The sequence below is a fragment of the Equus przewalskii genome, chromosome 17 (assembly GCF_037783145.1).
Source record: "Equus przewalskii isolate Varuska chromosome 17, EquPr2, whole genome shotgun sequence".
NCBI lineage: Eukaryota > Metazoa > Chordata > Mammalia > Perissodactyla > Equidae > Equus > Equus przewalskii.
The window spans coordinates 18,986,528-19,105,872 of record NC_091847.1 but is presented as its reverse complement, the minus strand read 5'-3'; the positions used below and the strand labels follow the sequence as shown (position 1 = coordinate 19,105,872).

The window sequence follows — 119,345 nt, the reverse complement described above, 5'->3', positions numbered from 1 at the left end:
GTGTATGGCTCCTTAATCTGACATGGTTCAAAGGCAGCCTCACCTTCTGCTCCCAGGAGTACAATATCCATCACTGGGATGCATGAGCTTCTGGGGAGGCCTGGGATTCCCTGGGACCAAGTGGCACTTCACAAATGCTCTTGAGCGTGTGAACATCTGCACCACAGTCTGATAACACCTGTTGCTCCTGAGTTGCAAAGTAACCCCCTAGTCTGGGATGGAAGCAAACGAGGCTCCAGGCAAGGTGCAGCTGGCAGACCCCCCACCCTTTGGGTTTCGCAGCAGTTTTGACTTTGCTTGGTTAACAAATGAGGAAAGCTTTCTATCAAGCATTTGAGCTAAACTGGACAAGTGGATGCTCAATACGTCAGCTAAAAACATAAATTCTTTATCAAACCAAACATAACGTTCTATTTTTAAGTTGGCTGACTGTAAGTATGTTCAGACTCAAAATTTTCTACAACTGATTGGTATGAACTTCATGAGAGAACAAAGTGACATGGGTCATACCCACGGGAACCACCCCTGCAGACAGTGACGCTCCACAGGACATTTGGAAAACGAGGGGGTTCACCGTCTTTCATCTTCTGTGAGCCTGAAACCGAAATCTTCAACATAGGGTAAGTCTTCAACACTGACACTCATTTAAAAAGGTGATTTTAACTTACAAAAGACAAAGTGGGTCTATATTTGTAAACATTTATTCTTTTGAACTGAAAAAGGCTTGCATCAGCACACATTGTACAGCCTTGCAAATTACACAGAAATTGAAAAAAAAGGTTCCTTGTTCATAAGTGCAATGAATCTTCGATGTCCAGTGATCCGCTGCAAACAATGAAAACAGACTTTAAAACACTTAAGAAGTTTCCAGCACTCATCAAATGCACTTCCCTAGGTGACAAAAATTCCACAAGGAGGGGAAGGCAAATAAGTGGCATTTAGTTATTGGAGGGACACTTAAAAAAAAAATGTGGAAGTATTTTCCTGCTTAGAATGATTCCTATTCCCCTTTGAATCTAAGTGGTTCGATTAAGAGGTGTTAAGAACATAATTTACTTTACATGTAATGTTCATACTATCTAAATGAATAAGGAAAGGACCCTATGAGGGAGTTCTGCATTTTCTGGAAATTGTTTCTGTGTTTGGAGATAATGGGGAAGAGTAATCTTCTATTTGTGGGTTCTCCTTAGTCAGCCCCCCCAAAAGACAGCACATGGTTTCGATGATTATTCCACTCCTGCATTCCTTTTCCCCCAAATTCTATGTTGGGTCACATTGTGCTGGCTGCAAAAAAAGAAATACAGGTTGCAACTGGTTGTAATCATCTTGAAGAACGATCTGCTGTACAATAGAGGTTTGGATCTGATACAAGAATTCAGAAATATAAAACAAAATAACTAGAAAAGTTAGGAGGCATTTGAACAGCATTTCCTCAGAAAAAGCTGCTAACTCTGTATCATTCCGATGTGGGTTCCTACAGTCATCTAGGGTGAAATGTGTATTTTTCTCCCCTTTGCTGGATCACTGGCCTGTCTTCCAAAGCTGTAACGCCATGACCACATGTCCTAGGAGTCTCTATCATGTTAACAGAAGCTCCAAATACCAAGCCAATTAAAGATGGGAGAGGACAGGGGAATCATAAAGGCCAATGGTCCAAGGTGGCTCTGTTACTGAGAACTTGCCCTTTCCAAAATGTGGAAGTCATAGTGCTTCTTGCTTGTTCTCAGCTTAAACTTGTTAACCGAGTTAATTTGTTTCTTCAGTGCGTTCTGCGCAGCTGAAATGGAGGGGAATGTGGCTAAGACGGTGTACGTGGAGGCCAAGTCACTGGGTTTAGAGCGTTCAGGGTTGACAGCGTTGTCCCCGCTGCCACAGCAGAGGGGGTGACGGCGCAGTGGGGGCTGGGACTGGGGGTCCCGGAGCCACCGAATCTTGGCGCCAATTTTAAAGAGTTCCCCAAAAAGCTTCTCGGCTTCCATGCGAGTTATTCCATCTGGTAGTTCAGTAATTTCCAAGACCTTCCCAACAACTAGAATGGAAAAAATATAGTTAATCATCTCTCTTACCAAAAAGGTGGGCAAAAAGTACGGCAGACCCAAATATGACAGAGGAAGTGAACAGAATTTTCTGAAACCATTCAAACCCGTAGAATTTTAATTGTTATGGCCATCTTTAAATCATTCCTACTTACTCCCCTTAGGCAAGGGGTGTAGAGCTAATGGAGCTAAACAACCCTTTCACAACCTTCACTGATGGCTGCACATCTACACCCAGACTGTGCGGTAGGTCTCTAAATTAGTGTGTGATCTTGGGCAATTTCCTGAACTTCACGTTCTCATTGTAAAATAAGATAACAGCACTTGCCCTAACCACCCTAAGGCTGTTGAGTAGAAAGTTAAAGGACAGACTTGGAAGCACTTTGCCATAGGAAGGCGATATATCGGTTCATTCTATCTCGCTGTGGGTGTAGGACTCCTGCCTTCCTCAAAGAACAGAGGGAAGAGCTTCATTCTACCTGTTCCTCTCACACTCATCTTTTCCCTTTGCTCCCCTCACCCCTCTAAACCCACCTGTACCGTACTACACTCCCAAATCTGAAATGAGACAGGATTAAAAGAACATGTTTAACAACGCTACGTTACAGATGGCATAACTTTTTATGACTTTTTCCAGGACTCTGGGAAGATGAAAACCCATTTCTGTGGCGTGGACTAGTTTTTTTTTTTTTTATTAAAAATTTTTTTTTTTTTTAAAGATTTTATTTTTTCCTTTTTCTCCCCAAAGCCCCCCCAGTACATAGTTGTATATTTCTCATTGTGGGTTCTTCTAGTTGTGGTATGTGGGACGCTGCCTCAGCGTGGTCTGATGAGCAGTGCCATGTCCGCGCCCAGGATCCGAACCAACGAAACACTGGGCCGCCTGCAGCGGAGCGCGTGAACTTAACCACTCGGCCACGGGGCCAGCCCCTGGTGTGGACTAGTTTTAAAGACTGTCGAACTGGTCAACAGTGTGCGGAACCACATCCAGTTGCGTCTCAGGGACTCACCTGCTTCTCCTGCACCAAGATCAGTGGATGCGGCTTTTTTAGCTTGTTTCCTTCCTCGGTTTCCATGCCTGCTGCCAGACTGACCCTGAAAGCCCACAAACAGATGAGAAATAAGGTAAATAATACTGAAAAATGTGTCTATAATGTTTAAACTCTGAACACCCAACCACAGTCAGCCCAGGTTTTGTCCTTCAGTAGAATAAATTCAATCCCAGGCCTTCTGAATTCCGCCTCTGTGGCAACGGCGCTTCTGTCCCTCACTCTGACAGTCGCTGGCTGACTGCCTGTCCTGAGCAAGGGTGCCCTCACGCCCCAGCCACCACCCATCTTTGGACAGTGCCAGTGAGCCACTGCTCAGCCAAACAGCGCTCCACCATGTCTCTTGCTCTGCTCTCGATGAGGCCAGTGACAACACTGATACATGAGCTGGCAGTGGCACGGAGCTCTCCCTTCCGCAGCACCAACAGGAGGGCCCAGGGCGCCCCACACTCTCAGCAACAGAAGGATGACGTTCTGCCAATAAAGCCTGGGTGGTCAGACAGCGGCCGTCGCACCTGTTGGGTTGGAATGTGTCCGTGCAGAACAGCAGGAGGGTTGTACTGCAGTGGCTGGCCAAGCAATGGATATCTGGCATCTCCTGAAAGTCAATGAAAAAACATTTCTACATTTTTCTCTACTCAGATAGTACTTCACAGAGTTTTCTAAATTGCCTCAGTTAAGTAGGGGCAACACGTTTGATAGAATAAAACAGTGTAGGTATTGATGTATTTTTTAAAAGAATTAAAAGTTTCCATATATCCTTTAGAGAGCTGGGGTAAACTTCTGAAAGGACTAAGAACTAACAGCAGTGGCTATGAAGGAGGGTAAGTGGTGGCAACTGGGTAGACGGAGGACAGGATGGAGGGAAACTTCTCCATATACCTTAACGTTCCATAGGAAATCCACCAAAATAAATATAATACCCATTCCACCCACCTGAAATACGAAAATCCACATTTTCTCTGATGATTAAAAATTAATAAAACTTACATTTTTGAGGAAGGAAAAAACCCTGGAAAAACATTAAGCTATCTCCCCGAATTCACTAACAATTACGACATGTATGTATACATTTACATATAGTCAGAGAAACATTTTTACAGTCTTAATCAATGGGTATATTTACACTCCATGTCTTGGGTCTGATCTTAAGCTCTCTTTAAATGAAAGTTTGTACTTATAACTTCAATTTGCTTAGAAAGACTGGCACAGTTCACAAGTGCCATTCATAAGCCAGCATCTCCTTCCTCAATCAGCAAGTGCGGGGCACTCAGGATGGAGAGGCTCCAATTATTCTCCTTCACTCGGGAGCGCCTGAAGTCATCACATGGAAAGGGCATAGTACACGCTGACTGCAAAAACCTTGTCCTGAGGAACGATGTTTTCATGTGTTATATTCTCATTTTATTTTAACCATAACTTCCCAGATTCAGCACATTCTGTGTCTGGAGGAGGGCTATGGGTAGAGCTAGGAAAGCATCCTCAGAAACCACATATCCCTTCTCCCAAGAGTTTCACAACAGAGAGGAACAAGGCGTGAACTTCTCACTGCTTTTTTGGGTCTCCAAACCCATGGATGGGGCTCTTTTCTGACGAATACTGTGAAGGTGCTCGGGCAGCTCCCTGGCAGAACACACCCAAGACATACTCGCTCCTTCCCAAGCACTAGTTGAAGGGCAGACACGACATGGAGGCTTAGCACTGAGATCAGAGATGCAATGTGAAGCATGAAGAGGCATTAAAAACAGCTGCAAAGAAGTCAGAGTTAGGTTTGGGCCTACGGAACAGTATTCTTTTCAAATTCCTTTCAAACGTGGAGACGAGATTGTAGTCAGCAGTAACCAAAGGCCCCTCTTTATAGGCCATCCTACGTGCTCTTCTTGGGGCATTCCTACTAGATCGTGTAGCTCGATATTACTATATTGCTGTACACTATTCCAATCCACACACTGTTTCAGTTTATTTTTTACAACATGGTTCATTTTTCTAGATTATTAAAGTAATTTGCTTTGTAGAAAATTTGGAAATAGAGAATTACAAAGGAGAAAATAAAAACCACCCTGATAATTTCATCACTTCTAACATTCTGGTGTGTATCTTTTCAATCTTTCTTCTACATATGTGAGCTCACGTGTGTCGGTGTATTTTGCAGCTCTTTTAAAAAGTGAGGTACAATTAACATAAAACAAAATGCACAGCTTTAGTGTTGGGTTTAATAAACTCTAATAATTGTAAAAGTCCATATAACCAAGACCCAAAAAAGATAATGAACATTCCCAACTCCTGAAAAGTTGTCTCAAGCTCCTTTCCGATAAATTCCATATCCCATCCACACCACTATCTGATTTCTAACATCATAGCTTAGTTTGCCCACAGTTGGATTTCACATAATTAGAATCATATAGCATGTTTTCCTTTTGTGTCTGATTTGTTTTTGCTTAACATAGTGACTCTGAGTTTCATCTGTGTTGTTACATGCCAGTAGTGTGTTTTGTTCATTTTCATTGTTGAGTAGGATACCACTGTAAGGATATATTAGAATTTGTCTATCCATTCTCCTGTTGGTGGACATCCTGGTCATGCCCAGTTGGGCTATTATAATAAAATAAGGTTGTTATAAATCTTCTTGTACAAGTCTGCATAGACATGTTTTTATTTCTCCTGGGTAAATACGTAGGAATGGAATTGGTACCTTGTAAGGTAAGTCATTAACTTTGTAAGAAATAGACAATTGTTTTTTACAAAGTGGTGTTATCCTTTTATACTCCCATACCAGTGTGCAAGGATTTTAGTTGCTCTTTATCTTCACCAACATTCAGTGCTGTTGTCTTTTTGATTATAGCCATTCTAATGGGGACAGAGTGATATTCCATTCAGATTTGAATATTCCTTTCCCCTAATGAATAATGATGCCGAGCACCTTTTCAAGGGCTTACTGGACATCTCTCTGTCTTGTTTTTTGAAATGTTCATGTAACTGGTTTTCTAAAACCACTCACTGTACTGTGAATATCTCTTTTTTTAAAATTTTAAAAATTATTTTATTATTTTTTGAGGAAGATTAGCCCTGAGCTAACTACTGCCAGTCCTCCTCCCCTTGGTGAGGACGCCTGGCCCCAAGCCAACATCCATGCCCATCTTCCTCTATTCTACATGTGGGACGCCCACCACAGCATGGCGTGCCAAGTGGTGCCACGTCCGCACCTGGGATCCGAACCGGTGAACCCCGGGCCGCCAAGAAGCGCAACATGCGCACCCAACCACTGTGCCACCGGGCCGGCCTGAATATTTCCTGTTTTAATGATTCTTTAAAACATGATTTTTAGATAGCTGCATTGTATACCTTATATGGATATACCATAATCTAACTAATCCTTAGCGATGGACATTTAGGTTATTTTGAAATTTCTTTGCCATGAACTCTCCTGTGCATAAATCATTGTGTGCATTATCCTTTGGATAAATTCCATGAAATAAAATTAATGGTTTACATATTATTTTATAATCATCCGCTTGCATGTCTGTTCCTCCAACTAGACTGAAGGTCGGTGAGGATGAGGACTTCACCTTATTCATCTTTGTGCACCAGGCGCACAGTAAGTCCTCAATGAATATTTGTTGAATAAATTTTCGAATCAACTCTCTTTATATATTACTCTCAGATAGAAGAGAAATACAGAACATTGTGTGTTACCACTATGGAGGAATGGAGTCTAAGGATAGTAAGTTAAAGCCATTTTAATTCTATTATGTAAGTAATTATTGAATGTAAGTAATTACTAATGATGTAATGAAACATTAATGTTAGGATAGTTTATGGTAATAAATAAATAGGCCTGGGTGGAGGTGGAAATGCAGTCCTGTGGGAAACCGAAAGGCAGCAGTACCAAGGTGAAGCACAAAGTGACTGGGAACGGGTGTCTCGGGATTCTCCGGGGCTGTGAGTAGTTTCAGGGATACTTACCTTGCCCAGGGACAAAAGGTCTAGAAAACTGAGGTATGATGGACAGTGGCGGTCCAGAGGGACGGACCGTTTTCAGGGTGGACAGCTGAGCTGGTGCTGGTGACTGAGCTGGTGAAACAATGGGACTACTGAGTTGAGGGCTGTGCTGCAAGTACATCAAGAAAACGGGTCAGCATTTTAGTCAGGTTTTTTCGCAAATTTCCTTTTAAACAAAGATTTTTATTCCTAATGGTCACAAATAGGTACTCATTACCAAAAAAATTAAAACATTATAGAAATTTATAATTTCCAACTCCCAAAGATAAACACTGGTAGCAGATTATTTTTACGCATATATATCCATACATCGATGTTTTACAAAAATGGCAATAGAGCACACACCTTATTTTTGAATCTTGCTTTTGTACCTTGACAATACTGTAGATGCTTTTTAATGAGAGAATACATACATCTATCTCATTCTTTTTTTATGTTAACTATTTTAACATTTCATTTTGAAACAATTCATCCCTAAAGAATAGTTGCAAAAACAGTACAAAGAACTCTCAGATTTCTCAACTAATATTTTACTATATTTGTTTTATCTCTCTCTGTATATGTTATTTTTTTTCTGAACTATTTGAGAATGAGTTGCTCATGATACCGCTCTATCCAGAAATAGTGTCCATTTTCTAAAAACAAGGACATTTTCTTATATAACCACAGTAGCATTAACAAAATCAGGCAATTAACAATACAGTAATATTATGTAGTCTATAGAGTTTATTCAGATTTGCCAATTGTCCTATTAGTGTACTTCACAGCGAAAAAAAGAAAAAAAAAGAGAAAGAAAAATGTTCCCTTCTAGTCCAGAATTCAGTCTAGAATCAAATATTGCATTTAGTAGTCATGTCTCTTTAATCTTCTTCAATTTGGAACAGAGCCTCAGTCTTTCATCTCTTTCATGACTTCAACATTTTTGGAGATTGAGACTTAACATGTGCTAACATATGGTCTACGCAAGAAAATGTCCCATGTGCACCTGAGAAGAATGCGTATGCTGTTGTCGTCAGGTAGAGTGTTCTGTATAAATTTTTAGATCTAGTTGTTTATTGTGTTTAAGTTCTTTATTTCCTTACTTATCTTCCGTCTGGTTGTTCTATCCATTACTGTGAGTGAGGTATCGAAGTCTCCAACTATTACTGTAGAATTATCTATTCTCCCTTCAATTGTTTCAGTTTTGCTTCATTTGTTTTGATAGGGTGTGTTTATAATTGTTATACTTCTTGCTGTATTGAACCTCTTATTAATATATATGTCCTTTGTATCTTGTAAATTTTTTTGATCTCAAGTCCATTTTGTTTGATATTAGCATAACCACCACTTCTCTCTTTTGATTGCGATTTGCATGAAAGATCTTTTTCCATCCTTTCACTTTCAACCTATCTGTCTTTGCATCCTAAGTGAGTCTCCTGTAGACACCGTAGTTAGATCATGTGTTTTTATCCTTTCTGTCAAAGTGTCTTTGACTGGAGAGTTTAATTTCTCTACCTTTAAAATAATTACTGATAAAGAGGGACTTACTTTCGTCATTTTGCTATTTGTTTTCTATATGCCTTACAGCTTTTTTTGTCCCTTATTTCCTACATTACTGTCTTTTTTCTGTTTATTTTTTTTGTAGTAGAATGTTTAAATTCCTTTCTCCTTTTGTATATATTCCATAGCTTTTTTCTTTGTGGTTACCTTGGGGATTACACTTAACATCCTAAAGTTATAACATTCTAATTTGAATTCATAGCAGCTTAACTTAAATAACATACAAAAACTCTGCTCCTTTACAGCTCTGTCCCTAACCCTTTACAGGTTACACATGTCATAAAATTACTTCTTTGTACACTGTATGCCTCAAAACATAAACTAATAATTCTTTTAAGTGCCTTAGTCTCTTAAATTACATAGAAAACAAAACGTAGAGTTACAAACCAAAGTTACAATAATACTACCTTTTAGATAATTGTTTTTTTTTTTAAAAAATACTAGTCTATTACAACACGTAGAAAGCAAAAAGTAGAGTTACAATTCACTGGTACAATACTAGCTTTTATAACTTCCCGAGTATTTAACTTAACTGAGAGTTTTATCTCTTCGTTTGACTTTGTTTTACTGTCTGGTGTCCTTTCATTTCACTCTGCAGAACTCTTCTGAGAATTTCTTGTGGGGCAGATCTCGGTTTTTGTTTATCCAGGAACTCAATCTCTCCCTCACTTTTGAAGGACAGTTTGGCCAAATATAGGATTCTTGGTTAACAGTTGTCCTTCGAAAGATTGATTATAATGTGTCTCAGTGTGTCTCTCTCTGAGTTCCTTCTCCTGGGAGTTCACCCAGCTGCTTGATGTTTATGTTCTTGTCTTTCATCAAATTTGGGAAGTTTTCAGCCATTACTTCTTCAAAATACTCTCTCTGCTCCATTTTCTCTCTCTTTTTCTGGGACACCCACAATGCGTATGTCGGTCCACTGGATAGTGTCCCACAGGTCCCTTATGCTGTTTACTTTTCCTCATTCTTTTTTCCTGTCTGTCGTTCCTCAGACTTGATAATTTCCATTGTTCTATCTTCAAGCTCCATGATACTTTCTTCTGCCTGCTCAAATCTGCCACTGAATTCCTCTGGTGAATATCTTCATTTCAGTTATTGTATTTTCAGCTCCCAAATTTCTTTTGGGTTTCTTTTTAGGTTTTCTTTCTCTTTATTGCTATTTCCATTTTGTTCATATATTGTTTTCTTGATTTTCTCCACATCTTCCTTTTGTCCTTTGGGCATCTTTAAGACAGTCGTTCTAAAGTCTTTGTCTAGGAAATCTGCCATCAGGTCTTCTTCAGGGACAGTTTCTGTTAATTTATTTTTTCCTTTCAATGGGCCATATTTTCCCACTTCTTTGTATACCTTGTGATTTTTCTGTTGAAAATTGGACATTTGAATCTAATAATATGGTAATTGTGGAAATCAGATTCTCCTCTTTTCCCAGGGTTTGCTGTTTTTGCTTTTAGTTATTATTTTTGTTTATCGATCTTTGCAGGCTGTCTCTGTGCCAAGGATCAGCCTGAGGTGTAACCTCAGGTCTTAACCTGAGTGTAACCTCAGGTGTAACCTTAAGGTCTTCTCAGGGCTTTACTGAGCTTGTGCCTTTCCTTGGGTATGTGCAGTCTCTTTTTAATTTTTCTCATACATTTACTTCTTTTGAATGTTCTAATCTTTAATTTCTGGCTCCCAAAAGGGGTTAAAAAAGAAAAACAAAGGGAAGAAAAACAGAGCAGCAGCCCTTTAAATCCCCTGAAAGCTGGAGGGGGAGAGGTTTGCAACAATGTGGGGAGGTGCAACAACAAGCTACTGCCTCTGTCTATACTTCTGTGATCAGAAGCAGAAATCCACGACCAGAACATAAACTCTTTGTATTTGGAAGACAAGGTCATTTTAGCCCATCTTGGCTCCCAGAAGCTGCTCCAGGAAGATGTGCATAGTTGCTGGTCATGGGGCTGGGGGTAGAGGATGGGTAGCCGCAACTGTGCTAAGAGCTGAGATTGAAATTAATTGCAATTTATTGTCCAAGTTTTTTCCCCGACAGTTGCAAGCCTTCAATATACTCTAGAATTCTAAAATAGTTACGTCAGACATATTCTCCCAGTGCAATTATTTCTAGGTGGGGAGACAGATTCCTGGTGCTTCCTACTCTACCATCTCCCCAGAATCCTCTTTCCTCTAGTGATGATTCTTGCTTGTGGTTTCCAGGTGATTTCTAATTCCATCATTCCTTCTTATTTATTAGTTTACAATCTACTGTACAGAAGAGCTTCACTTTCTCCCACATTTATTCATTTATATCACTATGGACTCACAGACTCTTATTTTATTCTATGTGTGATCATTCATTTCCTAGTTATTTTATGCCCAAAGCCTTCAAGCCTGATTCTGTATCCTTTGACATCTCCATCATCCTTGGAGTACTTCATTACTGTCTGGCCCAGCAACGTGTTCCAGGATCATCTACCACCTTCCCTGAATGAACCCTAGCAACAGTGATTTTACTAAGGAGCCCTGGTTGCTTTAAGTGGAGAATGGTATCTCGAAACTACCATCTGGATAGTAGGTGTATCCTACTCTTTTTAGTACATACACTTAAGAATATTTTCCTAAATGGTACAGTAATTTATTTAATCAGTTACCCACTGTTGAATATCAAAACTATTTCCAGTTTTTCAATATTACAACAGAAAAGAAACAAGTATCATTGTACACATATTTTTCTATGCTTCTTTCACAATTTTTACTGGACAAAGTTCTAGAACTGAATTTGTGGATCAAAGGTTCTGCATTTTCTACATTTTGAAAAATGTCACTAAACTGTGCTCCAAAAAGAGCTGTATCAATTTATGGTACCACCAAGAGTGTACAATGGAGTCTGTAACTGAATATTTCTGCCAACACTACAAATTATTAGTCTTCCTAAATTTCCCCAACATTAATGTAGATAAAAAATATTTTTAACTTTTCAGCTGTTTAATGGCCATTGGCCATTTATAGTTTGTGTGAGCTAGTTTATAAATGACCTTTGCCCTATTTATTCTGCTATGATATTGTCATGTCCATTGAAAACATGTTTTTCTTTAGTTTATCTTAAAAAAAATGTAAAAACCCTATTTTAATGCTGTAAACTTTCAAGTATATAAAAGTGTAGATAAACGAGTCTAACAAACTTCCATGTACTCATCATCCAGCTTTGATTGTGGTCTCCCTTGCTTTTTTCCCCCTTAAAGTGTTTAAAGCAAATCTCAGATATCAGAGCATTTCACTTACAGACTCAGCCTTCATTTCAAACGCCATTTGTTAGAGAAATGGGGTCAATTTGTCCAGTAAAATATCCTACAGTATCATATAGGTTGTTTTTTTCTTCCTGTGTTTTCTGTACAGTAACAGCTCTACTTCAAGGCTTGCTAAGATTTGGGTTCACCTTTTTTGACAACAGCACATCATAGGTGATCCCGTGTCCTTCCTTCTACACCACATTAGGAGACAAACAATGTTTGGTTGACCCATTTTTAGTGATGCTACAATTGATTAATTGCTTCAAGTGTTGTCTGCCTAATCTATCCATTTTAAAGATAAACCTTTCCTGATCTTTTTGGCAACTGCTGGTGATTTTTACTTTGATCTATTAAGTGAATAGGATTCCAAAACAGTGATTTTTAAATTCTGCCATTGCTTTTACATTTATTAATTGTATTTTTCATGATGAAGAACATTCCCTCATAAACTTTCTGTTTACACTTAAAATATAGTTCAAACGGGAAAGGTAGAATAACTCCTTAATTCTTTTTCTTTATTTTAGAAGTAGTTTATCTTCTGACTTTTTAAAGTTTTTGAATGTGCAAAACTTGGGAAATAGTATTCAAATATTGAAAGAAATTGTCTGGATATAGGGAATGTTCAAACTCCTTTACTGATCTGTTTGAGAAGATTTCAAATTTAGTGTCAAGCTTTATAGGTCTTAAGTGACTAAAACGCTGAAAGCTTTAAAATTATAATAAACAACAGATGCATCTTACCTGAATAATATTGTCTACGTTGCTAAACTCCACACACTTTTGTCCTCTCTGGTGATCGCAGTAATATTTGTTTTGTTTCCACTGCGGGGGTGAGTGGGCTCGGGACTGTGGATTGTTCGGCACACTGAGCTGCATCATCACCATTCCTCCACCAGGCGGCAGAGGTGGCACAGCTGATAATGACAATTGGGACACTGCAATCAGTACACTTTAGGAACTAGCTGGTATCTTTAAACACCAAGATAATGCCAATAATTTTACATTTCTAAACAAAATTTTACTACTAGATATGCAAGCCAGATTTAAGCCCCAGTGCTTCATGCTACAAGTGCTGTGTGTTTAAAAAGGCATTAAAATTGACTGTAGACCTAAACATCTCACTTATCCTGAAAATAATAGGTCTACAGTTACTCAGTAAAGTCCAACTACCTACTACAGGACCTAGTAGAGAGAAGCACAATTGACATATGATCTATAAAAGCAGTTAATTTTTAAAATGAATTAATTTTAAAACAGGCATTGTTTTTTAAATACACAAAGATCTCTGGGAAAAATGAATCCTACAGATATTTAGACATACAGTAAAAAGTCATTTTTTTAATGAATTAATTTCATGCAGTGGAAAAAGTCTGAGACATGGGAATCAGAAAGCTTGATTTTAGGATGCTGAAATGTCCTATGACGCTGGGAAAACTAACCTCTTTTAACTGTGTTTTCTAATCTGAAAAAGGAGGCTAGGAAGATCTCCTTGGCTGACTTTAAAGAGCTATGATGACCACACGTATGTAGAAATAACTGGCTAACTGTACAGCAGAGATAAATGGACCATGAGATCTATCCCCTTATGTGACTCATTGCTCTTGTGTACCAGCGCTGCAGCCCTCCCAGTATCAGGCACCCACTTTGCCTGCCACTGGTTGCTTCAGTCTAAGTAAGGTGGGACCCTGTACCCACCTCCAAGGCCACAGTTTGCACCCTAGTAACCACAAGGGTAGTTTCCAGTTCTCTAGAAATAGAACCAACCTGACCTGGCAGACCAGAGAAGGGCTGACCGCTTAGGGACATCTCAAAGTTCTCCTCAGCCACAGCAGCCCATGCTGAATGCAGCCACTATTAGTCATTTACTTGATAATAATTTATTGTTTCTCTATTTCTCAGAGATTACACATGTCAACAAATCATTACATTAAAATATGGTGTTATGATTAAGGATTGTTTAAGACATTACGGAAGCAGAGAAAAAGAAGCAAGAAACACTGTTTTAAGGACTGAGGAAACCTTTGTAGAAGAAGTGATTTTTGAGTCAAACTTTAAGGATGAGCAGGATTTTGGCAAACAGAAAATGGTGGATGGGTATTCCAGGCAGTGGAGAGAACAGGTACAAAAGCATGTTGGCCTGAAAAAGCATAGGATATTGTACAATGACTTGAGCATAAAATTATAAATAGGAAGCCTACTTGCTAGGGAATTTAGATGGAGAATCCATGCCATTTTCTTACTCAGAGGAATGACAGGAAGAGACTTCTGTTTCAGGACAATAATTCTTGAACTGTGTTTGTGTGTTGGGGAGGAATAAGGTTGAACATGGTTTCGGGAAACAATGAAATAAGCAGAAACACAAGAGATTACTGCAAACAGGAAATGAAAAGAATTGACCCACAGTAGCAGCAGTGGGGAAGGAAATAAGGTATGGGATTTGAGGAAGTGGTGATGGCATGAAAGTGAAAGGGGAGAATAGAAGAGAGTTAATTATGACTTAGAAATTGTTTTGGTCCCTAGAAAGAAAGTGAGGTACAGACTGCAGGAAGAGGGAGAAATATTAAATCTAAAGTGCCTTCGACACATCTGGGTAGGGATGTAACACAGGCAGTTGGCCATATGGTCTTGTCTCAGCAAAAATAAGACCTGGGAGGTGTCAGCAATAAGCTGTAGTTGAAGCCTAGGAGGTGGCTGGATTACCGAGGACGAGCTTGAAGAGCAACGAGAGTGCCTAGGAAAGGCTCCCAGGGAACATCACCATCTACGAGGCAGGGGAGGAAGGAGAGTCTGAGGAGGAGAAACGGGTAGCAGTGTGGTAGTGGGAGCAGCAGAATACGAAGTGGACTGACCCTTTAACTCTGATTTTGCATGGGCACCCTAAATATCCTGGGTCTACCTCAGCACATAACAAGTTGAAAACCTTTTTCTAGAAATGCCTAAGGAACTTATTTTAATTATTTCTCAAATGGACAAACCATTTTTTTTTAAATTATCTATTCATACCTGCACACTGGTGGCTTTGAAGCTGCTGGGAATTGCACGGTGAAGTAGTTCGAGGAAACTGTACTTGGTCTGATCCTGGATGTTGCAAGTAACCTACTGATGAGCTATGAAAAAAAAAATCAAACAAACACAAAAACACAGCACAATGAGATGGAGATGGCCATAAAGATTCTTGAATGAACAGTCCTACCACTTATTTAAATGAAATTATTTTTCAAATTGGCTAGCAGTAAAAGTTAAATCTAACTCTCTTCTGTGTCATAAATAATTACCTTTTGCATAAAAATCACTTTATGTTTATGGCAATAACACTAATTTTTTAAAACTAGGAAAAAAAACCTCCTGATTTCATTGTTCTTACCGTTTTATAACTTATTCTAAATTATGATTTTTATATTGTTCAAATAATTATTTAAAAAAGAAGGGAAATAACTAATTTTATAAAATAAAAAGGTAATTTATTTGGATTTTACCAAATTATATATTACAAAAGAAAACATGCAGTTTGACAATGACGAGACTCAGAAAAAATATTTTATTGCTTAAAAAGATATGCTATCTAAGAATAAAGGAAACTATAACATGATTCTGATATATTCTAACATAAATACAACAATAAAAGGCTGTTAGCGTAACACCGTTAAGTTATTGTTGTATTTTCAAGTTAGTCTTTCAGGGTCAAACTAATACCGGATTTGTCAATACGTCTTGAAAATTTTCTGTTTAGCAATTTCTTTCAGGAAAATAGTTTCAAATCACAGAGTAATACTATTAATTCTTTCTGAGAATTCTCAAGAAATCAGATATCTTAATTTATATATAAAACCCTATTAGTTACCAGTCTTTTCCCATCATTTAGATAAACTTCCTTTACGTAGTATCATTTCTTAATCTGGCTTTAACAACCTTTTGCACTCGCATCTCACCTGACTGCATTAACAATACTACATTAGATCCAACTACTGAAGAAGAGAGAATATAGGGAAACACGTTAAACACCACCATGATGACACAATCGTTAACATCCAGACTATGGGACACTCTACAAGACAAATGTGTGAAAACATAAGCAATATTTGTGGGGTAATACCAATTGGATATTTGATATTGTTATGAAATTAACTTGTTAAATTTTTTTTTTTGAGGAAGATTAGCCCTGCGCTAACTACTGCCAACCCTCCTCTTTTTGCTGAGGAAGACTGGCCCTGAGCTAACATCCATGCCCATCTTCCTCCACTTTATATGTGGGACGCCTACCACAGAATGGCTTGCCAAGTGGTGCCATGTCCGCACCTGGGATCCGAACCGGCAAACCCCGGGCCACCGAGAAGCGGAACGTGTGAACTTAACCACTGCACCTCTGGGCCAGCCCCTAACTTGTTAAATTTTTTAAGATGTGAAATAGTTTTGTAGTTAGGTAGGTTTTTAGAAAACTTTCTAGGGATACTTATACTGAAATGCTCATGAATGAAATTATATGATATCTGGATTTATTTTAAAATAATATGGGAGGAGGATAAAGTAGAAGTTTAGATGAAAACAGATTAGTTAATAACTATAGAAACTAAGTGGTGGGTACATGGCGGTTCAGTACAGTTTTGTTTACGTTGATGTATATTTAAAAATGTCCATAATAAAAAGTTAAAAAACAGTTCTCTAATTCAGGCTGACAATTCTCCAATGAATAAGAATTAGGAAATTGTTACTTTTTAATTTTTAAAATTTTTCCTTTTTCTCCCAAAGCCCCCAGTACATAGTTGTGTATTTTTAGTTGTGGGTCCCTCTAGTTGTGGCATGTGGGAGGCCGCCTCAGCATGGCTTGATGAGCGGTGCCATGTCCGCGCCCAGGATTCGAGACGGTGAAACCCTGGGCCGCCGAAGCAGAGCACGTGAACTTAACCACTCGGCCATGGGGCCAGCCCCATTATTGTTTTTTAGTGGCAGTAACTCAGTGTGGTTCAATAAAAGGGAATAAGAAAAGGATGTAAAGTGAGGATTTCATAAAAAGTGATTTTTGACCATGTGACAAAATGTAAATACAGTACTTTCTTAAATTCATGTTAATTACGATTGGAATGTATTATGTGAGTATTAGCTACCTGTGGAAATAATAGACCTTAAGACGTGATTTGTAAAAGTCCTGCTACTAAGGAGAATCGGAAGTTTCACTATAGGGTGGAAGAGTTTTTAGGTTCTGTTCTAACTGGGATAAACGCTCCCTTGGATCATGCAGTGTCCCCCACCTTGATCTTGTTCACTAAGCACATTCTTATGGCTTACTCAAGTTCTGAGGCACAGGGATGACAGGAAGCCACCCTGAATAGGGACGAGAATATTCAGGTCACTGAGATGAGCAATATATCCCACACTACGAAAATGCAAATTACTATTCCAGTTACCATGCTAGTGGTTTTTAGTTTTACAGTTAGTATATTGGTTTTCTAGCACTAGATTATCCCTTAGGTAAATGAATTATAAAACTGAGTTCCAAGACTCTACTTGTCTCTCCCAAAAGACATAAAGACACCTCAAGGGACACAGACTGGGCAATGAGCAGTCCTCTTAAATCCTTTAAATGCTCTATTTCAATTGTTATCTAACTTGCTTTCTACAAAGGCAGAACTAGAACACATCAGAAAAAAGAAAAGCAAAAGAGTTAGCTTTTAAATATCACTCTCATTTAAAAAAAACAAATGCTTATGTAATACACCAAAAAGGAAAAACTGTTTCGTAGTAACTTAGCAAAAATTTCTCCTTTGGAAGATAGGATAGAAACAGAAAGAAGGGGACTTTTTAAAGTAAAACATCAGGCCTAATCCTTGAAGAAATTCATATTCTACTCTTGAACAGGAAAATAAAACATCAATCTCATGAACCCATTTGGTTCCAAACATCCTGAAAAGTCCTGACTTAAAACTATGAATGTGTAAATTAAAACTAATTAATAATATCACTTTCAAATGTATTAAAGGTCATTGCAACAAAAATTAGTCTTGCCACTTAGACCAACTGCTGTGCCATACTTTTTAGGAGCTGCCTCTTCTCAGTGTGTGGGACAGACAGTCAAACTGCTGCAAAATGCCTCTATGGGATCAACGGAGATTGATAACTGACATGATAAAATATCCAACAACTTCCTTCCTCTGGGTTTCCTATAGCATTCATCTTACTCCTATAATGTTCTATGATAATTCATAGGTAGAGATTCCCCTTTCCTCCAGTCATTTATTTCCTCACTCTTACTGTATTTTGGAATCAAAGCCACGATTGAAAAAATGATACACACATTACATATATATTTAAAATGAGAGACTTCCTGTGGTCTACCAAAGGGTGAAGAATTTTTTCCTATGTCATATAACCCTTTATGAATGCTTAAAATTGGCCTTTTAAGGGGTGGTATTGATGTTATTTTGGTTAGACAATGGTACTCTATTTAATAACCCCACAGTGTGAGTGGAAATTAATGCTTGATAGTAAGATGTACTCATTAGAAGTGATATTACATTGCTCTCTATTTCAGTGGCTTTTGACAGGGATTTGGGTGTCAGAAGGCAGCATGGGTTTGAAGTTCAAACTCTACTTATTTGTTGTATGACTTTGAACATATTATTTGAGCTTCAGCTCTCTGATCAATAAACATTTGATTAACACCTGCCTTACCAAATTACGATAGAAGACTTGGCCAAATAATTCAAACTACAAATAGGCAAATGCAAAAATGTACAGCTTCACTAATAATCAGAGCCAAATTAAAATGAAATATGTTGCTATTTATGAAACATGAAAATAATGAAAATGAATCAGTACCCACAGGGACTATAAATCAAAGAAAGATTTTGTCAAAACGTACCAGGGACCCTAAACAGTCATTATCTTTTGACCTATTAATTCCCTTCCAAGAACTCTATGCCAAGGAAGAAATGCAAGTTGCTCCAAAGATGGTTCAATAAAGTGGAAAAAATGTTTATGACCTACATGCTTTACATACAACAGGCTAAACTACTGTATATTCATAAAATCGAATGGCACGCTTAATTAATGAAAATACATGTCAAATAAAACTTCTATTGTACAATATTTTGGGTTTTCCCTTCAATGCAAATGGCCAACTTTTCTGGGCTTTCTGGTTAAATGCTCATATTTACAGAAATATTCATTTATAGCTCATCTATTCCCAAATGTGAAATATTTAAAAAAACTGAATAGATTAAAAAATAGAGAACAGAAACTATTATTTAAAAGACAAAAAAAGAAGGAGTAGGGATATATGGGATAAGACTGTTACTTTCATTGACCACTGAATCTAGCTTTGTGTTTCCTGGAAGCTAAGACAAAATGGCGAACCCAGAGGATTATACAGCTCTGCCAGGATGATAAAGGAAGCATGTATTTAAGCCTCTGGCAGGTGCTGGATTACAGACATATCCTAACTGTATTCTATGATGAGTTTAAAGCATGTAGTTAATTATAGAGGAATCTAGTTTTTTGATACAAGATATGAGACACAGTTCATATTTTACTAGGAAACAGAGGGGCTGGGGTGCAATCTTGCCTGAAGAGAGGATTATTTCCCATTAAATTAATAGGTGGGATACAGAAGTACCTGCAGTAAAGGCTAACATTTTCCTTAATAATGAACTTTGTATTTCTTTAGCACTTGTATGAGACCCAAGGGTCCACACTACACATTTCACATAAAAGATGCCTTTGGCTTGAGAACTGTAAGAGCAGCTATTATCAAACAGAATCAACCACAAAGATATCTCTGGTGCTCCTGGGAGAATGGCTGGTTTTGCTAAGGGCCATAGTCTAACCAATCCACTAGGATGAACTATCATCAAGCAGCTATGTTAGTGGACCTGTTGGATACATTACTTTAGTACTTGATTGATTTGGTGGAAAACATCTGCCAAACAGTAATTTTAGTTTTAGTATAGCAGATCCTAAGCTGCTCTTTCTGGCAATAATTTAGCTACTTATTAAGTCTGCTCCTAAGGTGAGAACACGAAACCACCACTGGCACCGAGGATGATGCTTACACACCTGTGTAATACAGCTAAAGAATACACATCCCATTCCTTAAACAGCTTCATCAAATCTTTTAATATAATTTCAAAATGCAGGATGGTAGAATGTATAATTCCATTTTTTTTTAAAGCAGTATTAGCCCTGAGCTAACTACTGCCAATCCTCCTCTTTTTGCTGAGGAAGACTGGCCCTGAGCTAACACCCACGCCCATCTTCCCCTACTTTATATGGGGACGCCTACCACAGCATGGTGTGCCAAGCAGTGCCACGTCCACACCCGGGATCCGAACCGGTGAACCCTGGGCCACCAAAGCGGAACGTGTGAACTTAACCGCTGTGCCACCGGGCCGGCCCCTAATTTCATATTTTTTAAGTCAAAATTTCACTTATTAGTGATTGACTTCTGGTATGATAGCATGAGTTCTGTTGACTGGCTCCCTAGCAAAACGGGTGAAAACTATAAAAAAAGCAACCACTTCCATATATGACAAACCCATAGCCAACATCATACTCAATGGGCAAAAACTGAATGCCATCCCCCTGAAAACAGGAACGAGACAAGGATGCCCTCTATCACCACTCTTATTTAACATAGTACTGGAGGTCCTGGCCAGAGCAATCAGGCAAGAAAAAGGAATCAAAGGAATCCAAATAGGGAGGGAAGAAGTGAAACTCTCACTGTTTGCAGACGACATGATCTTATATATAGGAAACCCCAAAGAATCCATTGGAAAACTGTTAGAAGTAATCAACAACTACAGCAAAGTTGCAGGGTATAAAATCAATTTGCATAAATCAGTAGCATTTCTATACTCCAGTCATGAACCAACAGAAAAAGAACTCAAGAATACAATACCATTCACAATTGCAACAAAAAGAATAAAATACCTTGGGGTAAATTTAACCAAGGAAGTGAAGACCTATATAATGAAAATTACAAGGCCTTTCTGAGAGAATTGGATGATGACATAAGGAGATGGAAAGACATTCCACGTACATGGATTGGAAGAATAAACATAGTTAAAATGTCCGTTCTACCTAAAGCAATCTACAGATTCAACGCCATCCCAATCAGAATCCCAATGACATTCTTTACAGAATTAGAACAAAGAATCCTAAAATTCATATGGGGCAACAAAAGACCCTGAATTTCTAAAGCAATCCTGAGAAAAAAAGAACAAAACGGGAGGCATCACAATCTCTGACTTCAAAACACACTACAAAGCTACAGTAATCAAAACAGCATGGTACTGGTACAAAAACATATGCACAGATCAATGGAACAGAATTGAAAGCCCAGAAATAAAACCACACATCTATGGACAGCTTATCTTTGACAAAGGAGCTGAGGGCATACAATGGAGAAAAGAAAGTCTTTTCAACAAATGGTGTTGGGAAAACTGGAAAGCCACATGTAAAAGAATGAAAATTGACCATTCTTTTTCACCATTCGCCAAAATAAATTCAAAATGGATCAAAGACCTAAAGGTGAGACCTGAAACCATAAGGCTTCTGGAAGAAAACGTAGGCAGTACACTCTTTGACATCAGTATTAAAAGGATCTTTTCGGACACCATGCCTTCTCAGAGAAGGGAAACAATAGAAAGAATAAACAAATGGGACTTCATCAGATTAAAGAGCTTCTTCAAGGCAAATGAAAACAGGATTGAAACAAAAAAACAACCCACTAACTGGGAAAAAATATTTGCAAGTCATACATCTGACAAAGGCTTAATATCCTTAATATATAAAGAACTCTCGCAACTCAACAACAAAACATCAAACAACCCAATCAAAAAATGGGCTGGAGACATGAACAGACATTTCTCCAAAGAAGATATACTGATGGCCAATAGACACATGAAAAGATGCTCATCATCACTGATCATCAGGGAAATGAAAATCAAAACTACACTAAGATATCACCTTACACCCGTTAGAATGACAAAAATGTCTAAAACTAATAGCAACAAATGTTGGGGAGGTTGCGGAGAAAAAGGAACCCTTATACACTGCTGGTGGGAATGCAAACTGGTGCAGCCACTATGGAAAACAGTATGGAGATTCCTCAAAAAACTAAAAATAGAACTACCATACGATCCAGCCATCCCACTACTGGGTATTTATCCAAAGAGCCTGAAGTCAGCAATCCCAAAAGTCCTATGCACCCCAATGTTTATTGCAGCACTGTTTACAATAGCCAAGACGTGGAAGCAACCTAAGTGCCCATCAACAGATGAATGGATAAAGAAGATGTGGTACATATATACAATGGAATACTACTCAGCTGCAAAACAGAACAAAATCTTTCCATTTGCAATAACATGGATGGACCTTGAGGGAATTATGTTAAGTGAAATAAACCAGCGAGAGAAGGATAATCTGTGTATGACTCCACTCATATGAGGAATTTAAAACTATGGACCAAGAACAGTTTAGTGGATACCAGGGGAAAGGTGGGGTGGGGGTGGGCACAGAGGGTGAAGTGGTGCACCTACAACATGACTGACAAACATTAATGTACAATTGAAATTTCACAAGATTGTAACTATCAATAACTCAATAAAAAAAAAAACACCATTTATAAATCGAAAAAAAAAAAAAGCAACCACTTAAAGCCTCTGGAGATGGTCCTAAGGATGAACAGCAAGTAAGAAATCCCGATTCAAGAGCATTACAAAAACTCGGTAGGAAAGATGAGTCTGCTATTTGAACCGAGACTGCTCTCTCCTGCCCCCCCCAGCTCAGCGAGGTGTAGACTCTACTCCAGAGAGAGCAGCCAAGACCACAGAGCTCCCTCTCCCAGCAGCACCCAGACGGAAGGCTTTCCTCCTAGGAGGAGTGGTGTTTCAGCTTTCTTATCCTGACCCAGGGTACCTATTGCTGAAGCTAAGTTCAGGGTGAGTGACACTGAGAGGTGGGAACTCTATTTTCCCAACCTGCACTGGCAGAACAGAGGACCTACTGTGGGTGTGACATGCTGAGAATACTGGGGCCCTGGCCAATCACTCTTGCCCCAGCTCCTGAAGTGGTGACTCCATGACAAGAGAGGTAAGTGGAGGACCCTAGGCTGTGGTTTCTTCACCCTCCACCAAGTGCTCAGCTCACAGGGGAGGATGTTAGTTTGAGAGAAGTGCACCTGACCACAACCTTAGCTCCAGAGCCCTGCCTCAGAGGTTTTTCTTGGGAGAAAACAGGCCATAAAACAGAGAACACCTAGTATCTTCCCAAAAGGATTGTCCTCAATTACAGCAGAGAGGGAAGAAGTTCAAGCCTACCGGTGCTCTCAAGAACAGCTAGGTTGTAGTAAAGACAGTTGGATTACTTTGCAGAGCAATTTATGTGCTAGGGCAATAAAAACAACAGAGCAACAAGCTGGCAGTTAGCGGAGTGTAAAGTTGGGTGTTGTCAGGAAAAGAGAGGAATAGAGTCCTATCGAAATCACTGTCATCTCGGGACAACTGTGAGATACCCAAAGCTTTCCCTGCATGACATGTGGAACAACACCAGAGGCTGAACATTTGAAGGGGGTGTGTGTGTGTTGTTCACTTAAATAATCTAGTCCGTCACTAAACAAATAAACAAGCGAACAACAATAACAAGTACCCAGAGTTGCTACAATATATTATCTAAAATGTCCAATTAAAAGAAATTGCAAGGCATTCAAAGAAATAGGAAAATATGATTCACATATTGAATAAAACCAGGGAACAGAAATTGCCTGTGTTAAAGAACAGATTTTTCACATTTATCAGAAAAAGACCATAAAGTAGCCACTATAAACATGTTCAGAGAACCAAAGGAAATCATGATTAAAGAAGAAATGGTGACAATGCTGCATTAACAAATAGAGAATAGTAATAAAGAGATAGAAATTATAAAAAATAGAAATTATGGAGTTGAAAAATAGCTAAAAAAAATTCATTAGAAGGACTCAACAGCAGATGTGAAGTGGCAGAAGAAAGAATAAGTGAACTTGAGGACAGACTGAGAGATTATGCAAGCTAAAGAACAGAGAGAAAAAGAGCCTCTGAGAAATGGGGACATCATTTAAACACACTAACACAGGTATAATGCGATTATCAAGAGGAAGAAAAAATATTCCAAGAAAAAATGGCTGAAAACATAAAAAATTTATTGAAAAACGATAACCTACTCATCCAGGAGCCTCAACAAACTCTAAGCAGGATAAATGCAAAAAGATCCAAAGAGACATCATAGTAAAAATGCTAAAAGTCAAAGACAAGCAGCAAGAGAAAAATGACTAGTTACTTATAATGGAACCCCAATAAGACTAACACAGAGGCTGGCCCTGTGGCATAGTGGCTGAGTTTGGCGGGCTCTGCTTCGGTGGCCCAGGTTTGTGGATTCGGATCCCGGTGCAGACCTACACCATCTGACGCCCATGCTATGGTGGTGACCCACATATAAAGTAGAGGAAGACTGGCACAGATGTTAGCTCAGGGCTAATCTTCCTCACTAAAAAAAAAAAAAAAAGGAAAAACAAAGACTAACATAGGTGACCTCCCAGCAGACATGATGGAGGCCAGAAGGCAGTGGGACAACACAGTCCAAGTGGTCAAAGAACCAAATCTGTCAACCAAGATTACTATATTCAGCAAAGCTATCTTTCAAAAGTGAAGGTGAAACAAAGACTTTCCCAAGTAAACAAAAACTAAGAATCTGCTGCTGGCAGACACACCTTACAATAAATACTAATTAGAATCCACACAAAAAGATAAAGAATACCAGTATTATAGACTGAATGTTTGCATGCCCCCAAAATTCATATGTTGAAGTCTTACCCCCAATGTGATGGGTTTTGGAGATGGGGCCTGTAAGAGGTAACTAGGGTTAGATGAGGTCATGTGGGTGGGGCCCTGATCCAATGGGATTAGTGCCCTTATAAGAAGAAACATCATAGAGCTTGCTCTCACTCGCTGCGTGCACATACTGGGTAAAGACCACGTGAGCACACAGAGAGAAGGTTGTCTCCAACCCAAGGGGGAGAACCCTGACCAGACACCAACCCTGCTGGCACTTTGATCTGGGACTTCCAGTCTCCACAACACTGAGAAAACAAATTTCTCTTGTTTAAGCCACCCAGTCTATGGTATTTTGTCATGGCAGCCTGAGCAGACTAATACAACCAGTAGAGATAATTATATAATTGTAAAAGACAGTAGAAATGAATATTTTCCTCCTTTCTTCTAATTGATTTAAAAATCAACTGCATAAAATGAACTTACAAACACAATTTGTTGTTACAATTATTACCGTACCATCTGTAGGCATCTCCTTAGCCCAATTCAGCTTTGCTCTCACCCACCTCCGCTGTACTATTATTGGCAAATATATTACATTTCTATATATTATCATGAAAACATATGTCCAAACAAAAACTTACAAACTAATGTTTATAGCAGTACTATTCATAATAGTCAAAAGGTAGAAACAACCCAAATGTCTAGCAACTGACATATGGATAAACACATGTGGTATATCCATATGATGGAATATTATTCAGCTATAAAAAGGAATGAACTACTGATGCTACACATGGCTTAACCTTAAAAACACTTTGCTGAGTAACAGCAGCCAGTCATAAAAGACTACATATGATTCCACTCATAAAAACTGTCTACAGCAGGGAAACCGAGAGAGAAAGTCAGTAGATTAGTGGCTGGGAGATGGTGGTAGTGGTGGAGGGGTCAGAGGGTGACAGCTAAAAGACCGCAGGGTTTGTTTCCTTTTTTTTTAATCATCAGTATATTTACATTAAAAAAATTTTAATGGTGGTGGAATATACATAATTTACCATCTTACCCCTTTTTAAGTGTACAGTTCCATGCGAGTAAGTGCATTCACAATGTTGTACAATCATCAGGGCCACCCATCTCTAGAAGTCTTTTCATCTTGCAAAACTGATACTTTACCCATTAAACAGCAACTACCCATTCCTCCATTCCCCAGACCCTGGCAACCACAATTCTACTTTCTATTTCTATGAATTTGACTACTCTAGGTACTTCATAGAAGTAGAATCACACAATATTTGTCTTTTGTGATTGGCTTATTTCACTTAGAATAATGTCTTCAAGATTCATCCAGGTTGCAGCATGTATCAGACTTTCCTTCCTTTTTTTTCTAAAAAGATTGGCACCCGAGCTAACATCTGTTGCAAATCCTTTTTTTCCCCCTTTTATTTTCTTTCTCCTCAAAGCCCCCCAGTACATAGTTGTATGTCCCTCTGGTTGTGCTATGTGGGATGCCAGCTCAGTATGGCTTGATGAGCAGTGTTAAGTCTGCACCTAGGATCCGAACCAGTGAAACCCTGGGCTGCTGAAGCGGAGCGCGAACTTAACTACTCGGCCACGGGGCTGGCCCCTTTCCTTCCTTTTTAAGGCTGAATAAGATTCCATTTATGTGTACACCACATTTTGTTTATCGATTTATCTGTTGATGGATGCTTGGTTTGCTTCCAGCTCAGAGTTTCTTCTTGAGGCGAACAAAATGTTCTAAAATTGACTATGGTAATGAATATACTAAAAACTATTAAATTGTACACTTTAAGTGGGTGAGTTGTATGGTATGTGAATTTTATCTCAATGATGCTGTTTACAAACAAGATAAATAAGCAAATGGCAGAAAGGACAAAAATGGTGCATATATAAAAGGTATTCGCTAAGTGCTATTAAATGAAGTTGCCCACAAAAAGGTTAATGCTTTAGGAGAACTAACAGCATGGGAAACACTACATAAATGTTATGCCATCATGCCTCTCTTCTCTTTATGGTTTTGCAAACATCATGACTGCTATTTCAAATTATTAGTTTTTTGATGGGAGAAAAGGATCCAGTGTATTCTTCTCAAGCAATAATTAATTCATTTGAGAAGCAAGCCCTGCATCTGCCACAGCTTTTAGTGGCTGCTAAAGACGATGTCTTTGAAAATTTATGAACAGTTGGCAAGGTGTGCTAGGAAGTCATTTGGTTTTCTGCATTTTCAAACCATCTGCTATCTTATTGCCAATGACAGTTAAACAAACTTTCTGAATTTAATAATATTACTGAGTAAACTAATGAGCTGTGTTTCCTGAAGATGCTGTAAGCAATCAATATAATCCATTTGGGGACTATAGTAGTCTGAGCATCACACATTTAATTCTTCCGAATTAAACAGACTGAAGCAGTTAACAGAACAAACACTTTGAAACTCATTGGTCCCAATGTCTGATTCACTATCTCTGACAACTAAGCAAATTTCACTATAAATTAAACCAAACTTAATCAGCCTAGCAGGGGGAAAAAAAGGAAATAGAAAGTTTAAACCATTCAAAGATTACTCCATATTCCTTTTGGATCTTTTTTGTTAATAGGATTTTCCTATTAACAATAGCATTGAATACAATTTTAATTCTACTTGTGGTAAACTTCTAGACGTGGAATTACAGAATAAAAAAGTACAGCAGTTTTGCGTTTTATTAAATATCATAGGTCTGATTTACATAAAAATTGGCTTCATATGTCCAGCAATCAGCAATGTTTGTCTCCATGCATAGTACTGTTAACTGCTTTTATCCTCCTTCTTTTTGGGTAAAGTTGCCTTAATTCTCATTTCTTAAATTCCTGGTGAAAGTGAACATTTTCTCATGTGATAATTTGCTGTTAGTTTTCACCAAGTGAGTAAACTATTTATCTCCATGAATTATTTGTAGTCTTACTGCTACTATTCTAGAACAGAAAGAGGCGATAAAAACGTTTTATACAAGCTTTCATCAGACACATTTGTCACATTCCTCCACATTTTGCTGCTTTCCTTTTGAAATTTGTCTTAATTGTACTGGATCTTCACATTAAAAAAACTGTAAAATATTCATCTATTCTTTGATAATGCACTTCATATCTTGAATCTTAAATCAGTGAAAAAAGCAAAGTACCAAGAAGAGAATTTTATGAAAATTCTATCCACCTACCAATATCTCTATCTGTGCACTCTGCTTTTCCTCCATTTTTACCTAAGGCTAACCCAGTTCCCTTTGAGTGTTGACTCTCACCCTCCTTGGGGACCTTACAACTCTCCCCTCCCTCCTGTAGCTGCAAATCTTCTCTTTCTACTGTCTTTCCAAACACTTCTTTTCTCAATCAACAAAAAGATGCTCTCTAGACCTCATTTCCGCTTCCCATATAATATTGGAATTCAATGCTCCCCTTTATGAAAACAATTCTCCTCAAAAGTCTCTATTCATTTTCCTCAATTCCCCTCCTTCCATTCTCTTGGCTTTTATCTCCTAACATCTTCCCCCCTAGATAAGTCTCTCTTCAAGTGGTTTTATTACTCTTTTGGGGGTTTGAAATATATATATATATATATATACACACACACACACACACACACTATATATATAACCACTCAGACATGAGGCTGACCCCTTTTCTTCCTTTGTAAGGCTGAATAAGATTCCATTTATGTATACACCACATTTTGTTTATCCATTTATCTGTTAATAGATGGCTGGTTTGCTTCCAGCTCAGGGTTTCTTCTTGAGGTGACCAAAATGTTCTAAAATTGACTATGGTAATGAATTACTAAATTGTACACTTTAAGTGGGTGAGTTATATATATATATAACTTTTTGTGTTACACATATACACAAAAGCACCCAGAAATATATGATACAGTTTAAAGAATTATAAAATGAAGAACCATGTAACCTCCCTTTGGATTAAGAAACAGAACATCACTAATATCTTGGAAGCCTCCACACTTTGCCCACCATGCACCTCTAACTGTTGTATAGTAGTGCTCTGAATGAACACACCATTATATATTAATCTACTCTATTCCATTCTATTTGGGTTGTTGCCAGTATTAGGGTAAAGGCTGCTGCCACAAAATTCAAGTACAGGTCTCTGGTACATGGCTGTCAAGCTTCTTTTAAGGCAGAGGCTGGCAAACTTTTTCTGCAGAAGACTAGCTAGAACATATATTTAGGCTCTGAGGGATACATACGGTCTCTGCTGTAGATTCTTCTTTATTTTTTAAAGAATCCTTTAAAAATTTAAAAACCATTCTTAGCTTGTGCGCCATCTTTGATCTGTGGCCACTGCTGACTTCCATGTAAAGTATAGACCTAGCAGCAAAACTGCTAAACCACAGGGTGGGCACAATGTCAACATCACCAGAGGTTTAGTTTCTCTCGTGGTTTTACTGTTTTCTGCATAGCGGTTTTACACGTGTTTTGTTGGAATTACTTTTAGGCATTTGCTTTTTTTCTTAGTTTTTAAATTAAATTTAAAAAGTTCATTTTCAAAATGATTCTGCAACAGGTTTTAAAATCAATTAGTGTGAGGCTACCTTTATCTCTCTGCTAAATCCCCTGTGGTGTATTTTTCCTTAAAAACACTTTAAAAAAAAAAACTAAACACTAAAAAAAACTAGCTAGTTTTTCAGCTTTTCTCATCTGTTAAATAAAACCAGTCTTCGCTCACACTTTCAGAGAAGACCAAGATTATTTTCTACAGCTTTAGTGAGATATAACTGATGGGAAATAAACTGACAAAGTGTATAATTTGATGAGTTTTGACATATGTATATACCATGAAACCATCATCAGCCCCAAAAGTTGCCTTACGCCCCTTTGTAATCCCTCCCTCCTTTCCTCCCCATGGACTCCCTGCCAAACACTGATCTGTTTTCTGTCACCTAAGAGATCAAATTGCATTTTCTTGAAATTTTTATAAGTGGAACCATATGGTATATCTTTGTCTGGCTCAGGATAATTACGAGATTCATCCAAGTTGTTGTGTGTATCAATAGTTCACTCTTTTTACTGCTAAGTAACATGCCATTGACGACTATATCACAAAGAGTCTATACATTCAGTTGTTGCTGGACATCTGGGTTGGTTCCAGTTTTCATTTCTCTTGGTTAAAGACCTAGAAGTGGAATAGTTGGGTCATACGGCAGGTCTAAGTTTAACTTTTTAGAGAAACTGTTGCCCAAGATGTTTTTTTTGTTTTTATATTACTAATGTTTGAGAATTCTTGATATACTCTCTACGTAAGTCCTTTTTCAGATATTTGATTTTCCAGCTAGTATATTGCTTGACTTTTCAATTTTATTCTTTTGTGTTAAGCCAGTTTCCATTTGGTATAATTTTCCTTCTGTCTGAAAGACTTCCTTTAACATTTCTTTCAGTGCAGGGCAGCTGGTGCTTAACTCTTTCAGGTTTTGTATGTTTGAAATAGTATTTATTTCACCTTTGTTTCCGAAAATTTTTTTTCTTCCCGAGGAAGATTAGCCCTGAGCTAACATCTGCCAATCCTCCTCTTTTTTCTGAGGAACACTGGCCCTGAGCTAACATCCGTGCCCATCTTTCTCTACTTTATACGTAGGATGCCTTTATACGCAGGCTTGACATGCGGTGACACGTCCACACCCAGGATCCAAACCGGTGAACCCTGGGCCACTGAAGCGGAACCTGCACACTTAACCACTGCGCCACTGGGCTGGCCCCTGAAATTTTTTTTTTTTAAAGATTGGCACCTGAGCTAACAACTGTTGCCCATCTTCTTTTTTTATTTCTTCTCCCCAAAGCCCCCCAGTATATAGTTGTATATTCTGGTTGCGAGTGCCTCTGGTTGTGCTATATGGGATGTCGATGTCGCCTCAGCATGCCTGACGAGTGGTGCCATGTCAGTGCCTGGGATCTGAACCAGCGAAACCCCAGGTGCCGAAGCAGAGCGTGCGAACTTAACCACTCAGCCATGGGGCCGACCCCGTGAAAAATGTTTTTACTGGTATAGAATTCTAGGTTTTTTCTTTTACTACTTCAGATAAAGATGTTGTGCTACTGTCTTCTGGCTTGTATTGTTTCTAACAAGTCTGCTGCCATTCTTATCTTTGTTCCTCTATATAAGTCTTTTTATCTCTGCTGCTTTTATGACGTTTCTCTTTATAACTTTCTGAGAAGTTTCCTTCATGTTTCTCGCTTGGAGTTTGTTGAACTTTTTGAATCTGTGGGTTTATAATTTTCATCAAATTTTGCAAAATTTCAGTTATTACTTATTCACGTATTGTTTTGTTCCCTCCTTTCTTCTCTTTTGAGGATGCCAAGTGCACACGTATTAAGTCCCTTGAAGAGCACTGATGCTCTGTGCATTTTTTCCAGTCTTTTCTCTCTCTCTCAATTTTACATTGGCATTGTTTCACAGTCAGTTTCAACTGACCGATTTTTCTCATTACTGACCTTAGTTTCCTACTTCTTTACATACTTGGTAATTTTTGATTGGTCACAGTTAACAGTTTAGTTACAGAAACAGTTAAGCTACCTGGAAACAATTTAACTCTTTTGGGTCTTGCTAAATTTTTCCCATTACTGAGACAATATCCTTTTAAGTCCTCTACTCAATGCCTCATGTATTATGAGGTTTTGACACTCATATATAAATGTACATAAATATATAAATTCATATATTTATGAATATAAACTATTCCTGACTTTGTGTGAGCTCCAGGGATTGTCCTGTTGTTACTTCTGAGTGGTTGTCTTCCTCGCCTTGGGTGGTTTTTGCACATACATGTGCCAACCAGCAATCAACTAAGACTCAAAGGGCTCCCTTTGTAGATCTCCAAGGTCTCTCTTTGTACCTCTCTTCTCCTTAGTGCTCTGCCCTGTAAACTCCAGCCACCTTGGCTTCCTTGAACTCCTAACTCTGTCTCTTTAAGTTAGGGAGAGGCTCTGCTTGGGGTCCCACTCCCTGAGCTGTGGCTGGGAAACTCTCTAGGCAGCAAGCTGGGGCAACCATGAGACTCACTTTGTTTGTTTTCCCTCTCTCCGAGTTTACTGTCCTTCAATGCCTAAAGAAAAGTGTTGTGTCATCTATTTTGGGGGTTTTAAATTTAATTAATTAACTAATTAATTAATTTTTGGAGGAAGATCGGCCCTGAGCTAACTACTGCCAGTCTTCCTCTTTTTGCTGAGGAAGACTGGACCTGAGCTAACATCCATGCCCATCTTCCTCTGTTTTATACATGGGACACCTACGACAGCATGGCTTTTGCCAAGTGGTGCCATGTCGGGACCTGGGATCCGAATCGGCAAACCCCGGGCCACCGAGAAGCGGAATGTGCAAACTTAAGCGCTGCACCACTAGGCCGGCCCCTGGGGGTTTTAAATTTAACAGACGAGTATAAACTCGGTCCCTATTACTATATCTTGGCTGGAAATGAAAGTCAAGAGGATGTTGATTTTTAAGATCTTTTCATCAACATGCCTCATATTGTCCCCAACACCAGTAAGTAAAATACAGAAGTCAGCACATTCTCAAACCACAGAAATTATTCACAAAATACACAGGATACGCCAGAAGGGCACTCCTAAGACAAATCTCTTCTGCTTCCTAAACTTGGCCTATCTCAAGGGATTGCTTGTTATCTAGGTTACTTATGGCCTGGAGAGATAGCAAATAAAATGGCAAGCCATTCAACATCTTAGGCTGTGCAGAAAGTCACTGTGGATTTTTAGAAACTCTCTGGAAAGGCTTAAAATTTACATGAGGAAGAAAGCTGTAAAAATCTAATGAATCATTCAAAAGTAGGCAGGGAAGATTAAGAGATTTACTCTTTTTCCCTTATGTTTTAAAAATATTTTATTATCTGACACTCTCTTTTCTACAAGTTCTCTTTCTTTTATCTTTCAAAAAAGTACTACCTATTTTTGAATAAATACTCTTGACCTTTTATCCACAAAACTTCACGAACTGTCTAAACTTGTTATTTCCTTCTTAGAGTTCTTTAATCTACCACATACTATCTTAAAGGCTACAAATGACCTCTTCTTGTTACAGCCAATATTTTTTGCCCTCCTTAATGGTCTTCATCTTCCTCAGCAACATTTGACAGTTAATCTTTGAAATCTCATTGTACGTTGGCATTCATATCCCTTTTTTCCTATGCTGTTAGCCTTCATTTCAAACTACTTCCTCTTGTCTTTTTTCGTTGGCTGTTAATTATCTAGTATAGGGGTTGGCAAACTATGGCCAGTGGGCCAATTATGGCCCACTGCCTGCTTTTGAATGGCCCACAATCTAACAGTAGTTTTTACAGATGAACATTTGCAATCAATTTGATGATAGAGAATACTAACGCTGAACCCAAATTAAATGAAATGGTATCCCCTACCAAAGCAATTCTCTTTTGTTCACTGGTAGACCTGCATTTTAAAAAGTGTGCTCAATTATTGTATTTTTAATTTTGTCAACAAAAAATTTTTGGTATTTTCTCTCTTGTTATATAAATACCTAAAATAGTATCCACAATTTTATATCTAGACCTATAAAGTCTAAAATATTTCCTGACCCTAGATCTGATAGGTATTTTATTCATTTTTTCTGCTTTATCTCCCCAAATCCCCCTGGTACATAGTTATAAATCTTAGTTGTGGGTCCTTCTAGTTATGGCATGTGGGACGCCACCTCAACGTGGCCTGGACGAGCGGAGCCATGTCCTCGTCCAGAAGTCGAACCAGCGAAACCCTGGGTTGCCGCAGCAGAGCGCGAGAACTTAACCAATTGGCCACAGGGCCAGCCCATGACAGGTATTTTAAAGTAAACAATATGCAAATTACAATTACACTAATCTCCAACCCCAAGATTCTACTTTTGCTAGTGGGACATTTTCCTTCAAGATATCTCAAATTTTCCTTTGATCCTCATTTATACTATCACCAAAAACTTGTTTCTTCTTTCAAAGTGCCTCCCAGACGTATCCCCTTCCTATTGCCACCAGCCCAATGGAGGATCCTGCCAGTAGATGCTCATACTATGACACCCTTCCACCTGTGGTCTCTGCTCAAATCCATCTAACAACTGCTAATGAACTATTTTTTTTTAAAAGATAAACTTTATCACATCAATTTTGTATTTCAGAAACCATAATTATTAGCTATTACTAAGAGACTAAAATACAAATTCCTTAGCCTGACCTCCTACTGAAGCTGATTTCTCTCTACTCCAACCTAAAAGGAAAAATTCAGATACTCTGTGGAAGATATTCAAGGATAATGTTTAATGAAAAAAGCAAGCTGCAGAATAAAATTCATAAAAATAATTCCACATATGCAGAAAAATGCACAGTGACACAAATAAAAACATTCTTCTCTACCTCAAAATCAAAAACACCAAACCTCCCTTCTCAAATCACAAATTTTTCACATAATCTACTTAAAGTAGTAAAAGTGTTAGAACGATACACATGAGCCAGCTCATGTCATGCCCCCAAACCACTTTAACCACCCGTGTGAGTAGGGTTAGCATGGGCAGGCTAACCTGTCCACAGTCCCCAGAGGCAGAACTTCTGGTAAGGACTGCACTGTCAAACTCTGGTTCAGCCTCACGATCTAATTTTTAGCTCAGAAAAAGGTGTGAGGAGGCAGAGGCTACAGAAGGGAGGCTTGATTCTCAGTGGCGAAACTCTAATTATTTTGATAAATAGTAATTGCTTTGTACAAAGGGCAATGGGTAAGGCACAATTTTAATATTTCATTCCATGTATTTTTATATTGTTTAATTTTTAAACCAGAGCTTACAAATAATGTAATTTAAAAAAATAGTGTTTAAAATGTATGATTCCTAACAAAGTTCACGTGTTCTGTGTGCACTGAAAACTGACATGAGCGAAGTGCACCAAAATTTAACAGTGATTATCTGTGATTGTAGTTGATTTGCCTTTTCACATTTCTTTACATTTGGAAGTTTTTTATATTTTCAAATTTTCTACAGTGACTGTTTATCATGTGCATAAACCACAAAAACCCAAACAAGTTAAATAGAGCAAGACTGTTTTAACAGACAAAATACAGATGTAGGAGAAATATTTTGGGTATTTTCCAACAAGAGAGAGTCATCATGAGAGCCTGAGGAAGAGCCACTAGTATAATCAGTCTACTTATGCATGAAACGAAGAGGTTTTGCATAAAATGTCACCTCTCCCCCCATTCTTTAAAGGTATCTACTTAAATATTATTTTATTCTAAAATAGTACTAGTAACACTCATTTTTAGTAAGTTCACAAAAAATGAAATAGCTATAGCATTGTCTTCCCTTCCCATTTAACATCATTATCATCAATAAAACTTAATTTACTGATTAATTTTGCTGATAAATACATGCCTACAAAAATAGTAAAAAGCTGTTATATTCAGTGAAGAGAAAAATGTATGTTCTGAAAAGGCAATGTTTTAGCACCAAAAGCAACTTTCTTATTACATTTTATTTCTCGAGGCAAGGTGTTAACAACTTCCTCTTTAATAACAACAGAAGTGAAATTTCACTAAACGATGTGGTTCACACTGAGACTTTGTTATCAACGATCATTTCAAAGGATGGCTGAGGCAAATACAAAACCGAAAATGCAAAACTAGAAGTTCAGGAGAAGTAAGGTGAATCCAAGACAGGTTCCAGAAGTAGGACAAAGGGACACTAAAGGAATACTGGAATACAAAAATGAGGAAAAACAGACTGTGGGAAGGAAAAAGAGAAAAGACTTAAAAGCAGGTTTTCTGTTTCATTATTTCATAAAGATTTTGTGAGGCATTTTTTAGATTTCAGAAAAATAAAGGTTACAGTCTCTTCAAGTTTCTCTCTATGGATGCTATTCCTTTGAGATTACAGATCAAAGATAAAGGTGCGTTCTCCTTCTGAGATTCAAGATAAAAATGGGAAAATGAAAGGTAAAATAGAAGAAAAAACTATCAAAATGAGAGCATTTTGAAGATATTATCCAGCTAGCTTGCCACTTTTGAAGACTCTATAGGAATGAAATAATTTTCTCTCCATACTGAAGACTGAGAGATATCCCACGATTAGTTGTACAACTAGTTTCTCTGACCAGGACATGGCTTGCTGAAAGTGACAAGATACAACCTGTATCAGGCTATGCTAAATTTTCACAGTACACATAACCACGCGATCCAATCAAAGGCGAAGTCACCTTAGTGATAGCTGAAAGGTTGAGATGAAAGTAGAGATGATAATTCAAATTCTACTTTTCTGCATAATGAGCCTCTGCAAGAAAATGAAGTTACTAAGCAATTCAAGCTAAGGGAGAAACTTTCCAAAACAAGGGTCACTTAGCATTCTTATAGAAATGTCATTTCTTCTTATAATCTGGTAATTACAATCTGATAATGGAGTGAAGGTCATTACAGTCCATTTAGTAAAAACATAAGAGTGTTTGGATCAGGACCCTGTAGCTTAGAGTTTAAGATATACTTTCCATCTAACAAACTGAGATTTATTGTACTTGTTGGTAGGAGTAATTTATGGATAAAAACTTACTAATAAACAATGACAAACAGACATTATGCCTTTCTTGCAAACGTGTAAAATATGACTGGGTTACGGCTTCTTGTGCACAGTTGAAGTCTATGGACGAAAACAAACCAGAGGGCTGGTTAATTTAGGCCAGTGGGTCTTAGTTCTCAAAGAATCAACTGGAGGGCTTTAAAAAGTAATCATGTTCAGGCTTAAGATGAGGCCCAGACCAATGCAATGAGAATACAGAGGGCTGGGGGTTATGACTTGTAGTTTTAAAGAGCTCTCCAGGTGATTCTAATATGCTGCCATGATTAGGAATCACTGGTAGACATGTTAATAAGGTAGGGCACTAGAAATCAGGAAAGACTTCAAGCCTTCAGGTTAAATTCTATGCTGGACCTTCTCTGTGTTTCATAGTCTCTACACAAATATAGAATAAATAAAAATAAAAATAAACACATATTCTTATCCTTTTCAGAAGGACGCTGTGAAGACAAACAAGATTCTAGAAATGTAAAAACTTTGGGCAAGAAAAAATTTTGGAAGAAAGGTTTTATTTACATTTCTAAGCTTTCCATGATAAAGACACCATTTTAGTAGGAATAAAACTGGGGGTGAAAAAATGTTGACCAGGTAGGTAGAGTTCAAACTATAATGCTAAGGTTAGATATCATTTGGTTAGCCAAATGTTTAATATCCAGACATATTTTGTTTCTTTATACTCCCAAATTATCCCTTCCTTATATTCATTTTGCATGACTATCTAATTGCTTAACATGCATAAATTTAGCTTTCCATAAAAACTGTAGCTCCATAAGGACAAGGACTATGTCCTAGCTTTCCTTCATATCTAAATATATTAAAATATGTAAATTATTGCTGGATTGAATCTTTGGAATTAGAGGGAAAAGCAAACTTTCTAGAGTTCTGAAAAATAAAGCCTACAGACTTGTCAGGCTTGATACCCTTTACCTGAACATCACACTTTAGTAAGATTTAGCAGGCTTTAGCAGTGGAGATGACTAAAACTCTGTAACAATATGAACGCCTATACTGTTAATGCATTTTGCATATCTTTATGGTGCCTAACACAGTACGAGGTCAAATTCAGCTGATTCTCATTATTTGTGACAGTTATGTTCTATAAAGTCAGTGAACACTGTATTAGCAAATAGTGAGCCACTGTTCCCATGAGATATACAGGGTTAGGTTACAGCAAGCCTCTGGTCACAATATTTTCATCAACTGATCAGTACATAACCTGTGTGTGCTTCTGTTTAAAGGCATTCTATTTAACATATATTTCTTACAGTAACTAATTATATGCAATATTTCTTTGTAATAAAACATTATTTGAGAAGGCTTTAACATTTCCTGACCCTGACTAACTGATCATAAATCTCTGGCTTTCGGCCTCACAACAATGCTGTCCCTATGTGTTTTTTTATCATTCCTCATGCCACGAATCCACAAATTTAGCTGCTTTTCCATAGCTTCATGACGTACTTTAGATGTTACTAATTGAGCACTCTCTGGAGTAGTCTCACATACAGATTGGTGAATTTCCTCTTCTTTTTTCTGGATGTGCCATATTGTTGATTCATTAATACTGAGCTGATGGCCAATGGGAATATAATTCACACCCAAACACACATATTTACTCCCTAAGACACATTACAGCCTTCTTGTGCTTAGGAATGCTAGACAGAACTTCAGCACTAGGGTCAGGGGCCTTTTTTTTTGTTTTTTGAGGAAGATTAGCCCTGAGCTAACATCTGCTGCCAATCCTCTTGTTTTTTTCTGAGGAAGACTGGCTCTGAGCTAATATCCGTGCCCAACTTCCTCTAATTTATATGTGGGATGCTTGGCACAGCATGGCTTGACAAGTGAGTGGTGCGTAGGTCTGCACCTGGGATCCGAACTGGCGAACCCTGGGCCGCTGAAGCGGAATGTGCAAACTTAACTGCTGCACCACCAGGCTGGCGCCTCAGGGGCCATTTTAAGCAGCAAAATCACCAAATAAAAGCACAAAAATGCAAAAAGTGGGGCACAAAATAGACTGTGAAAATGACACTTTTTTGAGGTATGAGAGCTGAAATAAGGAGGCAGAGTATCAATTTGTTTGACCATAGCAGAGAGAATGTAGCATGACCCAAATTTTTCACTGTTCTGCGCATGTTTGTGAATGACTGAGAAGGCATTGCAAATATCTATTTTGGGATTATAAATAAATTTTAGCAAACGGGTAAATTTGCAAATATAAATCCACAAGAGGATCAACCATACATATTTCTCTTTATGTAAGTAAATCTGAAGAGATAATGCAATACATTTTTTCATTTCTTAGCTTAATGTTTATGTAGATTTCAAATTCAGTGAGGTAAATAGAGATAAATTTTCTTAAATCCAACAAAGGGAGTGTCTTTGAAGAAGTATTGGTTTGGCATACCAGAAAAGAACAAAGATGTAGATTCTGGTTAACACAGAACGCATGAGTAAATCAGAAAAGAAAAAAGTCACATTAAAGAAATTCATATCTTATTAAATTTAGTCTATTTGGGAATAATACCCAAAATAAAAATATTTGCTGCTTGAAGGACAAGTAATGACATGCTGTGGTTTCCTCCAGCTCTCTTATTTGCTTTTTTGGGAAGTGTCTAGCCACTATAATAATCTGGAACACAGCTCAGAACCAAGTATGCACTAAAGGCACGTGAACTATTAAAACAGATGCCACAAATTTCTCAAAAATATCACAACATTTTTTCATAGTACAGTCCCCCAGGATCTGACTCACAGCCTTTGTTTTTGTTTTTTCCCCCTTCTTCTTCTTCTTCTCCCCAAAGTCCCCCAGTACACAGCTGTACATTCCAGCTGTAGGTCCCTGTGGTTGTGCTATGTGGGATGTTGCCTCAGCATGGCTTGATGAGTGGTGCCATGTCCGCGGCCAGAATATGAACTGGCGAAATCCTGGGCTGCCGAAGCAGAGTGTGCGAACTTAACCACTTGGCCATGGGGCCGGCCCCCATACCTTTTGTTTTTAAAAGCACAGTTCTGGTAACTTCATTGCAGATTTAAAGCAGGTACACTGACAATAACTGACAGCAAGAAAAGAGACTCTAAATTTAGAAAGTAAATGAAAATATCCCCAACATGCTTCAAAATACTGTCAGTGGCACAAGATAATCACTGATGCTCAAGATTATGGCTCTGAATCAGCAATAAACCATTAAACTATTTTCAGCGTACTCTACTTAAGAGCATAGGCAAGTACATATTTTAGAATAATTTCAATACACAAAGTCTTGGACATGTAATTCCTAACCAAACCTGTGAAGTACTATTCCTATTTTACAAATGAGAAAACCAAGGTGCAAAAGGACTAAGCAACTTGCCTAAAGTCATAGAGGTTTGAAGTCAGGTTTTGTTTGATTCCAAAGCCTGTGTTTCTTTCTAACCACATCACGCCAGCTAATAACTAAGGCCTAATGGCACGTACAAGATTCAGTAATCTAAAAAAGGAGTTAATTTAGGTCATCTCATGCCCTGATATCCGATCAGTGAGATTCCATGATGAATAGTCTCAAGGAATATGGCATATATTTGGACTTCTGAGAAAATGGCAGAAGAATGACCAATTGGGCGTGCATTTACAGGTACTGTGTGGTAAAATAAACAAATATAAGCTGGCAGAAAAAAAATCCACCATTATCAGTTGTAATACTAAATTCGAATGGACTAAATTCTCTCACCATATGTCAGGCATGATACGGTTGTATGAAAAACAAAACCAAGTTGTAGACTTCTTTTCTTTCTGTTTTTTCCCCCCAAGTCCCCCCAGTATATAGTTGCATATTTTAGTTGTGGGTCCTTCCAGTTGTGGTACGTGGGATGCCGCCTCAGCACGGCCTGATGAGTGGTGCCATGTCTGTGCCCAGGATCTGAACCAGCGAAACCCTGGGCCACTGTGGCGGAGCACGTGAACTTAACCACTCGGCCACGGGGCCGGCCCCAAGACGTTTAAAATTATTTATAAACTCCATTTCATATATCTGTGCTAATCAATCTTGCTCACGTTTCCATACCCATTTCTGTATTAGTATATGATTAGGTGCAAGGAAAAGAGTGAGGAAGGATACAGACCAGAACAGAAACATGGTTACCTAGCGTGTGTGTATGTGAAGTGATCCACGTGGAAGGGGTGAGGAGAGAGAAGGTTAGAACAGCAACAAAAACCTGCCTGTATAACATGATGCCGTTGATGTAAAACTGTGTGTGAAGAAATTAAAAAAAAAACAACCAAACAACAATGTTTTAAACTAGTATTTACTAATCTTATAGTCACAACATATTATTAGGGGAAAAATGCAAGATAATGTCTATTTCATTAGAACCTACCAACTAATTCCAATATATGTGTGTCCATAGGCGTCTATGTTTGTTTGGGTAGGAGGCTAATGTGACAGAATGCCTCCAGCCTGTGCATGATGATTAGCTTTCCTTTTACACATCTTTGTATTGACTCCTTCCACTTGTGTCAACAAGCATGATTTATAATTCAAAGAAATTAATGAAAAAATTTAAAAGTATATAGAGATTACAGAAAGAGAATAATATTAAGGCCAATAATATGGTACATAAACGATAGTTATATACACAGTCATGCGGTGCTTAACGATGGGACTACGTTCTGAGAAATGCGTCATTAGATGATTTCGTTGTGTGAACATCACAGAGTGTAGTTAAATAAATCTAGATGGTATAGCCTACTACATACCTAGGCTATATGGTACTAATCCCATGGGACCACTGTTGTATATGTGGTCTGTTGTTGACTAAAATGTTATGCAGCTCATAATTCTATGTACAAGCACATATGTGCAAGCTGGCCTTTGCCATTAAAGAAGTGTGTTCATTCTGTATGGATTTACCAAGCTTCCATTCTGGGCCAGGCTCTGTACTAGGTGCTTGAGTATTCAGACAAACCTCTGCTCTTGTGTGTAAATACACTGGAATAGGTAAGATTAATAATAAATGTAAATAAATAATATAAATATAAATACATTAATAATAAATGTAATTTATACAAGCTAGTAAATCTAGATTTATGAAGGAATGGTCTCTATATATTAGCTCTTCGATGGTAATTCAATGATCTGATTAATAATAAATGCCAACAGTTGATCTTTAAGTTGGAAATCTGAAATACCATTGCAATTTGGTTATTAAATACAGCCCAGAACCAGAAATAAAATTTTCTGTAAAAGAATGCTATTATATTTTGAAAAGTGCCATTAGTTAGTCACAAACATTTTTTCATCCAAAAGGATCCTTAATTAATTCTGTATGTAAGACTTGACTTTCTAGCAAATAACTGGTCTAAAAGGTACCAGGATACAAGTCTGACAGGATACACATTCCTGCTTTATGTGCAACCCATTCTATTTCTCACACTGGTAATCTGTAGTTGGAAGAGATCAATGACAGTTTGTTAGATGGTAACCAATCACTATTGTCAACTCACAGCTAGCTTATTTCAAATTTACCAGCCTCACCTAGGTCACAGCCCTAAAGTGCATATAATTCCAAAAACTTTTTCTCAAGATTCAAGTTGGAAGTTGTTGAGGAATCTCATTTCTCTTCGTATTGCCCAGCTTCCAAACTATTCCTCAGGCCAAGTCTAGCTCTCCAAAGTTTTACTTTCCTTACTGAAGCAGACCCAGGGACTAGAAGTATGTGTGGTTGTTTCCAAAGTGTAGGCATCAGCAACCACTTGACAGCTTCTGAATTCTGCCATCATGCTTAAAACAAGGCTGATTGTAGAGGGGAACAGAGAATTGTGCTCTCTCACTTCTAAACACACTCCCGGGGCTAGCTCCTTCAGAAGCCAAGTAGACACGATCTTCTGTGTTTCAAGGGATCGACAAATATAACAGACACGCGGTGTTAAAGTCTAAGCCATTCTTATAGGCTTCATCTCCTTCCTCCATGAAAGCCCCTATATCCAGCATGCAGGCCCACAAGGAAGTTATAAAAACACGTGTCTTTTGTTCTCAAATAAGTCACTGTTTTAAGTAATACTTACTTCTCTCAGCTCTGCCCTACACAGGAATGACTACTTTGGTAATTTTCTCTCAGATAAACAAAAGGTTAGTTACACTTTGGCTCAAAAAGCAGGTAATTCAGCAATTTTTGCACTCTCCCTTTCAGCTGCTTTAGCACACAATTCTGCCTCTCACACTTCGGAACCTGAATTGGTATCACAGACCCTAAACTTGTATAAATTAGAAAAAGAGACTCAGACTGAGAGTACTTTGTCCCTGCTTAAAGGACTGAGACTCATACAACAAAAAGGAAATTTTAACGCAGAATACATTTCTATTTTCATTGTGTAGCAGCTCTACCTCAAAAGAGCTGGGGCTCACTATAATATCAAACTCCAAAGGTGCCTGTGAGATTCACAACCAACTTGCTGTTTAAAAAGCCTAGGCCTCTTCAACCTGTGGCAGCCAAAGAGCCCAGAAAGAGAGGAAATGACTTCCTGTGTGTGTGTGCTTCTGACAACAAATGAAAGCCAAGTCCGCATTTCCCCAATCAGATTCCATGAAGCCCTCTTCACCCCTAAATAGCATCTGTAACCATAACTGGGTGACAACTTCTTATCAGCAATTATAACTTAGGATCCTTTCTTAAAAAGCACACTGCAATGCGGCCCCTCTGGCAACCTTAAAGGGATGTCACGAGAATAAAGGAAAGACTGTGATACATTCTGACTACGGACTACAGGTACCCAATTCAAAGGAAGATTACTATTTTTAACACATTAGGCTTATCAGAGAAGCTTCTGTTCTTCCAAGTTGAAGCAGCTAATGGAATGCTTCACGACTTGCTTTAATATAGAGCTACTATCATCTGCTTCTCTCATATGCCTCCCTTCCCTTCCTGACGAAAAATGAGCTCCCCAGAGCCTGAAAAATCTCAGCAAGATATTTTGCTGCTTAGGTTATATACAGGAAATACACTCTCTCCAAACTCCTACAAAAACCTTAAATGTTAACACACAAACGCTTTGAACTCCAAGGTCTATGGCCAACTATTATTCCATTTGGGTGAGTAAAAGGAGACTGGCCTACTTTTAGGCACATGAGAGAAAATTTGACTCTCCTTTAGTTTACATATACAATGCTTTGCTTATACTGATTTTGTTAAAAGAAATATTAGAAAAATAGATTGTATCACAGTTTTTCTATTCTATATTAGAGAATGAGCTTAGGTAATGCAACTTAGGCAACTTTAAAATTAGCAACAGACCATAATCCTGACAAACACTGACAAACTATAGGATTTCTTAGTCATACTCACCTTAAATTATTTTGTTGGCCAGGTGGAATGACACTATAGTAAACTGGCATTCCTGTTGTGGGCATAGATCCTTGATTAGACTGATTAGGGAACATAACAGGCTGCTGATAAGTCTGATGGGCAATTCCTTGAGAACCTTGAGGCAGTGAAACCTAAAATTTGAAAGACAATTTAAAGGGAAAAAGGTTCTTCAAAACCTTGCAAATGTTAATGTCTCCAGCCTCCATAAACTTTCAAGTAGAGCAGTTAGAAAGAAGCTAAAATTGCCAACAGGCTGCCCTGATAAGCTAGCCAGAAGCACTAGCACTTTATTTCTGTGTTCTTTCCAGGCAGCTATTGCTTTTGGCTAGCGTTTGTCAACTGTACAGTAGGCTAGAAAGACATGACTTATGACCCTAAGTAAAAGTTACCTTAAAAAAGAAACCGTTTCCAAATAAGGATGACCATTTGACATGGAAAGAGTAATACAGTACCTCACGTAGGGGCATTAGAGAGATAGCGGATCAAAAAGAGGGTGAGCTTTAGAGCTAAAGATATCTAGATGTAATACCGGCTCCATCACTTTACTATGCGACAGTGGGCAAATGACTTAACTATTCTGAGGCCCCACAGTTCCTCATCTGAAAAAATGGGATGCCACCTCCATCTCAGGGGAGCTATCATCTCTACTACAATCTCCGTTTACAGGACCTGGCACAGCAGGCATTTGGTGAACAGTGGATCTTTCAATCCTGTGTTCTATCTTATCTATATACGAAATCACATGAACGTAATGGATTCTTCAATTCTCTATTTCAGTCATCTAGTTTCTAAAATGGAAATCACATAGGCATAATGGGTTCTTAATTTACAAATGTGCCAGAATATTACGGTTGGATTACAGTGATTTTGGTAAATAAAGCCAACATAAAAGCTTCTGGTGACGATTATGATGATGATGTTAGCAACAGTAGTAGAATGATACTATTAGTAGTAACAGTGATCATAATGAAAGTTAACATTACCGAGGGCTTACTACCATGTGTCAGGTTCTGCTCTAAGAACTTTACGTATATTACTGCATCAAGACTTCCTAGACTCTAAAAGGTACTTGCATCATTTCTGTTTTCAGACAGGGAAATTGCCCAAGGTTGTGGAGCTGGTGAGTAGGGAGGTCAGGATTGGGCTCTAGAGCCTCAGTTCTTTAAGTGCTTCACTATTCTCTATATCTGGGCTCTGTGATTTATAAGTTAATAATTAACTTCTAAGTCTTGCCTATACACCATGTTTCTGAAATGCAACCAGTCCTTTCAAAATACACAGTTATCTCTTAATTACTTTCAATTTGGCTCAATTATCACAAAGAGAAAGTTACTTGTTTAATTTATCCAACTCTGTATAACATATTTCAGTCTTTTTATCTACTGAGGCAGTGTAACATTCTGAGATTATTATTTCTGATTGTATCTAAGTTAGTATATATGCAACGCAGATCTAGGCAAAATGACACAGCTCAATCTAGATGATTTAAAATACAGAATAAATTTCTAACTGGTGATAAAGAAAAAACTGAAGTGCCAAAAAAAGATAGGCAACAATGCTTGAGAATGCACACCACAGAACACTCTCTACTGAGGACAGATGACTTTTCCAGCTTATTTCTTAGATGACAGTGCATCACCACCCAGCTTATCTACCAAATGCAATAGGAAGTATAAAGCAGGTGGTCATTCATTGCTTTTCAGAGAAATACTTCTCACAATCATTCACCCAGTGTGAGGATTACATGAAATACCGTGAGAAGATAATGGACAACTTGTAAAAAAGCATGCTATCGAAATTTTAATAACTGTATTAACTCTGAAACATTTCAGTATCTAGCTCCATTTTAAAAAACTATGCTAACAAGGCTGTAATTTACTTAAAAACTGTATTTCTTGCACTATACGTAACCTAAAGGTCAAGGGCAGATATTATTACACAGTGCCTGGGCATCTAATAGATACTGGATTAGGTACTATGATCAGGGTCCTTGACAAGAGAACATTTCGGCTTGGTACTGATCCTGTCTAATGTCTAGCTAAAAAGGAAGTAGGGGATTGGCAGTCTTGCGTGTTTAGGCTCAAGCAGGGAGAATAAGGAGAAAAAGCAATGTGTAATATGAGAGAAAAGAAAGACAAAATCTAGTTTCACGATTTATCTTTTTTCCTTAGTCATTTTCTATTATCAAAGGCTTCAAAAGTAGACACACTCTTAGCACTCAACAGGCCTTGACAATCCCACGTTTTACATTTCACTTTCAATTTTCTGGAATTATATAAAATACACCAGCATCTTTGCTCATCTCCTTCCCTGTCCCCAGAATGTCTTCTTAACCGAAGTCTGCCCATAATTTTCTTTTAAGAGCTAGTTAAAGGTCTGTATTAAGCCCTCAATCTGCTCAAGGCTGTACTTCATGATCCCTTCAGTTAACAGCCTGCATACCATCACTAATTTATTTACATGTGTTTAGATAAAATACATGCACATTTATCTTCCCAACTAGATTGTTTTCAACCTTGTTGAGATGAATGAAAATGGTCTTTGGATTTCTTAACATTAGACTCAGCTATGGAAAACCATGAGGCTAATAAAACAAACCTACTTGCAAGTTATTCCAGAAAGATGAAGGAAGGTAAAACAAATTTCTGAAAATGTGCCACATTATATACAAAAATCTGACTCATTTATGAAACCATAGGTATTTCTACTTTAGAACTATAAATTGAAATCCATGACATGCCATTCCTTTTTGGGATTAAGGTGGGGGAAAAAAATCTATTCCAGCATGGGAAATTACACATTTTTCTCTATTCTATAAACACTGATTTATACTCTCTACTCTACGTTACTATTTCAAATACCTACCTCCACCTCTATTTTCCCTCCCATTCCACTCTCTCATCAAAAGAGACTTTCTAAGGAGCTGAAGAATAAAGTAAGACAATTGTTTACGAATTTATATAGTTCAAAACACAGACAATGCCAGACAAAACTTGTCAATATAAACGTGGTTGAGATATTTTTTTCTAAAAGTTAACAAAGTGAAGGAATAAAGCAATAAAGTGAGGACAAAACAAAGCTGCTATGACTAATAACTCTTAAGACTATAAAGTTATGTATTACCGAAGCATTTTCCCTATTAGAAGGAGAAGAGAGAAGACGCATCATAGCTATACATTTTATTTATTCAAAATCACCTCTACTCAAAGTAGGGAAGAGCGACGACGTACCTGATATGATGGCACTGAAGGGTAGGGGATGACTACTCCTTGAATCTGATTTCCAATGCTGTTGGGTTGGCCACCAACTAGGCTCTGACTCTGGGGTTGCTGCACTCCAATTATTCCTTGGTAGTTTTGCTGCTGGTTGGGCATAACTTGATAACCTGTAATGGCACAATGAGTTAAATCCTGCTTTGAATCCAACTTATTTCATCTAGTAGGATGTTTTTGTACTTTAAGCACCTACTTTGTTTTCTAAAATGACAGAATTTTGTTTAAACAGCAAATTTCAAAACTCTCTATTATGAGAGCTAAGATTTAAAAGGTTTACTATGCAGACAACCCAAGTCAGCACATTTTTCCCCCTTAAAATACATTCAAATCAAATTTGTGTACAAAGATTTCCCTTGTAGTTGAGGAAATTTATAAGCTCACAGACTTAGTTTACACAGCCAGTTACTATTCAGCGTGTATGTATTACAATCTCTTATGACAACTAGTTTCTGGGGACCAGAACTGGCTAAATAATTTGTGGGGCCCAGCGCAAAGGAAAATGCAGGGCCCTTTGTTTAAACATTATTGAGAACTTCAGGTTGATAAAAGGAGAACTTTAAGCCAAGCACGGGGCCCTGTTTGACTGCAGAGGTTGCATGCCCATGAAGCTGGCCCTTCTGGAGACCACAAAAAGACAAGAGGAGGACCACTTTTATAGAAGGTTGTACTAAGATTTGAATCCTTGTATTAGAAATGTGTCAAGGGCACAAGGAAAATGGAGTTAGTCAGCGATTTTTTAGATTATTTCCTTACTGTCTTATTAAGGTCACTTGAAGAGAAACAGATTCTTAAAGAGGTTAAGTAATATGCTGGAAATCATAAATCAAACACCTAAGGGACAACTCTTCCCTAAGCTAAAGGCACTGCTGGTAATTTAAGCAGCAAGTTAAGAGTATAAATTGACTTTTATTAAGTCAATTTATCAGTTATTTAAGTAAAGATCCATAATGATAAGCTTTGAGGAGTGAATATGAATTGTATTTTGTCTCCTGACCCTAAAAGGATTCCTTTAGGTAAACCAATTAGCTCAAGACATGCAATTTACTAGAAGCTACCATAAATCCTCCCCTCCTTTTAAAAGAAACCAGATAAAAATAAATAAACTTCTAGCTTCAGGGTATTTAGAAAGTTTCTACAAAGATGAACCAAACTACAGCACTGCCCAGACAAACTTCTACAACCAAAGTCAGTGAAACGATTTCTCTGCTAACACCATAAATGTATTTTGCTATCTTATAAATATCAGTTTTCATTTCCATCCTTATTAATCTCTAAAGCAACAGCAAAGATCTCATCTCAGGTATTGATTGCAGACAACAGCGTCACTTTTGTTGCCTGGAACCCTCAACGATTCTGCTCAGTGACTAAATAATTGAATAAAATCTAGCATCAACCTTCTCTAAAGATACAAACACAAAGTATACCTGGTAAATAGGCAACATATTAACAACAAGAAAGTAAAAATCCAGTTATAGTGGATTCTTTAATAGTGAAGGGTTTTTGTAAAATAATGCTATTTCTATGGCAACAGAGCACTATGGCTGTGTTTCAAATAACTTTGCCTCGCTAATCTAACTTTGTACAAAAAAACGTATATTCCAGACTTTATCTGTAATAAAGTTATAATATGCTGTTGCCTAAACCTTTTGCCCTGTGAATTTCCTATAACATTAAACTTGTAGGCAGATAAAGGATGAGAGCAGAAGCAATTTCTTTTTTGCTCTTTAGTCTAACAATTAACATTCAATCCTATTTTTACTTTATCAAATGAGAAATATTTCAAATTCATACCCTAAATTCCAAATACCATCAAAAACATATACCAACACATTTCTACCCCTAGGAAAACAAAGGGCAGGAATGGAAATGGGACGTGAATATAAAACCTGTTCTTGTATTGGAAATGCCACCTCTGGACACACACACAAACACACTCTCACATACAAGCATATATTGCAGCATCAGAATTTGGGCTCAGCTTTTTACAGACTGGGAAAGCAACTTCTTACGATTTGTCAGAATTACTGTCTACAAACATTAATAAAAAAATTTGGACACCTGGTAGAATTCACTGTAACATAATCTGACTTAAAACATATTGACTTAAATAGTCACATCCCCTTAAGAAACTTCGTTTTTTTCACGTTACCTTTTTTTTTGGAGGAAGATTAGCCCTGAGCTAACTGCCGCCAATCCTCCTTTTTGCTGAGGAAGACTGGCCCTGAGCTAACATCCATGCCCATCTTTCTCTACTTTATATGTGGGATGCCTACCACAGCATGGTGTGCCACGTAGTGCCATGCCCGCACCTGGGATGTGAACCGGCAAACCCCGGGGCCGCCAAAGTGGAATGAGCGCACTTAACTGCTGTGCCACTGAGCCGACCCCTCACATTACTTTTACAGTTTATTCAAAATAAATTTAAATTATAGGTTGCCTTGAAAGAAAACCAGAAAAAAACCCTGCCAATTTATGTGCAAATGTGGTTCTGATTTCCTTTATTTATCTAAATTTACTAATTTTTAGAGATTCACCTTGGAGGCCTCCTGCCTAAAATTCTCTCCTATGGAAAGACAAAGGGCTGACACAGAAAGCTTTCAATAAATAGCTATAGATTTCATGTCACAATGGTCTCATGTAGGGTCTCTTGGATACTACATTACGGAATTTGCATCAGTAAATTTCCAATGGTATTTTACATTCCTTAACGTAACCTAATTTCCATTAATATCCATGCCTAGTAATGTGTGTATATATACACACACACACACACACACATATACATGTATATATATACATACACACATACATGAATACATACACATACACACACACATATATTCATATCCATATGTATATATCTACCCAAACATCAAGCAAATTTTGAAAATGTGACAACATAACACGAAATCCAAAACATTTGACTCCAGCACCTGGTCGTTTGTTACAGAGGGTTGTAAGATGCTGTGAGCCAGGAAGCTATGGTGGGTGATGTAAAGATGAGGAAGACATGGCCCCCATCTTTGACATTAGGCATTCTTAGCCATGATACCATTATCAGAATAGCAGTATAAACAGGGTCTTAAGAAAATAAGAGGGAGAAATTAATCCTGACTGATATTCATGGTGGTAGTGACATTTGAACTTGGGCTTAAAGAAAAATAAAGAAGTCTGGAAAAAGAAAAAATGAATAATAAGTTTGAGGAATAGGCAACAGTGAGGAGTGGCTGCATATTCTATGTGGAGTGAAAAGTGGAAGATGAATACTGATGGAGAACCAAAGATTTTACAAGTAGAAAAACAGTGAGAACTAACAGGAAGTTCTAGATTTTAAAGATTGTGAAAGTAGAAAAATGACTAGTTTAGTACTTCACTCAGAAGTAGTCTAAATAAACTGGGAACATGTTCTTTTTTTTTTAAGAGATTTTATTTTTCCTTTTTCTCCCAAAAGCCCCCCGATACATAGTTGTATATTTTTAGTTGTGGGTCCCTCTAGTTGTGGTATGGGGACGCTGCCTCAGCATGGCTTGATGAGCAGTGCCATGTCCACGCTCAGCATCCAAACTGGTGAAACCCTGGGCCGCTGAAACAGAGTGCACAAACTCAACCACTCAGCCATGGGGCTGGCCCCAACATGTTTTTAAGTAATAGCGGAACCATTAAAAATTAGAATGCCAAGCCCTTGAAAAGAAAATATCTTCCCTAAGAAGCTCTCTCATTAATCTTCTTATAATTTTGTTCATTGCCTTATTCCACATCTGTTAAAATTCTACGAGTAATATAAAATTGGTGTTGTTAATTATTCTGTCATGGTTGTGCATCTCTTTAAAAAAAATGAAATGGTGTGCTTTTTAAGAGTAAGGTTAGAAACTTTAACATCCCCTTCATTAAAAAAAACCCCCAAACCCACATCAGCTATCACACAGCTAAGCCAAAAAGTAGGCACTCAATATGTAACTTACTGAATAAACAGTAGGGAAAAACATATTAACAAAATGAAATAAAAATAATATATGCTTCTACACAAAACCAGAAACTTACTATGTGCTGGCAGCCTGAATGAGAATGGCCAGTTTCTCACTGTCTACATTTACTGAAGGGCTTCTGAGAGCAAGAGCTGAACTTAAGTTTCAAGGTAACATATTTATAATAAGGTTAAACACATTTAATTGCCTTTTCATTAAAACGAAACTTAATCCCATGAATACAAATCATCTCAGTCTGAAATTCATGGGTCACTCATTAAACATCTCCTCGAGAAATGCACAGCTGAATCACAGATTTCACATCATCAGTCTCGAAGTGCTTATTTGAGAACACAACTATTCTAGCTTACATCTCGTATGTAAAGTATGAAATAAAAGCTTTATTTGAACATTTATGGAAAAAACTGGACATTAAAAACACCTTTAAAAAAAGCCTTATTTCATTATAAAATAGGTTTCTGTGTTAGAAAATTCAGAAAATATAAAAAAGGAAAAAGCCACTATGGAAAAAATCATTTTTGTAAAACAATGACTTAAGACAATCACCATTTACATGTTGTATATATCACTGGCCTTATTTTCTATGCATATTTAGTAACATACATTCCTACTTAGATTATTTATAGAAATGGAACCATATGACACATACTGTTTCACCTGCTTTCCATGTAATGTTTCCACAGCTGATCAATATGGATTTTACAAAGCTATGAGAAGGAAGAATTTAAGTAAATTTTCTTCAAACGTATTTAGAGTTAACAACTGATTATCCAAGTTAACAATCAATGAATGAGAAAACAACTGATCTGAACTTTCTACTGTGCTTAAAGGAAGAAGGCATGTGTCAAGAAGCTAACAAAACAAAAAGACTAAATATTTTAGAACAAACTATGTCAGCTTCCTGTGTCCACTCTGGAATTTAGCCCAAACACAGATTGAGCTCAAAATTCCTATGCCTTTCTATTTGGCATACTATATAATTATCATTTCTTTGATGGCACGACAAGGTACCATTAGTAGCTAACATTTATTAGGTTGCAGGCACTGTTCTAAGCACTTTACATATGCTAACTCATTTAGCACTCACAATCTCATGGAATAGGTACATTTATTATCCTCATTTTTAGATGAAGAAACAAAAGCACACAGGTTCATACCTTGTCCATGGTCACCAGCTGGTAAGTGCTGTAGCTGGGATTTGCACACAGCAGTCTTGATTTTAAACTCTACTTTTCTCAGGGACAAATGTTGAGTAGGAGTATAACAGCAATACTGCTCAAATAAGAACACTAAACACCTGGCCTCCTTCCATTTTCTGAGAATTTTGGTCAATGAAGACTTTTACTAGAGTTTAACATACTTAAGTCTCAAGATAATTTAATTATAGGAAAATAGAATTATTGTAAATAGTCAATCGACCAGGAAACTTTTTTCATTTGAATTGAAGATTATTTGTGAGTACAAGCGTTGTTATCCAAAACAGGAATCAGAGTGCAGAGTTGTTGAGCACTTAGTCCAGATGGTAGCTATATGAACTTGGGGGCTAAAGACAGACCAGGTGCCAAAGAGTTTACACTGTCAGCTCATAACGTCCTCTCCCTGGGAGGGACTCTCCTTCACTTGTTTTGCCCACTAGTCCCAAGATGCATGGTTTGTGACCTCTGCATTTCAAGGTTACACTTGCTTGCCTTATTATAATTAGATTTCACTTGTACATAAAACAATTGGGAAGGGAAGAAAAGGATCAAACGTTGACATATTTCAGGTTCCATTTCCCCTGGTCTCTGCCTCTCAGCCTGAGTATTCCCATGACAATCTCCAATGCTCCTCTTTGGGTTTTAAGCTTTGCTATTTTGCCTCAAAGTCTGACTTTGCTGAAAACGTATACTCCATTGCCACCTCCCAGATGAATCTACAGAAGATTTCTCTAGCTGAATTTTCATAAACTTCATTCTCTTCTCCACAAAGTTGAGTTGCTTTGCCACAAAGTCAGACTTTACCCAATGGGGCAATGCCAGCTTTAATGTGGACACCTCATGTATAAGGGGGCATATTCTGTATTATGGGTGAAGTCTGGATGTTCTTATGAAGCAATGGCTCTGTTGTATACACTGAGTAGTTTTACATTCATTTTTATATTTGAGGCAGGAAAACCCACCTAAGTTTGAACCACATTAGGCAGGAAGTTGTCAGGGCTTGAGGAATCTTGCTAAGGCTGTTACAGCTAACAAAAGCATCATTTAACATTTGATACTCTGTAGGACTGGTATCCCAGGAGGGAAATTCTACTGGCATAGGACAGGTACCTGAACTTTTTTCCAGAAGTCACAATGACATGTTTGACCATTCATACCAATAACTACAACAAATAATCAACAGGATATAATTTTGGTTAAAAAGGATATAATTTTGGAATATACTCTCTAAAGAGCAGGATATTAAAAGTTGCAAAAAGCAAAAAGATTACTGGAGTTTTTTGAATGACATAAGACCATGAGATCTATGTTGGTTGGAGTTATACTCACATGCAAAACTAGAAATATTCAGTTGGAAAGCACTAAAACCAAAAAATCCACTACATCATTCTACTAATTCAATTAAAGATAAGAACCTTACTATTGTATGCAACACAAAATCATTAATAAAATAATTAGCAATATAAAATAAAGGATCATCTAATTACGGGCATGCTTCACTTTAGGCACACTTGCTTAATAAAATCTACATCTTAAAGAACTGTTCACGTTGCTCACAAATTCCTGTAAACCTGTAGTTAAACAAAGGAATTTCAGGCTGCTGAGCATCAACTCTTACAGAGTGACACTTATTAGAGAAGTGGCACTGTGGTTCAGGTTCATTATCTAATTATTTAGACAAAAGGAAGGGGAGGGGCATAGTTCTGATAGTTTCAAAAGTACAGTTTGAAGACTGCCAAGTATGAGAAAAAAATCCAATCATCTGGAAAAGAGGGAGAAGGATGAAGATTAGGAAGGATGAAGTAGATTCCTAGAGAATGAAAAGTATAATTAGATTTAAAAAATGCTACCAGAAGAGTATTTCCAGTATTCTGACACTCAATATATCACCAACTTGGATACCACCTAAATTATTCTTTTTTCAATAAAAAGTGTGTTTCACTATATAGGAATTTAAAAAAATCTTTCCTGTGATATATCTGGATTTAACCTGGAAGTTAGAGGAACACATATCTTTTATAAAAATTTGTGTCAATACTGTGGGAAAGCATCTATTCTGTAGAGCAAGCAATGCCAATATAAGTGATACCAAACAACAGAATAAAGATACAGATGGCAACATAGGTGTTATCTAACACCGTCATTCTCCTCTGTTAAAGGATTGCAGTGTTGCAATACTATCCCATTCCTTCCAGTACTTTCAGAGGAAAGCACAATCAATTTTGCAAGCTGAGAGAACTAGGACAATATAAACTGATGGCTCAGGCACTTCCCTGGAGGGCTCCAAAGAATATTCTATTTTTAACTCTCTTTCACCTCAACAGAGAAGAGAGTAAGAAAGAAATACAGTGCTCAGCAGAAAAGTACTGCACAGACTTTAACAGGCTGGTTTTATTTTATATAGGTGACCTGAACTAGCATTTATGTTAAGGAAAAGCACTCTTAATAATACAGATTAGACATAATCAGAAAGATAATAAAAAGAATTGAAGAACTGCTTAGTCAGAATAGTCATAAATCTAAGGTTATTTCATTTAACTGTATTACTAATTTTTTTCAAGACTGAACTTGTACAGCAGAAGCACCATGAGGGGAAATTTTTTTTTGATGAGCCATTTTGCCAACTCTAAATTTATTTGTAACTAGGTAGCTACAAGACAATTTAGAACTGTTTCCAAATCATCAAAACCTCAAGTTTGTAATCCTGGTCTGTCTTATCTCTGTGGCACTATTTTGGTGAGCAGGAAGCTGCAACTAAGGACAGCCCCGTAGACAAATCTGGAAGAAGGTGCAGTTGCCAGCATGCCTTCACTATTCTTTCGCCTCCATCACCCTCTCCTCTCCTACTTTTGTGCCTGAAATAAGCAAAAATACAAACACAAAAAACAATTCTAATAAAAATAGCCACATACAGGTTATAGCTCACAGCTATTTAAATGATCCCATGAAAGAGTCCACACAACTCAAGGAAATCTATGGGTACTTACCAGATACATTTGGCTCCAGATTTCAGTGGCGGCAGGTTAATGGAGAAGGGAAAAGGGAAATAGGTGGATTTGTAGGTATTACACAATATCTGAATCTGTACTGGTCATACAATACTAAGAAACACTGACAGAATCAATGAAAAAACAAGGATAGTCAGGGCCACCACCTAGTAATATAAATACAAAATTCTTATTACTTGAGTGAAGAGTTGCCAGCAAAGAAATTGACTTTGTGCCTGGAGTCCCTATTTGACATAGCCAACTCCCTTATCAATATCAGCCCTCCCTTGCTTATCCAATAGGGCCGTTTCGTCCTTGCTTGCCTTTTTATACCCTAGTTATTTTTAAATTTGTTTCCTGTAATGCTGCCACATCTGAGCATCTGAGACTGTTTATCCTAAAATGTTCCTCGTATGGTGTGGTTTATCAGCACTCTACCACAGTCTGCTGGTAATAAAACTTAATCAGTTTGGAACCACATGGTTCTGAGGTATTTGGAAAGCTAAGACTGAAGATATAATGCACTGATATTCTTTGAATTTATTAACTGGCTAAAAAACTAAAATGATATTTGTCTTTTTTTGTTGTTGTTGTTGTAAGGAAGATTGGCCCTGAGCTAATATCTGTTGCCCATCTTCCTCTTTTTGCTTGAGGAAGATCGCTAAGGAGCTAACATCTGTGCCATGTGTGCCATTCTTCTTTTACTTTATGTGGGATGCTGCCACAGCGTGGCCTGACAGTAGTGCTGGGTCTGTGCCCAGGATCCAAACTGGTGAACCCCGGGCCCTGAAGAGGAGCACTCGAACTTATCCACTACACCACTGGGCTGGACCATGATACTTAGCTTTCCAGAGTCATTTTGCTTCCCACGTGCATACAGCATCAGTTCGGAGAAAAAAAAAATGGAATTATATGCCTGGTCAGAGCCCCGGTAGCTTCAAATGCTTTTAAGGTGTCTTAGGTCCATTTGATGGCATGCTTTAATGCATAATATTTCTAAAAAGTTATGCAGCAATAGGGAAAGAGATGTATTTGACTTCTGCTAATGACTTTGGCATGCTTTAAGACCTTCAATTTTTAAGAAAAGCTCCAAACCAAATTAAATCTGCCATCCAAATCTGCTTTGGAAAAGAAATTAAAGCAATAGCTTTCACAAATTTTTAAAAGGTAAATTACAGTAAGCCAAGGTTGTCATTTAAATTCAAATCCTTATATCTGAGTATGATGCATGATTAAAAGGCATTACAATTAATGGAAAATATAAGCAAATGTTAATACTTTAATATAGCATTAAAAAAAAAAAAAAAAAGGCAGTGGAAACCTGAGTAAAAAGAAGCCAGGAAGCAGCTGAAAAAGAGACCGGTTCACTGTGAGAAATGTAAACCTCTCAGACAGTGCTACGGCCCCGAATCCAACAGCTCAGGAACAAGGCCAATTATTGCAAAATATTAAACATATATGGTAAAGCTGCAAACTTTTCAAAAGAGTCATAAGAATGAAAGCAGCTACACAGAAAACAGCCAGGGCCTCACAAACCTAAAATCTTTGCTATACTTACTACCTGCAGGAAAGGTTTCTTTATGGTATACCAGCTTCTTATATGTAGTATACTTTATAGCATTCAAGCTGTAATTTTATGATAAAAGGTTAAGATAATAAATGCCTATCATTGCAACGGCAAGTAACCAGATCTTCTGCAATCATTGCTTATGACTCCAGTTCTTGACAGTAAATCCTAAGCTATTGCAAACCAGTTCTCCAATATTCCACCTGTCTGAACTAGAAATGACTCACATAAGATGGACACACAGAATCATTGAATTTTAGAGTACACAGAGGCTTCAATAGACAACACAGTAAAACTGCCTTACTTTGCAAGTGAGTAAACTGAAACCCAGTGGCTTTAAGTGATATGCCTAATACCAGTTAGAAATGATTAAGGGCTATCAGGATTTGACTCCTACTTTGTTTTCTTTCACCTTACACATTATCCAAAAAGCCTTATGTAGCCAGAATTTCTTCTGCTTCTGTTGATGGGGGTGACTCAACCTTGTTTTGAATGACCATGGTAGTTTCACATTCATAACAAAAGATTTGTATATTCATTCCCCAGCAGTAGTGTTAGTGTTCATTTCAGTTCAGTTCCCATAACAGACAGGAGGTTTACTGCCAAGGAGACTGATAACTATTGTGGTCCTCTGACACACACACGCACAGAAGACCAAAGCATTTTATCCTTGAGATAGTTCCCCAACCTCCTCCCTACCCCGAAAAGGGGAAATGACAGGAAATCCTACATTTCTATTGCTCATACGTCAAGTGGGTTTGTTAATTTAGCGCAAAATGTCTTTAAATTCATATGCAAACATTTAAAAATTATTTGTGCCTCAGTGAAGAAAAATTGTTCCAAATTTATCAATGTTTTCATTATTTGAAAAACTAATTTCATCCTTTTATGTAATAAAAGGATGCTTCTTGACTAAATGCTTCTTAACTAAATGGTTGACAAGAAAAAAAATGTCAGAGATATGACAAATCATTTCTAAGTTTAATCAGATTGGGATGGTGGAATATAGGCAAATAGGGAAAAAAAGAAACTGAGAAAGTATGATGTTTACACACAAAAATATAAATTACTGAGATGGAAATTGCTATAAATCTGTGAATAAAATCAGAAACAAGGCCAGCGCAATGGCATAGTGGTTAGGTTTGGTGTGCTCCACTTTGGCGGCCCAGGTTCAGTTCCTGCATGCGGACCAACACCACTTGTCAGCAGGCATACTGTGGTGGCATCCCACATACAAAACAGGGAGGCTGGCGCTTCCTCACCAAAAAAAAAAAAAAAAAAAAATCAGAAACAAAACACTGCCTTGTTCATTTCCCAGTGCATTCTACTTTTCTATTGGGGGACACACAAATGTAAATGCACATTTTCCTGTAAGCTTTGACATAAAAAATAACCTTTAGATAACTACAAAAAAAGTCTTTAGACTGTTAACTTTTTAAAATAGTTCAAATCCTACTAATTCTATAAAAAAGTTCAATGTAATTACAAACACAAAATTGGCACTGGCACTACTGAACTTCTCTTTAAAGGGAAATTTTCTATTACACTTATTAGTATAACAAAATTTCTTTCCCTTTCAGATAAGGATGCTTTGAGGATTTATTTCTCTTTTATCCTTTAGACTAAATAAGATTCAACTAACTTAAGCCATAAGTTAATAGGATAATACATAAAACAACTTGAAGGACAAACTCTAGTTATAAAGTGCTATATGATGATTGACCCTAAGAGTCAAACACAATGTCAAAAACTATTCAGACATATTCTCTTTTCTGTGCCTGTACTATCCAGATACAACCTGACTAACTTATTCTTTCCTTCCGTCTCACCATAACTAGCATTAGAAAACCTCAATTAAAATATCACTGATGATAAACACATGCTATCTGGCACACAGATATTTTGGCCCTCAATTAGGAGGGGTGGCATTTTCAGTTGTTTTCCACTAAGTGGGAATATTTTTGGCAGAGACACATTTGTATAAGCACACTGGTCCAAACCTGTGATTAAAAGTTTTAATTTTGTAGGCAGTTTGACAATGGAGAGGAATAAAAATTTAGCCACAGAAAAGAACAAAACTAATAAGCTCACACAAATATAGAACAAAAGATCTTTGCTTGCCTCATTATTAGGGTGTACTAATGAACTAAGTTAATTAGTCACACAAAGTATTTGAATGAGGAGAGTGAAAGAAAGTTTCTTTTTTCATGATCATGACATTAGCTATAATCTGCATTATAACTTTGGAAGAAAAAAATCAAGACAAAAGCAATATGAAAAGTCAGTCACTGAGGCCCAGGAAAACTCAGAAAGTAATTTCTGTTAGAATAAAACAACAATGTATTTAAAGCTAATGAGCAGTGTCATGACCAATGTTTCCATTTTAAAGAACAACTTTTGATGCCTTTCAAAATTAGAACATATACTATCACATTATTTAAAGTGGACTGTATTATTAAACTTCAGGAAAACCTGAAAGTAAAGGGAGTCATATTTGAGACACAGGACAAATTCTCAGTTGGCTAAAATGACCAATGTTTGTACTCAACATCCTTTGGAAGAACATCTGTCACACACACAATAATAACACAATAATACAAAAAAGGGAAGAACCTACATACTAAGTATAAGACAACCCCTAGGAGCAACAGATTAAGGACCTGGAAGTTCTTCTGCAGGGGTGATAAGTAAAAATCCTATCTGGTAAAGGAAGCTGGTGAATCACAACGATCACTGAAGACTGCACAAGTGAGGAGAAACAAGAACACTTCTCATCAGACTGTCCAGGAAAGATGTCTTTCTCCTGAAGCTGCAGTAACCCTTCAGAGTTCTGTACCATATCAAGAGCAAGAAACTGCCCAGTTGGAGGTAGAAGGTTATGTGGCCTCAGTGGGCTACACTGACATAGACTGAGAGCCTCCAATGGTGACAAGCAGCTCAAAAGGCTCCAAAGAAAGGAAAAAAAATTCTACTTTAATACCTAGAGTTATGAAAGGCTGAAAAAATACCTTATCAAACATCTGGGGCAGAAGTACACATCTAGGTGGGAAGCATAGAGAGAAATAATTTCAGTAAAATAGGTAAGACAGCTTTTTACACTGAGATCACAGGTGTTTTCATTGAATGCTTAAAGAAAATTTGAAAGGGGCAAAAGGAAAATAATCTTTTAGGTTTTAATATATTTGACATGCCTAGTATTAGACTGCATTTAGTTTAAAAATATCTGTCACTATACAGCCAGCAAATTGAAAAAACACAAAAAAGATATGTGAGAACACCATTCCTTTTAAAGGGATTGCTAGCGAGACTAAGACATCAAAATCTCTCGCTAGGCTAGAGGTCTCCATCAAAGGTTCTTTTGGTCCTTGCTTTTGTTAGTCGTTCGGGAGACATCTCAACTTGCCTCGCCTCTTTTGCTGTTACCACAAATGAATTACCAGGCCGCAAAGGAGGCTTCAACCACAATGGCAGTGAGGACCAGGAAGTCGCTCATCACCCTGCTCCGCCTGGGACAATCTTCTCACTGTGGTTCCCAACCCTTCAGCATATAAACCTGACAGTGCAGTGTATCTTGGCGGGTGCTAAGATTTGCTCACTCTTTTAGTCTCACTGGTCTGCACAGCCACATGTATGCACATATCTGAGACCCCTGATAGAGTGTGACAGCATCTTAATAGGAAGACTGAAATAAAGCAGGATGAAAAAAAGCAATACCCACAGCTAAGAATTCACGACCTGAGAAATACTACTCACCTGTCTGCTGTGCAGGCTGTGGCAGTGCTTGGTTTAGATGGGAATTGTAATGGACAGAAGGGAGTGGGCGATACTGAGGTTGACTGGAGTGATAGTGGCCTGGAGCACAGTAACAGGCTGGCATCTAGGATAAGTATTGAGGGAAAAAAACGAATTTTATCCACAATGGAAATTTTTTTCTGTGAGAAACATAAGAGTATAATGAATAATAATTCTTTTCAACACTAATCACCTGAAAACTGATTTCCTTAGCTTTACTTGAACTTAAAATTTAAAAAAAAATCCAAACATGTAAGACGCCTATCAATACTGTATGCTCACCAATCAGATGTAGTAGATTTTAATTTTTTGGCCATATTTGTTTCAGATTTTGCTTCCTCTCTTTTACAAAACTAAACACTACTGAAATAGCTAAAGGCTCACTCCAATATTCCTTTGCTCTATATTCCACAGAAAAAGCATTATCCTGTAGTTGGTGTATATCATTCCTATAAATGTTTTTAAACTTCTACTATACGTAACTTCATGCAACTTATTTTGCAATTAACATTGTATTTGAGACTTATCTTGGTTGAAACATGTACACTGGCTCACTCAATTTAACTGCTGAATAGAAATCATTGTGTAAATAAGCCAGTTTATCCATTCCCAAACTAAGGGACAGTTGCACTGGTTCCATTCTTTGATTTTTCTCACATTTCTAATGCAAATTAAAATGCCAATACAAATTTTATTTGTCAATTATAACTTAATAAAGCCGGGAAAAAATGCCAATAAAACTAGCTTGATTTATTTTTTCTTCCAGAGCTATTTATATCAGTTATAAATTTCTCCTAATCTGACTTAGTTTGGGGTCTAAAATAAACAATTAATCCAGTGATGTAGAAGTATGTGGTAAGTCAACTTTATTAGGTTCATGGGCTCTCTTAGGTTCTGCTCCTCTGACTGGATACTTCTAAAAGAACACAGATCTGTGGAGATCTTAAAGAGTGCCCATTTCATCTGGAAACCAGCCAAGCACAGAATTTCTATTCATTTGTAAGCCAAAAACCTCCTAAATTTACTGTAATATTCTTCTGTTTCTGAAACATTTGACACAATACATATGTGATCCCGTAATTTTTCTTGGCGGTATCAGAAAGCAATAGGTATATACTGATTTCCATAACTATAAATTTCAGTACGTATATGTATAAATAATACATTCTTTTCTCCTCTTAATTAAAAAAAAGACATCACTGTTTATGGCAAAAATTATAACAATATTTTTTGTTTATAAATACATATTGTATGTACATGCAATATATATGACAACAGCACAAACAATGGAGAGAGGGTAAATGGAATTATACTGCTAATGACTAGTATATTTTACTTGCAGTTTCATATGAACTCCAAGTAGATTGTGATAAGCAAAAGATACATATCATAGTCCCTAAAGAAACCACACAAACACAAGATTCAAAGAGCTACAGATAAAAAGGCAATAGAAGAAATAATACGGAACGTTAAAGGAGGTCAAATAATACAAAAGGCAGGAAAAGCAGCAGATAGGAATAAAATACAGATAGGACAAATGAAAAACAAATAGCAATGTGACATACCTACATCTAACCATGCCCATAGATATATTAAAAATAAAAGAACTAGACACTCCAATCAGACTGGATAAAACAGCAAAAACCAACTACATACTATACGTAAAAGACAATTTAAATACAAAGGTTGTAAATAAGACGATGGAAAAAGACATACCATTTAAATGCTAATTAAAAGAATGACGAAGCCATTATATTAAAGTCAGATAAAATAAGTTTCAAGATAAGACAGAGAAAAACATTTCATAATGATGAAGCAATATATCAGGAAGACATGATAAATATAAGGTACAGGTTCAAATACTATTAAAAAATGACAGCATTTAAGGTAGAAATAGACAAATCCACTATCATCTATTAACAGAACCAGACAAAAATTACATAAGGATGTAAAAGATCTGAAAGATGCTATTAATCACATTGACTCAACTCACATTTAGAGAATACTAAATGTAAAAACAATAGAATACGAAAGAAATTAAAGATGATCTAGGTAAATGGAAAGCCATCCCATGTAAGATGGGAAGATTCAGTATTGTTCAGATAGCAATAACACCCAAAGCAATCTACAGATTCAATGCAATCCCTATCCAAATTCCAATGGCCTCTTTTGCAGAAATGGAAAAGTTGATCCTCAAATTCATATGGAATTGCAAAAGACTTGAATAGCCGAAACAATCTTGAAAAAGAACGGGGTTGGAGGACTCACATTTCCTGATTTAAAACTTACTACAAACATACAGTAATAAAACAGTGTAGCATTGACATAAAGATAGAACAGTTTAAAACTGAGAGTGCAGAAATAAACTCTTACATCTATGGTCAACTGATACTCAACAAAGGTACCAAGACTATTTAATGGGAAAAGAATAGTGTCTTCAACAAATGATGCTGAAACTAATAGACATACACATGCAAAAGAATGAAGCTGGATGGTTACCTCATATCATCTACAAAACTTAACTCAATGGAAAAACGACCTAAACATAGGAGATAAAACCATAAAACTCACAGAAGAAAACATAGGGATAAATCTTCATGACCTTGGATTTTAGCAAAGGATTCTTAGATATGACACCAAAAGCATGAGCAACAAAATGAAAAAGTGGATAAAGTGGACTTAATCAAAATTAAAAAACTTTTGTGCATTAAAGACACCATCAAGAAAATGAAAATACAACCTACACAATGGGTAAATATACTTGCAAATCACACATCTGATAAGGGTCTAGTACCCAGAATATATAAGGAACTCTTACAACTCAGTAACAAAAAGACAAAAGCCTGATTACAAATAGGCAAAGGATTTAAACAGACATCTCTCCAAAGAAGATATACAATGGCCAAGAAGCACAGGAAAAGACGATCAACATCACTAATCATTAGGAAAATGCAAGTCAAAAGTACAACGAGATACCAACTTCACACCCACAGGATGGCTATAGTAATAATGATGATGATGATGATGATAATAATAATAATAATAAAAGGTAAAAAACAAGTGCTGGCAAGGATGTAGAGAAATTGGAACCTTTACATATTGTAGGTGGGAATATAAAATGGTCCAGACACTGTGGAAACAGTTCGGCAGTTCCTCAAAAAGTTAAACAGAATTACCATAAGATCCAGCAATTTTACTCCTAGGTATATACCCAAAGGAATGAAAACAGATACTCAAACAAATATATGTACCTACCTGTTCATAACAGCACTATTCACAATAGGCAAAAGGTGGAAAAAGATGGATTTGATTGCAAATCCAGCAAGAGTTGAAAAGATGAACAAATTGTGATATGTACATGCAACGGCATATCATTCAGACAATATGAGAAATGAAGTAGTGATACAGGCTACAATGTGGATTAACTCTGATACATTATATTAAAGAAGCCAGACACAGAAGGTAACATATTGCATGATTCCATTAACATGAAGTACCCAGAATAGGTAAATCCATAGAGACAGAATGCAGATTAGTGGTTGCAGAGGCTGGAAGGGTGAGGGGAACGGGAAGCAATTGCTTAATGGGTACAGAGTTTTCTTTTCGGGTGATGAAAATGTTTTGGAACTACAGAGAGGCGATGGCTGCAAAACATTGTGAATGTACTGAATATCATTGCATTTTTCACTTAAAAGTGGTTAATTTTACGTTATGTAAACTTTATCTCAATTAAAAAAATGAAAAAACAAAAAACCCACGAAACACTAAAATGATAGAATACAAATTTTTTTCAAGTACACATGAATCATCCTCCAAGAGACTAGATGCTGGGACAAAAAATAAGACTCAACAGATTACAAAACACTGAAATCTTAAACAGGATCCCTGAGGTCATGGAATTAAAATAGAAATCAGTAACAGTAAGAGATCTAGAAAGCCCCCAAATATGTGGAAATTAAACAACACACTTCTAAATAAGTCATGGGTCAAAAAAGCGACACACAAAAAAGAGAGAAAATATTTTGCACTAAATGATAACAAAACACAACATATCCAAATTTGTGGAATGCAGCTAAGATGGTGCTTATTTTCGAAAGGGACAATCTAAAATCACTGATCTATGCTTCTACCTAAGAAGCTAGAAACAAAGAAGCAAATTAAACCTAAAATGGGTAGGAAGAATAATAACAGCGAAAGCAGAAATAGTTCAAATAGAAAATGAATAATAAAATCAATGAAATTCTGAGTTGGTCTTTGAAGAACATCAACAGAATTGATAAATCTCTAGTTAAACTAATAAAGGAAAAGGGAGAAGACTGAAATTACCAATATCAGGAATTACAGAGGTGATACCACTATAGATCCTAAAGATATTAAAAGTTTAATAAGGGTATATATGCCAATAAATTCGACAACATGAATGAAATTGATACAAACTACCTAATCAGATCCAAAAAGAAACAGGAAATTGGAATACTTCTGTACCTACTGAGAAATTTAATATGTAATTTAAAATCTTCCCCACCAAAAAACTCCTCATCCAGATGGATTTATTAGTGAATTCTAGCAAACATTTAAGAAGAAATAGTATCACTCCTACACAAATTCTTTTAGAAAATAAAGGAAGGAACAATATCTAACTCATTTTTAGGTATCACCCTGACACTATAACCTGAAAAGGACATCACATGCCAACTACAGACCAATATCCTTCATGAACATACTCGCAAAAATCCTTAAGAAAATATTAACAAATTGAATCCAGCAACATATAAAAAAGGTATCATGAACAGGTGGGGTATGTTCCAGAAATGAGAGATTAATTTAACATTCAAAAGTCAGTCAACATAATTCGCTATTAATAGAGTAAAGGGGGAAAAAAATCACATGATCACTTCAATAGACGCAGAAAACCATTTTACAAGATTTAATACCCATTCACGGTAAAGACTCTCAGCAAACCAGAAACAGAAGAGGATTTCCTCAACCTGATAGAGGGCATGTACAAAAACCCCACAGAGGGGCTGGCCCCGTGGCTGAGTGGTTAAGTTTGCGCGTTCTGCTGCAGGCGGCCCAGTGTTTCGTTGGTTTGAATTCTGGGCACGGACATGGCACTGCTCATTAGGCCACGCTGAGGCAGCGTCCCACATGCCACAACTAGAGGGACCCACAACAAAGAATACACAACTATGTACTGGGGGGCTTTGGGGAGAAAAACAAAAAAAAATAAAATCTTAAAAAAAAAACCCAAAAAAACCCCCCACAGATATTATCACCACTGATGGTGAAAGACTGAATGCTTTCCCCTAAGATCGGAAACAAGGAAGAATATGTACTTTCAAAACTTATTTTTAAGCTAATACACCGATTCTAGGGATTTTACTTCCACCTGTTGGGCTGTAAATATACTCAACATTGGAGCTCCTAGCTAATGCAACAAGGCAAGAAAAAGAAAAGGCATGTAGACTGAAAAGGATAATGTATGTAGAAATAACCTATGTAGAAAATCCTAAGCAGTCTACAAAAAAGTACTAGAATAATTGAATTCAGAAAGTCCATAGGATACAAGATTAATATACTAAAATCAACTTCTACACTAGCAATTAACAGAAAATTAAATTTAAAAATAATCTCTTTTAGAATATTATTTAAAAACATTAAGTACTATATATTTAATAAAATATATGTATACTTCTATAATGAAAATTACAAAATACTGTTAAGAAAAATTAAGGAAGCTCTAAGTAAGTGGAGAGAGAACATGTTCTTGCATTGGAAGATTCAATAGAGTTAAAATGTTAATTCTTCCCAAACTGATCTACTTCTTGAAATGCATCGTTTTATTTTTATAATGCATTTACCTTATTGGTTTCTCTTAAGCTCAATAAAACAAAACAAACCTCTCAGAGTCAGAAGGAAAGTCAAAGGTCACACGGTTTAACCATCCTATTGAAGTGTCTACCTGTCATGTGGTTGTCTAGCATGCACTACAAAATCTACAGAGAAGGGAAGATGACAACAAGCTTGTTTACACATTTTTACAAATTCTCTCCACGTGAAATTAAAAATACACGGTCTAACGTTAAAGCTGATCTTAAATGAGAGGACTCCATGGGAGAGAAAAGATGACAAACCAATGTACCTGTGGTGAGGGCTGCTGAATATATCCCTGCTGCTGGAGCACAGGCTGGCTGACAGGATGACCAGAGGCAGAATAGCCAGCAGTAGGGACTGGCTGCCCAGGAGGTAGGGGAGGAGGAGGAGGAGGAGGCGGTGGTGGTGGTGGTGGTGGAGGGGCTGCCGTCATGATATAACCAGACTGCTGTGGAGACTGAAGAACAACAGTGGACTGGAACATGGTGGCATGAGGGTCAGAACCATCTGCAGATGGCTGGCGGGCAAGACTCATGTGGCTAAACTGAGACCCAAGGTTGTCCTGTTAAAAAAGGGAAAAGTCAGAAATCAGTAAGTTTTCCATATGGAGACCAGACTTATGAAAAAAAAAAATTTCATACATCTTAAGATGAGTTGCAGTAGGTATATATTACGGAAATCATACATCTACAACAGACACAATCTAATAAAAGAACAGCTTCAAGAAAATTAGAACTCTAAGACATGAAGGTAGGACTATTACAATGTCCTCATTACAAATTACTTACGAAATATATCTAATGGAAATGTATAGCATGCAGAAAAGAGTTGAGTATAACAACATTCCACAATAAAAAATGAAAAGACACTTATTTAAATGAAGATTAAAGGCACATTAGGACGTGGAAGGGAAACTGAACACTTTTATATTACACAATTAACATTTTCTGAAAGGTCTTCAAAGACCAGTAAGTAGCAAGGCACAGTACTAATCACTTTTCGCTTTAAATCATTGCTCCTCTTCTCAGAGGGCAAGATTCAGGTTCCATGCATCTTTGTAATTCCTATCACATCAATCAAATATACTAGCAGGAATTAAATAAAATATATAAAATCCATGCACCCTGGTCTTCTAATCTCTCAAGAATAATTTGGCCATAAATTCTATTCTTCCCTAGTGTTTCTCAGTCTGTTCCTTAAGTCAGATGTTAGACAAATGTAATCCAGATGGCAGTTTCTTACTGCTTTCGCTGCTTGGTGAGCAGGCCAACGGTGCCCAGCCAAGATAGGGTTATGATTTATATGCCATCTGACAAATGCTTCTCTAATTCAACAGTGTTAGGGCCAGTTCTGACAAGTCTAGACAATATTAACTGAAATGACAATAATGGGGTTAAAATGGCACTTCTCTGCTCCCAAGGAGCTACAGACTGACAACGATATATACCAATTTTGTTAAAGGGAAAAATTTGAAAAAAAGTTACTTAAAAAATTGTGGCAATTAAGCTGTCAGATCAAAGTTGACATGTCTATAATTTCTATAGTCTCCTGGTTTTTGCAAAGTAAATTAAGGCAATGGAGAAGATAAGGGAGTGAAAAAGGAAAACGTGATTTAATGATTGAAAATATATGGCTTTATTTTTCCGAAATGGTTGCTCTGACATACTCCAGCACTATTCACTTAATTCAATGAGTAGATTCAAAAGGGAAAAATATACCTAAATATACCTACTAGCTGTAATTACAAAGTAACATGATCAAATATTTTAAAAAGAGATACCATAACTATCACCACCATCAGAGTCATCTTGGCAAAGTCATTTTCTTATTCCAACAATCTGCGATTTCTCTAAACATTTTTGAGGCTTTTATGCTATTCTTTTTAATGTTGTCAACCTTCTTAATGTTGGCAAAATTTCATTTTTTCAGACTGGAAGTGATTTTTGAAAATCACTCAGAGCCAAGGCTGATAAATAAGGTTACCCTCAGCTCAAAGCAAAAACAGCCCCAATAAAACAAAACGTTTCTAAAGTGTCAAGTGATTTTAAGATATAGCTTATAATTTAATTTGAAAGCAGTTTCAAAAATATGATAGCCATATAGTCTGAAAAATATCAGCATCACTGAAAAAAGTATATCGGCTCTTAGGCAGATTCGTTTTTTTTTTTTTTTTTTTTTTGCTGAGGAAGACTCACCCTGAGCTAACATCTGTTACCAATCTTCCTCTTTTTGTATGTGAGCTGCCATCACAGCATGGCCACTGACAGACTAGTGGTATACAGTCCATGCCTAGGAACCAAACCCAGGCCACCAAAGAAGAGCGCGACAAACTTAACCACTAGGTCACTGGGGCTGGCCCGGGAGACTCATTTTAAGGGAAGGAAATAACATTTATTCAATACCTCTTTCATGTTAGGCACTGTGCAGGAGGTACTTTACATTATTGTCTCATATGCTTAGTAACTATAGATGGTCACACAGAGAACACATGGCAGTGGAGGCCCTGAGCTTTTATAGAGAAGTATAAACTTGGGGCATCCTTTGAATTAAAGAGGGTACCATTACTTTATAGTCATGGATCAAATATCTAGGAATATTCTTCTTTGGAAATGTATTTAGAAGCATGTCTGACGCAGTTGTAATCTCCTATTCACCCTAATAACTGGTACTAAGTCTACTGCACCCATGGGACTGCAGAAAGAATAGAAAGCCTAAACCCAGATGACAGCTGAGCTGCCACCCTAGGACTGCACAGACCTGCACTGACCTCAATGAGAAAAGTAGCTAAAATATCTTAGGCCTAGAATAGCCGACCTGAAAACTACTTCATTATAAAATATATTTTATTATAAAAATATAAATCTTCAGGAAAAGATTAGGGTTTATAAAATAACTGTAGTAAGCCAATATAACAGATATTTTATGGAAGAGAAAAAATTAATTTATTTCTAATACAAGCTAGAAATACTTTTTCAGTATATATGCATCCCTGACTTAAAAAAAAAAATCACAAAAGATCAAATCACATAATCACATTCACGAGCATTCAGCACACATCCATCCACAGAAACAACGCAGGAGGTGAATAGAGATATAGTACCACGGAGTACTGCTGGGTGGGTGAGACTGGCAGGAGCGGGGATGGGTAAGGGACTGCAGAGCACTGAACAGGCTGTGAAGAGGGCTGCAGAGGACGAACAGGCTAAGAAATAACAGGTTGGCAAACAACGTTAATGTCAGAAGAACTGCATAAAATGGAACACTTTTTTTTGGCAATAGTTTAAATACATTTATAAAGTCACCTTAAGTAGAACAATATAGGAAACAATAAAAACATTGCTAAATGAAGAAACTCTACATGGTGAAATTCTTGAGAACATACCTATACTTAAATCTAATACGTAATTAGAAAGATAAGTTTTTCATAAAAATATTTCTCAGAGTCTCTGAAACAGGTACTTTAGACATTTCAAATCCTATTATCTAACCAAGACCCCTGGGTTAAGTCAGTAAAAGCAAAACCACGTCTCCTTACTTCCTGGTTTGATAAAGGGGCTGCTCTCCTTAATAAGATAACACTAAAGAATAAAAGAAAAACTTCACTCATTCTTATTATCAGACAGTAATAACTTAAAGAATGCCAATTAACCTCTCAATTCGATAAAGCATGATTAGATACTCTTTTGGAACCAAAGTGTCTAAATTTTAGCAATTCTTTAAGAAAAATGTACTGTGGGTACCATTAAGAATAATAGCCTAAAGAACAACAGACACATACATACAGACACAGGCACACACACACACACACACAGATCTCTTTTATATAAGGAAGATAAACACATTTTTCTTACAACTAAAAATTTCTATTGAGACCACATGTTAGGAGCCGAGAAACTGGTTACTTGAAATTTTTCCACTAATGAAATACTTCTGCATTTCAGGAAAAAAGAAGTTTTGTTTCCTGAGGGCATTCAAAAAAGAGGTGTTTTAAAAAATGAAAAATGTAATCATTTCTAAATCTTGGGGACTAGAGCTGGCCATCAAGAGGCTAACAATGACATCTGATTTATTCTCTCAATTTTACATTTCTGTAGTTTATTACAGAGGGGTAATGTACATATTGGCTTAAAGACTATCTTAATCCCCTTTATAGGTGGAAATCAGGCAGGTAAGTTAAGTGATCTGTAGACAGCTGTGTAAGTAAGCAGTGGAGAAACCCAGGTAATTTTATCTAATGAAAATCCTTTACTTTTGGTTAAAATGTATACACACGAATCTCCTGCTGGACACTATTTCCAAAGAGAAGACTTTAAAAATGTAAAATTACCTAAATGAGTAAGATTGCCCAGGGAGTAATCTAAATAAGGAGAAATTCTTGTGAGAACTAAGATGTATAATGAGTTGCACCTTTATCACAAAATCAACACAAGAGTTTCTAAAAAATCAAAGGCTTAGATTAGCTTAGAATCCCAAAAAACCTAGAATTAAAGTAAAAGTACTAAAAAAAGTAAAAGCTGAAAAGACCTATAGAGTAGCCACTGGTTCCTCACTAACCTCTTGACTAGAAATTAGTAGGCTTTCTAATGGATGGCAGCATGCATTATACTAAATGAGGCGCGATAGCTTTAGAACTTCCAAGGGGAGGCTATTCGCTGTGTTATTAAGTCAGACAACCATTAAGACATAACTTTTTTCCAGACAATTTGACCTACTATGTAAGTGTCAGATGAAACAAAACCTTTAGTCTGCTAGGAGATAAAAGAAAGAAGAGTTCTATGAGCACCAATGGCATAAATGAATGCCTGCCAGAGTGTCAAGTAGTAATGAGAAAAATGTGGGCTAGAAGACTTGCCGATCAAAGTGGAATTCTGACACCACTTAGAAAGAAAAAAACCTTAGCAACTCCCTTTTCCTACTTAAATTGCAACTGGCTGCAAAACAACATCCACTTAAAGTGACTGGTTTCAAGAAACGTAGCCTGTCCTAAGGCTTTGGAAGCCATGGCATTATTTTGTTTGGTTATTTGAGATTTCATGGATGGATTACCTTAGTGTGCAAAAGATAGCTATTGAGTATCATTTGTTCATCAGTTCTCTGTTTTTGTATCTGATGATGAATTATCAGAAACACCTGAAGCAATGCCAGGAAAATCAGCCATGGAGTTTGATGCATACCCCAAGGTTTCAAATTACAGCCCATTACGGCATCTATTTCTAAACTAAGCTGTCTACACCTTCACTTAGGATTGTCTTTTATAACTAAATCAGATAAAGTTATTTCTAAGAGATAATAATCTGAGATATACAACCAAAGACAAACCCTTAGAACTTTTTGAAGCTGCCAGACTAACATTATTTCCACTGAATGAAATGCAATGAAAATCAGTCCTTTTAAAGTTCCTGGTGAAATACACAGCACTGCAAAGACAACTGCATGACAGCAAAGGGAAAGGGAAACTCCAGGACAAGGCTGAATGAAGCCAAGGCAGAGAAGGCCAGGGAGGGCACTTCTTGTAGCCTAAGATGTTACCTGGATGTATTAAATCAAATGGGGTTGGGAAGTGGATATGGGAGTCTTTGGAAATAGTTTTAGGCAATTCACTCTACCTATACGAATTCATTTGGTGGTCTTAGAAGTGCATCAAAACCATAGAAGTCTTTCTACTTTAGATAAACTGCGTTGCCCAGTATCAGAAGTCTTAATTGCGAGAGGAACAATTATTTTCATGACTTTCAAAATATTTGAGAACTTGATCAAACTGCTCATACATTCTTCACCCCTGCAATACAAATGATATAAATTCCCATGTCCTCACTAGAGGAATATTTAGATAGACTTACAGGGAAAAAGAGGTATAACTGTACAAACTGTCTTTAATATGTTACACAATTTTTAACAGATGGAATGAAAGTATAAGAGTTTACACTGGTATAAATCAAGTTCTGCAAGGATGAATAACACATCTATAGGGGAAAAGCCTGAATGTGAAAATGTATGTGTAAACTCTAAGTGTTTATATCCAAATTCAAAATATTAATAACTGTGCTTTTGGTAATTCTAACTCAGAATGTTTTTGCCTCTATCATTCTAGGGTAGGTGGAATGGAGAGCACCTTGCAGAACTTGAGCAACTCAACTCAGTTTCTTCTGACTGCTTATCTGTTGACTCTTAAACCAACTCACTGCTTATTGGGATAATGAACAATCTTAGTGTTTTCTTTTATTCCTATCATCCACTTCTTGCTATTATGAAATGGGGATAAAATACTCACCACACAGGCCCATGAGATATAAAATTCCCTTCTTTCCAATATATATTCTGTATTTATTGGCTGAAAAGCCCCTGAAGTTAACTTCTCTTCCTATGAGGAGTGAGTGGGACACCGCTGGTGGAGAATATTTAAAGTTCTAAGAGATACTTACTCAGGCTATCTCAATTATAATTAGTGAATTTAGTCCCAAATATGCAAAGGCAGGTGAACTTAGCATTATGTAATCGTGGATATGTGCACCTGTGAGAAAATGTGATTAGCTGCTTGTTGTTGAGGTGGTGGGGGTGGCAGAGGAGGCTGAGGAGGTCCAGGCACTTGGGTTCTAACTGGTTGTTGAGTCATAGGAGGATTATACACAACTGGACTCCCATCTGGGTTTATGAAGGGCTGACCTGAAAAATTAAAAAAGGAGGAAAAAAATCGTTTACAATAGAGATCGAAAATAGGTCATTCTACTAACAATTTACAACACATTTCTACAATCTTTATTCACAACTCCAAAAGCCTCAAGTTTCTGAAAACCAAAAGATTTCCTTGGCTTGGGAAGCAAAGTCTGACCTTACATGAGGTATTAATAGTCTTTATTTTTCCCACTTAGAGTAAATATTCAAAAGTTTTGCTGCAGTGTTTTACTATAGGGGTGCTGCTCCAGAACCTACTGAAGCCGTTTTATAGTACATTGTATTTTCCAAAAAACTCTGAATTCTGAAACACATTTTGCTCAAGGGATTCAGTTATAGGACTGCGGTCCAGTGGCAATGCAATACATTTCAGTTTGAAGAAAACATGCTTCACTTGGGATACTCAGAAATTATTAACTGGCCTCTATTAGGCAGTGAGAAATATCTAATTTACAGACCACACTGCAGGTATTCAATAAATTAAACCTACATGAAAGTTAAAATGGTTGACAGTTTCAAATTTCAAATTGTGGACTTGACAGCAGTGTCCTTATTTTATGACTTCTAACTTGCAAAAAGTTGTAAATAATTTTTAAATTCTAAATAATTTCGTAAAATAATTTCTTTTTAATTCCAGTGAACTTTACTCATAGATAGGAGATAAAATTAGGGAGAACTTTAGTATTAATTTTGAGGCTTGTTCTTATTGCTTACTAATTATTGGGAGGATATATACACACACTTTTTTTTAGGGATTTGTTCTTATTTATTTCTTATTTTTCCTTCTTCTCCCCAAAGCCCCCCAGTACACAGTTGTATATCTTAGTTGTGGGTCCTTCTAGTTGTGGCATGTGGGACACCGCCTCAGCATGGCCTGATAAGCGGTGCTAGCACTGTGCCCTGGATCTGAACTGGTGAAACCCCCGGGCCGCTGAAGCAGAGTGTGCAAACTTAACCACTCGGCCATGGGGCCGGCCCCTATTGGGAGGATATTTTAAGTAACTAAGCAAAATAAATTTACTCTCTTTCTCTAACACATATATTCTGAAAAACTTTTTCTTTATTATATAAAAGTAGTATTTTTATTATGGGAAAATAACTGACAAATAGAGATCCAAAAGAAAATACGTCCCCCGAAATCTCATAGTTTACAATTTGGATACTTTCTTCCAGACTTTTTTCAATGTGTATATATATAAAGAGATTCAAAGATTAGTATTTTTCCTTACTATACACCAGATTATTTTTTAACAAAGAAAGGGCTATGTGAAATAAACTGACCATTGACTATGATACCCATTTGGAATGGGAAGAATACAGAAGAAAATAAGAGAAATTTGACTGAATAATATTTGCTTAAAGTGCCTTCAAAAAATCCTTTCTTCTATGGTAAATCTCTATTTTTTTTGTAAACTGATGACAAATAATAAAATAATATTTGGGAGAGAAGAATACACTGTTCCCTTACTATCAAGTGGGAAAAGTCCTCCAAAATCAAATTACTCTCATCAGTTTCCTGATAATTTATGTGATGGTTAGAGATACCTAAAAACAAGTCATATTGAGTATTTATTGATTAACAAATAATTTTGAAAAAAAATGGTAGAGAAAATTTGAGTGAAAGCACATTTAAAAGTAACTTAAAGACTGTCTAAAAAACATTGAATGAGTTGTAACGCTGCTCTCAAAAAGCAAAGAGATCACTTTTGGACTCAATTAAAATTAAGAATACAATTCAGTTTCAAGTAGATCAGTTTTTCACTCTGTCAATACCTACTCAACTGAATCTTTCATGTTACCAGAAACATACTAACTAATGTATTTTGAATAAAATACAACAGGAAGTAAAATAGATATTTTTTCTTTTGAGGAAGATTAGCCCTGAGCTAACTGCTGCCTATCCTCCTCTTTTTGCTGAGGAAGACTGGCCCTGAGCTAACATCCATGCCCATCTTCCTCTACTTCATACGTAGGACGCCTACCACAGCATGGCATTTGCCAAGCGGTGCCATGTCCGCACCCGGCATCCGAACCGGCGAACCCCGGGCCGCTGAGAAGTGGAACGTGCGAACTTAACCACTGCGCCATTGGGCCGGCCCCTAAGTCTATGAAGTTTTAAGGAAGGTTATCAAATGATTTAAGGTTGTTTTCATTATCTTACCAAACGATTGGGTTACGTTATTTTGAATAGAAACCAAGATTTCTTGTAATCTTTTAAAAAAATCACGTTTTCTTTATGTAAGTCATTTTTGCCAATATACATAATGAAATGTATTATGACTGCAGCTTTTTAATCTCTCCAAGGTTTGGTTTCCATATCTGTAAATGGGAATTTCACCTAACAAGGCTGTTAAAAAGATAATTAATAATGTATTTAAAGTATCTAACATAGTACAAGCCACAAAGTAGATGCTCAATAAATGCAAATTATCTAATTGCAAAGATTATGTGTTGTCAATATTAATTCATACTGACTACCTGTTTTCTTTTACTAACAAGATGTCCTTTTAGTATTTCCTCAGTAGAAAACAATTACATATTTAGAAGGACAATTACCTATAAGTTCTTTGCACTCCACTATATAATGAGTAAGAGCTCTTAACTTTCTCCTTCTTCATGAAATGCATACTATTTTCCCCAAGATAAAAATTGTTTTATCAAATAAAGCTCTTTCAAAGGTGGTTGTCTCATTTCTAGGAAACGAATTTTTTTTTTTTTTTTTTTAAAGATTGGCACCTGGGCTAACAACTGTTGCCAATCTTTTTTTCTTTTTTCCCCCCTGCTTTATCTCCCCAAACCCCCCACTGTACACAGTTGTATATCTTGGTTGCAGGTCCTTCTAGTTGTGGGATGTGGGACGCCACCTCAACATGGTCTGACGAGCGGTGCCATGTCCGCGCCCAGGATCCAAACCCTGGGCTGCCGCAGCGAAGCGCGCAAACTTAACCACTTGGCCATAGAGCCGGCCCCTGAATTGTTTTTTTATGTATAGTTAGGCCATTATTTTGGCCTCAAAGATGATGTCATGGATGCCACAAAAAATACTTTCTGATATAAATGTCTTTTAATATTTTTTAGCATAAATGTTTTTATTAAAATTCTAGGGAAAATGCTAATTACTCATGAAAAATTAAAAAGCTGACAACACATATACAGAAAATACATTTAATATGTATTCTTTAATTTTAAGATAATTCCTGATATCTCAACTGAAATAAACACCTTTTTCTGGATACCAACCTGTTTGTGGGTTGATCAGAATACTGCCAGGTGGTATGCCTGCCGCTTCCAAGGGAAGCAAAAAGAAGCTAGTGCTAGGAGGTGCGACTTGCCCATTTAGGCCACCATCAAAGGAAAGAGAACTATGAGTGCTGACAGTTGGATAGACGACAGGTGCGCCATGAGAAGACTGGCTGAGAGCTGTACCTGGAAGAGGCTGCTGGATGTGAGAAAGAGAGCCCGTGGATGACCCTACACTACCAGAAGACTCAGAACCTAGGGGAGGAGTAATGAAAAATATGGATTTTTTAAATCTCATATAAAAATGCAGGTTTCAAATATGTAACAATAAAATTCACATTGCATAACATGCAGTTACCACAGAAAAAGCACTGGTTATTTTTGATTTACTGTACAATTTTGCTTCCCCTCCCCACCATGAACAAGTTTAATACAGCAAACTGATCATGTAAGTTGTCAGAGAAGTCATAGCCAAAACATGCAACTTAAGCAAGTTTATAATAACACCAGCCACAGACAGCCACAAAAAGCACATCACCCACATTCCCAAAAGGACAAAGTTATGTACATTTTACCTTTTAGATTAATACCTAGGAATATACAGATTATAATTTTCCCCCAGGAAAAAGAACTTTAGCACAGCCAAATGCCCCAAACCTCTTATATCAGAAACCCCTTATCTATAAGAACACAGAAAGATTAAGAGTAGTGTAGAAAATAACAAAAATGATAAATTCTTTATCAAGAGAAACAATTGTTAAGATTCACTGCAGAATTTCATTTTCAGCTCATAATCATAGCATCTTACTAAAATGTAAAGTCAACTTTCAATTTTTTATCAAATCAAGGGACAAAGAGAGCATGAAAAATATTCCAAGTACTTATATTAGTATCAGCTTAAAATTTATTTCTCACTGTACTCAATAAACTGATTTGATAATTTATTTTTAACTGCTTTCGTGCCTGCAATCTATTTTATTTTCTATTACATTGAAACTGAAAATGTCACTGACTTTCAGTATAACAGGTAAAGGTGGAAAATCAGACAATGAAAGAAAGGAAAAGATTTTGAGGATGTATATAGTTAATTAGGTTTTAAATAAAAATGTTGACTCAGATGGAAAATCAATCAGTTAATGAGTGAAATAAACAAATATGATACACTACACAGAGTGTCTTCCCAAGGATAATTTCTATTTTGAGTTGTGCCAAAATGACTAATGACAAGAACTATATAAAAGATCTTTTTTCTTATTAAAAGAGTTAAATAATATTTCTTTTCATCTCTGAAGATAATACAGATTATAAATAGTACATGTTCTTCAAATGTTTTAATTTGGCAGTGTGTCTAAATGATTTTCCCACAATTCATGAGTAGTTTTTTTCTGTTAGGATGACTAAGTGGCCATTTTTCTAATAAATTCCCATTAGGTACAGATGCAAATTCCTTATATTCACAAAATTTACCTATCTTTAGCAATATTCTATAATATACACTAAGACATTTTTAATCTCGACACTGTAAGTTAAAAAGGTGACAAGTGCCAATCAAAGCCTTAACAACCGAAAGCACTGACTATAGTCAAGAGCTAAAAAAATACTGTCACCTTCAAATACACATCTCTCCCTTCAATTATAATCTGTACAACCCAAACAGGCTAAACAGAGAGTGCCTCTTCTGCTGACTTTCATGCTCATTTTGGGATAAAAATAAAAGATCCTTAAAAGAGATGTGAGCTTCTTTAGTATTGAAGCCAGTTAGTGAAAGTGAAAAGAGAAATGTTATGAGCCTAAATGTTACATACTCTAAAAGCAAAGAAGCTAGGAGAATGAGTATGTTATTAAAATTTCCACTCATTCATAATAATTCCATCATTCTGTTTTACTTTAGTTTTTAAATTCCTCAAAAACTCTTCAGCAATTTTTTTTCTTTCTTTTCTTTTCTTTCTTTTGAGGAAGATTAGCCTTAAGCTAACATCTGCTGCCAATCCTCCTCTTTTTGTGGCGGAAGACTGGCCCTGAGCTAACATCCATGCCCATCTTCCTCTACTTTATATGTGGGACCCCTACCACAGCATGGCTTGACAAGTGGCGTGTAGGTCCTCACCTTGGATCCAAACTGGTGAAGCCTGGGCTGCTGAAGTGGAATGTATGAACCTAACTGCTACGCCACTGGGCTGACCTCTCTCAGCAATTTTATTTATTGTTTGAATGACAAATGAAGAATTTTATCATAGAAAATACAATCACTGTTAAGTAGTCCTAGGTGAGAAACTATGCCTTTCAACTATAAATAAGCAACAAAGAATTTCCAACCACCTCTGGACACTCAAACATGAGATGACTTTTCATTGAACCAGCCTGATTAAGTTTATGTCACAATAGAGGATTCTTATTTTAATTGATGTTTGTACATTGCTCTCTCTCCCAAAGAGAATGAAACCCAAATATCAATAAACATATTACCTCTTAAGTATTTTGGAGGTGCTCAATGCACTGCTGGTAGGAATTCTGTATCTTAGGATAATTACAGAAGCCACATATGATAAATAACGAGCTAAGACAACATTAACGAAACAAATGTTTTGACTGCACAGTTCCAGACAGATATTTATACCTGTTTTTGAAAGCCTGCCTATGCTTTTGCTGCTTCCAGAACTATCACCTCTTGTCAAGACTGAAATTCCACTGAAGCTGCTGGCTTTGGTTACAGCAGGCTTGAAATTTCGGAGAGAGCTATCTGAATCCGTGCTGCTCCAGGGTCGTGGTTCAGAGTACTTCAGCTCATTCTCAGTGCTGCTTTGATGGCTATTTGCTGATCTCCCGGAAGCATCTTTATTGACCCTGTAATTTAGAAATAAAACTTTGAAAAGCTAATCGAGAAAAAGGGAGAGAATAAAGAAAAAAATGCTAAATTTTTCAAGACTGTATGAAAACATGCTCCCAATACCTAAATATCTGGCGCCTCTGCTGGGTACTACTAGCATCCTCGTCTTGGAGTCTGTTGGCATTTTAATAAGACATTTTTATTTTTATTAGCATCAGTCAGACAGTTACCAAAACAAATGTTAAAAATTCCCTTACCTTTTGTCAATAATATAATTCTCTTGGGAACACAGGGACTAAAAAGAAAGAATAGATATAAAAAGTTGAGCTTTTGTCAAATACATAATGCCATCTGTAAACCAATGATGACAATAAAAATCATGCGTAGTAATATTCAAAAATGAACCCATTTTCATTATTATATATTCAAGGTATACACCAGTCTGTGATTTCACTTTGCTTACTCGACAAATATTCTGATCACCGGTGCTTTTGCCCGTGGCTGTAGCAGTAAACAAGCAGCTATGCCTCAATGCAGCTTACAGCCAAACTCTTCTGGAGCTGTTAACCCTAGCTCAGGCAACCATCATTTTTCCTTGTATTATTACAACAGTCTTCTAACTAGTTTTTCAGCTACGAGTTTTTGCCCCTTTCATCCAATTTAAACAAGAGAAGTCCTAGCAATCTCTCTAAAATGTCTTTCTGATCCGATCAGAATCTGATCACTCCTCTTCCCTCTTTAATTGCTCCTTGATGTTCTTGCACAGGGGTCAGCAAACTATGGCCAGCCACCTGTTTTTACAAGTAAAAGTTTTACTGGAATATAGCTACGCCCATCATTTACGTACTATCTATGCCTGCTTTCACATTAAAAAGGCAGATCTGAGCTGTTGCAATAAAGACTGTATGAAAAAGCCAAAAATACTTATTATCTGGCCCTTTATAGGAAAAGTTTGCTGACATTTGCCCTAGTTAAAAGCCCAACCACCTTAACTAGCTTTCAAGATCAAGTCATCTGCTTCCTGATTATTTCTCCAATCTAACCTTTCCTTACTTCCTGTGTCACACAGACTATAATCCAACCACTCCGAATCTTTCAACTCCTCATGTGTCAAGTTCTCCTTTATCTCCGGGCCTCTGCAAATTCTGACCCTCTACTTGGAACACTTCACTCCTTTAGGTCTCCTCTGAAGAACGTAACTGTCCTTCTTTCTCCTCAATTTTGGTGTATGGTGCTTCTGTGCCATGTCCCATTATTTGTGGTGCTTCTCTGCTGTGCTGCCTATATTACCTTTATGACTCTACACAAATCACCATATTGCCATTAGCTGGCTACTCAGCAAGGGTAGAGACTTCATTTGTCTTATAAACCAGATAGAGAAATACATCTAGCTTAGGCTCTGAGTTCAGAAGACCTGGGTTGAAATCCCAACTTGGTCATTTTCTAGCTGTCTGATCTTTGGCTAGCTTACTTAGCTTCCTGGAGCCTCAGTTTCTTTATCTGTAAAATAAAAATAACAATAATATCTACCATATATAGGGTGGTTTGGGGGATAAATTATTATAACTGTCCATGAATATGTTCTCCAGTGCCCAGCACAGCACCTACTATAGGTGTTCAATAAGATTTGTTGAATGAATATTCTGAACTCAAGTGGTAGTCTAGATTTTAATGTTATTTACTTTGTTTTTTTATACAGAGGAAATTTCTGTATCTGGCAGTGTCGACACAAATTACAAACATTCATATATCCTTGAAAGGTGCCGAGTACTGCACAGAGCAGATATTGGTAAGACCAAACCAATTCTCTTCTCAAACTTATGCATAAAATAATTGGCCACTTAACAGATCTCTTTTGTATAATCTCTTATAAAGTGGAAAACAAATATTAGTCTAAAATTTCAACTGGCTTTATTATTTATTTATTTTTTTGTGAGGAAGATTGGCCCTGAGCTAACATTTGTGCCAATCTTCCTCTATTTTGCATGTGGGACCCCACCACACTGTGGCTTGGCAAGTGGTGTTAGGTCTGTGGCCAGGATTTGAATCTGCGAACCCTGCACCACCAAAGCAGAGTTGGTCAACTTAACCACCATGCCACTGGGCTGGCCCCGAATTAGCTTTAGCTTTATTTTAAAAGAAACAAGTTATTTATCAAGAAAAACCCACTAGGGGCTGGCCCTGTGGCTGAATGGTTAAGTTCATGTGCTCCACTGCAGGCGGCCCAGTGTTTCATTGGTTCGAATCCTGGGCGTGGACATGGCACTGCTCATCAAACCATGCTGAGGCAGCGTCCCACATGCCACAACTAGAAGGACCCACAACGAAGAATATAATACAACTATGTATCGGGGAGCTTTGGGGAGAAAAAAGGAAAAAATTAAAATCTTTAAAAAAAAAAAAAAAAGAAAAACCCACTAACAAGTAGGACTTAGAGCACATGACTTTGCAGACAGTAACTAACGTTCTAAAAATCTCACGTCTGTGAGAATCCTGGAAGAAAAAATATTACACAAAATATATATTCAGTCCAACATACTACTCCTGTAGTCTATCTGCTTCCCACTTCTGAAAAATTTATAACGCAACGTAGTATTACATAAAAAGCTATTAAATTATTAACATGAACAAGGCAGATCTCAATATTTTAAAAGGTGACTTTATAAGTAACACATGTGGTTAAAAATAAATGTGATCAATAGATTAGAGGAGCCTCTATGATGCAATTAGCATAAATTCTAACATGAAGACCTACATATCAGTCAGTACATACATCTTGGGAAAATATTCGGTCTCTAGCTCTCTGGTACTCTTCTTCTCTTTCTTCTATAGATTTGCTTCTTCTGTCATCTTTCAAACGTATTCTCATCTAAAGAAAAAAGAACAATTAATTCTTGGGAAAATGATTTGCTAGTATAAGTCCTGCACTTGTAAAAATACTCTAATTGTGCTAGATTACCTGGTTATCATCTTTGTCAAAGCTAGAGTTATCTCTCTTGAGGATATATCGTTTCTGAAAGTCTTCACCTTTATCATCCTTAATATGTTCATTAAATTTCTGATCAGGTCTAAAAAATACCCAGGGGAACAAAAAAGATAATACATAATATTTAGAGAAAAGTTAAATATAATATTTTATGAAAAGTAATAAAAACTATCACTCACTAGTGCCATTAATAGATAGTTACGTTATCTCACTTACTCCTCACAATAATTTTATGAGAAAATATTACCTCCTGCATGTTATGATTGAAAGGCCGTATGAAACACAGTGTGGGCTCTGGCATCACAATGCTCAGGTTCAAATGTTCAGCTTTACCACTTTCGTTGCTTTAGGATTTGCACAAGTTACTCAACCTTTCTATTCCCTAGTTTCATCATTTGTAAATGGTAATTATAGTGTACCTACTTCATGGGGTTGTTCTGAGATGAAATGAATTAATAGATGAACAAAACTTAATACAGTAAACACTCAGTAAAAGTTTGGTATTATTACAAATATTACTAAGAAAACTGAGCTTCAAATGGCTTAAGCAACTGTCCAAGGTCAAAGGCCTAGTGCATGACCAAGGCATGGCTGGAGCTGCGGTACGTACGACTCAAAGCCTGTACTGTCTCTTTGCATTGCTCCAAGTCTAAGAAAAAATCTGGGATAAAGAAAAAAGTATAGCACTGTATTTTATGTTAGTACTCCTAGAGTACCCAGTTTGATGTTACATAATTGAAAGTAATCAAATATTTTTATTTGATTTAAGAGAGTACTTCAAGATGCAATCAAGTGACCAAGAATTCTTAATTACAGCAGGGTACATTGAAGCAAGTTAACAAAGAGAAGTTCTTTTTTGAGGGTCAATTTTGTAACCTAAGGTAATGATTATGAAATCTCAACAAAATATTTTATGGCTGACTTGGTCTTTCCTCTATGGAAATGTGGCAAGATCTACTGAGATCCAGAACACAGACAAGATTGTGGCCCTTGGAAAATCACAGTTATGTAAAATTTCACTTTCTAAATATACTTTCAGCTTTAACAAATTAATTCATTCAACACGTGATTTAATACCATCCTATTATAAAATTAGAATTACTCTTTTAAAACAATACATAAAAAACATATTTACAGGCTATAAAGAAAGTCTAATTGAACCCCTAAGTAGTTTTTTTTACATATAGTTTAAATATATATTATACAGTCACATATTAATTATGAATACCTCAGGGAAGTTTCTAAACCAAATAATGACATTTTTAGCAATCTTGACCAGATATTCCATTATATATGGTATTCAAGTAACACTTCTGAATATTTGTTTTAACATAGTGAGTTTTTAGTAAAGTATTGTGTCTACCTCTCAAAGTATGCAAAAGAAGATTTAAAAATGAAAATTATCTAAGTAAGCTGAAGTAGATCTCTATGTTAAAATATACTTAGATAAGTGAAACAGAGAGTAGATAACCACATAAAGCCATACACAGAACTAAAGAGAAAAATAAAAAGAATAAAAATAGTTTCATGATCAAACTGATTAGAAAAAGACTGCTTTCTTTAGGAGTTTGAATGATTGTCTATTTAGTCTGACAATGGCAGTATGTTGTTATTTCTGCCACATGATCGCCCCATTTACTTATAGCAACTATTTTTGTTAGTTGTTTAAAGTCACATTTTCTTATTCAAGGAGTTTGTACTTGGGTGAGAGATTATTGTTCCAAAGTGAACTATCAGGTTTAACCAAGGGCCTAGCAACTTTTCTAAGAGCAGCTGGATTCCCAAACATCAAATAGCATTGGCAGGCATTTCAGCTAACCTTAAGACTGTCTTACCTCTTTCTTTTATAGATGCCTGAATTTACTGCCCTGCAATCGCCACCTTCCCGCTCCATTGAGACACCCCAGTGGGCACCGGGTTGTTGACATCCACAACACTACTGGTTCAAGGCTGGAGCGGGTAATCTGCCTATGAGGAAAACGTAAGTTTGTTTTATTCAGTGTGGAGCAGATCTCTAAGGTTTTCTGATTTACAATCTTCTTCATGTTCCAGAAGATATAAAATAAGAATACAGTGTAACTTCAATGATCCGAAATGACTAGTTATAATTATGCTATTGATCCATTCTTCAAGTACATCATAAACATCTGTTTAGCTAAACTTTTGATTACCTTGATAAAGAGAACCCTAAAGCTTTGCGACATCCATAGCATTCAAATAACTGAGGTTACACTGTATTGAAAACCTTAGAGAGTCACCAGTCAAAATGTTAGTCAAAATGCCTGCTAATGTACATGTGCTTGGGTATCCAGCAGCTCCGAGTAACACTGAAAGGTATTGGTTAAATGATTTAGAGCTCAATTCACCTTCCGTCCAGCTAATATTTAATGGTCACTATCCTACTTCAGCCATGACATAACTAACTGGGAAAAAACTAATTGATGAGGATATTTTAAAAAGACTAAAGGTCAGAAAGAGGAAAATTAAATCAGATTTACATTTGCAGGTAAAATTTAATCCCTAAGGAAAGGTTCAAAGACATCTATATTCATTAATTTAAGTTTAGTTGTAGCAACAACCATTTAAAAATACATACATCTATTTAGTTGACAAAATACTATTTGAAATGGAAGAAAATCAACTTAGTTTGAACAAACAACATGGCAGCTATAAGGTGTAAGGGCCATTATAATAGAAGTGACATAAGCGAATTCAATATAACCACGCAAACAGAATGGTTCATAGATAAGACCCTGAGAGAAGTCTACCTTAAGAAAGCTAGAAAAATAATGAACTAAAAAGCATTATTTATGACACCTGAAGTTGACTGCAGCTCATTACCACAGATGCATTGCTGCCACGTGTGAGATTGATACAGAAAATGCTTTTGATAAGCAAATCCCTACCAAAGTACAAATTTTAGTTGAACTCAACAAGCTGCTTTAGGATTAGCTTTACAAATAGGCAGAAGAGGTGCTGTGTCCACGTTACAATTTTAGATGCCTCTGCCTTGGGGCTTTGCCTCCCAAAGACCAGCACTGACAATCTATTTTACTAACACTATAAAGCTATCACTTTTTAAAAAAGATTTTATTTTTCCTTTTTTTCCCAAAGCCCCCTGGTACATAGTTGTGTATTTTTAGTTGTGGGTCCTTCTAGTTGTGGCATGTGGGGTGTCACCTCAGCATGGCTTGACAAGTGGTACCATGTCCATACCCAGGATTTGAACTGGAGAAACTCTGGGCCACTGAAGCGGAGCACGTGAACTTAACCATTTGGCCATGGGGCCAGCCTCGCTATCACTTTCTAAAGCAAATGTCTCCTCCTATAATTTTCCTCAGCAAATTTTATGTAGCCCAGAATGGGGACACAACATTATGGATAATACTGTATTAACCAACAGTCCTACCTTCTTGAGATTTATGGGAGAAATGGGGTAAAAACACAGATGGAAAGAATGGTAAACTGATAGATTAATTAAAAGTAAGGGTGTCAGAATTTGCCTTTTTTTTTTTGGGTGAGGAAAATAAGTCCTGAGCTAACATCTGTGCCAATCTTCCTCTGTTTTGTATGTGGGATGCCACCACAGCAATGGCTTGATGAGCGGTGTGTAGGTCCATGACTGGGATCGGAACCTGTGAACCGTGGACTACTGAAGCGGAGCACAAGAACTTAACCTCTATGCCACGGGGCCGGCCCCACTTTTTTTTTTTTTTAAACAAATTTCCCTGACGTTGGGCATTGCTATCTAAATTATATTAGTTTAAAAATCCATGAGAATGGTTATATTACTGATATTATGACGTTCGAGGGTTTTTTAAAACCAGTCCTCATTCATCTGCCTTACTTCAGTCTAGACAGGTGCACTCTGTATCTAGTGAGCCAAATGTATTTTTTGGCCCTATCATATAGGACCATATGTTATTATGAAGCTTAATTAGGCTGCTAAAACATGGAAAACCTCAGAAGAAAGGTGCTATAGAAAGGTAAAGTATTATTACACATATAAATAACATATACCTGCATTTCTGTATACTTACATTCTTGTATTGCTAGTTTTGTTGACTATGACGGACTTCCCACTTTGATCAACATTGTGGTCTAATCCAAAGTAAGCTGCTACTCTGTGTAACAGCATCCTATGGTAAGATGTCATTGGGGGGAATTTTTTACGTGGAGACCTAGAAGGAGAAGAAAAACTAATTTAGTAAATCAAGGAGAACGGTGATGACAATTTGTTTTCTTGTTAAATATCAGGACTTACTCATTATTACCAATGAAATCTAAAATTTCTTGTTCCAATTTCAACAGCATCATTCTGTCCCTGAAACAAAATATGAAGACTCTTATATGTAACACTTAACACTGAAATAATCATAAATGTTGAATTTATACTGCTAAATTTCTTTTCCTAAAAACACATCAGGAATATCACAAGCTTGATGCTAGAATAGTTACATGCTTTCTAAAGAAGTAATGTTCTAAAAGAATGAAAGATAACATTTAAATTTTTTATTATGGAAAATTTCACACACACACAAATGTAGAGAGAATAGTGTAATGAACCTCAATGTAACCATTACCCAACTTCAACAATTATCAACTTGTGGCCATCCTTAAAAGAGAGATATTTTGATCTGCTAAGTATCACTATATTGGAGCCTGTTCTGCAAATAGATAGATAATAACCTCGTATTAGTCTTTACTTCCTTACTCAGTAAGCTGAGAGGTAGCAGGAAAACAGACGTCTTTAGTTAGGCTCATGATTTTGTTATGCTGAACTCCATAGAAACAGTACTCTAAAGAACATGCAATGCCAGCAACGACAGGAATACTCCTATGGGAATCCAATGCTAGTCTATAGATAGAACTATAGAAGAAAAGTATGAACTACATTACTAACTAACTCAGGAGAAGACTTTTCAAGTCATTCCGTAAATTGCTACTATATGTTTCTAACACTTTGGGAATTTTTCCCATAAAAGTCAAAATGAACCAAAGGCCTCCAACATGTAAAATAAACAAGGACTCTAGGGAGTACCTGCATGTGCTCCTTTGGACCACTAGGGTCCTATTACTTCACGCACTTAGAGTGTAATAAATTCATGGTAGCATTCCCCAAAGGACCTCCCTGTTCACACACCAAGAACACGGCTCAAGAGTGTATTCCTGCACTCACTGGAAATTTCATGTGCATGAGAAAAAAAAAAGAAAACTCATATAATGTTAAAGCTGGAAGTAGCTTTACAGATCATTCACTCCTATTCCTGAAATTTTACAGATCAAGAAAACTAGGCCAAGAGGTTAACGTTTCCCTCCCAAAGAAATTCCAAAGTAGATCTTCTCAAATTCTAATAGAGAGGACAGTGCCCCCTGCCTAAGTCACCTGCAAGTCTACACATCAGCCCGGAGTTTGATCCTCCCTCTACCTCTACGCAAAAGAAGTCTCAGAAAACTGAGTAATATTTCACCATCCTTTTTAAAATATTAGTTGAAAAATCAAGAGAAATACATGCCTACATGGTGATGTCAAACCCAAAGGTAAAAGCAGGATTACATTTTAACAAATCTAGCAACATTCAATTTTGCCCCCAAACCTGATTCTCCTTTAGTTTCCCCATCTCAGTAAGTGGCACCACCTTCCACCCAGTATATTGTGCTCGAAGCATTTCTCTGGCCCATTATAATCCGTTTTCTAACCCTCCTATGCACTTAATTACTACTGCAAATTTTATCTACCTTCTATCCATTTTTCTTCTATTTCCACTGCCACGACCTTGGATCCAAGCAATCAGGATCTCTAGCTTGACTACTCCAATAGTAGAATACTGTCTCTCTCTATTCTTCCCTTGTTTTCTTTCTCATCTATTCTACCTGGAGCATCCAAGATCTTTCAAAAACACACGTGACCACACATCATTGCCTTGGTTAAATATTTATCACTGGTTTCCCACCGCTCTTAGGTTAGAACTGACAATCTGTAACATGGCCTAGAAGGCAGGCATGGTCGGGTCTTTACCTACCTCTTTAGCCTCATCTCCTGCCCCTTACTCACAAAACTTTTATCATCTCGGCTTATCTCTGTACTTGCCAAGCCCCTTCCTTTCTCAGGTTCCTTGAACGTGCTCTTTCCTTTGCCTGGAACAACTTATCATATTATTTCTTAAAACTTGTTTCTTTTATACTTTTCTTTAATAGCATTTATCACAACTATCATTATATAGTTATTTGGACTCTATATAGAGGTGCTCAACAAATATATTTGCATGGAGTAAGTTAATCAAATTATTTCATCCAGAAGGTCTTTTAACATTTATTTTCCTTAAATTCTAGGGGGAAGACAATGAATTTTTACTTCATAAGGTTCCCCCATGCAAAAAAATTATTTATTTAACTATAAGACCTCCTTTTCTTTTAACTCTTTAGGGTCAATTTATCTTGAGATGATATACTTTTCAGTAACTTTCCCGATACATTTTATTCACTTATGGTAGGAAAAAAAAAAGGAATCGGAGGCAGGCAATTTATTCAGCGTTCACGAAATGGTGCATTTAAATTGGTTTCCTGTGTTTTGAGCTAAACAACAGGCATACGATATATGAAACGCTCTTCAGTGAATGTACTGCCAATAAAAAGAAATTTCTGTTGTCTCCATGAAAGAAAACAAATTATAACAATTTTACTAGCCATTGATACAAATTAAGGCTTTTTTCTTACTTTCACATGTAGATCTATAGATTGCAGAGGACTTTCTACTATTATCTTGACCAGTTTATTTAAATTAAGTTCCCCTGCTTCGTTTACTAAACTTTTAGTTACTAAAAAGTAGAACTTGTTAGAAAAATAAGGCTGATAATTCCCTTAAATTCTTAAGATGTACACTTCCTGCATTTTATCCACTATAGCTTAGTCCAAGCTTCTAAATTTTCAAATCTATAATCAAAGTTAGATACTTTGGTAATGGTCCTAAGTTAAAAATCAATAATCCTTTATAGAAGCACTACATATAGGACTCTAACAGATCCACAAATTACTTTTCTTAAGGCATAAGGTTTAGCACATGAACCTAAAAGTCGTCACACTTATCGAAATTGTTATTATATAACCTTTACAAGGAACCAATACATGCTGTCTATTATTAAATAATAAAAATAAGGATCTCAATCAAAATGATCAATAAACTAGGGGTTGGCCCAGTGGCATGGAGGAGTGGCATGGCCGTTAAGTTCAGGCGCTCCACTTTGGTGGCCCGGGGTTTGTGGGTTCGGATTCTGGGTGCGGACCTACACACTGCTCTTCAAGCCATGCCATGGTGGCATTCCATGTACAAAAAATAGAGGAAGACTGGCAACAGATGTTAGCTCAGGGCCAATCTTCCTCAGGAAAAAAAAAGATCAATAAACTACTGCCTAAAGTTAAAATGAAGAAGCAACAATCTTTTAGTTATCAGTGTTCTAGTCATTACACTGGAACTAACTTTAGAGAAAGTGTGTGTAGCTAGTATACCCAGTGGCAAAGAAAAAAGAAGAAACCAATAACACTTCCATCTGACCACCCCCTTCCCAGTGTTCCATGTGATCTTGGTCAAATATCCATAATAGATAAGAAATAAAATTACTTAAACCTTATCTCTAATAAAAGCAATTTTAGAAAGTATTTCAAACACAGAGCAATTACACAATGTTCCCCAGAACAAAACAAATAACTTAAAAAACATCCATTCCCAGGATTAATCCATGGGGTTGTTCCCCTCCATTAGAGATTTAATACAGTTACCCGTATTATCCTTATGTCTTTAGTACATATGGAATTTACACAAAATGAGTATAAAATCAACACAAAAAAGGGTACAACATCATGTCAGTGAGTGTAATCTCTATCAAGAACAACTTCAGGTTCCTAGGTTCTAAATTCAGTAATGAGTAGTTAGTGTAGCCTCTGAAAATATTTCTTGCAAACAGGAATTCCAGATAAAGTATTATTTAACATCTGAAGTGGGCTGAGAAGAAGCTAAAGATGTAACGATATGAAGAAAAATTTTGAAATGAAAGGGTGACTAAATTTTATAGCACTAAAAATAAACCTGCTTAACATCTTGAAAGCTTTAGTGGAAATCTGCCACATTTCTGACTAATTTCGTAACATGTACATCTGGTAATTAATTGTGTGTTTCATTGAGGGAACACTGAGCCATCAATGAAGCAAATCTGATTTCTCACAAAATTCAATCAGCGACATTTCCTAATCCACACTGACATTAGTAATAACTTATCATTAGCCACTACATGAATTATTCACCTATATATTAATTTAAATAAAAACATATACACAGAAGGAATAAAGTACTGATACATGGTATAACACGGATGAAGCTTGAAAATATGATAAGTGAATGAAGCCAGTCACAAAAGACCACATATATATGATTTCATTCATATGAGATGTCCAAAACAGGGAAATCAGTAGAACCAAACTAGATTAGGGCTTGGGGATGAGAAACGTAACAGCAAAAGAGTGCGGGATTTCTTTTTGGGGTGATGAAAAAGTTCTAAAATTGACTGTAGTGTTGGTTGCACAGATCTATGAATATACTAAAAACTATTAAATTGTACACTTTAAAAATGCATATGCAGATAACTTAAAAACTTTTGCATTTGTAGAGGAAAACAGAGAACTGCACAATAGAAAAATATTTTAGAAAGCATAAAAATAGATTTCTAATCTTTGTCCTTATTGATGTCTCTCCTACACATTCAGAAGAAAGAAAAATTCTGCCTGTTTAGGATCCTATCTCGTTTTACTTAAACTGGCTATGTATTATCTACCTTCCCTGTTATTCCTCAACCCACTAAGTTGTGCTTCCCACCATCCTACACCAAATGAAGAAGCTTGTTAAAATGGCCAGCAACTTCCTAGCAATCTAATGGATTGTTTTTGGTACTTCTATTTTCATCTCCCTGTTATTTTATTTTCCATGAAACTATTCCCCCCTGGCTGCCTTCTAAGGCAAATGCCCTCATGATTCTTCTGATATCTGTAGGACTCAGTCTCTTCTTCTTCTCATCTACCTTTTAAATACTGTCTTTCCATAGAATTTTGTCTTGCCATTTATTTCATCTCTCTGGGTAAACTCACCCATAGCAAGCTTCACCTCTACTGATGATTCTTGAATCTGGATGGCTCATTTACTTGAAAACCAGAGCCTTTTTACCTTCGGACAGACCTCATCTCCCGGCTTTCCATCAGGCACCTCAAAACCATACTTATTTATGATACAACATGCCCTATTCTATCAGGCTTGCCCCTTATTTACTTTCACAGTTAATGGAACTATCTGTCAGCCCAGCCAGAAACCTAGTAGCTATTTTCTTCTACTCTATTGCTCCTTTACCCTTCCATATCCAAATGATCACCAAGTTCTGCCAGGGTATTTCCTAAATATCTTTCAAACGTGTCCTTTTCTCTCTATTCTTCTCTATGGTCTCCTATCCACTCTTTCCTTATGATCTTGGCCTCTCACTGCTGAAATAACCTTTCTACAATGCAAATCCATTATGGCATTACCCTATTCAAAATCCTCTAATTATTCTTCAATTTAGCACACCATACTCAGTATTTCTCAAATTGTGCACCATTGGCATTTCAAGTAAGACTATTTTTCATTGTTGATCTTACAGATCTTTTTAGCATCCCTGGCTTTCCAGTAGTACTCTACACTCACTGGGACCCAACACCCCAGTGTGTTGGTGCTATCCTAGGTTGAGGACAACTGGATATGATCTGTCTTCATACCTCATCAACACCTTCCTCACTACTTTCTAGAATCAATGCCATATACTTCCCTGCTAGAGCCAAAGTGCACAATCTTGTCTTTCCTTGGATATACCACTTCTTTTCTCACACTACCATGCCTTGGCAATGCTCTTGTCTGTATCTAGAATGCCTTTCTCATGCTTCTCTGTATGGACAGTTACCATTTAAAGCACTCTGAATTCAAGACTCAGCTCAAGCATTACCTTTTCAGTGAAGCTCTCCCAAATCCTTTCAGTGTTTTTATAGCACCTTGCAAAATTTCTTTTACAACATCTATTCTATTTTAATTATATATTGTGTGTTTCTCTAGCACAGAGACAGTGAATATTTTAGGGTTAAAGATTATATCTTGTTCATCTTCATATCTACAATGTTTAGCACAACGCTTAGCATATGCTAGATGCTCAAGGAAAGTCATGCAGAGTTGACTGTCTTCTTCCTCAACCATATACATATACTCCTTTAGCTTCTATTACAAGGAGAACACTTTTCATTTTGGTGGTTATCCTTTTGGGGTTTACATCAAATGTAAAAAAGAAAATCAAGATGGGACTGAACACAGTAAATCTTGAATGAAAACAAAGGTCTATCCTGAAGCATGTGATAAGCCTCAGAGAGACTGAAGAGAGCTGTTCACGTTTTCTTCTATGGGCACATACCCAATGAGATTTTTATTTTTATTTCAATGTATGTAAAATAATCAGCGCTCTGGGAGGCTAACATCTAGGAGAGTTCTTGACCTTGGAGTCTTCTACTCCATGAAAGTACTGGTCAGATATTTTGTGGATAAGCCTTTTGGTGGGGAGAATGCCTCAAAGGTGCCAATGACTTGCCAAAAAGTTAAAATCTATCTAGCACCCGGGCAACACAAAGGATTTCACAATTAGTTAAAGTAGTGACTCAAATAAGCACCTTAAAAATCTTTGGGTTGAAGGTTTATAAACTAAGCAAGAAGGAACAAAAATTCTGCATTTAACTAAGTTCAAAAACTTGTTATAAACGAATACGCCATGTTCTTATTTGGTTGAGTGTATTATCATGAGATACGTTTTTCTCTTACTTTCATGATCAATGATATCTATCTCAATTAAAAGTCAAAATATTTTGGTGATTCTGTATTTCCCAAAATTCCTACAGAGAGTACGAATTATTTTTATATCATGGCGACATACACAATGCAAAAAGATATTTATACATGTGCATATAGACCAACAACATCTTAGCCCTAAGAAACTAAAATGTTTCTGTGTACTTCAAATATTGCAATCTTATTCTAGTATCCTAACTCAGTAATAAAAACATATAAAGCAAAACTACGGTACTCTAGAAGCAAGGTAAACCTTAAAAATTTAATTTTTACCTGGGATTGTTTTTTAATGTATTTACTAAAAATTCATGTAGATCTATGCCAGTTGAATCAGTGTATTCTTGACTGGAATCTAAAAAAACAACAACACAAAAACCCAGTATAAAGTTGTTTGAAAACAAATCCCTTTCCCTTTTACACATGATGCATATCTTAAATAAAATGAGATGTCCCACATTGAAAAAAACTAACAAAGTAGGAAAAGGGAATTGATGATGAACTCAGATGACCACAATTTTTCTACTCCCATATAACGAGCATGACATGGGTTTATATAACTGCATATACGTGCACATTAAAAAGAAAAACTCTCAAATGTGCCAATTTAAGTTACTCTGAATTCTTTAAGCATTCTTTTATATACTCACCATAATCCTCATGCTCAAAAATGCCTCCTTAAGTGAAAAATTAACAGCTTAGTTCAGTTACGAATATAAGTGGAGGCTATAATTTGGAGGCAGATAGAAATTTTAGTTCTGAGAGATTATTTATTTAATTAGATTTGATCACGTCTATCACCTAAGGCTTGCTTTCAAAAATATTTTTCCAAATATTCATGTTTATTTCTTCCCCTCAAATGTATTATCTTTCTAATGTTCATAATACTGGTTAACATAACTGGGTTTATACATTAAAAAGCATTTTTATAGACTTGCAACGCTAGATGAAGGTGAAGTCCCTTAAAATTTATTATAAAAGATAAACATTCTGGGTTTCTAGGAATATTCTTACAGGATACTGAATATTTTGGCATCAGCTCTTCGTATCATAAGGAATTAGAGAAGACTAATATTTTTAGTGGAATCAATATTCAAATTATAGTGATTCCATTATTTCAATAGGAGTGACAGACCAACAAGAGATGAAGACAGTTATCTTCCTCAGCAACTCTGGCATGTATCGCAGTTTTTTGGCTAAAGCATCTTACTGATGTTCAGAAATCTTGCATCATTTTGCCTAGATGAGCAAGTACTATCTTGTCCCTTCAGTCTATTCTGTATCATTTTTTAATACAGATATAGTATATATAATTATTCAAGGGGTAAAAGATGGAATTATTGACGATGAAACGAAAATTTTGTTTAAAAAACAAATAAATTGCAAACCTCTTGATAACATTTTTCTGGGCAACTTATCACTGGCTTTTTCTTTTTCTGCTTCATCTTTTGAGGGCTTCTCCTCTTTTTCAAATGATTGTGTTAACTGGATCTGAATTTTCTCCTGTTGAAAGGTACAATCAGTTATTAAATGAAAATACAAAGTGATTCAGTTAATGCCACATATTTGTTATTTTTTGAGTAACACAAAACTGCATGGAGAAAAAAGGAGAAAGATTTTTATTTTATTCAATAAGATTCTTCAAACTAGAGTAACTTAAAAATATTTTTACCACTTTTATCAAAGCCTTGGTAAGAAATGTTAAAATTAATGTTTTGAGTTGACTATATCGAACAAAACATATCCTGAAAAATTTTTCAGATAAAATAAATGCTTTTTATAATAGTTTAAATGTATCTACTTGTAAAACCTCTGGAGGACCAGAACCAAGGACCTTAACCTATTTTTGCAATGGAGATGCCTCAGTCAAACAAAAGCATGATGCATCAATCATGACAAGAGGAATGTGTGTGTCAACACTTAATAAAAAATACTTTTTTGAGTATTCATTATAATCTCATATTCCCCTATTCTTTTCCTATCCAAAACTTCAAGCACAACTTTTCCAAAACCAAATCCACATGGCTTTGATTATTTCCTATTTTTATTTTTACTTATCTATTCATTCATTCATTCATTTATTTATTTTTTCAAGGAACATTAGCCCTGAGCTAACATCTGTGCCCATCTTCCTCTACTTTATATATGGGACACCTGCCACAGCATGGCTTGATAAGCAGTGCTAGGTCCTCACCCAGGATTGGAACCAGCAAACCCTGGGCTGCTGAAACGGAGCGTGGGAACCTTAACTGCTACGCCACTGGGCCCGACCCTGATTATTTCCCATTTTAGATTTATATATCACTGTTCCTCTTTCAATCGCCACAAAATTTTAGAAAGATTTCAAACAAGATTGTTTTCCTTCCTTATACGTAATATTTAAATGTAAAGTAACCATATCCTACAAGACTGAAAAGGAAAACTAATTCTACATTTCATTTTTACAACAATTTTATTACATGCATTTTGGAACCCAAAGGAACTACTGGAAATTAATTCATAAAGCCCAAAAAGGTAAAAATCATGTAGCTCTGTTATTTAGGCAAAGCTATAAAGAAAGGCAGAATAACTTTCAGACCATTTCTACTAAGATAAAGTGTAGCCTATTTTTAGACTAAATTTTACTGTTGTTCTTTAGTGATGAAAAACTATTAGACAATTACTTTACTTTTCCAGGTGATCACTGGTGATGGCAGTAGGTTCAATAAATCAATATCAAAGGAGTAATAAATTTCGGGATTCTTAAACTTGCAGCCACCAATATTTCTATTAAACATTTTTACCCCACATAATTTTTTCTGAAATAGTACTTGGCGGAAGAATTTCAGATCAAATATATATATATTTTTCCTAGAGGGCTGCTGACTCCTATTTTTATCTCTTTCCAATTCTGCTTCCATCTCAGCTCAAATGCGTGCTCATAATACAGGGCAAAAGCTAGGCACTGGCAATGTTAGCTAAATTGATGAAATTTGCTTTAAGCCCTCCTTTGTCTTGCTTACCAAACTTCATATATTCATCAACTTCATACTCTCATCAACTGGTAAGTCATTTTTCTTATTATGACTCATTTTCTAATCCACTTTCTTTATTCTTTTCATAACTGTAAAACAGATATCTAAAAATGAATCACAGAACTGTTTCAGAAGTGGAATACTTTGAAGTTTTCCTGACTTACAGCTTCTACTCCTCTTACTCAAGGATACTCTATGAAATCCAGGTTCGAAGAAGAGATTTCACATTTAGACTTCCACTAAAAGGCATTTCAAGTGACTATCGATTTCATTCTTAAATTCTCCTCCTAAAGCCACACATTTTAATTACAGATATTAAGCTATTTTATCAAGATGAACTGTATTTAAAAATCTAGGCTTAATGTCCTGAGGCCTGTCTTCGGTTGGTACTGGGGCCTCGTTTTCAGTAGCAAATAAAGGAGACATATTTTAAATGCTGAAGTCCTTATACATGAACTCTTCTGACTATAAATAACTGGAATGATAGCAACATCTCCATAGGAAGCTGTAATTCCTTTACTCTTCACTCTGTTATTGACATCTGTTATTGAGGTCACTTCCCTCTTCTAAGCTCTCATCAGACACAAGTGAAATCTCTCTTTTAATTGCCTCTCAACCTTTTGAATAATGAGTTTTATTTCAGATTAATTCCTTCAAAATCACATTCTGAAGCAAGCATTATTAGTTGGAAAGACTCTCACCATCAAGGATTAGATACTAGCACATTTCATGAGGGATAATTTACTTTCCAATTCTCATTCAGGTGCAATTTAGTTAACTCGAGGCTTAGAAAAATACTTTCTACTAAAAGGAGCATCTTTTGTTCAAAGAGGGTAATAACAGGTTATTATCCCAAAAGAAAAAATTTATTGTATCCAAGAGAAGTTGAGAAAGAAGGTTTTAAGTGGAATAACTGAATTCTGACATAACGACCTTATTCATTACCCATATGCTATAACCCAGCTTTTTGAACTATAAACACAGAAACCGTTATCTGTGACAAATAATATATACATTAATATACAACACTCTTGATATTAATTTTTTTCTCATATAAATTTCACTAGCCAAATTTATGTAGTAGTATAAGAATTCCTTCCCCGAATATTTTTCAGATAGGTAAAATGTACTGAATAAAACTAACGATCATGCTACAGTCTTTCTCAAAAAGAATGCACTTTTTCTGGATTAACAGCCTTATGAATATCTGATCCTTCTCATTTCCTCAATCTCCTTGGACTAATTATTCCATGAGGCTAAGACGGTGTAACATTTTGGTCAACAGAAGGAAGAAGTGAGTTTTCAAAAAACATGACACTGCCCACCACTCCATCTTGAACAGATGTATTCTTTACTCTGATTTGTACAAAAGAACATTTTAAAACTGCTATTTTAAAAAACAATTTTATTGAATTATTTTCAGTGTATCATAACTCTTCAGCCTTATCAACAACAGTGCAAAAGCCAAAGGTTAACATTTGAAAATGTTCTCCAGGCAACAGTTCTTACTAAAATACTTTCACTCTATTTCTGTTTTCTGCTAGAAAGTCTGTTATTTTATTGCTAAAAGATATCTACTTTATGGAATAAATACATAGTTATCTTCTATTTATGTAGTTAAATTTTAAATAAAAATCACAAATAAATTTTGAACGCTGTGATCCTGACACTCGAACAAATTTCAAAGGAAATTTGTGATTTTTAAAGTATTTTTCATTGACAATAAATAATCTATTTTAAAAACCTTCCTTTTCTTCCATTTTAGAAACAAAGAGGGGTAGAACTTTATAAAAACAGAACATATTCTAAATATGCGACAATTATCTTCAGTATCTATAGTAGGCTTTTGAGGGCATCATCTTCTAAATGAAGGCAAAGCATAAAGTCTTTGCTTGCATCAATAAATGTACAACTGGAATTTATTTAAAAAAAAAGACATACAACCTGTCATGGCTCCCCCCCGCCCCTTTTTCAGTCATGGCTTCTTAACCACAAAGCTGTCTCAAATCTTTGGAAATGAATTGTTGGGATACAGGGGGATTTTTAGGGTGCTGAAACTTAAAAAGTAGAATAAGTCTCTAACAGCTCAAGTTATCACACTGATAAACATTGGGAGAGGGTCCAAAAATATTTACGTACAAGTGTCCAAATGTAACATAAGACAAAGATCAATCCACAGCTGAAATTAACAGAAGAGTCATAGCATTAAAAAGAATATAAAAGACAAACTGAACTGTTTGTTTGAACCTCAGTAGTTCTACATTTTACAAGCATAGAGAGAAGAGGAATCAGAAGTATTAGAGAATATCAGAGCCAAGCTCACATGAAAACTGGCTTCACCATGCACTCAGGTTAAGAAAGGTTAAATCAAGCAGAAGTTTAGGTAGTCTCTTCTTCACACACAAGCGTGTTTGACAAATTTCTAAAGGCCAAAATCAAAAGGGTAAGTTTCATCACAATTACATTAACTGGAAGTATTACTTTAATTATTTTATAACTTTTCCATAATAATTTGTAATTCCCTTAAAGCCACATTCCCAGTTAATTATGTGATCCCTAAGTATTTCCAGAGATAAATCACTGCACTAAGACTTTGATTGAAGTAACAAGGTTTTCTCACATCTGTATCGTGGGTGGCAAGTACTCTCAAATCAGTTTCACTTAGTAAAAACAAACATAACACACGTACATGCACATACAACTTTTATTTAACCTTATGAAAAAATATTGTCCAGGAAGCAGGTTATTCCACCATGTCTTTAAATAATTTATTTTTGTTTTTGTTTTTTTACCTGGTTCTCCTGTGATATCTCTGCTGTAGGGGGTGGTGGAGATTCTTCACATACTGCAAGGCTCCGAACTAGCTTTAACTTTGAGCTTGACTAGAGAAAAGTATTTAAAATTAACACTATATTTCACAAATCTAGGGCATTCACAAAAGCCCCCTAGAGTTTCTTAAGTTCCTTTATGAGCAGTTTCTGCCACGTAGAGATGGAGGTGAAATGTGCAAGTTAAATATATCATTAAAAACCAGTAAAATCCTTTGTTAGGGGGGAAAACAAACAACTGTAGTTTTGAAAATTATAGCAATAGCAAGAATGAGAATAATCCCAATTTCAAAACCCAAAGAATGGTGAGAAAGCCATTCTCTATAGATAAAGAACCATTAAAGATATAAAAGCAATGCACAAAAGCAACTAGGCAAGACAAAAACCCCAAATAAAACAAAATAAGCTTTCTGCCCCAAACAAAACATGACAAAACTAAACTGAATGCAGCGCCATATGAAAACAAGGATTCGTCAAGCATGAAGGAGGCCCTTGGCATGCCAGCACAAAATATTTACTATACCTTAGACCTCTTTCCTGTCTGTCCAAATGGCTGCAATGGCCGCTGAATACACAAGAAAGATTTGCATTAAATTTCATGCTGAAACAGAATGTTTGCTTCTTAATTCATAATCCTAGACCACAGAGAAACTAACTCCACAAAGAATGGAAAATGAGGAAATCAAAGTTGGTTTCAAGGAAAAAAGTACTGATTCCTCCCAGAAGCACACTTGTAGAAGATTTCTTAAAATCCTTCTGTGGGTTGGCATTTCCTTTAAGTGAGCAAATGGAAACAATTTTTGTGTAAATTGAGCTAAATAGAATTTGTAAGTTAACTTTTTAGATAGTAGCAAAATAAAATATACTTCTTCAGTATTTTATAATATATTATACTTTAGCCAAGGTTGGGGGGGGAAAACCCCATAAAAAACCTGAGGAATTTTAAGCAGCTGTGCTCAGTTCCAAGCTTACTAAGGAGAATGTTTCACATCACATTGACTCAGAGTGCAGCCACCTATCTACTGAGGCTTTTCAGCACTGTATGAAATACATCACCAGTTTATTAGTGACAGAATCCTATTTGCCTGGTCTAGGATAAGGCAATGAAGCAGAAATGAAGAAAAGAAGGCAAAGTTCCAACACATGTTCAGTACAACTGCCACATCATCAATCACATGTTTGAGGAACCCACTCGGGCAACCAGCTCTAGTTTCTGATACCAAGCATTGGTTTGGAAAAGAAGCTGAAGTGCCCGTGAACCAGAGCCACAGAGCTTTTAAACATGTTTTCCTTCCTCTCACCTCCTTCTAATCTACCTCTCTAATTCCAACCCTGAACATTACAAGGTCCAGGTATCTATCATTTACACTCATTACAACCAGGGAGCCAGTTTGGTATCAAACATAAAATAGAAAAAAAATGCTTAATACCTAGATAAGTGTGCTTCACATATGGAAAAAAGCCTCCATTTCATTCTAACATCAAAAAGGCCTTCCTTTCAGAACCAACAGAAACGAGAATCTGCAGCACCAGTGTGTCCTATCCCCCATTATAAGCCCAAAGTTCTTGAGATAAGAAGCACTGTACTCTTGGGATTTCGACTGTGGGTTACCCATACTACAAAATATAAGTAAAAACCACAAAGGGAAAATAGAAAAGTGAGTTTCCATTTCTTATAGAGAACAAAACAGCATATATACGCACACATACACACATGCACACATGGCAGGGCTGCCTAAGAGAGCTTCTGTATGTTGGTACTGTCTCTTCTGTTTCTATTTACGCTCTTCTCTAATTTGTTCAGAAGGATTTCTGACTGTAACTCACATCTAAAAATAAAATTAAAAGAAATATGCTACACAGAGTAAGGGCTTAGAAGAAAAAAAAAGTGGGGGAAAATTGATAGATGAATACCAGCAAAATGCACATGAATAAATGAATTCTAAGGCGGCAGAAGGAAAAAGAATTTGTGACTTACTCCTGTCCTCTGCTTTAATCCGTTACGATTGTTAAGTGTCAAGGGTAGAAAACTTTCTATTAAAAAAACTTAACATCACACCAATAAAAAACCCTTTGCTGTGGATCAAATACTACTTGTGGTAGACAGAATTCTAAAGTTGGCCTCCCGACATTCCCATTCTCTGGTTATTTAATCAAACATTAATCTACAGTAAGGTTGTGAAGAGATTTTGCAGATGTAATTAAAGTCCCAAGTCAGTTGATCTTAAGATACAGAGATAATTCAGCTGGGTCTGACCTAAGCAAGGGAGCCCCTGAGAAGCTGAGAAGGGCAAGTCAGATTCAAAGGGTGAGAAGGACCTGTCACACCATTGCTGGCTTTGAAGATGGAGGGACTGTGTGAGAACTGCAGAGCCTCTGGGAACAGAGTGGCCACTGGCCAAGAGTCAGCCAGGAAACGTGGACCTCAGACCTACTGTGCAAGGAACTGAGTTCTGCCAAAAAATGGAATGAGCGTGGAAGCAAATTCTTCCCCAGAGTCTTCAGGTAAGGGCCCTGCCCGGTCAACATCTTTGATTTCAGCCTTGTGAAACCCTAAACAGAGAACTCAGCTGAGCCTACCCTAACTTCTAATCTACAGAACTGTGAGTCGATAATTGGGTGTTTTAAGCATGTAAGTTTGTGGTAATAAGCTAAGCAGCAAAAGAAAACTAATGCACTACTACACGAGTATACTATAAACTGCCAAATGGGCATTATTCAGTAAAAATCACTTATTTAACTTAAAATAGCAAAGAACTGAAATTACATAATATATACTAGAAAATCTGCCACACATACATGCACACAATCACCACAAAACAGAAAATAAGTTTTTTCTTTTAAAGATTGGCACCTGAGCTAACATCTGTTACCAATCTTCTTTCTTTTTTTTGTCTTCTTCTCCCCAAAGCCCCCCAATACATAGTTGCATATTCTAGCTGTAGGCCCTTCTGGTTGCGCCATATGGGACACTGCTTTAGTGTGGCTTGATGAGCAGTGCCATGTTTCCGCCCAGGATCTGAATGGGCAAAACCCTGGGCTGCTGAAGTGGAGTGCACGAACCCAACCACTTGGCCACGGGGCCGGCCCCAACAAGTTATTTTTGTTAAAGTAGATAGCCTTTGTTTTATATTTTTGGTATCAGTTCGGCAGCCAGATTTGGCTTTAAACAGGAGTAAAATTATTTTTAAAATGGATTTTTAAAAGCATGCCTTCCACTTTTTCCCAATTTTTTTTATTGCGGAAAAATACACATAACATAAAATTTACCATCTTAACTATTTTTAAGTGTACAGCTCAGCAGTACTAAATACATTCATAATGTTGTACAACCATCACCATTATCCGTATCCATAAGTCTTCTCATCTTGTAAAACTGAAACGCCATACTCACGAAACGTAATTCTCCGTTCTCCTCTCCCCTCAAACCTCCAGCAACCACTACTCTTTCTGTCTCTATGATTTTGACTACTCTAAGTACCTCAAATAAGTGGAATCATACACTATTGTCTTTTTGTGACTGGCTTATTTCACTTAGCCTAATGTCCTCAAGGTTTATCCTGTTCTAGCATGTGTCAGAATTTCCTTCCTTTCTAGGACTGAATAATAATCCGTTGTCTGTATATACCACATTTTTAAAATCTATTCATCTGTTGACGGACATTTGGGTTGTTTCCAACTTTTGGCTATTGTGAATAATGCTGCTATCAAGATGGGTGTACAAACATCTCTCTGAGATCCTGCTTTGAATGCTTTTGGGAATATACCCAGAAGTGGAACTGCAAGATCATATGGTAATTCTATTTTTAATTTTTTGAAGAACTGCCATACTGATTTCCACAGTGGCCGTACCATTTTAAATTCCCACCAACAGTGTACAAGGGTTCCAATTTCTCCACATCCTTGCCAACACTTGTTTTCTGTTTTTTGACAGTAGCCACCCTAATGGGGGTGAGGTGGTATCTCATTGTAGTTTTGATTTACTTTTCCCGAATGATTTGTAATGCTGAGTATCTTTTCATGAACTTATTGGCCATTCCTATATCTTCTTCGGAGAAATGTCTATTCAAGTCTTTTGCCTGTTTTTGAATTATTTTTTGTTGCTGTTGTGTTTTAGGTGTTCTCAATATCTGGTTATTAAACTCTTATCAGATATCTGATTTACAAATATTTTCTCCTATTCTATGGGTTGCCTTTTCACTGTTGATAGTGTCTTTTGATGCACATCATTTTTTAATTTTCATGAAGTCCAATTTGTCCACTTTTTCTTTCGTTACCTGTGCCTTTGGTGTCATATCTAAGAAATCACTGCTAAATCCAATGTCATAAAGTTTTTGTCCTATGCCCCCCCCATACTTTTCTAGAGATTGTTGGGTTATTCAATTTGGTATACTGATTACAGTAACAGCAGTAAGAATTATGCTTTATAAACATTACATTATTACAACATCATTGTGATATGGCTTTGCACTGATTGTGTATAGAGAAAAAATAACATTGGAATTACAGGAATAATCACATGTGCAAACCAAGCACATCACCTTGACACAGTCCTTAGTAAAAAGGTTTGGTTAGGTGATGACTGATACTGCTGCATGCAGGTCAGCCATTGCTTTGAAGGACCAACTTTAAACAGCTTCATTCATTGAAAAAAATCCCTGCCACTAGCCCACAATGGCCAGAAGCTGCCTATAGTAACCTTCACTCATGTCACTTGCAATTACTGTGTCCATGGTCTTCTGATACATCTGACTGAACATCTGTCTTACTTGTACCAGATCCATCTCACTTCAAGTGACCACAATCCTGTGCAGGGTGGAGTCATTTGTGCTAGCACCTCTCCTAGAATAGTGGAGCCTCTCAGCAAAGAAAGCATGGCAGTTCAGGGCACACTGAGTATCTTCCTCAGCCAACTGGTGGTTTATGTGTGTGTGTGTTTAGCATTTTATTTTACCCTTTCAAAATCCACCCATCTTGAGATCAAGCTGGCTGTCTTATCTCACTCTCATCATCCAAGTCTCACAATTTAGGAAGCAAGTTCCAACTCTGGACAGGGTTGCTCCTTGGAGTCCTCATTTCAGCAAACGTTGTAGCATCTACAAGATCCAGCAAAAAGAATTTGAGTTCACTGTAAAATGCATTAAAATACAGATGCCGCTTTTATGGTAGGTGGGCCCAAATGAAGCTGGGAAAGGTTATGATTGAGGCAGCACGGTACTCCAGAAAAAGCATATGGAGCTAAGATGGCTAGAGCTGAGTCCTGGCTGTGCCACTGGCTCTCCAGGTGACCTGGCAATTCATTTACATGGGCATAGGTCACTGAAAAATGCAAGGGTTGCTCAGATCAACTTTGGAAACCTTTTAGCTGTGACTCTGAGTTCTATGATTCTAACTCCAAAACGGCTGGTCATTATCTTGAGTTCCTCTTGCCAAGTCAGGATCTTTTTTGGAAGAAATGTCATCAGATGGGATTAACAGAGGGCATCTCTCCTCCAGGGCATTTCTTCCTCAAGTTCATGAAGGGTAGTGGTAGTGATAATAACTTCCACAGATGTTCATGGTTTTCAAATGAAAACCCACCCACCCTGAGCCCAAACGCACACTGTCAGTTCTCAGGGGCTGGGTGCGGAACGTGGAGCCCCCTGATAGTCTTGCCTCAGACCTCAGCATTGATTCTTTCCTTAGAAATGCTACATTATTCCTCTGGTATAAGTGAACTGGCCCAGTGGCTTTCCTCCCATTGTCTGCAGGGCCAGGATCAGTGTGTCACTGCTCTAGCTGTGTGTTTCTGCTGGGCACATCACAGAGGGCCTGTGGTCTTGGAAGATGCCCAAAGGGCAGGGAGCCCAGCTTCACTAATCATTTGATTAGGATAGCTTCCACAGCTTAATGGTTGTTTTCCTTCATCAGTGTTGTTGCTTTTCTCTTAGGTATCTTACATTCTCATTGCTCAAAGTACTGCCCACAGCCTGTTGACCAGCAACAATGGCATTAGCTGGGAGCTTGTTGAGATGCAGAATCGTGGGAGACTCACCTCACACCTTCTTCAGTCTGTTTTGTGGTTTTGCAGTCTTCACCCTTTGCCCTCCTTAAAGTTGTCAACTTTAAATGGGGCTGGCAGCTCCAGCTTTGTGGCCCCTTCCCTTTTGAGTGTGCAGGTTGCAGCAGGTATCCCTGGGTGCTGGAGGTGTCTTGGAGGTGGGGCTGGCGATGGAGAAAGCCCCCCTGGCATCATATCTAAGAGATCATTTCCAAATCCAATGTCACAAAGCTTTTCACCTATGTTTTCTTTTAAGAGTTTTACCGTTTTAGCTCTTCTGTTTAGGTCTTCGATCCGTTTTGTGTTAATTTCTGTACATAATAGTTCCCCCTTCTCCATAGGGGATATGTTCCAAGACCCCCAGTGGATGCCTGAAACTAGATAGTATCGGATCCTATATATATTATGTTTTTTCCTATACATACATACTTATGATAAAAGTTTAATTTATAAATTAGGCACACCAAGAGATTAATTACAATAGCTAATAATAGAACAATTATAACAATTACAAAAATAGAACAATTACAACAATATACAGTAATAAAAGTTATGTGAATGTGGTTTCTCTTTCAAAATATCTTACTGTACTGTACTCACCCTTCTTCTTGTGATGTTACAAGATAAAACGTCTATGTGATGAAATGAAATGAGATGAATGACACAGGCATTGGGATACAGCGTTAGGCTACCACTGACCTTCTGATGGTACGTCAGAAGCAAGATCATCTGCTTCTGGACCATGGTTGACCACAGGTAACTGAAACCGTGGAACTTGAAACAGCAGATAAAGGGGGAGAGAGGGACTACTGTACGGTGTTAGGGAGAGGCCCAACTTCATTCTTCTGCACGTGGAGCTCTAGTTTTCCCAGCATCATAGGTTGAAAAGTCTGTCCTTTCTCCATGGTCTTGGCACCCTCATCAAAAATCATTTGACCATATATGCAAGGCCTTATTTCTGGCCTCTCTATTCCATTTCGTTGGTCTATCTGTCTGTCTTTATGTCAGTACCACCCTGTTTTGGTTACTGTAGCTTTGCAGTAAGTTTTGAAATCAGGAAGTGTGAGAACTTGTTTTGTTCTTTTTCAAAATTGTTTTGGCTATTCTGGGTCCCTTGAGACTCCATATGAATTTTAGAATGGGTTTTTCTGTTTCTTCAAAAAATGTCTTTTGGATTTTGACAGGGAATGCAGTGAATCTGCAGATCACTTTGAGTAGTATTGGCATTTTAAGAATATTAAGTCTTCCAATCCCTGAACAGGGGATGTGTTTCCACTTAGTTGTGTCTCTTTCTTTCAGCAATGTTTTGTAGTTTTCACTGTATAAGTCTTTTGTGTCCTTGATTAATTCCTAAGTGTTTTATTCTTTTTTGTAAATAGAATTGCTTCTCTAATTTCCTCTTCAGATTGTTCATTGTTGGTGTATAGAAATACAACTGATTTTTTGTGTTGACTGTATCCTGCTATTTTACTGAATTCAGTTATTAGCTCTAACAGTTTTGTGTGTGAATCTTTAGGGTTTTCTATACATAAAATCACGTCATTTGCAAACAGAGATAATTTTACTTCTTCCTTTCCAATTTGGATGTCTTTTATTTCTTTTTCTTGCCTAATAGCTCTGGTTAGAATTTCCAGCACTGTGTTGACTAGAAGCACAAGTAGTGGGCATCCTTGCCTCGTTCTTGATCTTAGTGGAAAAGCTTTCAGTCTTTTACCAGTATGATGTTCAATGTGGGTTTTTCATATATGGCTTTTATTATGCTGAGTTAGTTTGCTTCTATTGCTAGTTTTATGAGTGTTTTTTAATCATAAAACGGTGTTGAGTTTTCTGAAAGGCTTTCTCTGAATCAATTAAGATGACTAGGTGCTTTTTCCCCTTCCTTCTGTTAAGATGGTGTACTGCATCAAACAATTTCCACATGTTGAACCATCTTTGCATTCCAGGAATAAATCTCACTCAGTCATGGCATATAATCCTTTTACTATACTACTGAATTCAGTTTGCTAGTATTTTGTTGAAGATTTTTGCATCAGTGTTCATAAGGGACGTTGATCTGTAGTTTACTTTTCTTGTAGTGTCTTTGTCTAGCTATAGTATCAGGGTAATGCTGGCCACACAGAAGGAGTTAGGAAGTTCTCCCTCCTCTAATTTTTTGTAAAAGTTTGAGTAGGATTGGTATTAGTTCTTCTCTAAATGTTTGGTAGAATTCACCAGCAAAGGCATGAGATCCACCAGGACTCTTCTCTGTTGAGAGATTTTTGAATACTGCTTCAATCTCCTTACTAGTTATCGGTTATCGGTCTATTCAGATTTTCTGTTTCTTTGTGATTTAGTCTTTCTGGGTAGGTTTTATGTTTCCAGGAATTTGTCCATTTCACCTAGATCCAATTTGCTGGCATACAAAAATTGTTCATAGTCTTTTCTTACAATCTTTTTTATTTTGTAGAATTGGTAGTAACATCCCCACTTAATTTCTTATTTTAGTAATTTGAGTCTTCTTTTTTTCTTAGTCCATCTAACTAAAGGTTGTCAATTTTGTTGATCTTTCCAAGAACCAACTTTTGGTTTCATTGATTTTTCTCTATTGTTTTGCTTTTCACTTTTAAGAGAACTTCAGTGTCACAGTAAAAATTTAGCAGCTTGTTTAACAGATCTTTATGACTCCAGAAACATGCTAATTAAGTTAGAACTTAGAAGGCTGAGGGACAAAGCACCCAATTTATAATTTACATTGTTTGACACTGTAGTATAGGACAGGAATTGGGCCTATAAATGGGTGCAGAATATGAAACATCTTGACTAGAATTTCAGTTTGAAACTGATATTAATACATTGTCAGAGCTAGCTGCTACCTTGGAGAAAAACTGCAGTTCAATAATAAATGATTAAGTAATATTACAATGAATGTAGACTGTTTTTTACTGTACTGCCCTATAGACCAAATTTGAGTGCGAAGAAAAACAAACATAGTTGATGATTTCAGTACTTTGTTCTTTTGTTTACAATAAAAGAACTTTAAACAGATTTAAGATTTATTTTGAATATGAATCTGAAAGGATCCTCAAAACATTACCTATATGTTAATTGCTACCCTAAATCAGAAATCTTTACAATTAATAACAAAAGAAACAAAACCCTAAATCTATGCAGTCAACTTTAATATACGGGAATGGCACATAGGTTTTGTTTTCTAATTTTTTTGATTAATCATAAGGTCTCTTTTGGTCTAACATTCTCACTAACTTTCTTTGCCTATCTTTGTACTGCTAAGAACAATTTGAAGTTTATTATAAAGGAAAACAAAGGAAAGAAAAATGAAAGTATTGAAATAATGAAACGAGATTTATGTATTACTAAGAAAGAACAGAATAATCTTTATGAATAATATTGCATGTTAAGACAATCACCAATGAATGTTAGTCAATTGAGAGGAAACCTAACATTTCAAAAAGAAGGTTGTTTTTGATTTGTAATTATGATGAACATATAAAGTGTAATGGTTGAGATATTTCAACTAAGGCTCTTAATATCCCTTGAAGACCTTACTAATTCTCACTACTTTTCAAGGCAATAGCAAAGATTAATGGTAATTATGAAGAGAAGATAAGGCATTAAAGAGTTAAATGTCTAACTAAAGGTCAAGAACAATAAAAACAAGAGGTCAAATTGATAACTTCCACTGGAATAAGAGAAAACAGCAAAGTTTTCTGAGTTGGGAGAGTGAACTTTTTAAAAAAAAATTCAATAAACCGACAAACCAAAGCCAATCAGTAACCTGTTTATACCATTTAACACTTTGGGTGAAAGAGCACAGAACTAAATATCCAAAGGCCTGAGTCTTAACACTAAGGAAAAGTCCCCAGAGAAAGCCACAGACTCTGGTTTACAGTTACCCCTTATATTAAATGAAGATAAAGGATCTCACCATACTACTGGTGATATACATGAAAATTATTGGAAGAAGTAAAAATATTACGTAAAAGCATTTCTCCATCTATACGATGTGGTGAACATCTTCTTTATAGATGTCATAATAAAGCACTGGGAAAAGCAAATGTGTTTACATAAGTGCTAGCTATCATATGTGCATATAACCCAGGTTCAACAGAAAGAGTACCAAATTCTAGAAATAATTTAAAAAGTAAAGTGTACTATGGGAAGTGAATTTTAAGTTTTAAAAGCTGAACTCATTAAATATTAATAAAAGACAATAAAAGTACAGTATACAGACAGGAAGCTTAATACAAAGAAACAAAAATAATGCACTGAAATTCTTGGGAGCTTATGTCAAGAAATAAATTTTACTTTACATACAATTTTTTACCTTTGTTAGTCAAATAGGAAAACAGTTAAGATTTTTATGATTTTATATAGACAGACTTTTATTCAATCCTTTCAACAGAAATTCTTTTGCATGTTTCATCAATTAAGGAATTTGACGCCCATTAACCTCACTGGAAGTTGGCCTGTACCCTGAGTTTTTCTGCTTATCTTACTGGATTGCCATTGCTTTCTTGTCCCTTACTTGCCCTATCCTCCCCTTTTAAAAGAAATGCACTGGAACTAACTTGGGGGATACAAGATGCAAAAGTCTCATCTTGACCATCAAAGGGCTTGCCACAGAAACTGAGAATATACTAAATACATACTTCAACTGATTCTGCGTGTGGAAAATTCACTTATATATATCAGAAACTGTTCACGCACTCTGGCACATAAGCCCTAGTTGTCAACAAAAATCAGTTCTTTACTTCCTCCACAACAAGGGTTACCAAAACAACATGGATTTGCCACCCTACTGTTCAATAAACAGTTTGTGGGGAGAGGGATTGTTGTTTAAACTGATCCAAAATATGTTTTAGATGTTTACATACACATTTATATAGATGAACATCCTTAGACAGAGCATTTGTCAAGTACAAAGATACAACTGTAAAGAATAAGAAAGTTGAGTTTGAACCTTTAGTAAGTAACAGAGCACAAGATTTCTAATTTTACATTTCAAACAAATGATGGCAAAAGTCAACGCAAGTAATTTACCCTAAATTTAATCTAAAAAATCTATCCCTGAGAAATATCAAACAATGGAGGCCATACAAATAAGTTATACAAAGGAAACCAAAGGAAACACTTCACCCCTCCATTGATCCTATGTTAAAGATTAGTAATAGTCTAACAAATCAAACATTTTCTGGATTTAGAAACTTGACACCTCACTACCCCAAACTTCCAAATACTTAATAATCATAGAAAGTCCAACATGTAACTCAAGATCCAATTATTTGGGACCATAATCAATAATTCAGAACAACCTTATAGCAATTATGTGGGAGAGTTAGTGTCTTGACATTAAAGCACATAGATTACTCGAATTCGCTCTAAAGTATTCTTAAGAAATTCTTAAGAAAGTAACCCTAAAATTTCTATAAAAGATTGTAGTCCAAAACAAAAGTCTGAATAAAAAAACAGCAAATAATTTTTAAAGAGTAGAGAGCCATACAAGCAGAATTATTTATAATAAAAATGGTCAAGGAACTTTATGAGATAATCTTTGTGGACCTCTCTCTAGTTTGATCAAATTATTTTTCATGTAAATGCTCTCCATAACCAATAGTAGAAAACAGAAAGATTTCTTCATAGTATTAAAGCAGCTACGATGGTCAGGAAATTAAGACTTGTAAATGGATGAAATGTATGCTTCTTCAGGAAAACATTTCCATTTTCCTAAGTACTTTAAATATTACTATGCTGACGGAAGACAACAGACATAAGTTATACTCATGGTAGCTGATCTTCAGAATGATAGAGAATATATTGGTTTACTCGAAATTCTTAATAGGAAATCTACATTCTTTGGCACATACATCTAAATATGAGTAAAAATAATAGTTACTATTTAAAATTAAACCTTTAGGTAGTATCTTAGAGTTACTAAAGGAAGACAAAATGTCTAGTAATATCTTAGAAAAAAGGTATTTCATAATAGGTAACTCCATATTAAGTTAAAAGGCAACTTTATATTAACCAGGTTTTTTTTTAACACAACACTCTATTCCCTGTTCATGCTTAAAATAGTTGATTCTATTTTACACTGTGTCAGGTGAAAACATAGGAAAAAAATTTTCTGATCTTATCTGCTTCCATTCCTAATTTCCATGACTTAAATCTCTCATATTATTTCGATTGTAAGCCCCTTGCCAGACACCCTGCACAGAGGCATCTTGGACCCAAAAAAGCTCCAAGCACAGTAAATATTCCCACATATAGTAAATTCTTAATAAACAAATGAATAAACAGTGAATATAGCATTCAATGGATTAACATAAAATGAATTCTCATATTCTCTTTGTTCCTCTTCCCAGTCTTTACAGACACCATGCTATATGGAACATGTCAGAGACCATGCCCATTTTTGCTTACTATAGTATTTCCTTGATATAGTATATTTTCAATGAGTATTTGGGGGAGTTGCACTCGTGGTCTAGTGGTTAAGATTTCCCAGTGAGAGAACCATAATACCCATCTATTGGTTGTTATGCTGTGGTGGCTGTGTGTTGCTGTGATGCTGAAAGCTATGCCACTGGTATTTCGAATACCACCAGAGTCACCCATGCTGAACTAGTTTTAGTGGAGCTTCCAGACTAAGACAGACTAGGAAAAAGGACCTGGCCACCCACTTCTGAAAAAATTGGCCATGAAAACCCTATGAATAGCAGCCAAGCATTGTCTGATACAGCACCAGAAGGTGAGAGGATGGTGCAAAAAAAACCAGGCAGGGTTTCACTATGCTGTACACAGGGTCACTAGGAGTCAGAGTTGACTCAATGGCACTAACAACAACAAAAGTGTTTGGGGAGTGCATGAAATTTTCCTGTAGTACGAACAACTGGGACATGCTTCAATAGTGGTCATGAGAATATTTTTGTGCTTATTGCCAAGGGCAACACAACAAACATAGGAGGAAAAGCAATAATCCAAATTAATCGCCTCTTGATAAGCATGACCTGAAGAGTGAACATCAGGTGCAGAAAAGAGACTACAAGGAAATATTTCACTACAGTCATGTGCTGCAAAATGATGTTTCAGTCAGTGATGGACCACATATATGACAGTTGTCCTATAAGTACCTATAAGGTACTATATAGCCTAGGTGTGTAGTAGGCTATACCATCTAGATTTGTGTAAGTACACTCTATGATGTTTGCACAACGATGAAATCGCCTAACACCACATGACTGTATTTCAATCAGGAATGCAAAAGAATTTTAGTAGGTTTTCTCTTATTCAATCAAGATACTGGCACACTGCCACCACTGAGTGTACTGATTGCAGGCATGGAGATTTTTTGTTTAAAAAGTGCTATTACTAAAAATGAGTAGAAAAAATATGTATGCCTCCCAATTTCTTCTATAATTACTACTTGACTATACTTAATCAGCGAGGCCTAAACGCTTTCTCATAGCTGCACGAATTGCTATCACTTTCTAACACATTTGTGGCACATAATGGAGAATAACGCAAGTTGTTTTTGTGTGTGTATGTGTGTGTGTGTGTGTGTGAGAGGAAGACTGGCCCTGAGTTAACATCTGTTGCTAATCTTCCTCTTTTTGCTTTAGGAGGATTGTTGCTGAGCTGACATCTGTGCCAATCTTCTTCTATTTTACGTGGGATGCTGCAGCAGCGTGGCTTCATGTGCGGTGCTAGGTCTGTGCCCAGGATCCGAACCTGTGAACCCCAGGCTGCCAAAGTGAATGGTGTGAACTTAATCACTACAGAACCGGGCCAGCCCCTAAAGAAAGTTTTTGACTGAATGAAGGAATTAATCTTTAAAAGAGACCTCTTTACTTATCATAAAAAAATGAAGGTACAATTTTTGGCATGTAGCCCTCAAGGTCTTTAGAATGTAGAAAGAACAACAGAGTACTTTCTCCAAAAATAGAATTCTTATTCATAGGGCTAAACTAAAACAGAAGTGTTAAAGATAGTATTTTAAAATAACTTTTTGTGGTAGAATAAAAGTCTTTCCTACTGAGAGGCAGGGTCTAATGCCCCTTCCCTTGAATGTGGGCTGGCCCTACTGACACGCATCATCAAACGACATTCTGGGACTTCCCAGCCCAGGTCAAAAGAAATCTTGTAGATTTGCTTGGCTCCTGGAACACTCTTTCTGGGACCTCTGAGTCGCCACATAATAAGTCTTATAGTCTACCATGCTAGAGGGACTATAGGTAGTGTTTCCAGTTCCAGCTGAGCCTATATTCCAGTCATTCCCACCAAGGTGCCAGATGTAAGTGAAACAGTTTTGGACCTTCCAGGTCAGGCCATCTGCCAGTTAAATATCAGCAAGGGACCTCTTTTGATGCCTTGTGCAACAGAAAATTCACTCAGCCAAGCCTTTGTTCCATTTCCTGACTCACAAATCATGAGATATTAAAAAATAAAATGTTGTTGTTTTGACATTGTTAGCCCTTTGTTTTGCAACACTTTGTTATATAGCAGTAGATAACTGAAACACTTAGAAGTAAGTACTATAAGTACTACTTCAAACAATTTTCACCTGTCGTGCATCTGCTGACCAACTCACCAATTTCTATCTGTGCGTGGAATTAAAAGCCTTCTCAGTGGTTAGTGCTAAGTTATCAAATATGTGTAGCATCAAAAGCCTCAAGTGACTTTTTTTCCACCAACTTCTTTGCTCAGTCATGGTTGATTGATTGCTTTCTTTGAGGGCTGCTTTTATCAAAAGAACTTCTGCAGTTTCAAACTCTCTATTCTTCTCTCCCCTAAGAGCTCTTAGGTTAAATTCTGAACTCTTCATTACTTATTATTATGTACAGAGCAGAATGAAAAAGTAGAAAGCCAATAAAAAACATACTGGCCATATACAAATAAAAAGAATTATGTTACATGACACAAGCAAATCAAAGAGATAGACTCAACCAGCTAATCCAGAGGGCTCAAAAATCAGCTGATAGGCACGTCCCCCAGAGTCAACTTACCTGTTTAGAATCCTGAAAGTGAGTTTTGTATGAAGATTATAACTATATATTGAATATTCAGTATTTGTAGCCGGAGAGAAATTCCGTTTACCTGCAAATCAATGTTGTTGTCAATACAACGTTCATTCTTCTCTGCCAAAATCTTCCCGTAGTTTTCTGATTTGATAAGATTTTCAACTCTGGTTGTATCTTTCACTTCTGCCTCCAAATCCTTCATTGTTTCAGTTTCATTTTTTACAGTAACAGTATCAGACATCCTCATTAGCAAAGGTTATTTTAGAATTCTAGAGGGAACTTGAAGCCTTAGCAAGAAAGAAAAAAAATTTTAATTCTATTTGAAACATTTCTTAAATTCAGTTATTGCACAGTACTGAGTACCATCTATATTCCAGGAATAATGATGAGTATACACTGACAGAAGCAAAATTCTTGCTTTCAAGGAGTATACAGTTTAGTGGTAGACACGTTCAAATAAAAAAAATCATAATACAATGAGATAAGCGCTATAATAAGGGTACAAGGTGATTTTGATGCACATACTACTTCTGAAAGTTCCTAAGAAACATTAAGGAATGAGCCATATTGAGATGGAAGGTATGGCTGGAGAGTTATAAATGTATATTTTAGATGACAGAAATATTTTTCTCTAAAGGGATATTATGAGTATCATCCTATGAGAAAAATATTTTCCTATCATAGCTTTCTATCTAGATTTCTAAAATTCTAAATTTCTTAAATTACTCTGTAATTCTGAGAGGAAATAGTGAAACAAACAGCAACATTCTATACAAAACACAGTTGTGAATCTGCATTAATAACTCTGTTTAGCATTATGAATCAAGCACCAAACACTCTCCTGACTTCTATGATTCAGTGGCAAACACATATTATCAGATGCTCTAGTATACAGACTCCACAGGAGATCAAATACATAAGATGTCAATATAGTTCATGTCTTTAGTGAGTTTAAGAAAACACTGGGACTTTACACTGGATATCAAATAGGAATGTATTGGAGATAGGTGTCATTTTAGAACACCTGAGAAATGCCAACAACTTTTTCCCCTAGCTTTATTGAGATATAATTGCTATATAACAATGTGTAAGTTTAAGGTGTATGAAGTAATGATTGGATGCACGTGTATATTGTGAAATGATTACTAGACTCCATCACCTCACATAATTATAATTTTTTTGTGTGTGGTGAGAACAAAACCAACTTATTTTGAAATGCATCCAAAAAATTAAGAATTGGTGGATAGATAGACCGATGGATATAGAGGGACAGATCCAGGTTAAAGTAAGTATGATAAAATGGTAATGGTAGAATCTAGGGATGGTTGTATGGTTGTTCACTGTAAAATTCTTTCAACTTTTCTGTATTTCTGGAAATTTCACAATAAAATCTCGAGGGGAAAAAACCAGTAGTACTTATCTTCTCTATATCAGTCTAGAAAGTTCAAGAGTTCTTTTCTCGAAAATGTTTTGCAATTAAATATCTAAATATATTTTAGGGATCTATAAATATCTTTGAAAAATTAAAGAGAAATAGATTCTAAACTCATAAGTAGACTAAATTAAATCAAAAACATGTCTTTCGTAATTATATTCCATACCAAAGTTAACCAGTTCATTCTCAAAACAGTAAGTTACTAAGAGGGAGAGGGTTATTTACAATACTCTGGCTCCTTGCTTTTATGTACGAGATTTTGAAAGAAAAAGGGACCTCAGTAAAATTTCTCAAGTTTTTCTCAAGTGACAAGAGAGGTTACCTGATGTGTCCTATGGATTTGGGATTGTGGTGTCCCACAACAATAAAATAAAATAATCCAAAGTTCTTTTTCACAGTTGTCAGCCAGGATGTCAACTGTATTGAACCATCTGGAATCTGGCAGGAGGAGTCCCATGTCCTTGTCACCACTGTAGATTCCTGGACTGAAATGGACTGTCTTGGATCAAATATATCATACCTTTCAGTGGCCTAAAATTAAAACAAAAGAAAACATTTTAACAAAATAGCCAAGGGAAATGGACCACTACCCAGCAATCCGGAAATGAAAAATATTACTGTTGCTGATTTTATTCTTTTCTTGTCCTAAACAAGAATCAGAACACTTAGCTACAACTAATTCTCACATGTATCAGTTTTGTGCGCCTGATTACATCACTGACGTCACCTAGAGAGTTTAGTAGCAAAAGCAGAAGGGAGAAAAAAGCAAGGAAGCTAATATACAATAAGAACATAGTATGTAGTCAGTGTTGTAAGGGAGATACTATCTTCATTTTATACATAAGGGGAAAAAAACATTTGCCCAAGATCACAATCAGGAACACCGGACTCCAAGAGCTATGATTTTTCCTCTAGAGTTACAACTCTATGAACTTGAGAGGACTCCAATTTTGAATAATAATCACACTCCAGATTTTTAAAAGCAGAAAAGAACAAAAAGCTATAATAAGTCATTAACATTTTCAAAAAAACCCACATTGTCTGTTAAAACTAAATGTCTATAAAGGGTAGAATGACTATTTTTAAAGACATCTGCAAGATCAATGCCAAAATTCTCTCAGTGTCATCTGTTTTTAAAGTCAGTTTCATTTTACATTTTTTCAGTGCAAGTGAACACATCATAGCAAATAACTCTAAAAATCCCATATAGCTCTTTCCATCTTCCTTTGACAATTTTGTTGTCAATAAATAGAATAGTACAGTTAAAAAAAAATGTTCTATTGAGGTCACACTAGCTTATAGCATTGTGTAAATTTCAGGTGTACATTCTGAATAGTACAGTTTTAAGGTGAAAACAACAGAGCATAATAAGGTCTAAACACCAAGAAATATAACACTAATACTGCCAAGCATGCATCACGGAACAATTCACATCTTACACTAACTCTTTCAAAACTATTTTGAAACGTAATCATTTAGAACCCCGATATAGATTCATACTAGTTTTCACATCTCAATTTCACTGTGACTGACTAAGGGATAATAGAGAAGGAGATATCATAAACAAATGTGAAAGCTGATTTTTAACTGACATTGTCATCTCAATCTGACCAAGGCTGCTGCTGGACAACTAAATAAATGACTGAGTGTCTTTTTTTTTTTTTTTTAAGTTCCACCAAAAACAAAACAAAAATACTTCAATATAATTTTTACCATTTTCAACTTTTTCTCTCATGGAATGGTAGACACAAGATGGCAGCACTCACTAAGAAGCCAAATTCTTCGTGTTCTTTGCAAAGTGACTTTGTGATTTAATCATGAATCCTTTAAATCTGAAATTCTAAAAACGTGGGGTTGTAATGCAGTTAAGAAATGAATAAGGGGGCTGGCCCAGTGGTGCAGCGGTTAAGTTTGCACGTTCCACTTAGGCGGCCTGGGGCTCGCCGGTTCGGATCCCAGGTGTGGACATGGCACCGCTTGGCGCTCCATGCTGTGGTTAGGCGTCCCACATATAAAGTAGAGCAAGATGGGCATGGATGTTAGCTCAGGGCCAGTCTTCCTCAGCAAAAAGATGAGGACTGGCAGTAGTTGGCTCAGGGCTAATCTTCTTCAAAAAAAAAAAGAAAAGAAAAGAAAAGAAATGAGTAAGGTAATAGCTACAAGGGGTCATGAGGAAGAGGCACCAAGTGAAGAGGTGAACACTAAGAATTCTATGAGGATCAGAAGATTCTCTTAGGACCCTAAGGTCCCAAGGAACCCCAAGGAACCTTAGAGACCACCTAGTCCAATCTTATAATTTACCATGCAAGTTATTAGCGCCCAGAGGTCACATGACTTGTCCAAAGTCGTACAACCAATTTGTATGACCAATACTTGCTAATATGCCACACGACTTGACAACAAACTAAATAAATGAATGATTCTGAACCAAAATGACCAGTTATTGCCTGGGAAGGAGGCAATGGTGTAACAGAAAGATGAAGTGCATTAGCATTAGCCCTGAGTTTAAACCCCAGCTCTGCCAGTCATGACTTTGGTAAACATCTTAAGCTCTCTGAGCTACAATATTTTAACCTGTAAAGTGGGGAAAAAGAATATCTAGCTCATAAATTTGCTGGGAAGATTGAATGATTTCAATGTAAAGCACTCACCACAGTCTATCTCACAGAGTGGGCACTACAAAAATGTTAGCTCTCTGCCGTGGTCAGAATCACTCTAGGCCAGCAGTTGGCTGAGGCTGACTTCGCTGTTCCCTGACTGTACCCTGCTGACAGGAGATCGACAGGAGGCCCACCACGGGGCACAGTGGCTTTGCATACCTTAAGTTTTCTTAGGCATTTACCTTACAACGCTCATGAGAACACTAGAGTTTGTGTGCACGTGTGTATGTATGGGGAGGGGGATGCTTGACTGGGTGCATAGCCTAAAGAAGCTCTCATTTTGAACCTTCCAATTTAACATTAAACATTCACACAAACTTTGCATTCTCCTCCGAAATACTAATGCGTTTGTTTTAAATAAAAACGTTCTCTCCAAATCTTGAAGTAAAAGACATACTCCAGGCTTTTTGGTACCCACTAAAACAAAAACCCTTTTATCCTGGCACAAAGCCTATACTTCTGGGTTACCTAAGGCTGTGTGGGCATGTGGGTGTCAAGTATAGGAAGCCACACAGCACACGTCTCTGCTACAACATTCAGGAGTCAATTAAATGCTCCACCCTAATGTAATAAGAGTTACACAGTAAGTGAAACTTACTGTAAGGAAGTTATATGAATTTGCTAAGTTTCTACATTAGAAGGACAACATAGAGAAAAAAATGAACAAAATGTTGGCATTTATTAAGTGCATACATCTGAGTATCTACTGTTACTGATATTTAAAAACTGCATTTCTCAGAATCTGTTTCAACCTAAGAGATGGATATATGTGCTCAAAATGCATATTCAACTTCGAAAAAACATTCTTCCAACTGCTAACATGATATCTATTAGGGACAAGCCACAGATTTGATTACATACAATTTCTGTGCTACCAGGTAGCCAACAAAAGAGAAATGCCACATGTATGTACAAATAATACAATCTTCAAAAGTATATGCCCAAAATGATTGGCATCCACCTGGCACCATAAGCAAAAGGGAATTAAAGGTGAAATTAAAGATCATAACCTAAAAAAAGTAAAGCTATAAAGGTACTTGGAAATATAGGGAATATTCCTTCCCAAGCACGACAGAAAAATCTAGAAGCTACCAAAGGAAAATATTAACAAAACTTACAATGAAGTTTTAATATTCTGTATGACAAAATACAGAAGGAAGACCTGACCACCCACTTCTGGAAAAACCAACCACAAAAACCCTATGAATAGCAGCAGAGCGCTGTCTGATACAGCGCCAGAAGATGAGGATGGTGCAACACACAGGGCAGGGTTCCATTCTGCTGTACACAGGGTCACTAGGAGTCAGAATTGACTTGACGGCATCAGCAAAAATATGACAAAATGTAACAAAGATTAAAAGGAAAATGATAAAACCAAATATTTCTAACACAAAAGGGTCAACACCTCTAAAGCAAAGAAGCTTATAAATCAA

At 36.7% G+C, this 119,345-nt stretch overlaps 1 protein-coding gene across 14 annotated transcripts; it reads right to left on the bottom strand.

Moving 5' to 3' along the window:
* Window positions 1-685: 685 nt before the first annotated feature.
* Window positions 686-115,714, bottom strand: R3HDM1 (R3H domain containing 1). 14 transcript variants are annotated; one of them, XM_008516914.2, is made up of 26 exons: window positions 115,575-115,714; window positions 113,894-114,104; window positions 99,287-99,328; window positions 98,728-98,817; window positions 94,310-94,424; window positions 93,198-93,276; window positions 86,289-86,348; window positions 86,065-86,205; window positions 81,998-82,106; window positions 81,812-81,907; window positions 79,296-79,333; window positions 79,162-79,212; window positions 78,829-79,055; window positions 76,212-76,466; window positions 72,811-72,962; window positions 69,400-69,501; window positions 66,568-66,861; window positions 60,387-60,510; window positions 46,853-47,007; window positions 43,602-43,753; window positions 14,890-14,993; window positions 12,628-12,800; window positions 7,049-7,193; window positions 3,601-3,683; window positions 3,047-3,131; window positions 686-2,029 (listed from the first exon to the last, which is right to left on the bottom strand). In XM_008516914.2, the coding sequence occupies exons 2-26, from the start codon at window positions 114,062-114,064 to the stop codon at window positions 1,668-1,670; spliced, it is 3,405 nt and encodes a 1,134-aa protein (XP_008515136.2). In that variant the 5' UTR covers window positions 114,065-114,104; window positions 115,575-115,714; the 3' UTR covers window positions 686-1,667. The 14 variants fall into 14 exon arrangements, with proteins under 14 accessions (XP_008515136.2, XP_008515140.2, XP_008515138.2 ...); XM_008516918.2 differs by having other exon boundaries at window positions 76,398-76,466; XM_008516916.2 differs by lacking the exon at window positions 69,400-69,501.
* Between the last annotated feature and the right edge of the window lie 3,631 nt (window positions 115,715-119,345).

Coding starts and splice junctions, on each gene's coding strand:
- R3HDM1 (XM_008516914.2), bottom strand. CDS start 114,064: ATGAGGATGTCTGATACTGTTACTGTAAAAAATGAAACTGAAACAATG. Junction 12,801..14,889: donor TCAAAGCCACCAGTGTGCAG/GTATGAATAGAT, acceptor TGTCATTATCAG/CTGTGCCACCTCTGCCGCCT. Junction 7,194..12,627: donor ACGTAGACAATATTATTCAG/GTAAGATGCATC, acceptor ATGTACTTGCAG/CACAGCCCTCAACTCAGTAG.